Below are 144,179 nucleotides of genomic sequence, written 5' to 3'. Positions count from 1 at the left end.
CCTAATAGCAAGTCCATAAACCATGTATGAACGTTTTGCGACCGCAATTGCGGTTGCAAAACCCTCACAGTTTACCACCCTTCTCAGAAGGGTGGTACGGCACTCCGAAATGGAAAGAGGTACCCAGGGTACCACTTCCCCTTTAAGAATGCATGCACAAATATTTTGTTAAGGGCAGGCAGTGGTCCCAGGAACCACTGCCTGCCCTTAAAAAATGAAACTGAAAAGTTTCATTTTTATTTTTTAAATGCATCCTATTTTCCTTTAAGGAAAACAGGCTACATTAAAAAAAACTGCTTTATTGACAAAGCAGTCCCAGACATGGTGGTCTGCTGACCCCAGAAGGCCACCATCCCTGGGAGTGCCAGCTATTCCCTTTATTATTCATGAGGCATGCAATTTGCGACCCCATTGGGAATCGCAAACCGTGTCTGAGACACTGTTGTACATTGAATTTTGCGACTCGCAAATTGCAACTCGCAATTTGTTGCACATTGCGAGTCACAAAATCCAATGGTCGTACATCTGGCCCCAAGAAACATCTATGACTACCACTCACTTGTGAGGTGGATGTGGTCCCATGATGTATACAGAAAAAGGGGTTTAAAGAGAACTAGAAAAAGGAGGAGAAGGGAGGAACACAACTAGAATATATGTGCAACCTCTTAAACCCACCCCATGGTACATCACCAACAACAGTCCCTGACATGATTCCCAGAGTGAATGGTCAACATCCAATATTGCATAGGATCTCGGGTATCCTGGTGAGCATTCTTCTTATAAAGAGCTACAGTGCGCTAAGGCACAAGATCGCTTGTGTGACAGGGGGTGGGGGGGGTTCTCAATTGATTTATCCCCCTCAAGCAGCTCACTATCTGTTCACAAATCTTTTTTTAAACTTTAATTATCATCCAGCCAATAGAACATTTATCATTCAGCTAATAGAACAGCAATAGCTGGTACAGTACATGATAACAGTGTTACCTACCCAATATTCTACAATCATTACATCTTCTGTTCAGGTATGTGCATGCCCCAGCCCACATGCAGGTAAACGTATAGATGCCCAGGACTAGGGGATGACCTATCTTGTTAGAACTACGCCGCTATGGAATATCTTGAGCCATATAAATGTCCTTGGACACATTTTCTTTTTGTTGATCTGTCACCTTGCTGACTAGGTATTGTCTTGAAAGGCCACAAACGTCTTTAGGCCGGGAACTCTGGGCAAAGGTTCACTATATGTGTCTACCTAGGTTTGTCTCGAGACCAGGTCTTTCATCCATTCTGCTATCGCATGGGCTCTGCCTCTGCCCCAGTGCATAGACACCCAGTATGTATCTAATAATAGTGAAAGACCCCCAAATTCCCTATCTCTCCTAGGGACATACTCCAACTGTGCCATTAGCAGATCTACCGTCAGGGTCAGACCAGTCGTATCATTAAGCTCTTGAAATAGACTTATCCAGCATTCATTTATTTGAATGTTTATTGCTTCTTGTTTAATTAATGTTGCACGCTTACAAGCATAAGAGCATTAATGAAATTGTGCATCATGTTATGACAATGCAATTTTGTGACTGTTTTGAATATTAGAACAAGAGCAGGAGAATCTGAACTGGCTGTGTCAGCATTTGCCGGGGTGTGAGTCCAAGGTAACTATCAGTGTATCAGACAACATCCATCAATTGGAAACGAGCAGGAGATACACTTACAGCCAAGCTGGGAATGAGTACATAAGTATAAACAAAAGCATTGGGTAAAGAAGGAAATGTATCCTGCGTAGTAACTGACATTATGCAATATCAATGGTAAACAGTTACAAACTCAATTTGATACAATTGAACTAGGGGTAAAAGCATTAGTAACCTTCACTAGTGCATTTGACCATGCCATGGACCTCCAACTCCCCAATGAGCAACACCATTCTGTTGTCTATTAGGGTAAAGGCAGTGCGGCTGTCGCTGCCAATTTCAACATTAGAAGCAGGGAGTTGCTGGGGAATGTGTCACACCCAAAGTAGACATGTCAGAGAAGGCCACAAGAGCACCGCTCATAGTGCATCCTCAACTTCCACATCACAGGTCAATTGGGCATCTGATGGCATGTGGACCTCAGGCATTTCATTGTGCAAATCAGCCATAATGGCATTATAGTTTGCAGCTATGGGGTGTTTACGGAGTCCCAAAGTGTCTTCCCTGTGCAGAGCAACACTCTCCATATGTGCCCAAGTGGTGAGTGAAAGAGTCCAGGATTTGAGGTAGGAGGCATCAGGCGATTTCCAGTACTCGGTGATCAGTCTTTTAACTAACAGCAGGCCCAGATCAATAAACCGGGATGTGACCTTAAGCTTCTTGCTTCTTTTATATATTCCTAGCACGTCATACCTCCCATGGGTTGAAGATTGCTCTGTCAGTGCAGTGTACCAGCCGGCTTACTACTCCCCTCCAGTAGAACTGTGGAAGGGGACATGCCGGGAGCATATATATTATGTTGTTGTCTACTAGCGTGCAGCAGGGGCAGGCGGCAGCAGTGCGATGGAAATACCTATTGATGTTGTCAGGGGTGAAATAGCCCCTATGTAGGATGTACAGCTGGATTAAGCGGAATCGGCTATTGTGTGGGATGTAGGTGGGTCTCTCTAAAGAGGAAGACCATTCCCTGTCTGTGCATGGGCATTTGAAATCTGACTCCCTGTCCAGGGAGAGAAGTGAGCGTTGGCGCGGTGTGCAAGCGTAGCGATCTAGCAAGCCAGCGCACCAAGTGCCTGTTTGACAGAGGATGTGAAGGTACTGGATCATAAGATGTGTAGGAAGTTCACTGGTTATGTTGCCTCAGCTACGCCCCAGTGGCCCTATCAAGGATGTGTACAGGATACATTGTCCACGGGGATAGACTTCTCCAGTATTCATGGACCTGCAGGCAACCCATTGTGGGGTGGTAAAAATCCATCTCCAATAGCACTGCAACTTATAGATTGTGTGTTGTCATGCCCATCAAATGCGGCCAGGGCAACAGGTGTATAATACATTCGTATTAGAAACGTGTAATGACCTACAAAAGCTAATCTATGCTTATCATTCATGGATGCTTCTTTAGTCTGTTCACAGCAATATATCCAGCAGTCCTCTGATAAAATTACACTCAGGCCATGGGGCCATTGTACCCTTGTCCAGATGGATTTGAATGTCATTGCACTCATCACTGGACTGTACAATATTGTGACTAGCTTCCTCAGAGCGGGCCCAGACGCGACCAATGATTATAGATCCCAACTTTTTGGCACCCAGAGGAATGGTTCCCAAATCATACCAACATGTTTCTCCTGTAGATAAAGATCATATGGTGGTTTCTCCAGCAACATGGTCTGCAACAAGTTGCAAAATCGTTGGGTTCGTGATGGGAGTTCCTATTTCTTTCAAAGTCCTACTATAAATCGGTTGGCCTTCTGCAAAATATGTGCAAACAACATCTTGTGGGCCCTTATAATGCATTCTATGCTTGGTTGTATGCCAGAATATCATACACAGAAATATCTACTGACATGAATATAATGTTCATAATATTGTTTGGAAAACTAGCATACCCTTTGGTGTAGGTTTTTAATTATTCTCTCCTCCAATTGGGTCACATGTTTACAGACGATAGTTAGTGCACATTAGTCATGTCCAACAGTTTCCTGACAATATCAATTTGCTATCACACCCTCTGCTTGGCTCAGATAGTGACAGAAGAGCCTCCTGAATCCTCCTTGCTATTTTATTTATATACATGTATGCTAGTATTAAATTAGTAAATAGGAATACATAGTTTACTATAATCAGTTATACTCAGATTAATCAATGTTATTAAGGAATCTTCTGCCAGGGTGGCTGCAGTGAAGCTGTGGGTGGCAGAAGAGGCAAAAGCTCAGGATTTAACCGAGTTTAAAGTCAAAATGCATGCTAATCTGTTTAATGACATTGAAAAGAAGTTGGGGGAATTCGACAACCTCTTTTGGTAGAATAATTTGTGAGTAATTGGTTTTCCCAACAAAATGCAAGGATAAATGTGAGGAAGTGTATTATTGATTTGTTTACCAGAGTGTTCCCCTGAATTTGTGAAGTACGGTTTGTAAGAGAAAGAGGGGTTATGAGTTACATTAGCTCTGTATTGAAGGTATGATGTGATCCAGTCGAGAGCAATCTCTTCTATGCCGGCTCCGTAGAGTTTGTATCAGATTGTCATGGCCAACTGTGTCAAAGGCAGCTGAGAGGTCCAAGAGAAGTAGCGCAGCAACCCCGTTCCGGTCAACTGTGTTTTTAAGGTCATCCCAGATGGCAACAAGGGCAGATTCTGTGCCTTTTCCAGGACGGAATCCCATTTGGAAGTCTGAAAGTATGGCATTATCTTCCTTGAATTGTGACATTTGGGTGAATGCTGCTCTTTCGATCAGTTTTCCCAAGAAAGGTCCATTTGTAATTGGTCTCTAGGGGTCAGGGTTTTGTGGGTCCAGATTTGTTCTTCTGAAAATATTCCTGTAGATAAGGAATTGTTGATGATTCTTCTTACTGGTGTGGCAGCAGAGGTTGTTAGAATTTTTTTAATTGAAGGATTGTAGTAGACAGGGGTCAGAAGGGCTGCCGGCAGGCCTGCTTGCTTTGGCCAGGTCCATAAATTCATCATGTGAAATTTGCTGGAAGGAATGGAAAAGCTGGGTTAGCATATTCTTGAATTGTTGTTTTGGAAAAGTGTTGGGCAGTTGTTTTTTCTTTTTTTAAATATGAGTCCAACATGTCTGCTTTGGCCGTGTAATGATTTGCCACTTTGTCTGTGAAATCTTGAGAAATGGGATGAGCTCCTTCTAGGCAATTTGGTTGCGAAATTCAGTGACAGTTTTAAGGAATTCTTTATTTGCATATTTAGCATTATGAATTCTGTCTGAATAGAATCTATTTGTAGCTTTTTTGATAGCTGACTTGTATAATCTGTTATGTTTCTGTAGTCAAAGTTTGTCTTGATTGGTGTTTGTTTTGAGCCAGGCATGTTGCAGCTTTCTAATTTGTTGTTTAATCTCTTTTAGGTACGAATTTCTCCAAGGTGCCTGTTTTCTTCTGTTCTGTTGTGTCGTTTTTAGTGATATAAGGATATCAAAAGCTTCCCGCAGCCACTCATATAGTTTTTGAATGGAATTTATTGTGTCTAAATCTGTACTGGATGTTAGATGTGTTTCTAAGTGTTCCAAATTAGGTTTTTTCCATGGTCGATGTGTGGATGCACATAAGGTGGTTTTAGGTGTGTCGCTTAGTGTTGGTTTATGTTGGAAAGCAAGCAAATGGTGGTCTGACCTTGTTAGTGGCATTATTGTTTGAAAGGTAACTAGTTTTGTATTAGCAAAAATTACATCTAGGATGTGTAAAGCAATGTTTGTGGCTTTGTGGATGATCTGATGCAGGTTCATTGCGTCTAGGCCGAGATGACTTTTTTGGATGGGGCATATTGGGTTTGTCAAGCCAAATATTGAGGTCACCCACAATGCATAGGTTGGAGTGTAATGTGATAACGTTTGAAACCGTGTCTAGAAGTGTGTCTGGAAATGTTGCATTGCTAGGTGGAGATCAGTAAAGGAGCAGGAAATTATAGGAGGAAGATGGTGTGGGGTGGCATCTGGTGAAGAGGACCTTACAACCTTGCATGGAGATATCGTCAGTTTTAGTAATATTTAATGTTTGCTTGAATACAACAGCTAGGCTCTCTCCTCTTTTGCCTATATGATTCTGGGTGATAGTTTGATAGCCTAGAGTAAAGCCTTCATGCAAGACTGGAGCTATATCATTTCTCAACCATGATTCAGTCATGAAAAGTATGTCTAGTTTTGTGTCAGTGGGAAGGTTGTAGTTGTGATGCTTGTTTTTAGAGAGCGATTGAGCATTTATTAGTAGGCAGTTTAGAGAACGTGCTTTGGTGAGAATGTGACTTTATTTTATAAAAAAGTGAGGAGTATTTTGTGGGCTTGTAGCAAGTGTTTTCTTAGTGCTGGTATTAACTATATGAGAGTGCCAGAGTGTAGCTGTTCTGTATTGTGTTCCTTGTCCAGTAGGCTAAGAAGGTATTTTGATGGATCTGCATGTGTAGGTGGTGGAGACGGTGGTTGAGAGTGAGTTGGTGGGCTGTGTTGATTCTGTAGTGTGGCCTAGTTGTGCAGTAGACATGGAGAAGTGAAGTTATGAGGAGTGGCATGTTGCTTAGAAGGTGTATGAGATAGGGGTGGTGGTGCAGCATGTAAGTCCTGCTGTAAGGCTCTGAAATGTCAAATGGATGAAAGGCGGTTAAAAGAGAGTTGCTGTATTTGTGTTAGGTGTGGGGGAAGACAGAAAGCGTGGCAATGGTGTTTGTTCATGGGGTGTATCATTTGTGTAGTCAACAAAGGTGGGAGTAGGTGTATGTTTGTAATTTGTGATAGAATGTATTATGAGGTGTTGTGTGTGAGAGATTTTGCTGTGATGAAGGTGTGTTATGTTTTGTTTTTGAGGAGTTGTGAAAGGAAGAGCTGGTGTAATTGTATTCTCAGAAGGATTGTATGTAAAGTATTGGTGAGTGGAAGTTGTAAGGTTAAGGGGTGGTGTGTCTGTGAATAGACTGTGTAAGAGCAGATGAACTAGAGTTAAGAGTGTATGTGTTTGATTTGATTGCTGAAAGTGGTGCAGTGGAGGGTAAGTGTTGTGTGGTTGTGTTATTGTGGTAGAAAGAAGAGGAGGGTGTTGGTGAATGAAAAGATGGAAGGGTAAGTGTAGGTTTGTTGGTGACAAAGAGGGGTCTGTTTTGAGTAATTAGAACAGGGAGTGTGTGTCTGCATAGGATATAGTTAGGCTTTCCTGTTTTCAGTTTCTATTTTTGGTACATTCTGGTGGGGTTTTTTCAGTGTTTTCAATACCTTAAAAAACTGTTGTTGTGAGTGGTTACACATTTTCGCGGCACTAAAAACCACAGAAAAAGTGTTTTTCCGGTGTTTATGGAACGTTTTGCTTTTATTATTGCTTGCTTTCTGCACTGATAGAACATGATATATAGACAATGTACGTATAGTATATATGAGGTCCAAATAGAGTTTTGCAAATTAAACTTATTGTAATACACCATACACTACTTCTTCAGTGAGTCTTTGGTCATGTGCGCTCGCACTTTCCTTCCCATGTAAACTTCTGTGAAAAGACCCTCTCCACATTGGCCCTTGAGACGGGCAACTCCAAAACAGCCAGTACACAATTTGTTAACTCTGGTCACTGACATAGCTTTCCCTGCCAATACTGGTTGCAGTGCCAAAGTCACTAAAGGTGTTGCTCATCCTACTCTCAAGGAGAGGTTTCACATCTACACCAATTTTGCTGAACTTGGCAGACAAGGGTTTTTTCAAACTCTAGTTTTTTATTATGTCCACTAAAGAAGTTATGTTTTCCTGTAAAAATCTAATAATGCAGTAGAGTGCACTTTTTTCACATCACTATCTTTGTGACCAAAGATCCTCCCATTTCTTGCCTTTGGCACCATCACTCAGCAAACATTCTGTAAACGCTTGCCACAATAATAATATAGCATTTATAGCCCATTGGAGTGAGAATCATCAGCTAAGGGACACAGTTGAGATGACTCTTTCTTTGATGCCACACAAAGCACAAAATTATGAATATTTGCGTTTTAGTTCCTGTGCATAAGGAAACAGTGCACCAGAATGGACTAAAAAGTCAATAGCATTGCTCATTAACCCTGAAGATTGCAAAGATGCTTTCAACATACCATCTAACAAGTGGCAAGGATCTCCTACAAGCAATCACTTCAGCTCAGGTATCAATTTTGACAGGTCATCACACAACTTGTTTATATATGTAGCTGAATCACTGCAAATACAAACAATATCACTCCAATCTTTGTTGAACTTGGAAAGAACATTTTTGCAGAGCTTTCCAAGTGATACTCCATGTTTTCCAAAAGTCTGGTGTCATGTTTTCATTACTATCCCAGATGCTTGGTGATAGCACTCTTTATACATATACTTGTCATTATACCTTGTGTTAAATGTTTAAAGCCTGAGGTGTTGGCAATTCACCTACTGTCAATATTGACCCACTAGAAACTGTGGGCTGATGTATTAAGGGTTTTTACCCATTCTCTGTGGGTAAATGTGATTACACATATTAGGAAAGATTCTTATGAAACAAGACATTTTACCTATCAGTGAAAGAATCAAACGCAGCTAAAATATCAAATGTGATTTTGATATTTCCTGATTCACTACAATTTATAAAATAATTAAACGAGACCTAAAACATGCTTCTAAACCCTGCATCTTTAGACCAAAGACCACAAAACTGAAAAAAGCAAAAGGATGAAGAAACAATGTTTTAGTGGCATCCCTAAACAGCAAAACTCAAGCAGAATAATGTTAGCCCAGGCTTTGTTTCTGCTAGCTTGTATAATAATGTTACATTGTATTGGCCCCGTCAGGACGAAAATAAATGACTCTTCACTCTCTTTTTCCTTTCTTTGAATGGCATTTAGTTTGTGGTTGTGCAGGTCTTTTTTCAATGTTTATATGTTTTCACTGGTGAGGGCTATTTCTCTTTCCGTGGGGTTTTATCAGTTATTATAGGTTTAAACCTAAATCCCCACAGCCTAGATATAGTTAAATATGGTGTGAATTTGGGTTGTGTTTGGGATGAGTGGACTAACCAGTGGTATAAGATAGAGTGGTGTATTGTTTGTACGTGAGGATGCAAATGTGTGATAGCTTGAGTAGAAGGGTGTATAGGTGTGGTTTATGGGGTTTTGTAGTGGGCGTTGAGACATTTAACTTTGTGTAGGGTTAGTTTATAATAAATGAGTACATTTGCTGTGAGTTTGTTTATCTGGTTGTGGTTGTGGTTGTGGATGAGGTAGGGTGGGTGCAAGTGAATGTATATTTGAGCAGCATTTCTGTCCCTTGGCCCGACCTGTCTCAAAGAGGCTGAAACAGGCATCTGCCTTTGTCCTCTATGCCCTTAGTCTCGACACCTGGGCTGAGATGCCCTGACCCCGTGTAAGTTTGATGCTGCCATGTGGACCCCCATGCTCACCACAAACCCCAGCAGGCTGGGTTCCAAACCTGTGCCACTCACCTGCAAGCAGCAACACCTCAACTGACTCCTCTCTCCATTGGACAATATTGGCACCAGATCCTGAGTTCGTGGGCTGGACTCTGGCTGTTTCGGGAGCTTCCAGCCTCTTAAATTCCTATTCCCACCATGTCCTGCTGCCCCAGCTGCTGTAGCTTGTACAGTAAGGTATCATTGGCTTGGCTCTATGACTTGTGCCTAGCAAGGTTAATCACTCTGTCAATGAATACTCTGCCCCTCTCTCACCATTTAGAGAGAATGCATTGCAGTCTTTGTTGACACAGCCCAGTATCAGGGTCTGGATTTCCTCGATGGCGGTGCTCCTTGTCCAAGTGGCAGAGACTATTTTTCTCCACTGCTGGAGACTCGTGTCACAGTGTGATTCTTGTTTGTGTCAAATATTTCATTCTAAAAGTTATAGTCTCCCTAGTCCATGTGAAAGGGTGACTGACTGTCCCTTCTCTCGGTTGAGGTGTTTCTCTGTACAGTGTCAGTGTTCTGGGGTCAGAGTCTCGGGTTCAAGGGTCAGAGTTTCTCCAGTGTCAGTGCTAACATTCCACACGTCCCAGTGTAAAAGAGCCCTCGTCCTATACCTGACACATCTCCTCCCTAGAATCACTCTCCACTGCACGAATATCAAATCTGCACTGTTCAATGAAACAGTCCCATTGTCAGATGTGCATGAACTAGGGTCATCATATACCTCGTCCTCAGGCAAAGCACTCCTGTCTTTCAATCTCTATCATTTCTATAAATTGTGAGTTTAGGAATCAATAATTTTTATTGAGCAGCAGAACATCTCATAACACAGCTTGGCTGCCTACATCCACTGGCCGGCAGAGCAAGATCTGGTAGCATCAAACACAGCGTTTGGGTTTACACCCCGGAGGGCAACTCTGCGCGGCTGAATGCAATGTCATGAGGAGCAGACAGCACAGTCATCATTTGCCGCTATTAATAAGAGAAACAGAACAACAAACGCAACTACCGCCCCACTCCCCACACCCCACCCTCCCCCCACCACCCTCCTCCGCATCAGTCTCCCCTTTCCCTGTTATCCACTTAGTCACACCCTCCCACCGGCCCCTCCCAGATCAATCAAGTCTTTTGGGCTGCGTCCCGGGGTTCCATCGGGATAAGCTGCAGGATCTGCAAGTATTTTGGACACGTTGCCTAATGCAGATCTCGGGACAGGAGTTGAATGAATGGTTCCCACAATTCCGCATAGTCCGCCCCTTTGCCATCTAGGCATAGTGTGAGCCGTTCCATCGCTAATAGGTGCCACAGCCGTCTAATCCAATCTCGCGGGTCAGGGGAGTCGGTAGACCTCCATTGCACAAGGATAACTAAACGCGCCGCTGGCAGGGCCAGCGCAATCTGCCTACCCCTCATAGAGCGCAAGGGAAACGCTTTTGCATGTGAAAGCCTTAGCAGCACATGTTCAGGAGCCCTAGGGAACGTGATGTGAAATGCAGCATCTAGGTAATCAAGGACTGCCCTCCAGTAGCGCTCTAGTTTCGGGCAGTGCCATAATAGGTGCGTCAAGGTGCCAGGGGCACCACAACCCCTCCAACACAGGCCTGGGTGTTTCCTGTCCCATGATTTAATACGAGCTGGGGTGTAGTACCAATATGCCACCATTTTATCGGCTGACTCTGCACCGGCAACATTGGCAGCAGTGTGGTGTGCGCGGTAGAACACCCTATCCCACTCTTTCTGCAACAGCGGGCGCCCCAGCTCCGTCTCCCAGTGAACCTGTGCTTTAGTACGTGAAGCTTTAGGGCGGGCCATGATCATGGCGTACAAATCAGATATAAGTTTGCAATCATCTTTTTTACAGACCACCCAACGTTCAAGGGCTGTCAGCGGGCGGGACATAGCAGCAATGTTAGGGGGCTGAGTGACCCAATGCGCCACCTGCGCATAAGGGAATGCGTCAGATTCTAAGAGAGAGAAGGGATCCCGGCGGAGCGAGGAGAACGAGATGAGGCCATCAAGATCAAAGAGGTGGCCCGCTCTTTTGCAGCCTTCCTCTCTCCAGCGGTGGAAGGTTGGGGACGAGCAGCCAGGCGGGAAGTCTGGGTTGTCTATAAGAGGCGTCATAGGCGAAGGAAAGGTGGTCCAACCTTTGCGCTGCGCCTATTGGTCCCACGCCTTCATAGTTGGTGACGTTACAGGTGAGGAGTACAAACCCCAAGCTCTATGCTTTCAAGGGAGCCATAACTCGCACCAAATATTGCGGCCCGCCACTGTCTGATCCATAAAGTTCCAGTGCTTACTGGAAAATGGTCTGTTCCATTTGAGTATGAATCGTAGGCAGGCCGCCTGGTAGTATGCTTTCAGTGATGGAAAACCCAGCCCTCTGTTGGCCTTAGGGGCCATGAGCAACGAGGAGGCGAGTCACGGACGCCTGTGGTTCCATAGGAACTTGGTGATCAGCTCCTGTAGCTTCTGTATGGCACCTGGCGGGGGGCTCAGAGGAAGGAGCTGAAAAAGGTATAGAATGCGAGGCAGCACCGTCATTTTGATTGCAGCCAGCCGACTGAACCAGGCTAATTGGAGACGGGACCAGTCAGACAGTGATTTGCTTATTTGATCGATTAAGAGCTTATAGTTGATAGAAACTGTCTGCGCTATAGAGGGGGCAAGGCGAATTCCCAGGTACAGGATGTCGGAATGAACCCACTGGAAGGCAAAGTCCTGTTGGAGATCCTGCACTTCAGCAGCTGGGACCAACACGTTAAGAATCTGTGACTTGGAAAAGTTGACTTTAAAGCCCGCGACGCCACCAAATTCGTGCAATTCTGCCGAAAGGTGCCACAAGGAGGTGCGAGGGTGCGTGAGCGAAAGAATCACGGCGTCCGCGTATAAGCTGATTTTGTGCATGTCTGCGCCAAATCGAACCCCCTCAATGCCCTCGTTGGACGACACTCGCTGGGCAAAAGGCTCCATATAGAGCGCAAAAAGCAACGGGGACAGGGGGCACACCTGTCTCGTCCCGCGTGAGATGGGAAAAGGTGCTGACCTGCAGCCATTCACCTGGACCGCTGCTTTCGCGGCCGCATACAAGCAGCGAACCCACCAGATGAAGTTAGCCCCCAGGCGAAAGCTTTCAAAACCGCAAATAAATATGTCCAATCAACGCGGTCAAAGGCCTTCTCCGCATCTACGGATAGAAAGAAGGCCTGCGTGCGAGAGCAGTGCACAAGATCCATGAGGTGCAGAAGCCTCTTGGTATTGTCCCCTCCCTCCCGCGTCGGAATAAAGCCCACTTGGTCTGGATCAATGATGCCGTCCATTAACGGGTTAAGGCGCGCGGCGAGCACGCTAGCAAAAAGCTTGGCGTCAATGTTGAGCAGTGAGATTGGTCGGTATGATCCACACTCCATGGGATCCTTCCCGGGTAGGGAATCACCGTGATAGCGGCCTCTGACATGGAGGGAGTGACCTCGCCTGACTCCAGGAAGGAATTAAAAAGGCGGGTTAAAAGGGGGGCCAGTTCCACGCAGAACTTCTTATAAAAGATGGCCGAAAAGCCGTTCGGCCCTGGAGATTTGGCCAGTTTCAACCGCACAATAGCAGAAATGACTTCCTCTATCCTTATTCCCGCGTCCAGAGCCTCCACCGAGGCCTGAAAGAGGGGCGTCACACCACAGGAGGCCAAATACGCCTCCACTCGCTCAGGGTCCGAGGGTTCCCCGTAGTACAGGGCCTGGTAAAACCGCTGGAAGGAATCCGCAATACGGGAATCAGTGGTGTGCTCCACTGCCTGAGAATCCCTAATGGTCTTGATGGCGGACTGCTGCGCCTGCGCCCTCAACCTATGCGCTAACATCTGCCCGGTCTAAATCAAGGTGTTGGAGCATGCGTCGCTTGTTTTCCAGCTCCCTCCATATGTGTGGAGCCCCTGTCCGTTTATGTATCGCCTCGAGACCTCCCACTTCTTTCTCTAACTCTTCGCGCTTCTCCCTACGTATCCGAGCTTGCGTCGTGGACATCGCAATAACCTCTCCCCGGACCACTAATTTGAGGGCCTCCCAAACAGATCCCAGGGACATACCATCCCTATCATTGTCAAGGAGGTACTGAGTGATAGAAGTCCGAATGCGAGCAACCGCCGAGTCCGAGTGGAGGAGAGAGTCCCGAAGGCAGCAACCAGACGAAGGAGACCGTAGTCCGCTACTGGAGAGCTGTACCGATATAAGGGCATGGTCTGATAATGAACGCGAGGTAATAGCTGCATCCGACAAATGGGGCATTGCATTAGGGACGTCGTGGCCAGAAAGTGGTCTAAGCGCGCATAGGTTTTGTGAGCTGGGAGTAATAAGTGAAATCACGTTCTAAGGGATGCCGAGTGCGCCAAACATCATGCAGGCCCCCGTCCTGTAACCACTGTTTCCCTCCCTGCGAGATGGCTCCCGTCTGATGTGAGTGCGCAGCAGACCTATCCAACGCTGTGTCCATCACTACATTCAGGTCCCCTCCCACCAGCACATGCGCATCCGGGGAGGTTAGCACTCCAGCGAGTGCCATCCTCAAAAAGGGCTCTTGACGCTCGTTCGGGGCATACAGTGAGCCTAATGTGAAGTGTACATTCCCACATTGGACCCTGACCGCCAGGAAGCACCCCTTAATATCAACCACCTGGGACAGGATCTTACAGCGGGCCTTAGCGCTAAACAGGATAGCTACCCCATGTTTTTTGGCTGTGCCTGAGGACCACAACTGCACGGGGAAGCATCTGTCTTTCATCCTCTTAACATCTTTGGAAAGGAGATGGGTCTCCTGTAGCAGACACACATCTCCATCTGCATTCTCCAACAGTGATATTATGGCCACACGTTTAACAGGGTTATTAAGGCCCCGGATATTCAGGCTGATGATTTTTAAATATTTACCCATAGTAGCCAAAGGGGAACGAGGGCGTTATACGAAGCATCTGAAACCGGACCATGAAAAGACATATCGGAGGCACCCAACCACCCCAACCTACACCTAACCCCCCAGAGAACTGATGCAGAGCCCCAAAAACAACCCCTCCCCCAAAACCCCTCCCTAGCCACTTTGCAACAGAGCAAAACCCCCAAAAAAGGGGTATGAAAACAAACTGGGAAAGGACCAATGTTCGTCCAGGAAATCAATCTAAAAGGGGAACGTGGCACCATTCAGCACCTCACTTAACCCTGATACAGGGCACCACCTTTCTCTAGGGACATAGAAGAGAGAATACCACAGTCTTAACTCCCAGCGCCCCTCTCCAGCGCCGCCATGCAACGCAGTCCGGGCCACACAAAAAGCTTTCAGGAAGCGCCCTCGCCGTCAGTCACCAGTGTCACTGAGGAAACGGCAGCCTCTCTTTCCATGAGGCGCGTAGAAGGGTCTGGTTTCCCCCGTGTAGACGATCTCCCCACAGTCTGCCATTCATTGGAACACCTGCGTTGTCGTGCGGGAGACTTGGCTGGAGCAGTGGGGGTGTCTGCCCTCTCCAAGCCCAACGCCTCGAGTGCTGCATCTAGGGAGCGAAGCTGCAAATGTTTTCCCTTGAATTTGAAAATGATGCGGAGCGTGTACCCCCAGGAATAGGGGATGCCTTGCTCCCGTAGGTAGGTGGTGATAGGCCTGAAACTGCGACGTTTGATGAGTGTAGAGGCCGCTAGGTCTTGAAAAAGGGCAGGCTGATGCCCACGAAACTGGACTGATGGGAGGGCTCATGCTTTGCGTAGGATCCGCTCCTTGGTCTGGAAGTCGTGGACACAAACTAAGATGTCCGGAGGTGGGGCCTTAGCATTTCTCGGCAGGCCAACTCGATATACCCTGTCTAGCTGAAGATCGAGGTCATCCCCTTCATCCAGGACCTGTCGGAACAGCGCCGTCACATATTCTCGTAGGCTATCCCCCTCTCTTCCACGGTACCGCTCGGATCCTGATATTATTCCTCCGCGAGCGGTTTTCCAGATCTTAAGTATGTGCCTGCAGGTCTAAGTTCTGTTCCGTCAGCTGAATAACATCTTGCTGGAGTTGATGGAGTTTGCCAGCAGTGCCCAAGTCATGTTCCTCGAGGGTCGCCACCCTCTCGCCAATGGCGTCGATATCCCACCTCATTTCACGGACATCAGAGGAGAGTTGGGAGCGAATTTCCAGGATGTCTTCCTTGATGGCGGCAAAAAGCTCCAGCATGAAAGCCTTAGTCGCCGGCGTCTCCACATCGTCCAGTTGCCCAGCTTGACTATCTGTCTGCGAGGCAGCCCGGCTCCCCAACTTCAGCAGGGCGTCTTTCGGGGCCTTGTCTTTCTTGCTTCTGTTAGCTGCCATAGTGGCGCCACTTGGGTCTCCAATCCTGCCCCTGGTCGCCGCCGGTGTGCTTTGCTTGCCGATATGCAGGCCGTTAGCTCGCTTCCCGCCAGCCAACAGGTTCCCCGGTCCCTCAGTGCCGCGGGTGAGCAGGTCCCCGGTCCGCCAACCACAGAGTCCGGAACAATGCAGGGCCTCCGTGTGTTGCAGGTCGTCAACTCCCTCTTTACTCGGGTGTCCCCAATCGGGTGGGTCGCTAGCCCGGGAGGCAGTGCAGGTCCGGGCCCCTCAAGCTCCACCAGATCCGTACCTCCAGCCAACAGTCACAGGGTCACCCGTCGCACCCCCTCTCCGCTCACTCTCCAAGGCCACTCCATGGGGCCGGCTGGTTCCCCAACCGCGACGTGCAGACAGGGCAAGCAGTGAACCAGGGCTTCTAGCCGCCACTCACGGCAGAGTTCACCCGGGGGGGGGGCAGTATTGTAAAACCGCTGCCCGCCGAGGTGCGGGTCGATGATGAGCCTCCCACTGGCTCCGCTGCGATACCCTCTGGGTTTCCTCAGTAGCAGAGGAGTGTGGTCTCACAAGTGCCTCTGTACTCCGGCGTCCTCCCTGCCCGTCGACCCACGGGCCGAAACCAAGCATCCCCGGGCTCCGGGCACTGACCCCCGTCTGCGGCAGTCCAGCCCAGGAGGGGGGGTCGCGTTCGCCACTGTAGCCGGGGCCCGCCTTCGCCAGCAATCGTACGGGACCCCACACCGCTATCTGATCCCGGGCCCCGCCCAGGCCGCAGCGGCAATAGGGGGAAGAAGGGCAGGATCCCACCGAGGGCCTGAGGCGCCGCCCGCCGATTCACGGGCCATTACAAAGCTCCGTCGGCGGTCACCACAGGGGGGAGGACCTGCGCTCGCTGCCCACCGCTGCAGGAGCAGGCGTGGGCTTCGCTACGTCTGCCGAGCCGCGGACCGCTCCTCACCTCAGTCCCCGGTTACTACCGCCTGGGCCGCTCAGCCGCCACTGACACAACGGGGGCACACAGGCAGCGTCGAGTCCTCCGGCGGCCGGCCTCAGCCCGGAGCGGGTGCCCGATCCTCCTCAGGCCCCGCTGATGTCACCAACACAGCTCGTCTACCCCGGGGCCGGTTGCTCACACCTCGGGATGCGCCACTTCTCCGTATGCAGCCTCTGCCCCGCTCCCCACGCGGCCGGCCAGGCTCCGGGGACACCGAGGCCGCGTCGCTGCAAAAGGGCGGGTCACTGTCAGCCCGCACCAAAATAGTGGCACCACTGGAGTCAGGACAACGAGGGGACCCCGTGCACCCCATTGGCAGCACGGATGGGCACCAGATAGGGCAATTAACAAAGCTTTATGCCAGGCGGCGCCGGAGGAACTAGGATTCACGTCCTACACCGCCGCCATCTTGGCCACGGCCCCTAAATTGTGAGTTTAGAAACAAATAACTATGTCAAATAAATTAGGCGGTTCATATAATGCGCCTATTACTCCATACTCACTTTACGAAATTAACAATAAAGCAGCTGCATGATAGTAATCGAAACGGGTGTCACAAACAGGGCAAGACAAAAGTGATGTTCCAAATTAGGCTTGGCCATCAACATTTAACTGAATTTAGGATTTATTTTTACATTGTATGTGTGTGTGTGGGGGGGGTCGAGAAATAAATATGATCGTATGTTGAACCTGAAATCTACATTTCTGAGTGTCACATGTTTCTGTTTCATTTGTCATGTCAGAAGTTTAATTAGATTTCTGTTCTGTGGCCTTCTTCAATATGAAAAACTGTAATGTCAGATCTTGTAAAGGCCGCTTCTCTGACATCCATCTGTTCTGCTACAGGTTTAATCATAATACTGTAAGCATTGGTCTTCAATACAAATATATTTGGCATCAGTACCCGAACTGGCAAATACGATTCCACTCGGAAGTCATGCGGGGTTTGAATGTTACTGTTCTATTGTAATGATGAATGATGCGTAGTCTGGGTCTTGTAGATACTCAAGTATATTTATTCTTAAGTTACAGGAAGATGGTAAGTTCATTAAGTGCCTCTTAAGTTATCTTAAATACCCCAGTAGTTGCCCCACCAGGAGCAGCCTCCTGGCTGCTCAGCCATCCAGATCAACTGACACTCCACTCCTTCAAACCCACTCCAACATTCTGTATGACCTCATCACAAGTTGAGCATGTAGGCAGAGAACTATTGAAAGGAGAGTGCAGTAGGTAAAAGGAAGATTACAACACATCTCCCTCATCATAATATGAAAGAACATACAGAAAATGTGAAGCTGTTAGATACACGTTAAAACACAAGGGAAGCAGTAAAATGAAAAAGTACACCACTTCCGATTGCTGTGAAAATTATAACAAACAAATGTAAGGAAGTAGTGTAGTAGAACAACAATTAAAAGTGGAAGAAAATGCTTGAAATAAAACATATCTCATTCTACCAACGCTATGAAGTAAAACATACTACACATCTTACCCCTTTACTCAAAAATGCATGAAGATGGTAAAGCACTCATGGTAAAACACTTATATGGCAGAAAGAGGATGTACAACAAAAATTATAATACACCCAGCTCTCTGATAAAATAAGGAAATACAAAGAATGTATGTCAAAAAGATATAATCAAAAACTACAAACTGCGTTTCCAAAACACACCACACGGTGTACCTAAAACGCCACATGAGAGGTCTAACACCCATACAAATTAACTATGGGTAACAGTAAAACCAAAACTGTTAAATTATGAGTACTTAGAACTCAAGGCAAACGTAACATGGGTTACCCTAAGACAAAGCAAACATGCCATGCCAATTGCAAATGCAAAACAACAACCCAAAAGTACATCAAAACAAAAACAGCGAGCCACACCAACCCAAAAGTAACCCACTTTGAGCACTCCTTCATCCGAAGGATGCTCCTTCACCTGAAGGACAACAAAATAAGGGAAAAACAATCCCAAGATAGACAAAATTTTTTGGGGGGGAATTTCAACACCCAAAGGAAAACAAAATTTTTGAAATTCGCCATGCCCATGGCAACATCTGGTAGGTTTCTTTAGACCTAAAGCAAACAGATTTCAGGAAACTAAATCTTAGGAAAACAAAATCCACGCCAAACTAAATTTAGGAAAACTTTTAACTAAATTTGGGAAAACTTTTTAAACTCATGGCACTCACGTATATCTGTATAAAGGACACTCCAATAGAGTCAAAGAAACACCACACACACTCACCAACAACACTCTAGAAAACAAGAGACAAATATTATAATTGACCAGCAAAATAGGAAAGTCTCATGCTTAGGTGAGTTGTCTCAGGTAATGAATGTTGTAAATACGAGAAGATTCGCGACGTCCTCCGCAAAACAACACAATTCCGACAAAACACACCTCATGGTTACAAATAAACCAACCACAGTAACATGTCCCCAATACAAAGTTGTGAATATGCAGATGTTAAGCAAGGTAATTCTAACATAACAAACTAAAACAATAAACGTGGTCACCGTTGTCTAGGTAGGTGAGCGATACCTCACCCGAAAGTCCAGTCAACAATCATTCATCCATAGTTCAAAAGTTGCAGGTAACATCCAGCGTAAGTAGAGGATTGCGCCATCAACACGAGAACTCCATTCAAGGTTGAAGGTAGAATCACCATGAAATTCTCATTTGCGCATGTAAATCCAGATTTGCGCATGTAAAACCAGGTTTGCCACAGCTAAAATAAAGTTAGCCTTCACATAATGAGATGTTGGCAAAAGTAAGCATCACTCCCCTGCGATGTATTTGCGTATCAAACTTGGAGGTGAAACGTCGTGAAACTCAGGATTACAAAGGGATTCATCCCAATGTCCTAAAATGGCCGCCACAGCGTCGTTTGGCGTCGCTTTCTAAAGAAAATAGACCTCACATGGATGCTGAACCAGACGCTGTCATAGGGGTCAAAGGAGACTTCCACCAATACCACGGAGGATTCCAACGACGTCATCAAACTAAAACACGCAGGCGAACTGGAAGGAGCTCCAGAGACCAACTGTCACTGGTGAGTCCACGAAGAAAATTGAACCGCCAATGGCAGCAAATGCGCAGGAATTAAACGGTGAGTAGAAGTAAGGAAAAATCTTTCATGCGCGCAGAGAGTCCATTTGTTAAATAGATGTCACGAGCTGCAGTTCGCGCTACATGTTGTACACACTTTGTTTTTCCAGCGTTGACAATGCGCTCCAGAGTCCAAACACTTCATAACATGAGCGCTACGTGTTGAAAACTTGCTACCAGTTGAACGCCTTAAAATATACAAACATTATTGCGCTGCTCTAAACTTTGGCACTGCGTGTTATCATTAAACTGCTGTGTGTTATATGGTGAGTCAGACGCTAGCTCGAAGTTAAAAGTCTCTTGAGGTCTCTCTTCAGCCAAAAGTAATTTGCAGATCATCAGCTGAGTGTAATTACCAAATCGGTAACATAAGCTGCAGTTTAACTCTTTTTTTTTTTTATTTTTATAAAAAAAACGATGTTGTGCTTTCATTGTCTGTTACACAAAAAACAGCTTTCCTCACATTAATGAAGATCAGGGTTTGCAGGCTGTCCTTACACACAGGGAAACAGTCACCTTGGTCCAGTAAATTTATGAGCTAAATCACACGTTTGTGGAAAGTCAACACTCACCCAAGTACAACAAGCACTGGCACATCCACGTTGGGGCTGACCGGTCTTTGGTCACTGGTGGGGCATGTGGATAGCCAGTTTGCTTTTCTTACGTGCGCTTCTTCTTTTTCTAATGCTTCTTCAGTTTCAGGAGTTTCAGTTCCTTTTTTCTTGTGATCCTTCAGTTCCATATATTCAAGCCCAATCAATGTATAGGTTCTCCAACTCGTCGCCAGTATTGTAATGAAGGAAGATTACAACATGTTCAAATTAAAAACAAAATCCGTCAGTTTTGATGAATAGGTGAAGATTCCTGATTATGAACAAATATGTTTGCTTGATTTTGATAGTTTGATAATTTGCTGCGAGAAAAGGAAGACACTCTGTTATCCTGGAACTCGGGTAAAACAATATCCAGCTAATTTGACTAGTGAGAGACCTTTAATTGCTTTCTATAAAAAGGCCGGTCTAAGGAAGTGATCAGGTTAATGCTCTTTTTCCTTTCAGGAATTTTTTGATAGATTGATATTACTCTACAGGAATCACCACTGCCCCTTTGTGATGAGGGTGGAATATTTTTTGATCAATAGAGGAGGCCACCTAATGCCAGAGGATGGAACCCCCCAAACATCAGTAATTTGACAAGGTGCCTCAACAACTTGAGGGAATTAAATTGTTTAAAAAGAGTGAGATGCAAGCAAAAGACATAAAATTGTCTTTTTCTGTGCTTGTGTGCAGCCACAATTAACGACAGAGATCCTGATTTATTGTACAGCATTACATTCCCAGATTCTCGCAAGTCGCACAATCTGTGGCTGTGCAACAGATCTATTAAGCTTACAAGGATTCTGTTTAGTGCTTTTTAGGTCTCACCTGAGACAGTGCGAGCACTGTTGCTTTAGGAGATCTTTTGTTACTTAAAAAAATACCATAAAAAGGGCCTTGGGCCCGCCCATTACTTACTGTTGGTTGGTGTCACTCATATTTTCTTGCTTCTCATTGGTAAACATATGTTAGCGCATCAGTTTGCCTACGTGTGCTTTTCACTTCACTGGAGCATAGACCAAGTGCTGATTGATTTCTTCATTAGTGTTCCTAAACATGCTTGTTCTGGACCTGTGGCACCTTTTCTTTTGTTTTTTGCAAAACAATCTGATTACGGGTTGTAGTGTGCAAAAGACGTTATACCGTAAAGCTATTTTTACAAAGCGTGCAAATAAGTAATAAATTGCTTAACAATATTGATATTATTTAATATAGCGCGTGAATACTTGAAGGTGTCTTGATGTTAGCATCTGTTTCTGATCTGATGTTGAATGTCCACATAAAGGGCGGTACATTAATCTATCCTTAATAGTACCAGTGCAGTGATTACAGAGCTTGAACAGAATAAAAGGAAATACCTTTTCTCGATGTTCTTAAAAGTACAAAACAGGAGGAGGTAACTTGATTGATCTGATCTGCAAAGGTACGTTTTCCATCAAAGTGTATCCCCAAATTCCTAACCTTTGTGACCGGAGAAGGAAGAGGGCCGAGATATTGAGGCCACCAGGAAGGAGTCCAAAGGGAACTTTCGCTTCCAAACAAAAGGACCACGGTTTTGACTGAGTTTAATTTGAGACACTTATCTCTCATTCTTTCAACTTCCTCTGCCATGAAGTTGTTAACCCCTTCGCTGCGGCGGCAATTCCGCCGCAGCACTAGGGGGAGGGGGGCCGAGCGGCGCTCGCATGCTCGTGATGGAGCCGCTCCGTCACGAGCCTCAGTTGAGCTGTGCTCATGATGGAGCAGTTCCGTCATGGCCCCGCCCGCTCAATGGAATGTCCAGCGCAGGCGCGCCGAGCGGGCCATGACGGAACCGCTCCGTCATGAGCACAGCTCAAACGAGGCTCATGACGGAGCGGCTCCGTCATGAGCATGGAAGGAGTTAAAGTGTTTTGTAATCTCACAAGGATCACTCAAAATCGAAACTACAATTTGAGTGTCGTCTGTGTAGCAGACTGTGGAAAACCCAAAAGATCGAATTCATTTAGCCAATAGTGTCACGTATATATTAAAAAGCATTGGGGCAATGAAAAGGATTTAGATGTAAAATCCTCTAGAGATACTGACTGTTCTCTGTTGGTGAGAAAGGAACTTAAAAGACCCAGGGCTGAGCCACTTATTCCGACACTCTCTGACTGGTCGATGAGCACTGAACGGCTCACAATGTCGAAAGCTGCAGATAAGTCCAAAAAGATTAAAGCAGGTTTACCACCATTGATCACTATCATTCTGATTTCTTCTGTTGCTACAATCAGAGCAGATTTGGTGCTGAGGTTTTTCCTAAAGCCAAGCTGAGCACTATCCAGTAACTCATTCTTATCAAGGAAGGATGTGAGTTCTGTATTCAGATGTTTTCATATGAGTTTTACTGGCATTGGGAGACAATAAATCTATCATTAGCTTTTCACACCATTTGGATTGGAGGGACTTCTTTGCCAAAGATAGGACAGAGGCCTTTCTCCAATCATTAGGGAAGTGTCCGGCGTTGACTTTTCCATTCTGGAGTTTTGCAAGATATATTGCCACTGTTCCCTTTATGGAGTCAATAATTTTTTTATGAGGGGGGGGGGCATGGATCTAAGAGAGCATCAGATTTGGTTGACTAAATTAGCTTAATTACACCCTCTACATTAGGAGTGGGATACAAGCTAAACGCACTGCTCATGTTGCTTGATCTCTTGGTCAGAGAAATGTAAGGTTTGATATTCTACTTAGAAGCAAACTCACACCAGACTTCCTTTCCCTTAAATTGAAAAAAGTCTACTAGATTGTCACAAAGGTATTGATTTAGTAGTGTGGTGTTTGTGTTATAGGACCCGGTAATAGTTTTGTCCATTTTAAACAGTTCTTTGGGCAATTATGAATCTATGAGGTAACTATTATGCTACAATTTTGCATCTGGGCTATAAGTGTTGAAACATAAATCTTTTGAAAACAGTAAAACACTACATATTTGATGATAAACATCCTTAAAATCAGTGCTTCTGACAAGGAAATCACTGTGATGGAGTTTACCACATTTAGGATTCCTGCATAAGCTTCAAGCAATAATATGGCTCATCTCTTTCAACCATAAAAAGATTACAGAAAATTCAGAAATCTGCTGCTAGACTACTCCGACCTCTACCAGCATGAGCCCATTTATCCACTACCTTGAAGCACCTCGACTGGTTGCCTGTTGCAAGAAGATCCACTTTCAAGCTGCTTTTATCACCCAAGAGGCAATAAATGGGAATAGCCCAGTATTTCTCAGAATGACACCAAGGGGTCGATTCCAATTCGGGAAAGAAAACTGTCTGACGATTTGTATTCGTAGCCGTTTCCGTCTGAATCGTATAAATCTGTACGAATCGCGTAGTGCGATCCGTTAAGAGAAAATACTTCTGAATTCTTGCGAACCGTACGAATATCAAGCGCGAATCCGTACGATACTGACTCAGGAAATAAACCGTACAAATCGTATCCATGCCGTACGACCCGACAAGTACGATCCAGCCGTGGGACCGAGAACGCGATTCGTACAGAAAAACGTCTTCGTGCATGAACCGCGATTTGTATGGAAAACATCGCGTATGAGCGAGCCACACAAGCAAATACGATTCGAACCCCCCCTCAGCGAAGCGTACGCGAACCCCGTATCAACGTCGCCTATGAGCGAGCCACACAAGCAAATACGATTTGAACCCCCCCTCAACGAAGCGCACGCGAATCCCGTATAAACATTGCGTATGAGCGAGCCACACAAGCAAATACGATTCGAACCCCCCCTCAACATAGCGCATGTGAACCCCGTATAAACATCGTGTATGAGCGAGCCACACAAGCAAATACGATTCGAACTCCCCCTCAACGAGGTGCACGCGAACCCCGTATAAATGTCGCGTATCAGCGAGCCACACAAGCAAATACGATTCGAACCCCCTTCAACGAAGAGCACGCGAACCCCGTATAAACATCGCGTATGAGCGAGCCACACAAGCAAATACGAATCAAACCCATCCTCAATGAAGCGCACGTGAACCCCATATAAACATCGCGTATGAGCGAGCCACACTAGCAAATACGATTCGAACCCCCCTCAACGAAGCGCACGCGAACCCCGTATCAACGTCACGTATGAGCGATCCACATAAGCAAATACGAATCGAACCCCCCCTCAACGAAGTGCACGCAAACCCAGGAAAACAGCACAAGGAGGGTGCAAACGACTCACACAACACCACAAAACATATCTCCTATGTACATATCATTGGAAAAGAATGTCCTGGCCAGATCTACACAGGCAAACAGAGGGCCTAACTCAGATCCACCCCTTATAACACACCCTCCAAAAATTCAAACTAAGCCCCACCCACAAATGGACAAATAAAAAGGGCACACACACACAAACCATCATCCTTAGCAACATAGACATTTTGCTACAGACACACAGACAACACACCAACAACTGCACACATCCACCTTCACACATACCCCAATCACATTCAGACCCCACCCCCATTCACCTTCATACCCACTTCCATACACATACTCAACCCCCCCCATTACTTTCACCCCACACCATGTCCACACACAAGAATCCAAAGTTCACAAAGGAAGAGATGGAGATCCTTGTAGATCAAGTCATCAGAGTCGAGCCACAGTTGTTTGGTGCATTGGTCAGACAGACCAGCATAGCTGACAAAACACGCCTGTGGGAGAGGATCGTCAATAAGGCGAATGCTGTTGCACCCATCAGACGCACCAGGACAGAATGCCAGGCTAGGTGGTACGATCTGTGGAGGATGGTCAAGAGGAAGATGGACACCGACTACCAAAAGAGCCAGCACACAGGAGGTGGTGGTCCCCGCAGACCAGTACAGTATCAGCACTGGGAGTAGAAGGTCATGGCTCTGCTGCCGCCGGTGGGAGTACATGGCATTGAAGGAGTCGTAGAGCCTGGTGAGTATGCAAACAACTCATGTAACATGGGTGTAATGGGACCTACACTCCAAGTACAAACAATGCCCACAACAAGAGCCAAGCGCCAGCTGCCCATAACTACAAGCAAAAACAATGCTAATGCCACTAACATGTGTATGCCCCATTGACAAACCAAGCCCATGCCATTTATTTATTTATTTATTGAATTTGTAAAGCGCTACAGCTACCCAAATGGGTTTCCCGGCGCTGATTGTTACAAGTATCCTGACACCCATGAAAAGAAAGAATAAATCTACTGGTTAAAGAGCCAGGTCTTAACAGCTCTTCGAAAGCGAACATAGTTGACCTCCGCACGGACAGCCAACGGGAGAGAATTCCACAGTCTGGGTACCAAGTTGGCAAATGCACCGCCCCCCATTCTGGACAACCTATACTTAGGAGCACAGAATAAATGTTGAGAGGAAGAACGGAGCAGGCGGGAAGGAGAATAGGGCTTAACAAGTGACTGAAGATAAAGGGGAGCCACACCCATCTTAATCTTGTGCATGTAGCATAGCGCCTTAAACTTTATACGGCTTTCCACACGGAGCCAATGAAGTTCCCTCAGGCGTTCTGTAATGTGGTCTGATTTGCGACATCCACAAAGGAGTCGCGCGGCCGCATTTTGAACCAGTTGGAGACGGCGGGTGACCGCCTTGGTGGACCCCAGATACAGTACGTTGCCATAGTCCAATCTGGAGGTAACCAAGGCGTCGACCACAGATCTCTGGGTATCCGAGGGGAGCATCCACATTTTTTTTCCAAGCCACCGTAAGATGGTAAAGCAGGTGGCAGATACTCTGTTGGCTTGGTCCCTCATAGATAGCCCCCTGTCAATAATCACTCCAAGGTTACGTACACACGCAGACGGAACTGGCAGTGCACCCATAGCTGAAGGCCAGTGACTCGAACTCCAAAGATCTGGTTTATTGCCCAAGACTAGAACCTCCGTCTTCCCAACATTTAATTTAAGGAAGTTCCTATTCATCCAGTTTGCTATATCACTGAGTCCAGTTTCCAGGGGAGAAGGCAGGGCAGGGTCAGTTTGGGATAAGGAAAAAACAATCTGTGAATCATCAGCATAAGTAAATAAATTAAGACCGGCCCTTTGAGCAATATGAGCTAAAGGAGTAACATAAAGATTAAACAGAAGAGGACTAAGAATGGAACCCTGGGGTACACCGTGTGGGGATAGATAAACTTTAGAAGTGGAAAGGTGAGAAGCAATTTGAAAAGTCCGGTCTTTCAAAAAAGACGAGAGCCACTCCAAAGCCCTGCCACCAATACCAAGGTGAGTGAGGGATCTGATGAGTATACTGTGTGATATAGTGTCGAATGCTGCACTGAGATCGAGCAATATCAGTGCAGTAGTTTCCCCTCGATCCAGATGTAATCGTAAATTTTCTGTCACACCTAGAAGAGTGGTCTCCGTAGAGAATCCCGGGCGAAAGCCAGACTGAGAAGGATGTAGGAAATCGTTGAGCGCCACATACTGAGATAGATGCATGTGGATATGTCTCTCCAAAACTTTGGAAAAAATAGGTAACAGGGAGATGGGACGATAGTTTGAAGAAACATTGGGGTCCAAGGTGGGCTTTTTCAAGAGTGGTGTAACCATTGCATGTTTCCAGCAGCTTGGGACAGTTGCTGTATTCAAGGAGTGGTTTAGCAAAGCGCAAATAATAGAAAGCAGGGGGGGCTCCAAAGATCGTAGGATGGAAACAGGTACAGGGTCCAACGGCGAGCCTGACTTAACTTTACCCAAAATCTCTAAAAGAGTAGAGGGAAGAAGGTCAGCCCAGGACAAAAGTGAAGCTGAAGTCAGAGTGTGAAGAATTACCTCAGCAGCTGCAGGGGGCAAGTTAACAGAGATGTTACTGATGTTGCCAGCTCCCTGCGCAGTAATGTCCAAGTGAATATTCTCAATCTTAGAGATGAAGTACTGAGCGAGCTCGTCACATTTATCGTTCGATAAGGGAGGAAGAATGGCCGTGGTTTTAGAGCCAGCAAGCTCCTTAACAACACTGAACAGTGTTTTAGATTTGTTAGAGGCTTCAGAAATCATCTTATTCACATAGCTAGCCCTAGTCTGGGCACAGGCTTTGTGGTATTGCTTCAGTTCAGTTTTATAAATGAGACAAGCGGAGGGAGAGTAATCTCTTCTCCAAACCCGTTCGAGTTTCTTACAGCGGGATTTATCAGTTTGGAGTGACTCATTATACTAAGGGGCAGGAGTTCTGTGAATTGATTTCCTCTTCAGAACTGAAGGAAGACAAATATGCTTCCTGTAGCATGTCCCATGCTACAGGAAGACCAGACCCAAGAATAGACGTACAGTATTCTGGGAGGGTGGGTGTCATTAAATGCATTGTGGGACCCCAAATCAGACCCAAATCCCTGTGTATCCGCAGGGGGGAGCAAGGGGGGCTCTTGGCCCCCACTGCATTGCCGTTGTTACTGGTGTGGGCACAATCAAGGCCGGCCCTAGTACATCATGCTTTACAAATGGTCCCATTGTCCCAGGTAGCACCACCCTCCTTTGGGTGTGAAGGGTGCAAGGGGGTTGCTGAGGATTGTGCAAGGCAGAGGGGAGAAGGGTGCAAGGCAGAGGGCCAGAAGGGTGCAAGGCGGAGGGGAGGAGGGTGGAAGGGGGAGGATGGGGAGGAGGGTGCAAGGGGGACAGTGTGAGAAGGGTGCAAGGCGGATGGGAGGAGCGTGCAAGGCAGAGGCCCAGAAGGGTGCAAGGGAGATGGTAATGAAGAAAACAATCTGCCCACCCCTACAAACATCTCTGTGGCTGTCCATGTCTCATAGCACTCATCCCATATGGCCCAGGTACACACCCATGTCCCATGCTCAATGCACATGGAGTGTAAATGTACTGACAAGTTAGCTGACACTGGGTCCTGGTGTAGGCAGCGCAAGGCCCTCCAGTGACCAGTGCAAACACAAACACCAGGACAACAAGGTCAGATATCTAGGGCAGGAACTCACAGCCACTGTCATGACAGCATGCTCCATGGGGGGACAGCCACACCACGAGGGAAGCCCAGTGCCAAATCAGACTCCAACTACCAGCACAGGCTGTCACACACACCCCTCACACAAACATACCCATCTGGGACAGGCAATGCAGTTCCCCGCTGTCACAATGCTCATGTAACACAACTAAACCAATCCTGACCAGATGAAGCATACAAGCAACAAATGCGTTATGCACATTCACAACCCACTTGTGCTTCTTTCATGCTGCCATTGCGTCACCCCTGTGACACACTTGCAGTACAAAAGACGCGCCAAGGTGCTGGTAATTTACAAGCTGACGCATCTGGGAGATGTGGCAGGTTTTAAAGCCCGGTGCCACAAGTAGGTGTTCTGGTGCAGGGGGGATGGGGGATGGGGGCGTCTGTGTTACGGCGCAGGCACGCCTCCCAAAAGTGGCAATGTGTAATCTACAAGATTTTACTCTGTCACTTTTAAGCACATGCTGCGTCAAAACCCTGTGCATGGCTGATGCAGGCGTAAGGAATGAAGCAACATTGTGCAGATAGGGCCCCACAGACCATTGCTGGAGCTGTCTTGCGCTGGTGACGCTACTCCAGCAATGCACCTACTCATACAGCACAGATGTGTGACACAGCTGTCCCATTTTTCCACCATGGTGCTCCACAATGTGAATGTGTAGCATCTGTTCAGGAATAGCTGTGGTGCACAATGACTGGTGAATCCCTGCTGATATGCGGGGCTGTGCCTGATATAGTAAATATGCCCCCATGTCAATGAGTCAGGAGGACATATCAATCGGACCCCACAACATACCCATCCACAAGTGAACATTGAGTACAATCCAAAGCATGGACAACTACCAGGTGGAACTGTGCTTTCTACAATGTGTATGAGAAATGGATGTAGCATTAAATGGCATTAACATTCTCTATATCTCACACCCACAGGGCAACGTGCAGAATCCAACCCCAATGATGGGGATGATGATTCCCAGGCTCTGCAGGACCCTCATCCCACCAACAGCGACGCCTCTCACCACTCCATGGATGACCCCGACCGACCTGGCACCTCTGGTGCCCCAATCCGTGAAGCAACTGGATCAGGCACACCTGCGCCAACCACCACCACCATTCCTGCCACATCCCAGCAGACAGCTCGGAGCCCCGCCCACACTCAAGAACTGAGCCAGTCTGACAATGAGGGACAAGGTTCGACTGGCACCCAGGAGGGGGTCAGACATTACCACCACTGCCAGTACTCAGGGGTCCCATCGAGCTGATGTGCCCACAACGGCAGGCCAGGCTTGTGTGGGCAGGGGTGGCGGGAGTGGCAGCAGGCGGAGGCGGGAACCTGACCAGCCAGCTGCAGGTCTCAGTATGTCTGAGCTCTGCGACATCATGGAGGTATACCGGTGGGACACCAGGGAGTTGAGCCAGGTAGTGGGGGCCCTCACTGAGATAAAAAACATGCAGGCCGAGCAACACGCCAGCCAACAACAATACCAAGGACGGATGGAGGCAAGACTGGCTGAGCTCCTGGCGGTGCACAGGGACATTAGCCAATCACTCCGTCGGATTGCTGACAACATGCAGCACCCTCCCTGTGTCACCAGGCAAGACACATCAAGGCAAAGACGGCCACCAGGCACAGGGAGCGAGGAGGAGGAGGAATTGTCCGATGGAGCATCCCGTGCATCGTCAAGGCCTGCATATGAGGGTCCCCCAAGGAAGGTGGGTCGTCCACGGAAGACACACTGAGAGGCAGCGGGCCATGCGCATCTCCCAGGACACCTGGTCTGGCCCCTGGAGTCTGTGTGCAACAGCATCACCTCATTGACTATCCTGCTCTCCCACATGGACTTGCTGGTTCCTGTCTGACCAATGATGCCAAGCACTGTGCTCTGGACTCTGGTGAATCCAACTGCAAGGCATCACATCTCCCTTTGTGAACTTTGGATTCCCCCCTTTTTGTACAGCACCCATCACTAACTCACGTTTCCCCCACAAGAACCATAAATAAACGAAAACAACACTACTGAAATTGATGTTGCAGTCATTTACCATCATTCTACAACATACGTGTGGGGATATGTGAAAGTATGCCACAGTGTGGAACAAACTCAACCCATCCATACACTGGGATCTGAGTCCTGTCGTGGACACACATAGGTCACAATGTATCATCTAATACATACATGGAGCGCTATACTCACCTGTGATGGTTTCAATCTGCTGGGGGGTGGGGTTTGCCATACTGCTCAGACAGACAGTTTTGGATTAGGGTAATTAAGGCGTAGAGGTCATGGGTCATGTGGAGGTGCCCAGGGAGGGAGTACTAGGTCTGTATGTTGATGTGGGTGAACTATCTTCCGCATGCAGTTGTACTGTGGATGCGAAGAATGGTGACCAGGGCAAGGTTGGCTGGATGGAGTTAGCTCAATGGGGTGTTGGATGGGAGATGTCCATGTTAGTCTTCGGGGCAGGGGTTGTAGAGTGCCTCCTGAGTGTGGCTGAGGAGTATGAAGGTGACCCTGCTGTTGACAGTGAGCCTATTGTAGGTATCTCAGGTGGACGGTCATGTGCCTGTGGCAGGGGATGTTGAGGATGAGGTGTGCTGATTCACCCTGTATGTGCACAAGTCCTCATGGAGTCTGGCTGTTGTTCATGCCTAGAGGGCATTGCTGTAGTGGAGCTGGCTGGTGTCGTGTACCTGGGTGACTGTCTGTCCTGACTAGGAGTGGATCTATCTGCTGGACATTTGCTGCATGCGGAGGGACTTGCAGCATGAGGTAGAGAAGACGTTGAGCTGCATGGCCATTGTGAGCGAGGAGTGTACGATGAGCACCTGTGTGCATGTGTGCCCAATGTGTGCTTGTGCGCTGCTGAGGCCGCTGTGACACAAGGACTCATCCCAGCCGTAAGGGGACATTCCTCAGATCATGAGCCTAGTCTTGTCCAAGTCCAGCCTCATGTGGCTGATGTTCCTCCATATGTCAATGCACCTCATGCCTTCTAGAATCTGGATCTGGGAGTGACTGGGTCCTTGGTGAGGGTGAGGAGCAGCTGGCTGTCAAAGGCAGAGGACAAATGTATGAGATTGCGCATGTGATGTTGGCGAGTGGGGTCATGGAGACAATGTAGATAGTCAAACTGAGAGATGAGGCCTGGGCCATATGACCCCAGTGTACTATGTGCCGAAGGGGGGAGGGCGACTCCCTGGGCCTTGCTGGTGATGTACTTGGGGCTTTCATCCTGGCCGCACTCTGGGTCCCAGTGTTGGAGATGTGTGATCTGACACCGTGGTACCACATGGTGTCGAATGCTGAATGAGAGGTCAAAGGGGTGAGGGTGGTGTACTCACCATTGTTGAGCAGGGTCCAAGATGTTGGTGCTGCTGGCAATGAGGGCTGTTGCAGTGGGGTGATTACTGTTGAAGACGGTCTGGTGCGGGTTGCCTGCAGATGTTTGCTTGGAGTGAGAAGCTCAGTAGCATGTTGACTGTCTTCTTGATGACACTTGCTGGGTAGGGAAGCAGGGTGATGTCCCATGATATCCTGTGGCAATTCCGTACGTTGTCAAAGTAGGGAATGGCTTCCTGCATGCCTACAGCTCACATTGGAAGTATCATACTGAAAGTAGACATTCATGACGTCCCGGAGGTGGGCCTGAAGGATGGTGTACTTGAGCCGGGTGGTGTCTTTGATGCTGACGGGAGTCCTGGTCCAGGGGGGGGGTATGTCCTGTGGAAAATAGCGCTGTCTGCCTCTGTGTGGCGAGGCTGCTGTGAACGTCCACTAGTTTCCAGTGGTAGTAACTTGCAAGGGATCCCCTTGCAAGGGTTGGATGTCTCTTGGATGGAGAGCTGGGCTCTGATTATTGTCACACAATGCCGATGAGGTCATTCATGTTGTGTGTGTTGGTGCCTAGGCCATACCTGTAGCTTGTCCTCTTGTCTGTGCTGATGATATGGTGCTGTCTGTGTTAAGTGGTTTTCAGGCCTGAAAGTTAACAGATGTCTTTTACTTTCATACAAGGTTTGCACAAGACTCTGCATACATCTGTATGAGTCCTGTCGGTCTGCCTTGTCCCGGGTGGCGCAACTGTGGTTGTGCATCACAAGAAAATCTGCAAATGGGGCAAGAGTGTTGGATCAGCTGCTGATCCAGTGTGTGGGGTTGCAGGTTGTGGTGGTGGTGGTGGTGTTGGTAGGAGTGTCCTATGTGAGGGTGCCACACAGCTTGTTTGTGTTGAGTTTGGTCTATCAGTTTAGGTGGATCTGTAGTGGAGTGTGGTGCAGTGTGTTGGTTAATTGGGCAACTGGATGACAATGTTGATGTGCAAATGCAGGATGGTGCAGTGGTTGCCCTCCTGCCATGATTTGCTGTCTCCCTGACCCATGTAGTCTGTGTAGGTGGGGGCCTGCGTGCTGATGCACTCCTCCAATAACTGAGGAGCAATCTGTAAAAACGTTTCCCATCTCTGTGGTTGTACATTATAGACCATTTTTCATATGAAGCCTCAATGCTGTAGTAGCACATGTGTAAATCCCGTTCACCTACTGAACCCTTGCCCACCAAGCGATACAACATCCTTGTAAGAGTCCCAAACAACATTTAGGCTCCAACAGGAAGTTTTGCCTCAATTTATCCGGAAGGGTCGAGACGTGTTCCTCCTGCCCATCTTCAGGAAAGCCAACGCAGATCCTGAATCTCCTTCCAATCATACACCTAACTCTCTCCTGACATCTTCGACCAAGATGTAAGTGTACAATCACCCACCACCTGCGTCAATATTACGGAGTCGGCCCTCATTGAAATGGCAGAATCTATACGCTGGGGGGTCAACGGAGGTTCCAAGCCGATGTTGTGGCTGTGAAACTTGTCTAATGCATTTGACACCGTTGCCCATCCCATTCTTCTAAACCTCCTTAAGACCATAGGCGTGGTGGGCTTCATGGTGAACTGGAGATCGTACTCACTATCTTACTGCACACAGCAGGTCCGGACCTATACATCCATCTCCCCAGTCAATTCACTGAAATAGGGCGTGACGCTGGTCTCTGCTCTGAGCCCTCTGTTTTGTAATATTCACTCAACCATGCTGGCTGCATCGAATGCCATGTCTGAAGTCAAATTCATATCATATGCTGATGAGCTTCAGCTGCAATTCGCCTTGAATGATGAGTGTGCCGCTATTTTAGAAATATAAAAATAGAATCAAAACATTCTAGTGGCCTGGATGTACCACTATTTTTGAGGGTTTAATACAGTGAACACCAAGATCTGATTTCAGTAACAAACCTTCTACCCTCTCTTACAATCTGTGGGGGCCAGAGCAACTGGCCATTGCTCCGGCACACAAGCCCTTGGCATGGAAACTGGGATTCAGATGGGACAGTCAGCTATCACGTGCCACACAGGTGAAAGAGGCTAGTGCCGCTTGTTTTGGCAAGATCAAACTCTTCTAGAGAATCATACACTATCTGCACATTGTCACACCCAAAACGGTGCTTCACACACTGATTACCTACCATTTACACTATGCGATAGCCTCATACGTAGGTCTCACATTAGGCATGCTTCGTAAACTGCAGATGGGCAAAGATGCTGCTGCCTGCCTTGTATGTGGCATCTCACTTTCACAACATATCTGCCCCTATCTTACACTACCCCATTGGCTGCCATGGCTACACAAATAGATTTCAAGGCACTTACACTCGCCATCAGGGCAGGACAAGGCCGTGGTATTGTCTACTTTAGGATGAGACTGCATCCCTATTGTCAATCACGATCTCTGTGTTCCAATTACAAGGACTAGCTCATTAGTCCTTGCTTAGTGAAAACTCAATCCAGATGTGAAACCTCTCAGGTAGGAACCACCCAATGTTGGACAAAGCTACCTCTTCCGCAGCATCTGAATCTGTATGAATAAGATTGCTGCTAAGCCCTTAAGACCTGGATAAGTAGCCTGCGTGATTATTTGCTCTTCTGTCCGCTGCCTTACTTTCGGGACACTACAGCGCTGGGACAAACCCGTTGGCTGACATATTTGTAGATGGCTTAAGCCGGCTTATGGGTTTAGGCCAGGAGATCTGTATATGATAGTTGGACTGAGGGTGGGCTGGGTGTTGGTGTGAAACCTGAAGTGCAGATGTCTGGCAATGCTGAGTGTGTCCTTGGTGTTGTATGTGACTTCTGAATACATTGCTATACATTGTCCCAGAGTGTTGGTGTGGGCCCTGTGGGTGATATCGTATCCATCTGTGATGGCAATGTTGATGTGGTGTGCTGAGGATGCGTGCAAACAGGTCACTGTAATGAAGGCGATGTGTGGGGCTGTTGTGTTGGCTGAGGTGACAGAGTCCAATGTCATTCTGGTGGAAGTAGCGGGTGTGCAGTAGGATGCACATGACCTGGTAGTACGGACATGGTCTGTCATGCGGGGCAGCGCATTGTTGGCAGTAGCAGTTGCACACACAGCCAGCAAAGCTGTAAGGGTTTTGCTGGGATTGCATGATAGCAGGTGGATGAATGCCTTGTGTTCCCAGTTTGGAGGGTGGCTGGACAATGAGTCTGTTATGTTACCTGCGTAATGGAAAGACCAGAGAATCTTGCACTGTCCACGTTGCATGTGCAGACGGTCCTGCCTTTTGCATGGATGTGGAGCTAAAGGGTCATTGACAAGGTGACGCATGCATTAACAATGGGTGGATGGAGGGAGGAGCTTCTGGGAGGTGTGTGTTGCAGATTCTGGGCACTCGGTGGGGTTGTGCCGCATGGGAGGCAGCACAAAGAAGAATTTACCCACACCTCCAATTATTTTAGATCGGAAATCCGATCAAGGAAAAGGGTAGACTAAATTAATTGTGTCTATCTTGGCAATAGTCATTTGCCTCTTTTATTTTGATTTATTTCACGGAAAAGGAATTATTTACATATAGGCCAAATTGAAAACACATTATCAACTAAACAAAATATCACATTGACGTAAAACAAAATCTACACAAAAATCAATTATTACATATTATGCATAAATTATCACACAAATTGACAATACATTTAAATACAAGAAAGATATTTTTTCAACAATTCAATGCAAGAATTCATTCAAAATCATCAAGCAAGTCGCTTGGGTCCGTTTGTTTGCGAACAATGTTGTGAGCAACAGACTCCATTAAATGCCATGCGCTTTCAGCGTAAATCGGTAAGTGAACCATTAAGGATTTTCGAGAAAGTAAGCTTTGTGACATAACTCTTGAACAACGGATCTAATTTTAGTCCGTTTCTCTTCCGTTCACAGTTTCCTGTTTAAAATATATGGAACAAATAGAGCCGGACATTATTTTCCAACTAAACAGCGACCATTGAGTGAGTAATGGTCCCGTTTATTCTTTATCATCCTTAATCTTTTGTTCACTTAGCAACCGAACCGAACAGTTTTTTAATTTTTGCAGAAACACAGAACTGTGCCACTCAGAGAACGATTGCAGTGTGACTCACGTAAGAAAATTCCTTTCCTTCACGATAGTTGTCGGCATGATTTAAAAGCCTGACGGTGTGACTCTAATAGGGATTGATACTTTGTTGCAGACTGGGAAAGCACTCCGTAGGAGGATAACTGAACGCCAGAACTCCACACTGTTATCATACAGGTATGTGGTTACACATTGAAGTGGTGGTCTAATCAGATTACAGAGGCCCCCCAGAAGCTATTTTTAAAACGACTTTATTTCTTTTCTTTTTGTCAAAAATAGTTGTCAAAGACAGGATTAAAGCTGCCCTGATGAGAGTTTGGTAATTATAAGGCCAGAACTCGAAAGGCGTCGGCTATGTGAAGATTTTTTTTCACCATCTTAACATACTAGGATTTGTTGCTTTTTAGAAATCAGGAATCTTCTCTCTTGTATTTTCTGATTTAATGCAATGCAATTGAATATACATGTAAATAGTGTGTATAGAAACAGCTCTTTTTGACATGCTTGATGATTTTGAATGAATTCTTGCATTGAATTGTTGAAAAAATATCTTTCTTGTGTTTAAATGTATTGTCAATTTGTGTGATAATTTATGCATATATGTAATAATTGATTTTTGTGTAGATTTTGTTTTACGTCAATGTGATATTTTGTTTAGTTGATAATGTGTTTTCAATTTGGCCTATATGTAAATAATTCCTTTTCCGTGAAATAAATCAAAATAAAAGAGGCAAATGGCTATTGCCAAGATAGACACAATTAATTTAGTCTACCCTTTTCCTTGATCGGATTTCCGATCTAAAATAATTGGAGGTGTGGGTAAATTCTTCTTTGTATTGATCTAGTGGTCCTACCCCCCTCCTTCCCAACTGGACCAAACCCCTCCATTTTTGTTAAATTTCAGAGCGGGTCATTACCCGAGTGGGTGTGGACTGTCATTAAGGTCTTCCATTCCAGACAACGAATAAATCATTAGCAGTGGACCCTTCCACTGCTTAGTATGGCTGAAAAGGACACATTGTCCTTTACAGAAGATCACATTAAAAACCTTATAGCTTCTAGCCCTTTTTCAGCCCTTTCATTGAGTTCCTCAGCCCAACAACAGAACGAGGCGGATAAATTGATCAGATTGCAGAAAAAACACATAAGAACAGAGCTTCATGGGTATTTCCTACTCCAACACTTGCGGGCGGGCACAATCCCCTGGGGACTTCAAATAAAAAACATTCCCGTTATTTTCACTGAAGATTCAGAATATAAAAAAGGATTTAGCTTCATAAATACAAAGTGCAGTCGTGATCTCATGGTGCATACCATAGAGACTGCTCAGAGTGCTCAGAGACTTTGCAGTCAGGAAGAGAAGGAAATTCACGATTTGATTAAGGCTATTTCAGACGATCCAGCAGTAACCGATGCCAAGGCTCTGATTGCCAAAATAGAAAAGGAAATCCAAACTTTTAAAGATCACACGATCAATGCTAAAACCACCCAGTTTGAAAGAGATTCTAAATCCTTCAAAATAGAACAGGCCTATCCATTTTTGAAAGAAGACTACTATAAATTAGCCGACTCCAGAAAAGCTTTAACTACCTTTCAAGGACGATCTAGGAATAGATTTATAGGTTTCTCCGACACTTAATCATCAGATTCATCCCCGGACGCAAGACCTGGCACATCAAAAAAACAAGGCAATTCAAACCAGTCTTTTTTAGCCAGGGGAGGCCAATCGAGGGTTCGCTTCAAGCAGCCATGGGAAATGAAGACACGCAGCAGATATTACAACAATTAGATCATTCTGCTATTGTCAATCTTTCTCAAAAACAACTTACCACTAATGAAAAAATGATTCTAAGTTTGGGTCTCAAATTCGTCCCTACAAGACGAACTGACTTTACTAAGTTAAAATTAGAGGCCTTGGACTTTTGTCGAAAGATTAGGTTAAAATCTTACTTTTCAGGGAGTGAATCTATGGCTATTCCAGAAATTACCGGCCTCAAGGTTAAGTCCAAATTCACCCCAACACAAAATATACCAAAGCAAATTTATGCTTTTGAACAGGCCGTTTTATCATCTATTAGAAAGTTGGAAAAAACAAAATGCTTTGTACGGAACAATCTGAGTAAGGATCATATTAAAGCCATTCAAGATCTGAAATCGGATAGTTTCATCATAATAAAGCAGGCCGACAAGGGCGGGGCAGTGGTGATCTGGCCCCGCCCGATGTACTTGATGGAAGGCAAGAGCCATGTGGAAAATCGTGAATGGTATAGACTAGTGAGGGAAGATCCCTTACAAGCAATACAACATAAAATTGAGAAGCTAACTACATTTGCATTGGATCAAGGCTTCCTGGGTCCTAAGGAATTTGAATTTTTGAATAAAAAGGCACCAAGAACCCCCATTCTGTATTTTTTACCAAAAATACATAAGAATAGCCAGACACCCCCAGGGCGCCCCATTGTTTCGGGGTGCGATTCTGTGTTGGAGCCACTCTCAAAGTACATCGATTTCTTCCTTAAACCGTTCATAACTGATGTTAAGTCCTATCTCAGGGATACGACGGACTTCATTACAAAAGTTGAGGGGAAACATTTTAATGAGGAGAACCAATTAATGGTTACAATGGATGCAACATCATTATACACCCAAATCCCGCAAGATGAAGCCCTCCAGGTAATGGAGTTTTACTTGGAGTCGAGAGAAAGACCACACCAGGTACCTACATCGTTCATTATTGAACTAGCTGAAATATCACTGAGAAGTAATTATTTCAAGTTCGAGAATGAATTTTATGTACAAGTAAAGGGCACCGCCATGGGGTGCCCTTATGCGCCGGAGATGGCCGTATTGTTTATGGCCCAATACGAGGAAAGGTTCATCCATAACAATAATCCTTTTATTAACAACATCCTCCAATGGTTGAGGTATATCGACGATGTCTGGCTCCTGTGGCAGGGGAGCCAGGCAGAGTTGGAGTGCTTTGCCGATTGGATCAATACAAGACACATTGATATTAAATTCTCAATGCAGTCTAGTAAATTAAAGATGACATTCCTGGATGTATCAATAATGCCGGCAGCAGGAATATTGAAGACAACATTGTACAAAAAAGAGATGGACAGAAACACTATCCTCCATTATAGGAGCTCACATCCTCAGTGCCTGAAGGAAAATCTTCCGTACGGGCAACTGTTAAGGATAAGAAGGAACTGTACAGAGCTGGCAGAATTCGATACTCACGCAAATTCATTTTGTGAGGAAATGACAAAGAGGGGTTATCCGAACAAATTGCTTAGACACTCTAAGAAGAGAGCGAGATTCACCCCCAGAGAAAGCCTGTTACAGAAGAAAGAAAAGTTGAAGTTGGAAAAACTTGTTTGTGTGACAACCTATGGTTCACACACAAACAAGTTTAGGCAAATTATCTTAAAAAATTGGCATCTGCTGGAAAATCTGGAATGCCCTATGCCCAAACCCATTTTTGCCATGAAGAAAAACCTCAGTATTGGACAACAGCTGATAAGAGCTGACAGCTATGTTCCAAAACCAAAAAGTGATTTAATCACACAGTGGAATTTGAAACCGATAAGTGGGCACCACAAATGTGGGTGCTGCGTTGCTTGCTCGTCTACTTTGGAGGGAAATACATTTGAATATAACAACATCAAATGGAGACATGATAGTTTTACTAATTGCAAAACTAAAAATGTTGTTTACGCAGTGCTTTGCAGATGCAACAAGGTATACATTGGCAAAACAAGCCAACAAATCAATATGAGAATCACACAACACAGATCGCGCTTAAAGCGCAAGGTTTTAACTGCCCCAATGGTGGAGCATTTTATATCTGCCAACCATTCTGAAAATGACTTTGAGTGGACAGTCCTGGCTGCAATAGACCCCAAACATCGGTCTCCCAACATTGACAGTGCGTTACTACGCAAGGAAGCGTACCTAATTATGAAGTTCGACAGTATCAACAAGGGGCTCAATTGTATGAGCGAAGTGAACAGAATCTAACTCCGTTTTGTAAACTGTTAACAAAATATACACTTGTGGTACAGTGGCTTGAAACGTCCCTTTGGGAACTACAGGTTCCATAATCCAATCGGCACGATGGAACAGCAATCACATTAAATGACGGGCACAGGATCAGCCACCAATAGGCCAACCTGCGCACAGGACACACAGCGTCAACAGGTGTGGGCTGGCCGCTGTGTGTATCAATCCACACCAATACATACACAACCATGTACTTAATGCAAATTTTGGATCATTAGCTATGAAGAACACCATGCATGTTGCCACAATACGCATACTCCCATATGCACAATCTTTGTAAATTATGTCCTAGATAAAACTGGCAAGAGATCTGCCACAACAGTTATGCTGCACGTTGTACTGTGCGGGACACATTTGCATTACAATTTTATAACGTATGTGTGGAGGCCATGCTGCTTCAGCCAATGTCCATGTCCAGTCCCATTGCTCAGAAGGAAATAACAGTCATGCAAGGAGTTTACCTGTAATGCTGGAGAGACAATGTGCACACGACTGCCTGGGACTGAAGGTTTCTTGATTCCTCATAAAGGTGCGATGATCATACTGGTCCACCTCCCGATAGCCCCTCGGTCAGAGTGTAAATTACTGACTCCAAAGGGTGATCAGGCGAGGGAAGGGAAGGAAGGGAAAAGGAGGGAGGGAGACTTGAAACAGAGGTAAACAAGCATAGGCATTCAACACATCTTGCCACTGATTCACAGAATACCTCAGGACCTATACTGTAACGGTTACACCTGTAAAAGAAAACAACAGCCACTGTATCATACTTGTGGTACAAAAGGGGGTGGTGATAGACGGAGCATCTGAACCAATCAAACACTCACACCCAGTCAAAAGATCTGGGTTTGATCCATCACCGTTCTTTAGCCCACTCTGCCACCCCAGTTCAGACATGGCTATATGCAAATCAGTCTGACCCTGTGCCTCATGGGAACAGTCCAGCCCGAACTGCCAAGCCATGCCTTCCCTGGACCGGAAACAAGCTTCCGAGGACCGGTTTCTGGCATTACAGCCGTCTTCAGCCCGGCTTGCTTGAATCCAGTGGCAAAGTGAGCAAGGGACTCACGTCTGAGCATACCCTGCCACACTTATGGCAGCCAAAGCGGTACAAAAGGGGGTGGTGATGGACGGAGCATCTGAACCAATCAAACACTCACACCCAGTCAAAAGATCTGGGTTTGATCCATCACCGTTCTTTAGCCCACTCTGCCACCCCAGTTCAGACATGGGTATATGCAAATCAGTCTGACCCTGTGCCTCATGGGAACAGTCCAGCCCGAACTGCCAAGCCATGCCTTCCCTGGACTGGAAACCGGGCTGAAGACGGCTGGAATGCCAGAAACCAGTCCTCGGAAGCTTGTTTCCGGTCCAGGGAAGACATGGCTTGGCAGTTCGGGCTGGACTGTTCCCATGAGGCACAGGGTCAGACTGATTTGCATATAGCCATGTCTGAACTGGGGTGGCAGAGTGGGCTAAAGAACGGTGATGGATTAAACCCAGATCTTTTGACTGGGTGTGAGTGTTTGATTGATTCAGATGCTCCGTCCATCACCACCCCCTTTTGTACCGCTTTTGGCCGCCATAAGGGTGGCAGGGTATGCTCAGACGTGAGTCCCTCGCTCACTTTGCCACTGAATTCAAGCAAGCCGGGCTGAAGACGGTTGGAATGCCAGAAACCGGTCCTCGGAAGCTTGTTTCCGGTCCAGGGAAGACATGGCTTGGCAGTTCGGGCTGGACTATTCCCATGAGGCACAGGGTCAGACTGATTTGCATATAGCCATGTCTGAACTGGGGTGACAGAGTGGGCTACAGAACGGTGATGGATTAAACCCAGATCTTTTGACTGGGTGTGAGTGTTTGATTGATTCAGATGCTCCGTCCAACACCACCCCCTTTTGTACCGCTTTTGGCTGCCATAAGTGTGGCAGGGTATGCTCAGACGTGAGTCCCTTGCTCACTTTGCCACTGGATTCAAGCAAGCTGGGCTAAAGACGGCTGGAATGCCAGAAACCGGTCCCCCGGAAGCTTTTTTCCGGTCCAGGGAAGACATGGCTTGGCAGTTCGGGCTGGACTGTTCCCATGAGGCACAGGGTCAGACTGATTTGCATATAGCCATGTCTGAACTGGGGTGGCAGAGTGGGCTAAAGAACGGTGATGGATTAAACCCAGATCTTTTGACTGGGTGTGAGTGTTTGATTGATTCAGATGCTCCGTCCATCACCACCCCCTTTTGTACCGCTTTTGGCCGCCATAAGTGTGGCAGGGTATGCTCAGACGTGAGTCCCTTGCTCACTTTGCCACTGGATTCATGCAAGACGTGCTGAAGACAGCTGGAATGCCAGAAACCGGTCCTCGGAAGCTTGTTTCCGGTCCAGGGAAGACATGGCTTGGCAGTTCGGGCTGGACTGTTCCCATGAGGCACAGGGTCAGACTGATTTGCATATAGCCATGTCTGAACTGGGGTGGCAGAGTGGGCTAAAGAACGGTGATGGATTAAACCCAGACCTTTAGACTGGGTGTGAGTGTTTGATTGATTCAGATGCTCAGTCCATCACCACCCCCTTTTGTACCGCTTTTGGCCGCCATAAGTGTGGCAGGGTATGCTCAGACGTGAGTCCCTTGCTCACTTTGCCACTGGATTCAAGCAAGCCCGGGCTGAAGACGGCTGGAATGCCAGAAACCGGTCCTCGGAAGTTTGTTTCCAGTCCAGGGAAGACATGGCTTGGCAGTTCGGGCTGGACTGTTCCCATGAGGCACAGGGTCAGACTGATTTGCATGTAGCCATGTCTGAACTGGGGTGGCAGAGTGGGCTAAAGAACGGTGATGGATTAAACCCAGATCTTTTGACTGGGTGTGAGTCTTTGATTGATTCAGATGCCCCGTCCATCACCACTCCCTTTTGTACAGCTTTTTGGCCACCATAAGTGTTGCAGGGTATGCTCAGACGTGAGTCCCTTGCTCACTTTGCCACTGAATTCAAGCAAGCCGTGCTGAAGACGGCTGGAATGCCAGAAACCGGTCCTTGGAAGCTTGTTTCCGGTCCAGGGAGGACTTGGCTTGGCAGTTCGGGCTGAACTGTTCCCATGAGGCACAGGGTCAGACTGATTTGCATATAGCCATGTCTTAACTGGGGTGGCAGAGTGGGCTAAAGAACGGTGATGGATTAAACCCAGATCTTTTGACTGGATGTGAATGTTTGATTGATTCAGATGCTCCGTCCATCACCACCCCCTTTTGTACCGCTTTTGGCCGCCATAAGTGTGGCAGGGTATGCTCAGACGTGAGTCCCTTGCTCACTTTGCCACTGGATTCAAGCAAGCCGGGCTGAAGACGGCTGGAATGCCAGAAACCGGTCCTCGGAAGCTTGTTTCCGGTTCAGGGAAGACATGGCTTGGCAGTTCGGGCTGGACTATTCCCATGAGGCACAGGGTCGGACTGATTTGCATATAGCCATGTCTGAACTGGGGTGGCAGAGTGGGCTAAAGAACGGTGATGGATTAAACCCAGATCTTTTGACTGGGTGTGAGTGTTTGATTGATTCAGATGCTCTGTCCATCACCACCCCCTTTTGTACCGCTTTTGGCCGCGATAAGTGTGGCAGGGTATGCTCAGACGTGAGTCCCTTGCTCACTTTGCCACTGGATCAAAGCAAGCCGGGCTGAAGACGGCTGGAATGCCAGAAACTGGTCCTCGGAAGCTTGTTTCCGGTCCAGGGAAGACATGGCTTGGCAGTTCGGGCTGGACTGTTCCCATGAGGCACAGGGTCAGACTGATTTGCATATAGCCATGTCTGAACTGGGGTGGCAGAGTGGGCTAAAGAACGGTGATGGATTAAACCCAGATCTTTTGACTGGGTGTGAGTGTTTGATTGATTCAGATGCTCCGTCCATCACCACCCCCTTTTGTACCGCTTTTGGCCGCCGTAAGTGTGGCAGGGTATGCTCAGACGTGAGTCCCTTGCTCACTTTGCCACTGGATCAAAGCAAGCCGGGCTGAAGACGGCTGGAATGCCAGAAACTGGTCCTCGGAAGCTTGTTTCCGGTCCAGGGAAGACATGGCTTGGCAGTTCGGGCTGGACTGTTCCCATGAGGCACAGGGTCAGACTGATTTGCATATAGCCATGTCTGAACTGGGGTGGCAGAGTGGGCTAAAGAACGGTGATGGTTTAAACCCAGATCTTTTGACTGGGTGTGAGTGTTTGATTGATTCAGATGCTCCGTCCATCACCACCCCCTTTTGTACCGCTTTTGGCTGCCATAAGTGTGGCAGGGTATGCTCAGACGTGAGTCCCTTGCTCACTTTGCCACTGGATTCAAGCAAGCCGGGCTGAAGACGGCTGGAATGCCAGAAACCAGTACTCGGAAGCTTGTTTCCGGTCCAGGGAAGACATGGCTTGGCAGTTCGGGCTGGACTGTTCCCATGAGGCACAGGGCCAGACTAATTTGCATATAGCCATGTCTGAACTGGAGTGGCAGAGTGGGCTATAGAACGGTGATGGATTAAACCCAGATCTTTTGTCTAGGTGTGAGTGTTTGATTGATTCAGATGCTCCGTCCATCACCACCCCCTTTTGTACCACTGTATCATACTTTGCATCACATTAATGAAAATCATACAAGTTACGATGTTTTAACAATGACACATAAAAGGTAGCAGATATTTACTTCCAAAATGTAGGGTGTACAAGACTGAGCAGGCTGCTTCAATGCAATTAGAGCCATGCAGTATCGAAGGTACTCACAGTGTATGTATAAGGTTCCTATGTAAAACAAAACTAAGGCGATGCAGTGGTAATCACACAAAGGCAACATTCCGTAGTTATCCCTGGCAATCAGTGAGGGTCAAGAAGGGAAATGATACATCTACCCCAAGAGCCTCAAGAAGAACATCGATGAGGGAGGGATATATGTAAACACAAGGAAGTCCCACAAGAGACAGTCATTGTCTCGTCCAACAGGGTGATGAAATGCCTAACATCACAAGCTGCTGGTCCAGAAATCAACGGAGAGTAATGAGGAGCAATGTCACAAAACAAACCCTACCGTGACCAGGTTGTGCAGCACGCCACAAGAGATTCCTGGGATTGACGTCACCCGACTGGTGCAATGGAAGCGTTTACAAAACCTACAGCACAACATTGTGACGTCATACGCTCAACGTTCCAGGCATCATGGTAATAGAAAGTTAACACCGACCCTGAGAAAGCAACCTGACAGTGACATGGTATACTGGCACAAGGGGCAATGCATCCACACGAACAGACTCACAGCACTCCCAGGACACGTAACAGTAAATGTGGGACATACGCTGGCCCACACCTTCACAACATGGTTGTTTGGAAATCAAACTGTAGAGGCACACAAGATTAAGTGGATGAGCCAAACACATCCTGCTACGGGGGTCTTACCTGCAGCTTGGCTTCTTGTCCCGCATTTGCTGTCACTGCTGGGGGAGATTTCTGGCGCAAGCTCCGCTCTTGTGTTTCCCGCCACCACACCAGGTCTCCCCCTGCTGCCGCAGCTCTTTCCAACTGAGCGCGGCTGCGGTGGGGGGGTGACCGAGAGGGCAGGGCCACAACTACCGGCTGCCCTTGCGACCGGAAGACGCCACCCGGAAATCCGCGCAAGGAGGCGAATTTAAGCCAGCATCACCCCCGGTGGAGCGGGGGTCTTACCTGCAGCTTGGCTTCTTGTCCCGCATTTGCTGTCACTGCTGGGGGAGTTTTCTGGTGCAAGCTCCGCTCCTGTGTTTCCCGCCGCCGCACCCAGTCTACCCCTGCTGCCGCAGCTCTTTCCAACTGAGCGCGGCCGCAGTGAGGGGGTGACCGAGAGGGCAGGATCACAACTACCGGCAGCCCTTGCGGCCGGAAGCTGCCACCCTGAAATCCGCGCAAGGAGGCGCATTTAAACGAGCATCACCCCCGTTGGAGCGGGGGTCTTACCTGCAGCGTGGCTTCTTGTCCCGCATTTGCTGCCACTGCTGGGGGAGTTTTCTGGCGCAAGCTCTTTTAAAACCACTATTGCACTTTACTAACCTGTCGGTGGCGATCCTTGCCTCCCCTGCTACCCCGGTCCACCGCAAGCGCTAGGCTTGTTTGTTGTGGAGGGTGCAGGGTGCTACCTACTTCCGGGTTCCTTCCCGGTGCCGGACAGTGATTGGTTAGAGGGTGGGGAGGCGGTGCTGATTGCTAGCATGGCCCCTACAAAGCCCCAGTGATTTTCAGGCGTTCCTTCTAAAGACACGCGCAATCATTTACTGCTCCTAGCGCGATCTGGATGCCGACCTCGCTCTGTGTGGATTGATTAGAAAATTACACCAAGCGCGACTTTTTAAAATTGAATGTGAACTTATGCACTTTGCTTTTAAAATTTATTTGCTCTTTTAAAACCACTATTGCACTTTACTAACCTGTCTGTGGCGATCCTTGCCACCCCTGCTACCCCGGTCCACCGCAAGCGCTAGGCTTGTTTGTTGTGGAGGGTGCAGGGTGCTACCTACTTCCGGGTTCCTTCCCGGTGCCGGGCAGTGATTGGTTAGAGGGTGGGGAGGCGGTGCTGATTGCTAGCACGGCCCCTACAAAATACTGATGAGGTCTAACACGCGCAGCGCCCGCGCCGACCCCGCGCCGAAGATACGTCTGAGACTAGCACGTCTGTGCCCGTCCGGGCCAGGACGGGGCACAGGGCAGATGGCTATGTCCCTCAACCTAGCCCTATACAGGTAATGTCATCTGACCAATTGAAAGCTCTGCGCCCTACTCCGAATGACAACTGCATTCTGCTCGAAATCCCTCACTTGGGAACAGCTACCTGCCCCCACTGCAGTTGTACAATGTCATCCATTCAACCCTACCCCCCTCGTAGAACTAAACGCAGTAAGCAAGTCAAGCAGCCCCTCCCTACTAACGATAGCTACCTGTTCTATAGTATAAATTGTCGCTCCTTGCCCATGCACAGGTTAGACATTTTTGATCTGCTAATGGATGATAAACCTAGCGCTCTGTTTCTTACAGAAACCTGGCTACATGCAGGTTCTGGCCCTGACGTAGCTACGGCCCTTCCTCCCAACTATGCGATTGTCAGGATGGACAGAACCTGCAAAACGGGGGGTGGAATCGCTATTGTTTATAATAAAAAATTCAAATGTACATTCGAGCCATTAGTAATCCCTGAGTGTGAAGCTACATTTTTTAAAATCTGCCAAAATCCCAATTTCACATTGTCTAGCATTCTTATGTTCCGGCCTCCCGGAAACGGCACTAAATGGGCTGCTGAATTGGCCAATCACATTACTCCTTTTCTTCTAGTATCTAAAAACTTCTCTATCATCGGAGATCTAAATCTTCATCTAGAAGATAAATCAAATACAACATGTGCCAATTTGTTGGAAGATCTCACAGCACTTAATATTCATCTCATCAACTTAGGGCCTACCCATAAGGCAGGACATTTACTTGACCCTTTATTTTCGAATCTCCCTCAACTCACCTGGATGGACACCATCCCTGTATGTTGGTCTGACCATTTTTTAATTAAATTCAATTTTAAATCACTCAGTACCTCCGCTGACCAAACCATGTTATTGCCCTCACTAAGGAAAAATTGGAAATCCTTAGATATCTCCAAACTTAATGTAGAACTCAGCATGTACCCGCCTAATAAAAACCAAAATATGGAAAGTATTGCTATGGCCACTCAAAAATGGCTTACAAATGCGGTAGAGTCCTGTCTACCCACCTCTAATACCAAGGGTAATATACATCGTCCCCTGCCCCATGGTTTACTGACTCACTTAAAGAGGAAAAATCAAAATGCAAGGCACTTGAACGAGGATGGCGTAAAGATTTCGATCCTGACAAAAAAAAACAGGTACCATACAGCTAGAAATCTCTACTACACCGCATGCAAAAAAGCACGTGCCACATATGTAGCCAATACCATTACGGGAGCTGCAAATAAAGCCAAAATACTGTTTAACACAGTTAAAGATCTTGCTGGGGCTCAAACTACTGCCCCATCGCATCCTTTAAATGAGAAGCAATGTCAGGACTTAGCCCAATTTTTCTCTGATAAAATCGATAAATTAATCATTGAGATAGATAAGAACATTCCTGACACTGTCTCTAAGGAAGAATGGGAGTATACTCCGACCGTAAATCATACCCTTCAAAAATGGCCACCCATTACAATTGATACTCTTATTTCCATTATGAAAACGATTAAATCTGGTTCTCCACAGGATCCCATTCCCATCAACATAATAAAATTATTGGACACGCCCGCCCTTGAAATTATTGCAGACACTTTAAACTCATCTCTAGAGCTTTCCACAGTACCCACCGCATGGAAACATGCCATAGTGACTCCACTGCTGAAAAAACCTACAGCAGATCCGGACAAACTGGCCAATTATAGGCCAATTTCACTCCTTCCAGCTTTTTCCAAATGTCTGGAAAGACATGTGCACTCAGCCTAAACTCTTTTTTCAGAAGAGAATGCCCTTCTTCACCCTACCCAGTCAGGATTCCGAGCGGGTTTCTCTACGGAAACTGCCCTATTGGGAATCTCTGAAACTATTAGGAAACTTCTCAACGATGGGCAGACGGTTGCGCTTATTCTACTTGACTTAAGCGCAGCCTTTGACACTGTGTCGCATAAAAGGCTACTCACTTTGCTGGAAAAAAATGGAATCTGTGGAGCTGCTCTGCAATGGATTAGATCCTTTCTGAGCCAACGGACATATCAAATAGCATCGGCTGCTGCATGCTCTGGACATTTCAACTCCCCCCATGGAGTACCACAGGGCTCCATCCTTAGCCCGCTCTTTTTCAACCTCTATCTTAGACCCCTAGCAGATCTTGTGGAAAAAGCGGGACTCACCTTCATGACGTATGCAGACGACTCTCATTTCATTGTCTGAACCCCAAACATCATCTGCGTCTCTCCTTAAAGATGGGCTTTTGAACATCTTCAACTGGATGACAACTAACCACTTGAAATTAAATGGAGACAAGACGGAAATTCTCCTTCTGGGCAAGCAGCCAGAGCTTTGGAGCACATCACACTGGCCTGCCCAGATGGGCAATCTTCCTATACCAGTGCCTCATGCAAGAAATTTGGGAGTAATCCTGGACAATTCACTGTCCATGAAGCAACAGGTTAGCAAAGTAGTGGGCCTCTGCTTTACTATCATGAAATGGCTCAAGAAGATCCTTTGGATGCTGCCTATCCCCATGCAGAAAACGGTAGTCAATGCCTTAATTACATCTCGGCTTGACTACGGGAACATCCTGTATTTGGGTGCAAACAAGGCAGTTACAAAGAGACTGCAGCTTTTACAGAATGCGGCTGCTCGACTCCTTTGCTGTATACCTAAGAACAACAGCGTGTCCCCCTACCTGCGTGAGCTGCACTGGTTGAGGGTGGAAAATCGTATTAGGTTTAAGGCCTTAAACTATATGTTTAAAATCAAAGCAGGTATCGCTCCCAAATACCTTCAGGCACTAGCCCTTCCCTACATTCCAAAAAGAAATCTACGATCCAAATCAGCGGAAAAAATTCTGTGTACCGAGATTTAAGTTGGCCAGGATGGGAGGAAGATCTTTTGCCCATCAGGGTCCTTCCATCTGGAACACACTACCAATCCATATACGAAAGGAGCAAAGTCTTTCCAGGTTCCGAAAAGAGATAAAGACCTGGTTGTTCGACCAGTAATCTTGAACGACCTCTGCCGTATACTCCATCCATCGTGCTGTGTTCTTAGGCGCCGGGAAACCCTTTTTGGGTAGCTGTTTGCGCCATATAAGTTTATAAAATAAATAAATAAAATAAACAAGCTCCGCTCCTGTGTTTCCCGCCGCCGAACCCGGTCTCCCCCTGCTGCCACAGCTCTTTCCAACTGAGCGTGGCCGCGGTGGGGGGGTGACCGAGAGGGCAGGACCACAACTACCGGCTGCCCTTGCGGCCGGAAGCCGCCACCTGGAAATCCGTGCAAGGAGGCGCATTTAAGCGAGCATCACCCCCGCGTCACGGGAGCTCGTGGACAAGGGTGGGACCGTCTGAGGCCGTCCGAGGCCAGACGAGGCTGGGCTGGGCCCCCCCTCTGACATTTTGGACTTCATGGTTAGTAGTCGCCGTAATTCCATATACGGCGAATGACAGTGTTTAATAGAAAAGACTATTTGTATTTAAGCCGTCAGAGCAATTAGAGTGTGGACTGCAATTGGCGAACTATTGAAGAGCTTATGCTGGACTTGCAGTTTGCGCCCCTTATTTAAACTATTAAGTTTAAGGTGCATTTTGGGTCTCATATCTATTCTATTTAGAGAATATAAAGACTGTAAATGGATTTTTGAAGCTAATTGATAGAATTACACGTTTGTACATTGTAATCTTGCTACTTAGGCTTTATAATAGTTTCCCAGATACTCAATAGCTTTTAAATTGCTGACAATATACTAATTGAGTATATCTGGGTATTCTGAATCACATAAGGCGTACAGCATTACAGAGGGGTCATGACTTCCAAGAATAGTGGCGCAGGGGCGAAATCAGGGGTTGGGGGAAGTTTCACTGGTACAATGGACGCCTTTCTGGTTAGAGCAGGTAACATGCTTCAGCAGGAAATAGTGTTAACTGAGAAAAGGCTCTCATTAGGAATCTATGCTGCCCAAAAAAGATCCTTCATAGGTAACATTCAACTTGCTAAGTCCCCAGTATCTACGGCCCTACCTTTAATTAACGTAGATATCTCAGACTTTTCACAGGGGGCCACGGGTGGCATAACCCTAAGTCCAATAATTGAAGTGAGGGCGGGGCATAATAAATCATTTGTGGAATGTGTCACCGATGTAGTAAACACTGTTCCTGGGGCCGCACGAGATATGAGCGTAACATCCCCAAATCCCTCCATTGTGTGTAGTGGCCCTAATGAGATACTCTCTGAAATTAACACACACCTAATGTCTAATGTAAGGGATGTTCATGACACTCGATCGACCAGGCCAAAAAGGCCAGCTAGTGAAAGCATTGGAGCAAACGGAAGGCGAGCCGAGCCTTTGGCAAAACGCACAAGGGGTGGCCCGGCAACGCGGTCTCAAAATAAAATCAAAGGGAAAAGTGAAGCAAATAAAGTAAAAAAGACAAGCATTTTTTATCCCAGGGTCGAGCGTGAGGAAACGGTTACCTCCATTGTCAGTGATACAGGCGACCTAGGGGGCTCACAGGCTTTCTGGGTACGTATGGAGTCCCTGATATCATCTTCTCTTGCCCCTTTTTGGTCTAAGTTAGAGGTCCTGGAGAACAGGATCAGTAGCTTAGCCAAAGAGTTTAACGAAGGAACCATTCTATATCAAGAAAATGTGAGGGGAGTAGGTCCAATAGCTATGGCTACAGGGAGTTCTCAATCAAGTGTGACTTTGGTCGCGTAGGCTAACTCTATGACCACAAACCCTCTGATTTCTGTTAATGTTAGCAAAGTTATCCCAAAATTACCAGTGTTAGAAGGGACAGTCTTCTTGAATAGCCAGAAGTGTCCAGTTAGTCAACCACAGCAGAATCTAGCCCCAAAAAATAATTTCCAGCATGCAGGGGTGATCCAAACACAATCTGTGAATAACCCAACTAGTACAAAAAGCGCGCCCAATTTAGGGCAAGTGTGTGGATCTGAAAACCAAAAGCATGACTGTGGGTTAAAACCAGCTAAAGATGTTATAGATTTCCCCCCAGCATCAAGCCCCTTGGTGGTAGTTTTGGCTGGCGTTCCCTCGCTAAGGGCAGATCAAACTGAGACATGGGCTGAGTTAAAAAACAAAACAGTGGATTGGCTCATTAGACATAAAGGCTTTAAATCTTTTCTCTCAAATCATATCTTGATGGTTCGCAGAGTGGCTTGGCTTGGGAACTCGTCCAAAAAAATAAGGGGTGACTGTGTCATTATTAATTTTGACACATGTGATTTTGTTTTAACGGTTTTGGAAGCACAGGACTATTCTTTTACCACTACGTGTATTGCTGCCCTACCATTGGGCTATTTTTATAAACCACAAGAAAGATTAGAAGGGAGGATTAATTCACACACCCCGACCTCAAACCGATATGAAGTTTTATCAGGTTTAGATGATCAAGGCTGACTGCAGGACAGGCACCAGCCTGAAATGCTACAGCCTGTTATTAGGCAAATTGTAGAGGGAAGTGTGATGGCTACCATAGCTGACTCAGAGTTGGTACTCGTTAATGAGCCGGCCCAACCTGATTTAGTGAGAATATTGACCATGGGAGAAAACACTATAGACAAGGCTGTGACCACAAACAAGGTAGAGATCCTCTCCTGGAATATCGCCGGGTTGCGGATCAAAAGAGGGGAAAAAACTTGGGAGGATTTTTTATCCTCCAGTCATATCATTGCATTGCAGGAAACTTGGGAAGCGAAAGATACCTATCACTTAGATGGTTATCTCTCTTTTAATAAGTTTGCTTAGCCATCGCTAATGGGGAGGCCAAGGGGGGGCCTTTTGTTACTGTTTAGTTTAAAATTATTGTATAGCCCAGAGTTAGTTGTGTCTAACTCTCCTCATATTTTAGCTGTTAAGCTGGAGGGTAAAAATAGCCTTCCATCTCTATTGGTGGTAAATTTTTACAACTCTTTTTCTAGGGAAGATGAATTAGATAATTTGGAAGCATTGTCCGCATTTTTAGATGATTTTGAAACTAAAAGTGATGCTCCTTACCATCTCATAATTCTTGGTGATTTTAATATTCATGTTTGTCACCTAAACTGTTTGCATAGTATGGAGCATGATTTCGCTTCGCAGGGGCTCACTCACTTTGAGCACACGAGAAGCGGACTGTATCTAGAGAGTCTTTTAGCCGCCCACTACTTGTTTTGCCCTGAACAATCAGATTTTTTAAACCCAATCTCAACTTATACAGGACAGGGCCATGACAGTATTATTGATTATATTTTAGTGTCATGCCCACTAATGGACCGTATTGGCTCTTTTGAAGTCAGGCCGATTGGGATGAGTGACCATAACCCCCTTATAATGGACATTGAAATCGAGACCCTTATATATATCGGAGACACCTCTGGCTCTTATTTCAAATTCTAATATAGTTACTAACTCCCAGGGACGAAGGCTAAGATGGGAGGTAATCACCCCGGCTGACTTTCTTGGTAGTTTGTATGATAGCAACCGTGAAGATTTTAGCCTTTGTATTGATCCACGTGTTGAATCTACAGAAATCCTAGGTGCATTTGATCGCATAACTAATCAAATAGCGGCCAATCCGACTCGGCGAGGTAAACCAAGGCCCAAGAAATGTAAAAATTGGTTTGATCATATGTGCACTACGATGTCCTAATGGCGGTTCCGAAGGCCCCTGTAAAGGACGCAAGTAGCATCCCGAAGCTAGGAGAAGTTATAAAAACGTAATTAAGTCACGGAAAATTGAGCTTAAAGAGATGGCCTGGGAGGATCTAAGTCAAGCTAGTACCCTGAAAAGTAGCACCCACTTCTGGAAAGTGATAAATAGTCCAGTCTTTGATAAGGTAGACAACACCATCAAGGACTGCCTTATCCCCCCAGAAAGATGGGTGGAACATTTTAATGGCCTGTACTCTGTGAGTACTCCCGCATCGGCTGCTTCTTATAGGAACCTTAATCATGTGCCAAAAATGATTTTCCAAGAGGGGGAAGTTATGAAGGCAATTATATCAACATCTAAAGGGAAAGCACCGGGCCCGGATGGGGTTCAGGCGGATGTGTACAGGGCTGATCCAAGTGTGTGGGCAAAGATTTTAACTTGTGTTTTTAACGCTGCCACCAAGGCCGGGTTCCCAGCAAATTGGGGCAAAGCAGTCATAGTCCCAATATACAAAAAGGGTTCAAGAGAAGATCCGTCCTGTTACAGGCCAATCTCACTCTTGGACTCCGCTGCAAAGATAATGGGAAAAGTTTTATTAGCGCGGCTGACAGAATGGCTGGATAAAAACTCAATTGTTTCTGATTTGCAGTATAGTTTCAGACAAGGGAAAAGCACGGTGGGCCAATGCTTGAATTTACACCTGGTCATAGGAAAGTACACGGTCGCAAAGCAGGGGGATATCCATTTAGCTTTTATGGACCTCTCAACTGCTTTCGACCTTGTAAATAGGCAAAAGTTATGGGCCTCTCTTTCTGACATAGGGCTGGAACCCGCCTTGGTATCTTTCCTTGCTGAAATACATGAGAATAATACTGCTGCGGTCCGTTTTAACGAAAATGGGAGTTTGACTGAAGTGTGGCCTGTTAAACGTGGAGTAAGGCAAGGATGTATCCTTGCCCCCCTGTTGTTTTCGCTTTATATAAATAATTTGGGTGATGCACTTATAACAAAGCGATACAAAAGGGGATGATGGACGGAGCGTTTGAGCAAATCAAACACTCACCCCCAGTCAACTGATCTGGGTTTAATCCATCACCATTCTTTAGCTCACTCAGCCACCCCAGTTCAGACATGGCCATATGCAAATCAGTCTGACCCTGTGCCTCATGGGAACAGTCCAGCCCGAACTGCCAAGCCATGTCTTCCCTGGACCGGAAACAAGCATCCTGGGACCGGTTTCGGATTCATAATCCTCATCAGCCAGGCTATCTTGAATCCAGTAGCACTTATAACATCCTGCGAAGACATCCCAAGGGTAGGCACACAAAAAAATCCCAGCACTGTTATATGCAGATGATGCAGTTTTGGTGGCTAGAACAGCGAGAGGACTGCAATTGCTTTTAGATCGTTTTATCAGTTTTATGGACTCTCTCGATCTGATAACTAATTTTAAGAAGTCACACTCAATGATGATAGGTGGAAAGAGGGCAAAAAAGGCAAGATTCTTCTGCAAAGGCCTGGAGCTGACTAAAGTACCGACTTTCCCATATTTATGGATAGTATTTGACGAAAGAAGGCCATGGGTGATGCAACGTACTTTAAAAAAGAACAGCCTAGCAAGGTCTACGGGGGCTGTCCTAGGGTTTGCTAAGCGGTTAGGCTCAAAGCCACTACCAGCCCTTATGAAGATATACAATGCAAAGTGTGTCCCCATGGTTTTATGTGGGAGTGAGGTATGGGGTTACACAGATGCTAGAGAAATACAAGTAGCAGAAAATATTTTTTTACGGAAATTGCTGTCGCTCCCAGCATCTGCTGCTAATTTTGATGTACATGAGAACGTGGGTGCTGGCTATATTCAAGATCAGATTGCTGTGTCCCCACTTTTAGGCTGGCTAAGAATTTGGGCACAGCAATCGCCATACCTAAATCAAGTAATAATCCGGGATTGAATGTCCCTAGATAGAGCACTTGATATCCCATGGCTTAGATATGTTAAAAACACAAATGGATATTTTGGGCAGCCCCGACCTGTTCACGAACCCAAGGGCGTTGAGTAAGGTGGCCATTAAAGCCATAAAAACCCTGTTCCTAAACAGGTCTATGCTAATGAGGGAACAAGGGGAGCTGGGCAAACCTTCAGTCAGGACCTTTGTAATATTGAGTACAGGGAGAGGAATTCAGCCATACTTAAGGTATATAAACTAACTATTTTATTTGTTTGTATTGATAAGATTTAAGTATAATATGCTTCCATGGCTACTTTCTTTTCCAAAAGGTTTCTTGAAGGAGGGGGTTCTTGGCCCTTGCCACTGTGATAATTTTTCAGAGCAGAATACCTTGCATATGATTTTCTTCTGCGATTTGTATGTTTCTATACGTAAGAAATTCATATTGCCATTGTTGAAGGGCTGTAATTGTGTACAGGTTAGGCCAGCCCTGATATATTTGCAAAGCCTGAGGTCCCCGTTGGTATGTTTTGGTGTGGCTAGCTATATCACAGGGGCAATTAGACAAAGAAACAAGATGCAGTTATCATGATATGAATTTTCTACCTGTGTATATGTAGTGACTTTATGAATAAGCAATTTTTAATGACATGAAATCTTATTATTATGGAATTTTAAAAAGCATACTCATTGGGTGGCAATCTTTTTAAACTATTTATTTGAATTCCAAGCATTATCTTGGTGAGGGCTAAGCTAATTTAAATAGTCTCTTTGTATTGATTATAAAACACATATATTTGTATATTGTTAATCAAATTCATCCTAAGTATGTAGTGAATTTTCCCTATGAATTTTGTGTGGTACTGTGCTTTGATGATTTTAAATTTTTTTAACCGAATAAAGCTAACTTTGACTTTGACTGTGACATCCTGCTGCACACAGTGAGGCTGCAATTCCCCATGGAGCTTGTGGTTGTGATGTCCTACACAATGACAACACGTGGAATCCGCAATGTGTTAGGGTCAAGGTTGAAGCACATGGATGCCTTCACCAGTGTCCATACTCCACTACAGATGACTGTCAAGAAGGGTGTCTGTCCCGTCACGGGAGTGGTGCAACATGTAATGTGATCCATGGTGACTACACATGTAGGGATGGTACTTCAACATGCACAGAAACTGTTCCCACACCTTCCCAAACCCTTACAACACAAAAAAGCATGTTTGTATCTCTTACCTAAACTGACATTTACACATGTCCGTGCATGGAACGCTGATTATGCCCACATTGCAAACATCATGAGTATGCTATCTGGTTTTAGGTTTAAACCTATAATAACTGATAAAACCCCACCGAAAGGGAAATAGCCCTCACCAGTGTAAACATATAAACACTGAAAAAACACCTGCACAACCACAAACTAAATGCCATTCTAAGAAAGGAAAAGCAGAGTGAGAGGGCCAATAGAACATAACTTTGTTATGCAAGCTAGCAGCAAGAAAGACTGGGCTAACATTACTCTGCTTTAGTTTTGTTGTTTAGGGATGTCACAAAAATATTGTTTCTTCTTCCTTTTTGCTTTTTTCATTTTTGTGCTCTTTGGTCTAAAGATGCATGGTTTAGGACATGTTTAATTATTTTATAAACTGTAGAGAATGAGGAAATATCAAAATCATATTTTATATTTTGGCTGCTTTTGATTTGTTCACTGATCGGTAAAATGGCTATTTCATAAGAATCTATCCCAATATGTGCCATCAGATTTACCCACAGAACATGAGTAAAAGCCCTTGATATATCAGCCCCCAGTTTCTAGTGAGTTAGTATTGATAGTAGATGAATTCCCAACACCTCAGGCTTTAAATATTCAATACAAGGTTTAATGACAATTATATGTGAAATCACCAAGCATCTGGGATAGTTGTGAAAACATGACACCAGACTTTTGGAACACATGGAACGCAGTGTCACTTAGACTGCTGCTACAAAAGTTTCATTCCATGTTCGACAAGATTGGAGTGATATTGTTTGTATTTGCAGTGATTCAGCTATGTATATGAAAACGTTGTGGGATGACCTGTCAAAATCAATACCTGAGCTGAAGTGCTTCCCTGTAAGAGTTCTTTGCCACTTGTTAGATGGTATGCTGAAAGCATCGTTACAATCTTTAGAGTTAATGAAGAATGCTATTTACTTTTTAGTCCATTTTGGTGCACAGTTTTGTTATGGGTGGAAACTAAAATCAAAGATTTATCATTTTGTGCTTTGTTTGGCATCAAAGAAAGAGTCATCCCAACTGTGTTGCTTAGCTGATGGTTCCCAGTCCAAGGGGCTGTGAATGCCATATTATACATGCATTTATAGAATTTTGGCTGAGTGATCATGCCAAAGCCAACAAATGTGAGGATCTTTGTGTGCATTTTGATAGGATTTCTTTATTTATTTTATGCGTTTTTATATAGCACAGTACTGCATTCTTGGATTTTACAGGAAAACATGACTTCTGTAGTGGACATAATAAAAAAAAACCTTGTCTGACAAGTCTTCAGCATAATTGGTGTATATGTGAAACTTCTCCTTGCTAGTAGGCTAGGTGACACCTTTAGTGACTTTGAAACTGCAACATTTTCCATGTTAGAGTGCTTGCTATTTGGTAAGCAAAGCAATGTTGAAGAGCTATTTAGGAACTTGTATTATACAATGTATGAGAAATGGCTTGCAATGATGCATAGAAATGTCCCATTACAAACCATGGCATTTGAAGTAAATGAAACCTTACTGTGGTACTCTGTACAAGTTCGATATCCCTTCCGTAAATGGGAATTTTCTCCGTAGTTTCAAAAGTGATGCTTCATTTTTGACCGCTTCAATAACTTTGAGGGCATAAGCGTCCAGTTCAATGTAAATGTTGCAGAATCTACCCAGAGAATCGCATTCTTCAAGTGCACCAGTTTTGGCATGGAAAGCTGGCCAGAGTTAGCAAATTGTGTACTGGCTGTTTTGGCAGTACACGTCTTAAGTGCCCATGTTGAGAGGTCCTTTTCACAGAAAAAAGTTTACATGGGAAGAAAAGAGCGAGTGCACATGACCAAAGACTCACTGAAGAAGTATTGTATGGTGTACTGCAATAAGTTTGATTTGCAAAAATGTATTTGGACCTAATATACTCTGTTTGTACACTGTCTATATACCATGCACTATAAGTGCAGAAAGCAAGCAATAATAAAAATAAAACTTTCCATAAACACCGGAAAACACTGTTTCTGTTGCTTTTAATGGCGCAGAAATGTGTAACCACTGATGAGCACTGTTTTTTAAGGTATTGAAATCACTGGAAAACACTGAAAAAACCCAACCAGAATTTACCAAAAATAGAAACTGAAAACAGGAAAGCCTAATCATGAGGAATAGCAGGATTTCTGAGATGACACAAACAGACAAAAGGCACAGCTACCTGGGAATGAGAGACACACAAGGGCTCACCGTTACAATTATTTGCCGGAGACATGGGCTGGTACAAAACACAAACAATGTAGTACACATGTAAACTATCAGCTACGTCAATGTGCATTTCAGTGTGGCATGACATCAGCACTTGCGTTACACTTCAGGACACACATCAAAGGGACTTTGCATACAGTCAGCTGGACACACACATTGCAACACATGCCACTCAATGCTACAAGCTTGCACACTTATTTGCTGTGACTCACCATTATGAAAAGAAGTTGCGTATGAGCTGACTCTGGATATCATCCTCTCCCTCCTCATCTCTTGCACCGTGACCAAGCCCTTGATCCTCCACGGGTGGATGTTCCTGCTCCTCAGGATCCAGGATGAGTGGCACTGCCTTCTCAACTGCCATGTTGAGCAGCATGCAGCATACAGCATACGAGGAAGATATTACAGACCTTGGCCGGGGCATATGAGAGGTATCCGCCGGTCTTATCAAGACACCGGAATCGGCTCTTCAGGAGTCCAAACGTCCGCTCTATCACTCGCCTGGTCTGCCCGTGTGCATTATTGTACCGCTGATCTGCAGCTATTCTTGGGTTCCGCAGTGGAGTAATCAGCCATGGCATGTTGGGATATCCCGAGTCACCTGCAAAAAAACATCATGTAAATAAGTGGTTCATGAGATGCAGACAGAGCAAAAGATACTGAAACACACAGGACACACAGAGTATACCCACCAACAAGACATGCCCGATTGTTGCGCAGCTGCAGCATCATCTGTGGTACCCTGCTATGCCTCATGATGATTGCATCATGGCACGATCTTGGAAAACGTGCACAAACATGGGAAATCAGCATGTTAGCAAGACACACCACCAGGGCATTTATTGAGTGGTAATGTTTTCTGTTGCAGTAAACCTGTTCCTGAGCCTGTGGTGGCACCAAAGCCACATGTGTCCCATCAATGGACCCAAAGACATATGCATCCCTCCCAGGGCATATAATTCACCCTTGACATCTCTCAAATCTTCAGGAGTGGGAAATTTGATGAATTCATCTATATGCTGCAACATTGCTGATAACACATCACGCAAGACACGGCTGAACAGCGTTTGTGACATGCCACCGACATCAGCTATGGTCAATTGGAACGTACCTGTAGCAAAAAAATGGAGGTCTGCCATCACCTTTATCTTGGGGGTCAGCGCAGTTGGATACCTGTGTAGCGGTTCGAGATGTGGTGCCAGCTTGTCCTTCAACTCCTGAATCAACTGTTGAGTGAATCTGTAACGTCGGATGCAGTCACGTTCCCTCATGGTAGCCAAGTCTGGAAATGGCCTTGGTAGAGGCGGTGCCCTGCAGGACATGATTGGGAAGAATGGAGAATAACTGTCAAACAACATCAATGGCAAGGTACATAGCACATGCAAAACAGCTACTAGACATCATGTCACTATGGAGTCAGGCGTGTGACATACATCCAGGACACATATGGCATTTTGCTGGCACCCCAACGTAAGCCCAGAAACACCTGTTGTTTGCCACAAATAACAAGACATGCCCTGATACAAGCTGGTGGTCTGGCCTGAGTGAACAACCCAAGATATCACTGTAGTGACACACGTCACCAAACCTGCCGTTGAAGGATTGTCAACCCATCCAGACAGCTGACTGCAAGGCACATGCACAGGCCACATGGAATGGCAAAAGTACATAACAAACACTTACAAATTAAGCTGTGGATGTGAGAAGAAAACAACTCTGCCCTTGTCAGGATGCACACATGTGTGCCTTGGGAGAAATGATGTCTGGTGCCATCAGACCCATAAGCCCTATAAATGAACTTGTAGCATGCTGAGCATACATGTGAAACCATAGCCCATCTCAACACAGACCCATGTTAGATGCACCAACAGCAGATGCAGTTTACGTAACACAAACAACAGGCTCAATGTTTGACATGACACACCAAACATTGTCACATAGGGTCATGCTGAGCGTGAAATGTCAAGTGACAAAGTGCCGCAGTTCCAGGCATCATGGGACAGGTGCCCGTAGTGATAACTGTGCCATCCCAGTGTTGACGTGCTTGGCTACATCTGCACATCTGCATGATGCTACTCATGTGACAAGTGTTAAGGTCATGTGTAGCACATAGTGCACCATCACACATGACGTGTACATAGGTCTGCACACATTTCACTGCCTGCCACACCTAGGGACTGTACATGTATGAATGAAATGAAAATAACGTGATACCCATCCTTGTTAGAACAGCACCCCTACATCCCTGCCATTTTTGTGCCTCGTATCACTATTGTAATGGTGGCATACATGAGTGTGTGAAAAGCACTGTACCCCTGCATTAACAAATGCTTGAGAAACCAAGCCTGTGAAACGCACCGTACCCCGACATAACATGCATGTGTGCACATCGTTTCACCATTGTAATCGTGCCATACGCGAGCGAAGCGTAGCCCGACATTACGTGCGTGTGTGCGCATCGTTTTACCATTGTAATTGTGCCATACGCGAGCGAAGCGTACCCCGACATTACACGCGTGTGTGCGCATCGTATCACTATTACAATGATGCAATACGCGACGTGAAACGCTCCGTACACTGTGTGGAGCTCAAAAAATACTTATGGGACACAAAGGGGAAGAGTTGTAGGCCCTGAATGCAGGCTGGTTTCATGGATACTGAGATTTGAGTGTGTGCTACAGGTGTCCTGCAAAAGTCAGTTGGCCAAAAATATACAATGTTACAAACTTTGGGTGGAGCTGAAGCTCAAATTTTGAACCATGCCAATGTGTGTCAGGGCCTTATGTTTAAAGGGATTGGATGAAACGTAGGATGCAAAGGAATCTGGCCTATCACACTGTACTCCTGAGACTGAAAGCCCCTCAGCAGCACTGATTTAAGGCTGCATGTGGCTGTGAGAGAGCACTTGCCTGCACAACATTGGAGTGGAACACACTGCTGCTGTCTCTGCATTCCCTGGACTCTTATGTCGCGTACCATGGAGAGGGCACCATCCTTCAGTGATGAGGAAAACAAGACCCTGCTGGATGCCCTCCTACCACAGTACAGCGACCTGTATGGGAGACCAGGGGAGCAGGTGAGTGCTGACTGCAGTAGCTTTGACTGTGCAGCTGTTGTGTGAGTCTCACAACAGGCATTGTGTATTGGTGGGACAGACATGCAATGTGGTTTTGAGAGAGTCCCAGGGGGTGTACATGGTGGTGTCTCTCATGCAGAGCATGATGTAGTTCAATTGTGATCACTCCTCACTTGCAGTATGCTAACTGTGGCAGTACATGCAAACTCAATGACACAATCTGCTGTGACACACCTTGCTGGTTTTATTTCCCCATTTCACTGAGGTGTAACAGTGTTCCCCCCGGAGTGACAGCTAAATGTACTCACTGATGTTTATGACTTTTGGGAACCTATGTTGATATTGTACAAATGCTGTGTTTAAAGTGATAGACATTGAAGACTGTGAATGTTCCTTGTCACCTGGGCGAGTGTGTATGTGATGTTTTGCACCACAGCAGCATGGCGTTTTCAGCAGCTCTATCCATCTGATGTGACAAGTATGCAGTGTTGTGTGCCTGACTTGCACAGTTAGCCCAACACCTGTGGCACCTCTTTGTGAAGTGGCACATGTGCAAAGTGAGGGTAGTATACAAAGTGGACACTGACAGGCAAGTGATCTGTGACAGGATGTGTATGTGTGGTCTGCTGAGGGTTCTTAGGTGGAGTGGGTTATGTGATAGCTTGTCATGTGCTGTCCCACACCCTGCAGTTGCATGTGTTGTACAGTGTGTGCCATGATCACTGAGTGTGTTGCACCCCTTATGACATCTGTTGCCTTTCAAAGGCATGTAGTGCATTGGGCTTTGCCCACAGGCCGAATTCTCATGGACAATTATGCAAGTCCTGTCACCATCCAATGCCCTGTTCACATCATCAATGTTTGTGCAAGTGTGTGTCTCTGGGACATGTAGCAGGTGTAGTGATGTACTTTCACTTTGTCTTCCTAACAGGTAACTGCCTACGAGAAGGGGGAGATCTGGTTGGACGTTGTCCGGGCTGTCAGGTCTGTGGGGGGGCGTTGCCGGCGGCTGAGCAACATCAGGAAGAGGTGGCAGGACATCCAGCGTATCACCGGGGTCCAGCTGAAGCTATCACCTCCCCGCCGTCATGGTGGAAGCCGTCACCTCACCCCCACAAGCTCCGGGTCCTGGAAGTGGCCTTTCTAGACCTCCAAAGGCAGTTGCAGGAGAGACAGCAGCAAGGAGGGGGTAGGTACATGACTTTTTGTAGTGTTGTGTGTCACCTGCTACTTGAGGTGCTCTGAAGCATGCAAACACACCCACAGTTGGGGTGTCTGGTCAGACAGGTTCAATGTGCAGTGTATTTTCTAATCCCCGTATTCTGAGGGTGCTTTTTTTCATCCCTTCCCCTCCTTCACATGTGTCCCCTGGTCTGTGTGTATTCAAATTTACACAAGTTCACCTAGGCTGCAAGTTATTTAGACTGAACATTGATTAGCCCTTCATGTGGGAGGGAGGTCTGTGACATGTTTTGGGACCTTGCCTGTGCCATGACCTGTGCACTGTGTTAGGGCTTCACATTTGTTTGCACTGATGACAAGTCTCAACATAAGAGTGTGAGGTTTCAACTGCACACCCTTGCAGCATGCATGACCCATGTTGTGTTCTCAGACATGATGTACATCAATTGTGAGATATGCATAGTGTCAGGATGGTTCTGCACCCACCCCTATACTGTTGGACACTGATGGGAGTCCTCTGCACCCACCCCTCGTATGTCTGGCCACTGCTGGGAGTCATATCCACCCACCCCTCTTATGTCTGTCCACTGCTGGGAGTCATATCCACCCACCCCTCATATGTCTGGGCACTGCTGGGAGTCTTATCCACCTACCCCTCATATGTCTGGCCACTGCTGGGAGTCATATCCACCCACCCCTCTTATGTCTGGCCACTACGGGGAGTCCTCTGCAACCACCCCTCATATGTCTGGGCACTTCTGGGAGTCATATCCACCCACCCCTATACTGTTGGACACTGCTGGGAGTCCTCTGCACCCACCCCTCATATGTCTGGCCACTGCTGGGAGTCATATCCACCCACCCCTCTTATGTCTGGCCACTGCTGGGAGTCCTCTGCACCCACCCCCATACTGTTGGACACTGCTGGGAGTCCTCTGCACCCACCCCTCATATGTCTGGCCACTGCTGGGAGTCATATCCACCCACCCCTCTTATGTCTAGCCACTGCTGGGAGTCATATCCACCCACCCCTCTTATGTCTGGCCACTACGGGGAGTCCTCTGCACCCACCCCTCATATGTCTGGGCACTTCTGGGAGCCATATCCACCCACCCCTATACTGTTGGACACTGCTGTGAGTCCTCTGCACCCACCCCTCATATGTCTGGCCACTGCTGGGAGTCATATCCACCTACCCCTCTTATGTCTGGCCACTGCTGGGAGTCCTCTGCACTAACCCCTATACTGTTGGACACTGCTGGGAGTCCTCTGCACCCACCCCTCATATGTCTGGCCACTGCTGGGAGTCATATCCACCCACCCCTCTTATGTCAGGCCACTGCTGGGAGTCATATTCACCCACCCTTCATATGTCTGGGTACTGCTGGGAGTCATATTCATCTACCCCTCCTATGTCTGGGTACTGCTGGGAGTCATATCCACCCACCCCTCTTATGTATGGCGACTGCTGGGAGTCATATCCACCCACCCCTCGTATGTCTGGCCACTGCTGGGAGTCCTCTGCACCCACCCCTATACTGTTGAACACTGATGGGAGTCCTTTGCACCTACCCCTCATATGTCTGGCCACTGCTGGGAGTCATATCCACCCACCCCTCTTATGTCTGGCCACTGCTGGGAGTTATATCCACCCACCCCTCATATGTCTGGCCACTGCTGGGAGTCATATCCACCCACCCCTCTTATGTCTGGCCACTGCTGGGAGTCCTCTGCACCCACCCCTATACTGTTGGACCCTGCTGGGAGTCCTCTGCACCCACCCCTCATATGTCTGGCCACTGCTGGGAGTCATATCCACCCACCCCTCTTATGTCAGGCCACTGCTGGGAGTCATATCCACCCACCCCTCATATGTCTGGGCACTGCTGGGAGTCCTCTGCACCCACCCCTATACTGTTGGACACTGCTGGGAGTCCTCTGCACCCACCCCTCATATGTCTGGCCACTGCTGGGAGTCATATCCACCCACCCCTCTTATGTCAGGCCACTGCTGGGAGTCATATCCACCCACCCCTCATATGTCTGGGCACTGCTGGGAGTCATATCCACCCACCCCTCATATGTCTGGCCACTGCTGGGAGTCATATCCACCCACCCCTCATATGTCTGGCCACTGCTGGGAGTCAGATCCACCCACCCCTCTTATGTCTGGCCACTGCTGGGAGTCATATCTACCCACTACTCATATGTGAAGCACCGTACCCCAATATTCCTGCCGTGTGTGTGGCTCGTATCACTATTGCAAAATATAAATTTGACTCAAGGGGTAAGGGGTCCTACTCATGTGGCAGGTCACACCCTTGACCTTATTTTTTCCAACTGGCCGAAGTTAAAAATCCTCCCTGCTAAACCCCTGACATGGTCTGATCATTATTTGATCCCATTTGAGGTATCTATAACTCTAATTGTCAAAAAAGAATCAGCCATCAGAACACAAGGCAGAAAATGGCACAAAATTTCCTGCACTGCCCTTGAGCAATCATACAATAACAGCCTAAACCCTCCCTCTGACGATCTCAATGTAGCGGTCCTCACATTCAACAATGATCTTATGACTGCCATCGAGAAGGTTGCCCCGTTACAGACCCTTACCTCCAGCAGACAAAAACCATCAGCCCCCTGGTTTACCATGGAACTAAGGGAACATAGAAGCCGTTGCAAAAAGTTGGAGCGACTTTGGCGACGGACCTATGACCCCCCCTGCCAAGCTAATATATAGACAGGCCCTCAAGGAGTTTCACAAACTCAAACGCAACTCTATGAGTGCCTACTTTGCAAAAACTATTACCAATGCAAAAAATTCCACTAAAGCCCTTTTTAACATAGTAAAAGATTTCACCAACCCCACTGCTCTATCCACATCAGTCTCCCCTCCCTAGCATTTAGTGAAGATCTATCTGATTTCTTTGCTAACAAAATTGCAAACATCATGGCTACTATTCTTCAAAACGGTACAGATACTACTGAAGTCCCTATCACCCCCTGCAAGACTACATTCACTATTTTTAAACCTCTCACCATGGAGTATGCATTGAACTTATTTTTGAAATGTAAATCAGGCTCACCACTAGACCCAGCCCTGGTTTTGAATGCAATTGCCCCGTTAGTTATTAATCCCCTACTTGAAATCTGGAACTCCTCCTTATCTTTGGGTATTGTTCCTTCCGCGTGGAAACAAGCAATGCTAATTCCCATTAAAAAAAAACCAGGTGTCGACCCCTCCTGCCTGACCAATTACCGACCAATCTCACTTCTACCCAAGCCAGCCAAAGTGCTTGAGAAGGTGGTACAAGAGCAGCTGTCCAACTACCTTGAGTCAAACCTGCTGCTCCATGATGCTCAGTCAGGATTTAGACCAAACTTTAGCACCGAGTCAGCCCTACTTGAGGTATCTGAGTCAATCAGAGAGTGCACGGATAGGGGAGAGGAGGCCATGTTGGTTCTCCTCGACCTATCCGCTGCATTCGACACCATCTCCCACGACGTACTACTCACTCGCTTACAAGAGGTAGGAGTCGGTGGAATTCCCCTCGCTTGGGTCAAATCTTTCCTCACGGACAGATTTCAACAGGTGATGCTGGGACCCTACATTTCCACCAAGAAACCATTGATCTGGGGAGTTCCACAAGGATCGGCCCTCAGTCCACTTTTATTCAATGTATATCTAAAACCACTGGCAAAAGTGGTAAAATCCTGGGGCGTCAGAGTAAATTTGTACGCTGACGACACTCAGTTGGTATTCTCCTTTAAAGACCACTCCGAAAAGTCATTTAACAACTTCAGACACTGTATGGTGCATATCGCCGCATGGATGTCAGCCAACAATTTAAAACTTAACACAGATAAGACTGAAGTCCTTTTTTTTAACCAGAAATCTCCCATTTCTCCCAGACTTTGGTGGCCGACTGAGCTAAACCCTCCTCCAGTACCAGTCCAAGCTGCTCGTAACCTGGGCTTCCAATTTGATACTGCTCTCTCCTGTAAGACCCAAATTAATAAAGTCACCACATCCTGCTTTGCAAAGCTCCGAATGATAAAAAAAATTCTCCCTTTTCTTCCACTAGACTCACGCAAGACAGTAGTCCACGCCCTCATCACCGCTCATTTGGACTACGCAAATAGTCTTTATGTCGGAGCTCCGACATATCTTGTAAATCAACTACAAACAGTTCAGAATTCAGCGGCCAGGTTGATTTACAACATCCCTTACCGTCACTCCATTTCACCCCACTTGATCAAACTTCATTGGCTCCCAGTAAGACTACGCATCCAATTTAAGTCTTTAATTCTAGCTTTCAGAGCTCTTAATGATCGTGGCCCAATTTACCTGAGACGAAGAATGAAGTTCTCACTTGCATCAAGAAACCTCAGATCAAACCATCTCCGCCTTATGATCTGTCCCCGCTTTCGCCTTGCACGAACGGGAGGAAGGGCCTTCACAGTAGTCACCTCCAGACTGTGGAACCAACTGCCCATGGAATTGAGATTCCTGACCTCAGAGCCTCTATTTCGGGAAAAACTCAAGACCTGGCTCTTTTCCCTAATTGAATCCACCCTTTCTCACAAGCACCCCCTTGAACCTTCCAGGACACGGTCTCCAGCGCCGGGACACCTCCGTTGGAGGTAGCTGCGCGCTCTACAAATTACTAAATAAATAAATAAAATAAATTGCAATGATGATATACGCGAGCGTGTGACGCAGCGTACCCCAACATTCCTGCCGTGTGTGTGCGGCTTGTATCACTATTGCAATGATGATATACGCGAGCGTGTGACGCACCGTACCCCAACATTCCTGCCGTGTGTGCAGCTCGTATCACTATTGCAATGGTGGTATGTCCGAGCTTGTGACGCACTGTACATGTAAGTAGAACACTAAGGGAACTCAGATTCGGTTCCCCTACACACAGCACAGCTAACACTATTTGAATGAATCCAATCAATCAAATCTTTATTGCGAAATTTCAACTTATTCTTTTTTCTTTTTTATCAATTTGCTGTTCATCCCTTTCATTTAATTACTTCAATTCATTTTATCCATTCGAATCCAACTTGAAGATGTTTCATGCAAACACAGGAGACAAGAGGGTTTCCACATGTCACGTCTTTTATTTAAAAAGCACCCAATGCATTTCGGGATTCATCCCTTCTTCGGGGGTGTCTACAATAAAAATAAAACAATCCATGTATGAGACCATCATCACAATTATTTACTCATTGAATGCACAATTCAAAAAAAGTTAGCACCATTTATAACAACACAGAATATTAACCATAAAAGAGTTTAGCCATGCTGCAATTGTTACCATTTGTCTCGTGACGTTTATTATACATGAAAAATCGTGCTCCCCTCCGTGAAACGCACACATCAATCTGCAATGCCACATCGTTCGCCTATTTCATTTAACGCTCCTGTAGAATCCCTTTAGCAGCTCATACTTCTAATACCCTTACCGTGACACATGATCTGTATCCATTATTTCACAACTCGGGCTATCAACGTGATGACTCGTTTTGCACAAGCACCAAATCTTCATGTCACATCAGAATTATTTCATAGCCGCAGCTTACATATCTTTCCTCGTGAACCCTTAACTCAACTATCCCGCTCTATTTAATCTTTAAGTTACTCCTCCCCTCCTGCAGCCAGGTGGTGTATCACGAGTTTCGATTGCAAAGACTCCATTAAATGACGGACTTTCAGTATTACCAACCCATCCTGCATAGCGTGATTTAAATACAAACTACACATCCCAAAATGCCCCATCCTGCGCTTCTCGTGATGTTACAAAACCCCTTAATGGCTCTTTATACAAAATAGAGACGACCCGCAATATCAACGTGAATGTTTCTAAAGCAACAGACATTAACCCAGAAAAGTATATATAAATATAATTTCATTTCATCAGTTCATATCCATAAATATAATGTGCTCTGCGTTCTCGTCTGAGTAAACACAGCTCATCTGTGATCGGTGAAAACCAGCTTCTGTGTAAATAGTCATTTCATCCATATTTGTTTGGTTCCCTTTAAATGCAACTTGCTTTTAACTTGTCAATCCAAGGGTGCAATCTCACCATAGGATGGTAATTCTGGCAAAGAACATCAAGGGGGTAAGATGCACACCGAAGTGCTCCCATTTTAATCGTGAAAGTTGACTTGTTTTAGAACTTGTTTTTAAACTGTAAAGGCGTGCATGCCCGATTAGCGCTCGGTCCCATTGCTCTTTTTACAATATAACTAGAACACTAAGGGACCTCAGATTCGGTTCCCCTTCAAGCAGCACAGCCAACAATATTTGAATGAATCCAATCAATCAAATCTTTATTGTGAAATTTCAACTTATTCTGTTTTCTTTTTTTTCAATTTGCTGTTCATCCCTTTCATTTAATTACTTCAATTCATTTTATCTATTCGAATCCAACGTGAAGATGTTTCATGCGAACACAGGAGACAAGAGGGTTTCCACATGTCACGTCTTTTATTTAAAAAGCACCCAATGCATTTTGGGATTTATCCCTTCTTCGGGGGTGTCTACAATAAAAATAAAACAATCCATGTATGAGACCATCATCACAATTATTTACTCATTGAATGCACAATTCAAAAAAAGCTAGCACCATTTATAACAACACAGAATATTAACCATAAAAGAGTTTAGCCATGCTGCAATTATTACCATTTGTCTCGTGACGTTAATTATACATGAAAAATCGTGCTCCCCTCCGTGAAACGCACACATCAATCTGCAATGCCACATCGTTCGCCTATTTCATTTAACGCTCCTGTAGAATCCCTTTAGCAGCTCATACTTCTAATACCCTTACTGTGACACATGATCTGTATCCATTATTTCACAACTCGGGCTATCAACGTGCTGACTCGTTTTGCACAAGCACCAAATCTTCATGTCACATCAGAATTATTTCATAGCCGCAGCTTACATATCTTTCCTCGTGTACATGTACACTTCCGTTGTTGCGGTACGTTGTACTCACGGTCTGCTCGTCGTCGGTTTCTGTGCACCAGGTCGTAGGCATACAGGACTGGGATGACACGGACGATGGGGTTCATTGCGTGTATTTCGCGTACCGGGGTGCGGTTCGAGCTGGACTCTGGTTTTACGGCTGTTTTCAGGTCCCGTAGAAAAAGGGTCGTACGGAGTGTCGAATAGACGATTCGTACTTGCTGGGACGGAACCTGCTGCCTGTTTACTTACGGACGTCGCATACAGCGTGAACCGGATGCAAATCGTATGTATTTTTGTTTCGTATGGAGTTTGGTACGAATCGTATGCGATGTGCTTTGGGTTAGGATTGTACTTGACCGTACGTATGGGGGACGTTGCAGGGTACGATTCGTACGGGAAATACGCTCCATACAGATATTCGGAGCGCATTTTCCCGGATCGGAATCGACCCCCAAATGTACCCATCCTAGGAACCTGTGCTCCAGACTTGCACCCCATCTCATAATCTCAGATGTAAAAAAACATTGGTGGCACGTCTTTCTCTGTACAAGCAGTCAGACTTTTGAACTCTTGACTAGCAAAGATAAGGGCTATGAAACCTTATGACATTAAGGAAAATCTGTTGGTTCATTCCTGCATGATCACAAGGCTGCCAAGAAAAACATTTCTACTCGATGATAACCAAACACCTTATAGAAGTAGGGACAACATGATACCAAAGTAGTATCCACCTCCTTATGTGCTAACTCACTGTAAATCCACAGAGGACTTTCATTCATAAAAGCCCACCAACTGCTCTGAAAGGAACACACAAATACCTGCAGACTTCCAAAGACCTAGGGGTATATTTACAAGAACTTAACACCGCCGTACAGTCAATTTGTTGATGTTACGGTGCCTTTTTAAAAATTGAATATTTACAAATTGCCGCTAACTCCAGTTAGCGGCAATTTTCCGGCATAAATGGGAATTTTCAAGGTTGTCACTTCTGTTAGTGGAACATAACTAAAATGAGATGCACGGTAGGCATTTCTGTGAAAAAACTGCTGCTAAATACACAACGCGACATTTACAATAAATCCCAGTCGATAGCCCCCCAAAACTGCTGCTAACCCAAATTAGCAGCAGTTTTCTAATGTCAATACTTACCTGGTCTTAAAAATGGTGCAAACACTCCTGTATATAAGGAAGATGATACCAGATCCTCATTGGCAACCCCAACAACGCCATGGAGCTAATATGTTTGCAACTTGGAGCCCCAAAAAGAACACCACCACCACAGAGGCAGTTCTGCAGAAGAGAGCGGGTCTATCGCCAAAGGATCACCCTCATCCACCTCTGTCCGGATGGGGTAATAACCCATTACAGGCTAAAAAGGTCCTCCATCCTACACCTACTCCACCAGATAGCGTCAAGGTTGCAGGCCACATCCCAGCACAGCACTAACATCCCTCCGCAGACCAAGCTACTTGCTGTGCTGCACTGACAGAGTGACCGGTGTCTCCCCGGAATCCTCCAGGTTTCTCCCCACTGTCTTGGATGCCATCACCAGCCTGACGCTGCAGCATCTATGCTTTCCCAACACTGCAAGAACAATTCACCAACAAGCAAGGCTTCTATGCCATTGCTGGTATTCCGCATGTGTTGCGGGCAATGGATTGCACCCATGTGCAACTTGTGCCTCCTGTGGACACTGCACACATCTACAGGAACAGAAGGCACACATACTCGATGAATGTGCTGGTAATTGTTCATCATTTTGGAGTGTTCCGCAATATCGTTGTCAAGTATCCAGGCAGTGTCAATGATTCCTACATCTTCCGCCAATTCATCATCAACCACCAGTTCCAGAATGACATCAATGGAAATGGACTGCTTATTGGTAAGTACAAACTGAACACACCACACACCTCACGTTAGCCAATCATGTAATTGAACTATGTGAGAATGCACATGTAGCAAATTGAACTGTGCATACATTGTAACTGGGCCAACTACTATACACAAACATCTAATGACAAAGAACAACATACATATAATTAGTCCCAACAAGGAAGCATGCTAGAAATACTCTCACCAACCACTAAGTCCAAAAGGAATACAGATCTTTCAGAACTCATTGGATAAAAATTGCGAGAAATCAATGCAGCAGGTGCCACAAGACCTGCTTGTGCTGTGCTGCATTAACTCTGAAACAAAGCCTTGCGTCCTCTATACAACAAGATGACAGATCACTCTGCTATCCCCTGCACTGGTGCATAATTAGCTGACATGCACCAACACAGGCAGCCATGCACCATGGTGCAAGGGTGCCTGTGTCATGGGGAGGAAAGTATTTTTGCATCAAAAGTGAATTTCTCCATCCTATATGTTGCGTCAGAATGCAGCATGAAGCATGCATAGAAAGAGCATAAAAATAATAGAAATGTAAATCTTCCTCCATGTTGTGCATCCCAATGCCTCCCCTGGTGAGGCATATCAATCTGATGCATATCCAGGTGTACAATTAATACCAAAGGTGGAAATGTAGCCAAATATATTTGTGTTGTATGGGAACACCCATGTCAACATCCATGGCCCGCACCCAAGATGCAATCAGTCAGCTTAAAAGTTACCATATGCCCAAGGACATGAATAGACATGCACTTTTGCTTGACATGTCCCAGTAAGTAGAGTTCACCAGGTAGCAGTGTAGCTGCGTCTCAAACAGTGACCCACAAGGGGTGCAAGGGGGATGTAACTAAGCCACATTGAGTACAAAATGTAGCATTCAAGTGCTTCTGTTGCCAGCTACCCTCAGTAAAATATTTCACAATGATTGATATTGCGGATGTACATACATAGTAATGTGCAAAGACTCAAGGTGTTAAAGTACCCACAACATGGAGGTATTACACAAGACCTAGCCAATGGCATCATAGTGCTGTGTGGGCTGTAAAGTATAGGCAATTCAATGGCAGTGATGCAGGTTGATTGTTGTACCACAACATGTGGGAGGAAAAAGTAGAAAGCTGCACAATGGACAGAAAATCAAAATGTCCACTCTGCAAACACATGAGGCCAAAATACCAATGGACACTTTTCACCATTTTTTTGTTTTGGCTAATCATGCACCGCCTCCAACGTCAGTCTGCAGTAACTCTGCAGCACCTGTGTTTACCACTCCAGGTCTCATACAAAGGCACAGAGTGGTCTAAAGTCCATAGGGACTATCTGTGCTTCTAGGCATTGGACGCCATGCTGTTGTAAGGAGTGCACAATGTAAAGTGCTGCATTGCTGTTTTTCACCAAAAATGTGCCATTTTTCAGACATGAGGCACAAATTCCGTCTTTCCTCTTCACCTGGGACCCTGGGTCTACATCACATCTATACATGGCTTTGTGGGGCTTGTTGACATCTGCAGAATTTGGTCATGGCTGCTCCATTCTGAATTCAGGTGCATACATTTCTTAATACCTCATCAGAGGTGTCTTTGTAAACTCTTGTAGCCTTTAGAGGCAGAAAATGAATGGAGGGCTGACTTACATTAAATGGATCACTGACAGAATATCGACCTACAAAATATCGACCTACAGAAATATCGATGCAGGAGTATCGAAGGCAAGAATATCGACATCCTATCTACAACAAAAGTACAAAAATATCGAAACAAAAATAATGAAGTTAAAAATATCATAGTTAAAAATATCGTTTTATAAAGTAAATAATACTTATAAATAAAATAAACATAGTTAAAAATATCTAATAATGTTTAACATTAATAGATAATACATTTATAATAATAAAACATTAGTTAAACATATACATACAATATATAATATATACTTACTTAACAATAAGTTTTAATAATTATTTTAATTTATAAATTAATAAAACATATAAATTACAAATACATCTACAGACATAAAACAAACACATAAATAAAAAATAAATAATTGTGTTTAATAAATAAAAAAAAGTTAAATATACTTTCAATTTTTTAAAAATGAATTATATACTACATTATCTAAAATAATACAAAAGATATTAAATAGCAAAATAAATAAAACTACTATTCAAAGTGCAAAACAAACTACAGTAATAAAAACGTTGGATAGCGTAGAACTTAAAATTACTAATCCCACTCCAGAGAGTGCAACAGTAGGGAAAGTGTTGGATAGCATTTGGGTAAAAATTACAATTCCAACTCCAGAGAGTGCAATAGTAGGGAAAGCGTAGGGGTAAAAATTACTATTCCATCTCCAGAGAGTGTAACAGTAGGGATAGCGTTGAATAGCGTAGGGGTAAAAACTACTATTCCCACTCCAGAGAGTGCAACAGTAGGGAAAGCGTTGGATAGCGTTAGGGTAAAAATTACTATTCTAACTCCAGAGAGTTCAACTGTAGGGAAAGTGTTGGATAGCGTAGGGGTAAAAATTACTATTCCCACTCCAGAGAGTGCAACAGTAGGGAAAGCGTTTGATAGCGTAGGGGTAAAAATTATTATTCTCACACCAGAGAGTGCAACAGTAGGAAAAGAATTGGATGCGTAGGGGAAAAAATTACTTTTCCAACTCCAGAGAGTGCAACAGTAGGGAAAGCGTTGGATAGCATAGGGGTAAAAATTACTATTCCCACTCCAGAGAGTGCAACAGTAGGGAAAGCATTGACTAGCGTAGGGGTAAAAATTAATATTCCCACTCCAGCGAGTGCAACAGTATGGAAAGAGTTGAATAGCGTAGGGGTAAAAATTACTATTCCCACCCCAGAGAGTGGAACAGTAGGGAAAGCATTGGATAGCATAGGGATACAAATTACTATTCCCACTCCAGAGATTGCAACAGTAGGCAAAGCATTGCATAGCGTAGGGGTAAACATTAATATTCCCACTCTAGAGAGTGCAACAGTAGGGAAAGCGTTGGAAAGCGTAGAAGTTAAATATAACATACTTATAAATAATTTTTGTATTTAAAATAATTAATAATTTAACTTTTGAATAACTCTACATCATTTACAAATACCCATTAATAACTATTGAAAACATAACACAATTGAATAATTAATTAACAATAAATTAACAATAAATACCAATAAATATTAATTAATAAATGAGTTAGCAAATAATAATATTGAACACTAACATATTTTTCATAACAAAAACCATACTAATTATTAAAAATTGATTAACAATTAAAAAATATGAAACAATAAAATTATTTTTTATAACAAAAAATATTTTTTAGGAAACAACTATCAATGAATAAAAAATTATTTCCAATCAATAAAAATTAATTACCAATTAAAAATGTTAATTGCCAATTAAAAAAGTAATAATAAAAAAATATTTGCCAATTAAACAAATTAACTACCAATTAAAAACATTAATTACCAATTTAAAAAAGTTAATGACCAATTAAAATTATTAATTACCAATTATTAATGAATTAAACATAAAATAAGTATCAATACCTATAAATAAAAATAAATCATTACTTAATTGCAATTAAATTATGTCCCATTCAATTCCCCTATAAACCCACAACCCGCTACAGAACTTAAACTAAAAAATTTATTAAAATTAATTTTCAATTCATAAAAATTAATTAATTTACTATAATTAAATTACTTCCCACCCTATTCCCCTATAAACCCACAGCCCGCTCTGGTACTAAAACATAACATTTACTTAAAAATAACATTATTAATATATGAAAATAGTACACATATAATTTAAAACAAATAAAATACTTAACAAAATACATATAACACATACATATTTAATACATAATAAAATACATAACAATAATACAAATATTGATATTAGTAACATCGAGATTAGTAACATCGATATATTTGATATCCATATTACTAATTTCGATATAAAAAAAACTCGATATTACTTACGTTAGGGTCGATATTCTGTCCAACGATATTCTTGACCTCGCTATTGTTCACCTTTGATATTTCCAACTTGATATTACTGAAGGTCGATATTTAGGAATCGATATTTAGACTGTGCACCACATTAAATATTTAGACTGCTAACTGTCCAGCCTTCTTTTAATTCTCTCTTTACCTTCAAGATGTGTATTGCTGTCATGCTAGACTGTTGGGCAATTGTCTGACACAAGCTGACCATTACGCCACTTAATGACGTATTGTATATACCCCGCTAACATGACAATGGATCTGGTCGACAGATACGTTCCAAAATATTTGCCGCTTTGCAACCTCTAAAATGCATATCGCAACATCTTGAAATCATGCCCATGAGTGCCTTTGCACAGCCTTTCGTGAATGTGCACATCTGTGCCTCCAGCTAAGCAAATTCTCAAATGTTATTCTGTAGTCAAGCCTTCGCATTGTATGCTGCATCATAAATCTTAAATACAAGTAGTGAATGCATGTTGTTCAAGTTCATGTGTGTTGCAAGCCCATTAAACTGGTACATACATCACAGCAATGTGTAATGTAACAGTCTCATATGTAGTCACACATACAACCAATGGTAACCATTGTGGCTACCACTGATGCATGCATTCTCTATCACACATGACAAGATATGGATATGCATCAATGTGAGGAATGAGTGCATGTTGACAGCTCAGGATTACTGATATCATGACATATCAGTATGACTGAAGTCACCGACACAACAAATGCTAAGCTAAGCACATATTGACTACACAACGTCAAGAAAAGTGACGTTGTGGTGGGAAATTGTGCCTTGTGAATGTGTCACTCAAGTTGTAGGTGCAATATGATCACACATACCTTACAGGATTGTTTGTTGTCCACAATGCTGCAGTGGTCATGGGTTGTGTGTCAGACAGGCAAAGCAGGTGAATTCATGTATGCAACATGAACAGAGACATACCTGTTACAGGTCATCAAATTGAATGTAGATGAATTCAATAATGAACATGACACATGCGAAAAGTCATGTCTAATACAATTTTTATTTTGCATGCCTCACAGCTGGGAGACCATTGATTACTCAGAGGAGCGTTGATGCCTTCATGGACCCACATGCCACAGGTGAGTGCCTTCGTCGTGTATTTTAATTTATGTGAGATGAGAAAATGTTAGGTGAATGCTCATGTATGTAGTTATAACAGTCTGGTTGTGTATAACCTGACCTCTAGTGTGATGAGGCAGCAGTAATTTGAGATTTATGCACATGTTTATAATGTAGTGATGGAGCACAGCATTAGCCTTCTTGACTTTAGGTTGCACATCCCAAGTTTGTTCAATTCGTCACTGCACCGTATTAGCAACTATCTGGCTTACTTCTGTGTTTTACACTGTCATTGAGAATTTTTTCAAGCATTCCAACCATGTATGCATTCTGCCACAATTCTGCAAGGGGGCCTTCTTTGGTGCTAACCATAGCAAGTGGACACTAATGTAAATGCGAATTAGTGTTTGCACCTTATCATGGCATATTTTTTGCCAACATGCATTTGAAACATGTTAGAGCAGATTTGTAAAGAATTTGGAATGACAACACACTACAACATCCTTTTCAAAGGGTGCCCATATTCAATCTTTTTCATCGGAAGTTGGCTCCTATGGTATCCAGTGTGTCCCTACTTTTCATTTTCTTTGGATGCTGTGGCTGCTCATGCCAAGATAAATGCTGTATAAAACTGTCAATGGGCCAACAATTTAGTAATATTGTGAGAGGTGTAAAATCATATCCAATTCACAAAGTCATGATTCCTCTTTGGTATAGTAGCATTTGTACATAGCAGCTTTGGTTCATGTTGCATGGCTGTAGCTACATGAAATTAGATTGGGTTAGTCTGTATTGACGAAACTAGTCAGTGAATCTTGTGAAGTTACGGTAACACTTTCACTGAGGCCATAAATGCAAAAGGTGTATGTCACTGAAGTCGATGCAGGGGGGTTCCACAGTGTACATACAGAAGAGGAAAAATGTGAGTGATGCTGGTGATGGGTATGACGAGACATGGAATACATGTACACCCTGGCCTGAGATAGCTCTCACTGATGATCAGTTTATTTGAGCACAACTTGCCAATTACAGGTATTACTTCAAAGAGGCAGTCTCATACACAAGATGAGAGCTGGTGTACATGGCAATTTAGCGTGAGTGATCAAAAGGATATTGAAGCACTCAGTGTTTGATAAAATACCCCTCACACACCAAAAGGCCCCTTGGTGTCATGCTTCATCATTGGGGTCTTCGCACCCCTCTATCGGGATGCGGCGTGCTGCGACCTACGGATACGCGGGAGCACTTTCAAGTTGGCTATGTGTGGTGTACAGTGTGTGGGGTATGTGATTAAAGTGAGTAGGGAACGTGGTGAAGGTTTAAAAAGTACCTGGCACTTGAGTGAAAAAAAGTTTTATTCCGAACTCTGGCTGGTACTATTAAAAATAAGTGCAGGGCGAGATCAGCCTGTTATGTTAATGAACAGGATCTCTGGTGTGCTATGTTGTCGACATGTTTCGGAGACTGGCTCCTTCTTCAGGACAGGGGCACAAACTCCCTTCCCTACTCACGTCTTCTTCTACAAAAAAAGTGTACGTTTTACAAAAAAAGTGAAATTTTTGTAGGAATAGGCTAAGTGTGCCTACAGCGGTCTGCTACAAGTACAATGACCTGCAGAAAGACAAAAACCAAAAGACTAATGGTTACCCATGTAGCGGGTAGTTGCAAGACGCAATCGCCTTGAACCACACCATTTGCTTGTTAATAAGCTAGTAAAAAACGGACTCACACCACATACAACATAAAACACATAAAACTAGGATTTTACTGCCAGTTGTACTCATACTTGTGAAGCCTGGTTGGTGGGCTTCATGAACAGCACGTTGGGGTGTTGCTCCAATGGCTATCTGTAGTAGAGAATGATGTAGCTGTAATTTTACAATTCAATCTCACTTACTTTTGAGGAAAAAGAGGATATCTTGTAAGATGTTCTTTTCTAGGTGATATACTCACAAGGTCTGGACACTCTGATCGCCGCCTACCCCTCGCGCTACTCCGCTGGTGTGGAGTCATGCGAAGGACATGGGTATTTATACTCTGTTTCGTTAATTGGGCGGAAACGGGAGTGTCACCATGTATGGGTGTTCCGCATGTCAGCCATACAGGGCGATCGTATGTTACTGCTGCGTGAGCACAGGATCAGCGTCGGTCTGGTATGGTTAGTGTCCCTGTGTGCCGCTACGTCTGCGCGCATGCGCAGTTCGAGTGCAGGTTGTTTACTCACTCGCGCATGCGCGGTAAGCCCCAAGCGCACTGGGTTTTGTATCGAAGGAGCGCGATTGCGGTCCAAGTGTCTGCTAGATGCCCCAGTTATTTGTTGAATGGTGCTGAGTGTGGATAGCGGCCTTGTTCAGCGGTCGTTGAAAAACAGGAGCAATTTATTTCCCCTTGCCACGGTTTAGAATAAGTGACAGTAGATCATGACAGGGGAACCTTTTGACTGATGGGAATTACTCTATCAACTGCAGCACAGGTGTTTTTGTGGTAATTATGCTGATAGTTGGCTCCAGGGCACATCATCATTAAGCCCAATAATATGGGTGCCCAGACGGAACACCCATCTTTGTTCCTTTTGGAAAAGGCCAGCATCAGTGGGCAACTGTTCGATTACTGTCCATTTCAAATCGTTGACGCAATGTTGCATAGTGAGAAAATGTGTGGCCATTTTCGTCGTGCTTTTCTTACATCTCACATTGCTTTTGTGTTCATTCAATCGTGTTTTGACGGCTCGTGTTGTCATTCCCACATATTCAAGGTTGCATGGGCACTTTATGAGGTAGATAACGTTTTTTGAGTTACAGTTCGTAAATCTCCGTTGCTCCCATGTCGAACCATTGCGGAATGTGAGTTTTTTGCTTTTTTCGGTTAAATGGCAGCTGCTACAATTACCGCATGGGAAATGACCTTGAATCCCTATGGATGGTTGAGAGGATGCCGTTGTAGGTTTCGGTCTAGTGTGTACCAAAATATCTCTGAGGTTACGTCCTCTGCGGTGGGCAAACATTGGTTTGTCTAGATCCAGATCGCCGCTCGTCAATATTCTCCAATGTTTGTTCACAATCTTGGATACTTCATTAGACATTGTGTTGAAAGTGGTCACACAGATTGGTCTTTTGTTTAGAGTAGGTTCCTTGATTCGTTCCTCCAGTAATGACTCCCTGTTGTTGTTTCTAGCTCTTTTTAGTGCTTTGTTGATGATCCTGTTTGGGTATTCTCTTTGTCTGAGTTTGTCTTTGAGGTCAGTCGCCTGTTCCTTGAAATCAGACACGTCAGTGCAATTTCGCCTGAGGCGTAAGAACTGCCCGTAGGGCAGGTTTTCTCGTAGGTGGCGAGGGTGAAAGCTATCGTACCTCAGTAGGCAATTCCTAGAAGTAGGTTTAAAATGGGTGGTTGTTTTTAGTATGCCAGTATCTGCATAGATGTTGAGATCCAGGAACACCAACGTTTGGTTTGAGATTGTGCTCGTGAACTTCAGGAATGTGTTTTGGGTGTTCAGCCATTCCAAAAAGAGCTCCGCTGATTGGTGGTCGCCTTGCCATATGACCAGGATGTCATCAATATATCTTTTCCAACATTTTATATTTGGCCTGTACGGGTTCTGTTCATGGAGTATCTTACTGGTCTCGAGGTGGTGCACATAGAGACCAGCTAGGCTCGGAGCAAAGGTGTGCTTCCCATGCTGGTCCCATGGCATTGTTGGTAAATAGTGGTTTTGTACTGGAAAAAGTTTTTCTGCAAGGCCAGTGAAATGCATTCCAGAACTAAGTTACGTGGTGTCTGGTATTTCCATTGGGTCGAAAAAAGAACTTCTTCAATGATCATCAAAGTTTCATCATGGGGCAGGCTGGTGTATAAACTTTCCACGTCAAGAGACATTAGTAGTTGGGTTTGAGGGTCAAAGGTCATTTCCTGAAGAAGTTGTAATACTGCCTTGGTATCCTTTAGGTACGTATTTGTGGACTGCACCAGGGGTCTCAGGAATGCGTCCGCAAACTTCGACAGTGGTTCTAGAATAGAACCAATGCCCGAGACTATTGGTCTACCTGGAGGTTTTCTAATGTCCTTATGTATTTTGGGGATACTGTAAAAATATGGAATGCGAGGTTTTTTTTGCATAAGGAATTCGCCTTCCTTTTTGCTCAGCCAATTGTGTGTCAGACCTTCCTCAATCATGCATCCGATTTTTACCCTGAGATGTTCAGTTGGATCCTGTTGTAGAACCATGTAGTTCCGCCTGTCTGACAGGAGGCGCATGCATTCATTGTCGTAGTCCTCAGTGGACTGTAATACTATTGCTCCCCCCTTGTCCGCTGGTTTTATGACCATGCTGGTATCGCCAGATAAATTCTTTAAGGCAAGTTGCTCTTCCTTGGTCGTATTATGGAAGATTTGTGTGGGTGACACATCCAATTTATTGACATCCGTCATAACTGCCTTTTCAAAAGCGAGTAGCTCAATGGGGAGTGTAGGGTCGGGAGGTGTGAAGGTCGATTTAGGTCTCAGACCAGTGTCTGTCATCACAGCTTGTGTTGGTTTGTCACTGAAAAAGACCTGTAATTTTAATTTTCGTACAAATTCCTTCATTTCCACGTTTACTTTGAAGATGTCCGGTTTTTGTGTCGGTACAAATCCTAAACCTTTATTTAGTACCTGTCGTTGGGTACTCGTCAAAGGTTTGGAAGTGAGATTTACCACTAGGTCCCTCTCTGGTTGCTGGTTGACGCCTGGTTGGGTAGGGAGCCTGTCATGCTCCTGGTTTGTCTGGGGTTCCCTTGGTCTGTTGACTCCCAGGTGACGTTGTTGCCCTTCCGGTTCTTTCCCCGTGTCCCTGGGCGGGAGCCTAAAAAAGGCTGTGGATCGTAAAAACCTCCATTGAAGTCTTGGTTCCATTGTGGGAAACCCTGTATATCCGGTTGGTGGTTGAACTGGAAAGGCTGGAAAGGGGGGGGTGCCATAAATTGTGGGTACTGGGGCATGTATCCCCTCCATCCTCTTTGTCTTGGGAATTGTCGTCTTTGTCTCCACCCGCCTCTATTCGGGCGGTTCCTTCTGCCACCGCTGGAATTCGAACCGGTGGAGCTACCGTCCGACCCATCACTATCTGTGTCGTTTCTTGTGGACACATAGTCCGCCTTAGTGTAGGGGTAGGTTCCCTCTGGTGTAAATTTGTCTTTGTCCTTACTCAATTTGTTGAGTTTGCTTTGTTTCAAGGTAAATTCGAATTCTGTCATTTGTTGGTTCAGTTCATCCAATCTGATTTTAAGGTCTTCTGTTGACATGTACGTGTTGAGTTTGACCTCGATTTTACCGATCTCTATTTTAAGTTCTTGTGTGATTCTGGTTGCTGTTTTAATTATTAGAACCAACCAGTCCCTGGTACAATGCCAAGAGATCAACGACCATTCTTTTTTAAATTGCATATCAGTCTGGAAGATAAACGGTTCATTTTTTACAATTAGTCCAGCTGGTCCCATCTTGTTCCTCAGGTATCCTGTCATTATCAAACCATGTAAGGCTGCCTTTATTTGGTTGCGTCTTAATTTTACCAATTCATTCCAATCATCAATGTTTGGGCCGGTTTCAGGGTTAGTGAGGCCCTCAAAAGGATTTACTGCTGCCAAGATCCTGTCAATTTCATCCTCGCCGAAGGTTAAGCCGTGTTCGTCCTCCATTTCTGAGAGACCGCTGTGGTCTACAGTTACCTAGTGTATGTGATTATGTGTTTGTGGTGTGGTAGGGTTACTCCCGCAGCTGCACGCTGCCTAGACTATAGATTAAACCAAAAAAGGGAGGTAGAGCTATTCGTCGGATTTGTGCTCCACTCTGATACTTATATAAACAAAGAAAATCCAACTTCAGGAGGGGAAGAGGAAGAGTGATCAAAAGGATATTGAAGCACTCAGTGTTTGATAAAATACCCCTCACACACCAAAAGGCCCCTTGGTGTCATGCTTCATCATTGGGGTCTTCGCACCCCTCTATCGGGATGCGGCGTGCTGCGACCTACGGATACGCGGGAGCACTTTCAAGTTGGCTATGTGTGGTGTACAGTGTGTGGGGTATGTGATTAAAGTGAGTAGGGAACGTGGTGAAGGTTTAAAAAGTACCTGGCACTTGAGTGAAAAAAAGTTTTATTCCGAACTCTGGCTGGTACTATTAAAAATAAGTGCAGGGCGAGATCAGCCTGTTATGTTAATGAACAGGATCTCTGGTGTGCTATGTTGTCGACATGTTTCGGAGACTGGCTCCTTCTTCAGGACAGGGGCACAAACTCCCTTCCCTACTCACGTCTTCTTCTACAAAAAAAGTGTAAGTTTTACAAAAAAGTGAAATTTTTGTAGGAATAGGCTAAGTGTGCCTACAGCGGTCTGCTACAAGTACAATGACCTGCAGAAAGACAAAAATCAAAAGACTAATGGTTACCCATGTAGCGGGTAGTTGCAAGACGCAATCGCCTTGAACCACACCATTTGCTTGTTAATAAGCTAGTAAAAAACGGACTCACACCACATACAACATAAAACACATAAAACTAGGATTTTACTGCCAGTTGTACTCATACTTGTGAAGCCTGGTTGGTGGACTTCATGAACAGCGCGTTGGGGTGTTGCTCCAATGGCTATCTGTAGTAGAGAATGATGTAGCTGTAATTTTACAATTCAATCTCACTTTTGAGGAAAAAGAGGATATCTTGTAAGATGTTCTTTTCTAGGTGATATACTCACAAGGTCTGGACACTCTGATCGCCGCCTACCCCTCGCGCTACTCCGCTGGTGTGGAGTCATGCGAAGGACATGGGTATTTATACTCTGTTTCGTTAATTGGGCGGAAACGGGAGTGTCACCATGTATGGGTGTTCCGCATGTCAGCCATACAGGGCGATCGTATGTTACTGCTGCGTGAGCACAGGATCAGCGTCGGTCTGGTATGGTTAGTGCGCGAGTGAGTAAACAACCTGCACTCGAACTGCGCATGCGCGCAGACGTAGCGGCACACAGGGACACTAACCATACCAGACCGACGCTGATCCTGTGCTCACGCAGCAGTAACATACGATCGCCCTGTATGGCTGACATGCGGAACACCCATACATGGTGACACTCCCGTTTCCGCCCAATTAACGAAACAGAGTATAAATACCCATGTCCTTCGCATGACTCCACACCAGCGGAGTAGCGCGAGGGGTAGGCGGCGATCAGAGTGTCCAGACCTTGTGAGTATATCACCTAGAAAAGAACATCTTACAAGATATCCTCTTTTTCCTCAAAAGTAAGTGAGATTGAATTGTAAAATTACAGCTACATCATTCTCTACTACAGATAGCCATTGGAGCAACACCCCAACGTACTGTTCATGAAGCCCACCAACCAGGCTTCACAAGTATGAGTACAACTGGCAGTAAAATCCTAGTTTTATGTGTTTTATGTTGTATGTGGTGTGAGTCCGTTTTTTACTAGCTTATTAACAAGCAAATGGTGTGGTTCAAGGCGATTGCGTCTTGCAACTACCCGCTACATGGGTAACCATTAGTCTTTTGGTTTTTGTCTTTCTGCAGGTCATTGTACTTGTAGCAGACCGCTGTAGGCACACTTAGCCTATTCCTACAAAAATTTCACTTTTTTTGTAAAACTTACCCTTTTTTGTAGAAGAAGACGTGAGTAGGGAAGGGAGTTTGTGCCCCTGTCCTGAAGAAGGAGCCAGTCTCCGAAACATGTCGACAACATAGCACACCAGAGATCCTGTTCATTAACATAACAGGCTGATCTCGCCCTGCACTTATTTTTAATAGTACCAGCCAGAGTTCGGAATAAAACTTTTTTTCACTCAAGTGCCAGGTACTTTTTAAACCTTCACCACGTTCCCTACTCACTTTAATCACATACCCCACACACTGTACACCACACATAGCCAACTTGAAAGTGCTCCCGCGTATCCGTAGGTCGCAGCACGCCGCATCCCGATAGAGGGGTGCGAAGACCCCAATGATGAAGCATGACACCAAGGGGCCTTTTGGTGTGTGAGGGGTATTTTATCAAACACTGAGTGCTTCAATATCCTTTTGATCACTCTTCCTCTTCCCCTCCTGAAGTTGGATTTTCTTTGTTTATATAAGTATCAGAGTGGAGCACAAATCCGACGAATAGCTCTTCCTCCCTTTTTTGGTTTAATCTATAATTTAGCGTGAGTGGCATGAACCAGAGTCACACCTTTTTTGAATGAGTCGATATAACCGTAAGACATAGTTAGGTGCCCACATTCAATTCCTGACAATAATCACTGTCTTGCTTCAAATCTAGTGAATCTTTGACATGTTGGTGCATATTACAAGGCCACTATTGCTCTTGCAACGTTACTTAGTACAACATTGTGGTTGCAAGAGTGCCTTAGCCTTAGTCACAAGGCAGTGTTAAGCCACTTAACATTGCTTAGTGCCCAGTTGTGCATAGGCCACCTTTCATACCATAATTTGTTTGAGAGGAGTGGGCAATGTTACACCGCAGAGCAAAAAAAGTTGGTAGGCTGCCCCATATCTACACAGCCAGCGTGAATACAGTGGAGTACGTAATAAGTAAGGCAGTTCACTGAAAGGATATCAACGACTAAAATATCCCCTAACCACAATATCGAGTTCTAAATATCGATGTCAAAAATATCGACATCCTATATTTATAATGGTAAGTACAAAAATTCAAGAAAAAAATATAGTTGTACAAAATATCATTTTTTATAGATATGTATAGCATAAAATAATACAAATTAAATATATTAAATAATAACATTAATAAAAAAATTGATTTAATGTACATTTTAACAAATATAACAAATAAACATAATTTAAAAGAGTTAAACACATATATACTAATCAATATTTATATATATATTTACTTTAAAACAATTAATAAACTAATAATTTGAATTACTTTTATAATTTTAGAATTATATAATTAAATGTGTATATATACTTATATATATATATATATATATATATATATATATATATATATATATATATACACACATATACCAATAACATAAAATCTATTAAAACATTCTATGATAAATTAAAACATTAAACTATTTAAAAATCTTTAAACTTAAGTTTCCCACTCCAGTCAGTGCACCATTAGGGAAACTGTTGGATAGCAGAGGAGTAAAAATTACTATTCCCATTCCAGTGAGTGCAACAGTAAGGAAAGTGTTGGATAGCAGAGGGATAACATTTACTATTCCCACTCCAGACAGTGCAACAGTAGGGAAAATGTTGGATAGCGGAGGGGTAACAATTACTATTCCCACTCCAGTGAGTGCAACTGTATGGAAAGTGTTGGATAGCGGAGGGGTAAAAATTACTATTCCCACTCCAGTGAGTGCAACAGTAGGGAAAGCATTGGATAGTGGAGGGAGAAACATTATGTGAGTTATGATGTGGCACCTAACTGGGATACTACACGCTTTTGAAAGATATGAAGCCCTGATGAAGTTCCGATTGTTTGGAACGAAACGAGTAGGCTGGACCATATATGTGAAAAGAAAAATGTATTTACTATTAAAAAACTAATAGCATTTAACAACTATTTATAAAGTAAGTAAAATTAATTTACTCCCCACCCTTTACTCTCATAAAACCAAAACCCACTCACAAAAAAAGTAAACAATTACCTGAATTAATTATCAGTTTATCAACTAATATTAATTATCAACTACTTATTACGTATTTAAAAATAAATTACTTCACACACTTTAACCCTATAAACCCCACAACCCACACCTACAAATAATTACACAATTACCATAGTTAATGACCAATTAATAAATTAATATTAATTAACAATCACTTAATAATTACAAATACATTACTTCCCATCTTATACCCCTTCAAACTCCACAACCCACACATAACATTTGAAAAAAAACACGACACTATAAAATCTCAATTCAATAAATATGAATAAAAAATAATAATTAATTTATTATATTTAAATGACTGCTCACCCTATTCCCCTATAAACCCCCAACCCGCTACGGAACTAAGAATCACAAACTGTAATTGAAATAAAATTGATAACTACTGAATATTTAACACAAATATTAAAAAAACATGAATAATACTTATACAAAAAAAGACTTTTAAATATACTAAAATACATAACACTAATTAAAAAATCGTTATTTTAAACAACTGTATTTTTGCAAATGATATTAATGACTTCTATATTTTTTTAAATGATACTTCTTACCTTAAATTGATATTCTTGACCATGATATTCTTGCTGTTGATGCTTGGAGGAATCCATTAAATCAAGAATAAAATTGTATTTAATTGGATATACACATTATAGAATGTTTCAGGAGGTGTAGCGAGTACTTTATGTATATATAGGATTACCTCACAGTGGATTGCCATTAATGAGGGTGCAAACACTGACATTAAAAAATTAGGGGATAGGAAACAATATTGGATGGATTGTAGATATGTACTTATCTGGCCAAGATGATATATGTATGTGTTTGTGTAAAATGTTTTGTTGTTTATGTTGAGTTTTGAAAAACAAAATCTAAATAATTTAGAGAACCATTAAAACAAAATGTAGAATTGTTCTAACCAGGAATAAATAGCGGTATGTATTTTTAATGTATTAATAATTGGGTCGGGACGCTGCACCATTAATAGGGTAATTCGATGTACCCTATTGTTACTATGTAGGTATGTATTCCTCCACATCACCATTGTATATAATGTGTCAATATTTCTGTGTCACAATATTTACAACTTGGTATTTGTCTAGGTCATCATTTCCAAATCGATGTTTTGTCTAAATACTAGGTAAGACCATGGCAAACGTTCTTAAACATACGCAAGAAATATAAGGGTTCATTTTCTCATCATCTTTGCTCTTCCTATGTTTGCTGCGTTGTTCGGCACACATGGAAACAGCAAAAGGCCATTGATTGTTCATATGCAGGAAGATGATCCTTCCAGCACATAAACACAAACTTCACTTCAACACATACACCCTTGCACCATTGTGCAAGGGTGCGTGCGTTGGTGCAATCCTGACATCTTTTTCACCCGCACAAGGGAAAATGCAGTGCTGCCACATATGATCTAAATATTGTGGAGCTCTGCATTTGCGTAGTTACACGGCACAGCATGATGCCAAGCAGGCTAGCTACGCGGTCCGACACTTTCTGGTAATTATGCCCCTTTGTCTCCCAATAATCAGATTTGTGAGCTACATTTGATCAGATGCTTCTAGTTGATGTGCACAGAACATTGATTTGTTATTCTGTTATACATGATTACCACTGTGGTGCTTAGTGGTCTGCCACTAATTCAACATGTGCACCCTATGCCTTTGTTGAAATGTCATGGCCTGGCTCTGCAATGGGCTTTTAAAGTTGTCTCCTTGAGGACATCCCCTGGTAGACTCAGTCTGAGTCTGTGTATGTGGCATCATTGAACTCTGCTAATCTACCACTGTTGTAACTCTACTCTGCCCTTGCTATGTCCCATACCATACATTGACATGTCTGTATCAATATCCGGTTGTGATAAGTCCTTTCATTCATATTGAACTGTTCAGGTCATGTTGGAAGTACTGGACATTTGATAAGAGTGTAGAGTTTCTATTTTCGTACATTTGTGTTTGTGAATTACATGGTGAACGTTGTTATTTCTCTTTTATCTTACATATTGTCATATTTCTTTTACAGACATTTTGGCTGAGGAAGTTAGGCAGTTCCAAATCCCGACATATCCATCAGGTGTGAATATATATATAACTTAGGGATAGGTGGTCAGGTGCTAGGTCCTTTTCGGGGTACATTGCCAACTTTGTTTGTTTCCACATGAGCCATCCTTCTTACATTGAGGTCCAAAGCACCTGACCACCTATCCCTAAGTTATTTATATATATATATATATATATATATATATATATATATATATATATATATATATATATATATATATATATATAATGGGATTTGTCCATCAATAGTGTGTGCACACTGTTAAAGCACCCACTGCCATGGTGCAATCCCCAACAGGATTATAAGAAACAGAATAAATCGCAAAGGTGCACCACTTAATAGCAGAAAACAATGGACACATCACAAAACATCAAGTCCATGTCCGAGGTATTTTGCAGGAGGTATCTTCTTTTATTCACAATAAATATTTTTCTTTCATAAAAAGACCACAGCCGACGTGTTTTGTCCAGTAACGGACTTGTTCAGGGCGTTTAAGCAAACGGAGTGGATACTCCTGAACATAAATCAACATCAGAGTTGCCGCAGTGGGTATGTGTTACTGGCAGGGTTATACATATTCGAGTCAGTGTCAAGCCACATGAAGTGGCTTTATCTTGCCTTGCTAACAAAGCATACTTTTGAAGCTATACTTATAGTCAATGGGGTGGACAATGGTTGTTGTGATGGGTGCATGCCATGCCACATTTTAAGATAGATCCCTCACCATATTCACAAAGATGATGAAGCATAATGTGTTTTTCAACTCTGTAAGTTCCTCATATGATGAAAACCTAATCAGCAGACTATCTCTATGCAATGTCAAAAGTTAATTTGTTTGCCTGAATATCATGCATGTTTTTAAATCACAATCCAACAGCAGTATGACAGTAGCCTTTCCCAAGAAGATAACATCATGAGGACATGTCAGAGATGCGGCGGCAAACTGTTGTGTCTGAGATGGGTACACTTTTGAACTTCTCTGCTGCTTTTTCACAAAGCATAGTGCTAGCCACGTCGAGCAATGCTGGGAGAATCACTTTTTCTCCATCTACAAAGGGCCTTTTGTTTTTGGCAATGTGGTATACCACTTGGTATGATGCTATTAATGCACTTGCTGGAGTATTTTGTCACATGTTTCACCGCTTCTTTGTGCTGAGTTATCTTATGCAACTTCCTGGCAAAACAATCTCTACTTATTCCTGTTAGAGACCCATATTTCGTTTCAAAGTGATGCCTTAGTCGGTTAACTTCAAGCTGTTGTTAACTAAGATCATGCCACAAACCACACACTGCGGTATACTTTTCCCACTAACAATAATGCAGGTGAAACCAAAGTCCAAATAGGAGGCATCATGTTTTCCTTGTTTTTGCAGCTTTTCTCTCTCCGTCTGTTTCTGTTTCAGCCTTTCGCTTGAGCACTCTACCATCTTTTGGCAGCAGAAAACGATCCATGTCAAATGTTTGCTTAACCTAAGATAAAAAATTCTGAAGCTTCATGTTAATGAACAGTACATGTGTGCAATTTTACAGCTGCATGAGGTACATCAAGTTTTTAACTTTGTAGTTTCAAATAAATCTTTCCAAATTATCTTCTTATATTATTAATAAAATAAATTTGGCTAAAAGAATAATTTTGTGGTACGCGGATGAAAAGTAATTCCAGCTCATCCAGGCTTTAAGTAGGTGCTCCCGGAATTGCTACAGTATGTATATGCCGTATGCCACTGATGAGGCTCGCAAGTTACTTGTTCAAAGGTTAGTGAAGGCAAACCTCAGCACTGCCCCTTCACCCATCACTCAAAAACAAATGCATACCTTCTTCACTTCCTCAGATGTTCCTGCTGCTTGAATAGGAGTCCCCTGCCTAGCGATCAAGTGGCTTTTTAGCTTGCAATGGAGAGAAAATGTTTAAGAAATATTACTTGCATGTTCTCATTATGTTTCGAATGAGACATCATGAAAGTTCCCCCGAGATCAGAATCACAGTGAGGGGCAAGAGAGTAAATGACATGCCTAGAAGTTACCTGCTGTCTTATCTTAAGAGCAAATAAAATATGCCATTATCAATAAGTTATTAGTTTGACATCCTAAATCCTGGTAAGATGGTCTGACAGACTCAAGAGGTTGTACATAAGTTTCATGGGGCCCTGGCCTTTGCTTGTAGGCCTGTGCCATATTACAGACAGGCGACCAGGGCAAAAATGCACTGGGGAAAAAGAACACATTTTCAGCATCAAAAAGGTTCATACAACGTATGCTGCTGAATGGCATCTGGTAAGGAACAACGGGGGCTCCTGGGATACTCCGTACTGCCACACTTTACCTTTTTAAAACTTTGTGTTCAAAATATAAATCTTTCCTATGCCAATGCTAAGATTCCATTGGTTGAGGTACCACCTTGATAAAATTGGGAAAATGAGTGCTAAAAAGTAGCCCACATGGATTTCTATACTGCTAATCCCAGGAAGGAGTCGCAGGGACAGCGTCAAGCAAGCAGTAAATGGAGATTTGTTGCTGGATTTTCTTACAGAGGTGATCTCACAACTAAATACAACAGTGATCTGTGCAGAAAGTCTGCTCCTGCAAACTGCTTACTTTCTCCCTGAGTCCTGGAAGGGACAGCAGTACCCTGAAGCGTAGCAAAATGCAAGCAAGGGAAATTGTAATTTGGCTGCTATTCGGGTAGTGCAATAGCGCAGTTACGAAGGATCAATGGGGCCCTTAGGGTTTTGGCCCCTAGTGCCAATGCACCTGCTGCACTAATATCAGTACCCCCTCATCTTCCTTCTCCGTGTTGTGCTCCATCTCAATCAGGTGGGGAATAGCCTGTCACACCTTCCAGCAAAGTGAACTTCACCTTCAATTTTAAGGTTTGCAAAATAACGTGCAGTAACAGTAACATTTGGCCCAGTTAGAGGCCCCATTGTTGCCCATAGATTGGTGTTTTAAGAAATGGCTGCTTCTCAACATTTTCAGGTAGCTGGGAGAGATACTCCCTAATATATTTTAATGTATTCTATTCTTTTTTCAGTTTTGTGCAAACATGACCCAAAGATATTGGAGCACTTTTACTCAAACACTAGGTACTTACATGACAAGGACAAATATATTTCTTTATTGTATGCACAGGGCGATTAAGTGATTTGCTCCGAATGACGGGATGTTGAGCCAACACCGAGACTGGAACTTGCTTCCTCATTTATAAGTCGGCAGTTCTGGTGTATTTTAAGCAAGCTTAACAAATAAAATTAGAATTGTAACAACCTGGTAATTATTTACATGGGCTTCGTTACCCTTCTCCCACCTGTGAAAGTGCCTAACAAACTAGTGGTAAATGTGGTAGGACAGAAAGCATCAATCCAAGTACAGCATGCGAATGAGCATAGTGGACAAGCACAAACTAAAGTATTATTGCCTTATAAAAAAAATTAGTTTAAATGATGCATTGTACGGCATAAATTTCGAGAAACGTACTACACAATTAACCCCTTCTACGCTCATGACAAGGTCAGCTCGTCATGAGCGTTACCTGCGCTACGCGCATGACAAGCTGACCTTGTCACGTAACGCGGGATTTCCAAAATCGCAGCGCGCAGCGGGAAAACCGCTAGCGCGCATGCGGTTAAAGAGAATGGATTTAAATTGTACATTTTACTGCAAATGTATTCCTCAGGTATAATCCCCAATTTGTCTTTTTTTCAAAAAAGCCTACAACACAAAAGTCAAGCCAAGGGATACTTTAACCCATGTGCTACCTAAAAGACCTGCTCATTGATAACAGGAACCCCAAAATATGGGGACCAGGGGAGCACAGTGTGTAGGGGAGTAGAGCTGCAAGAACAGGTGATACAGTTGCCTATGTGGCACCAGCAGTCATGAAAACTGGAAAAAACTGTTCGATATAGCTTTTTGGCACCTACAAACTTACTAGAAGATTTGAAGAAATAATGTGTCAGGTTTGATTAATATGAACAAACAAACATATTTGCACAAATGTTTTTTGGGGTTTTGCCATCAACACCAGAGTCTCAGGTTTAAAAGGAAAAGTACTTTAATCAATTTTATACACAATTGTGTAGGACCCAGCAACTGTTCAATCGAGATTGATATTCAACTCTCAAAAGGGTTGTTTTCCTAGGGGGTATTTAAGAATCTGCAGAGAGTCACTTTGAAGTGAAGGTGCTCAGAATCTGGTACACGAGGAACAATCATTCGCTAGAAATCATTAACAAACTTTCAATGCAGCATTATAATGGGATAATCGCCCACCAACCAGTTATGGATCAGAAGACAAAGGTGAAAGTCCATACATAGTGTGCTGAATGAACACCTCAATGAGAATTCCTTACTGGTATGATACGGCACTTACATGAAGCAGTGGGGGTTTAGGACACAAGTCAGGCTTCTGTTTAAAAAATAGAACTAATAAAAACTGAATGATTTTGCCTATTTTACTTCAGAACAATGTTGTCTGACAGACTTTGCAGTAATCAAAAGGATCTGGGTCCACCTGCACAGTGAACTGGCAGCACTGCACTGCATGTAAACATGCACTTAAGTAATTTAGGAAGAAAACCGCAATGGGGCACGGCATGGCCATGATTTTTTTATACGTTTATAGCACGGTCATCGAAACGCATTTGCAATGCAATCTGTCTCGCATTTGCGAGAGATGAAGCTATTGGTATTGTAAATGACAATGTCTTTTTTATTTTAAAAGCACATAAATAGAAGGCGTTGCCATTTACAATGCCAATAACGCAAACTCTCTTAAATGCAAGACCTATTGCATTGCAAATGCTTGTATTTTTTTTCGTGCATGTTTGTTTATTCTTTTTACTCGGAGCATTAAGTAAAGGCATGGACATTCACATTAATGAGGAATGGGCTTCTGGCGATTTATCAAGGCAATGCCTTGTCAGGGGCAATAAACTCTATACAAGCACAAGACTTCTGGCCAATAATTTGGGAGCTATGCATTACTGAAAGGAGTCACTGAACAAACAGCTGATAATGTTCACAAACTTGTCCGTGAGTGCGCTGCAAGTGTGAGTGCACAACATGGGGCAGTGGACAGCTGTTATAAAATGTCAAATGATTGTGCAAAGGACAAACAACGCGGCTACCTCCACTGGCCCCGCACTTTGCTTGTACTTTTCCATGAGTCGTGCCCAGCCAATTGCACAATTGTTTTGACAAATGATAACGGTTTCCAGAATTATACAAGACCCATGTAACGTGGTGCTCTAATCTTTGGAAAGTTGTTAGTGATTAAGAACTCCATCTTAAAACGCATTGAAAATAGTTGATGGTGAGCTTTGTTTTGTTTCTCTAACAAAAAGTAAATTCCTGGACATGTGATCAAGAAAAAATGCAGACAGGTTAGGAAATGCCACTGAAGCTGAAAGACTGCTGGGCTGGGGCAGAGGCACATGTCAGGCCAGTCCTGAAAGATTGAAGGGTCGGTGAAGTCAGCCATGTCAGATCAGTACCTCTGAAATACAGGTGCTCAGCATAGTCAGTCACATGTCCGCCCGGTGATTCTGAAAGACTGCTGGGCTGGGGCAGAACCAGTCACAAGTCAGGGTAGTGCCTCTGAAAGGCTGGTGGGTTGCAAGGCACACAGAGTAAACACATCCTAGTAATCTGTTGTCATACCAGCTGCTTAGATCAGCTCCAGGATCCCCCTCCAAACATGGGGTTTCATATTTCAGGTGAAACAAATCACTTCGAGGTACAACTTTACTAATACTTTGGTTGAAGATATACAATTTCTAGAGAAAGCTCCAATGTAAAAGCCCCATTTGAAAATAAAGAAGAAATGCAGGAAGCAAACGTACCTGCGACGTAGGAGTGGATAACAATGAAAGTTGAGATTTTAGGGTGGAGTGCGCACCCCCTTGAGATGGTGTCACCTCCACAGATTGAAGAACTCTGCGAAAAGGGGAGGGCTACATGTAATCAGGGCAGTCTCTATGGGAGGGAACAAACCACCACAAGGTGGGACAAATAAAACAGATGCACGTATCACAAGCACTGATTATGCATGGCAGGAAATTGAACCAATCATAAGTGATGGGCGTGGTTGAAGTCCCTAGAGCAGATTGCTTTTGGAAAAAGGGGGTGGTGATGGACAGAGTTTCTGAATGATGCAGAATACTCTTACCAAGTCAAGAGATCATGGTTTTAATCCATTACCTGTTTTTAGAGCAGATTGCACCATGTCAAGAGAGAGCACATGCACCGCCTAGGATTGACCTAAAAATGTTTAACTTAACTGCGCAAACCATCCACCCTGCTAAAAGTTTGGTGGGTGTTTTCTAAATGCTTTCTCAACCTCGCGCCACTTCTGTTGCCCTTGTAGGACTTTGCTCAGCAGGGCAGGACTGGGAACCAAAACCGGCCCTGGCAAACTGCTCGGCCGGGGCCCCCTGTGGGGCATGGGGTGTGCGGCCGTGCTGTTTGCTAGGGCCGGTTCCGGACTATTTTGTTACAAGGGGCCAATATTGTGGGCTCCTGTAACAAAAATGGCCCCTAGAGCCCCAAAACTGGCCCCCAAACTGAAATGCTCGGTGCCCATTTCCGCCATTCGGGCCCTGTTGCTCAGGCCTGAGTCTCGTGCCCAACTAAAGAAGAGACAGAACTTTTTCGCAAAAACAAATGACCAGAATTTCTAACACCTCTATAAATCATATCTGCCTCATTCCTAGAAAGCACCATTCTTAAAACTCAGCCTGCCTAGTAGGAGCATGATAAAGCTATGAGTCAGTCATTACTCAGGAAAGCACTAGATGGTAGCATTCTGCTGTTTAATGTTAACTGAACTTGAACAACTTTTCATAGAAGGGAGACAAAGATTATCATTAAATTATAAAAGTATGCACGTCGTGCCACATCGGTTTCCCCTCCCTCCCCCTTCAAGCCCCCCTCCTCCAACTTCTAACACTGGGCAACACTGAATGTGTGCTATGGCTGTAAATAACAGGGCGAAATTCTAGTAAAAAAAAGCCCTTTTCACTTACCTGTTGATGATGTAAAATGTTCCAAGGTGAAATCCTTCCCAGTGAGGCGGTAAAACACAGGATAACCTTGACAGCAACCGAAGAAGAAAAGGCTGCAAGCACAAGTCAAACAGCAGGAGTGAAAAAGCACCACACTGCCAAAAGGTAGTAGTATGCAGGAGCTTTATGCCCGCAAATTTAGCAGTACTTCCTGCCATCAACGATGCTGGCCCGCTCATTGGTGGAACGTCAGTGGTGACGTTTCTATGTGCTCGTTGAATGCTGTGCTCCAATGTAAAATCCCTATTTGAAAATGAAGAAAAATGCATGAAGTAAATGTACCTGCGACGTAGGAGTGGACAACAATGAAAGGTAAGATTTAACGATGGAATGCATGCTCCCCCTGAGATGGTGTCACACCCCCCTGGGAGGCGCGCCCCACAGATTGAAGAACTCTGATTTAGGTAGTTCATTGATTTGGACAGATGCCCAGTATGCCAACAGTGAGGGGGATATTAATGGGCCCCTGCGGCACCTGTTACATCATCTGTTCAGACCTTCCTGTCATGCAGGTTGACTCACCTTATTAACAGTGCATTATTAATCTATTTCGTGTGGCTTAACACTGCATTGGGGATAAGTCACCTTTACATAGCCAAGTTTGCGTATGGGTGTGGGTCACTAGGTTTGGATGTGGAGAAATAGACTGCACCCCCATTGATGTTTGCACAGCCACCTATTTTGTAGTGTGGCATGATGAGGAGGACACTTGAGATCTGGGCTACAGTGATGTCAACGTTGAGATGACAAGTAGATGTGCATGAGTTCCCCTAATCTGAGAAGTATCTATGTGTTTCAAGGTGGGCAACAAATATTGACACAAAACAATCCCATGAATGGAAGTCAATGTTCTGTGAAGAACACCTTCCTGTGTGTGAAAAAACCATTTAGGAAATGAGTAAAAAGTGGACCTATGGTAACCAAAGACAATATGTGACTAGAAAAGAGAGAGTATCAAAAACATAATTTTTATTATTTTTATAAACCAAGTATTGGTAAGGAATATTTTTAGATATTTGATCTTTTTAAATAAGGAAAAGAAGACAAAACATATAATATTAATTACATTTTTTATAAATATACAATTTCAATTTTGGCCTATGTATTAAGTGTATATATGGTTGTTACTAATACTATTCACACATACTTATCCATTCGTACATGGCCTAATAATTCAGCATATTGATGCATAGCAAACATGATTTTTGATTATAGACATGGATTTGTATAGTGAAATTAACTAAAGACAAAAAATTCAATGCATATATTTTATAGACAACCAAATAGTGTGGTCATGGCTAACATAATTCGTGTCTCTACTCGTGTTTCGGCTGTACGCATTCATCAGGTAGCCATGGTGGTCTAATAAAATCTAAAAGAAAAACATAAGTGTAAGAAATGATTTTGGTCACATATTTGAGGGTCCTACTAAAGTTTTCTGCTCTGATATGAGTTAGAAATATTCATTTAAAATGAGCGGAGCAGTCTTTAAAATGTCACAGAAAGTAGAGATTCTGTATTCTAGTAAAGTTTTTTTTAAATAAATTTAAATGCAAAAGTGACAGAAGAGATTAGAGCCAGTTCCACATTTTTAAAGAATTCCCCTTAGAAAACTAATCACCACGAAATTGTGAAAAGATAATAGAAGGAAACAGACCCTTGGAACAGAGAGACCGTGTGTATGCAAGATGATACCTTCATTGTGAGGTAGAGCTAGGAAAGTCAGCATTTATATAATGACAGAGAATCAGGTAAATTCAAAAAGGTTCTTCGTGGTCTAATTCATTACCTTAATAGAAATGTTATATCATGTAGCGATGGAGCTTTGATTGAAACTGATAGTAATACTGGTAGTTATGGAGGCAAATACCTATAGGGGCAGTGAATGAAAAAAAAGGTCTGTTTCTTTCTCTTATCTTTTCACAATTTCGTGGTGATTATTTTTCTAATGGGAATTCTTTAAAAATGTGTAACTGGTTCTAATCTCTACGGTCATGAAGAATAATAATAGCAGGAGTTAAAGGAAGGTGTAAAGGCATAGTAGAAGATAAAGATTTTTCCCACATATAGGTTGGTCACAGTTAGTGTTATCACATCCCCAGCAATTAGCATGGGAATTTAAACCAGCTTTCTTTAATCTTTCAGGAGACCAATGCCAATCATGAAGAATCTTAAATAGGCAAAATTTAAGTCGAGCTTCACAGGTTCCTTCATCTAGATTCTCCATTATTGTCTCCCGTGCATCAGTAGTGTAAGAAATTGAAAGTCGTGACTGCCATTTAAATTGTAGTGTCTGTGTTAGAGGTTGAGAAAAAAGATGTGATGTAAAAACTCTGTATAAACCAAATATCTCTCCTTTATGTTTACCCCAAGTATTTAGGTATGATACTATCTGTGAATTAACAGCACCAGAGAGTGTGAACCTAATTGTTTTTCCAAACATTGCTTGAGCTGGTTATATTGTAGAGCTTGATGCGATGGAAGACCAAATTCCTCTTGTATTTGTGTGAATGGTTTAAAGTCACCATTATAAAAAATGTGATCTAATGTTTGAATACCTGCTGCTTCCCATAATGGCCATGATAATACCTTCTTATTAATACGAAAACCGGAATTATTACATATGGGTGCCTTTTCATGAATATGGGAGTTTAAAGCTAATAAACGGTGTGCTCTTTGCCACAATTTGGACGTGGCTGATAGGATTAGGTTTGTGGGTTTTTGACGTGCAACTTTAGTGCTATACTATCAAAACTTGAAGATAGAAGATGGCGTTCTAAATGGACCCATTGCGGAACATAAGAGACTCCCAGTAACATATATGATAATTGAGAAATCTGCAATGCTAGGTTATAATGTTCAATGGATGGAAGACTCATACCTCCAAAAGAATGGTGAGCCTTTAATTTTGTCATGGCCAAACGAGGTTTCGTTGAGCCCCAAATAAAAGTTTTTATTTTGGAATCTATGAGTTTCAAAGTAGACAAGGGAATATCAAGAGGGAGTATAACTAAGGTATATAGAAAATGAGGAAGTGTAACCATTTTAACAGCTTGAACTCTACCCCACATGGAAAGATTCAACATTTTCCACTTATCAAAGTCACGTTGCATTTGAACAATCAGTGGGTTTAGGTTATCTGTAATCATACCTTCCATACCCTTATTCACTAAGATACCCAAATATTTAAGATGTGAGGGTTGCCAATGAAAGGGGAAGTTGTGTATACCCGCTTTAGTGGTTCCATCAGAAATAGGTAAGGCTTCACTCTTATCCCAATTTATTTTATAACCTGAGAATGAAGAAAAAGTGTCTATAATTTGAAGCAAAGATGGCAATGAATTAGGGAGGTCTGTTAAGGTGAGTAGTATGTCATCTGTGTATAGATAAAGTGTTGATTCACTTATAGGGAGGGATGTGCCTGTAACTGCTTCTCATTGACAAATCGTGGCTGCTAAAGGCTCCATTGCTAAAAGAAAAAGAAGTGGGGATAGAGGACATCCCTGACGTGTTCCTCTGCGGTTCGGAAATGATTCTGATATGAAGCCTCCACAAGTAACTTGTGCAGAAGGATTATCATATAATAGTCGTACTTTCTGAATAAACTGGTTTCCAAGTCCGAAATGCTCGAGCACTTTAAAAAGATAGTCCCATTCTATGCAGTCAAATACCTTTTCAGCCTCTAGTGACAAAGCCAATGCGTCTTGTGGGAGATTATTAGCATAACATAGGGTATGTGCCAATGTACGTAAGTGATTCCTAGAGGAACGTCCTGGAATGAATCCTACTTGAGTTGAGCGAATTAAGGAAGGTAATATCTTTTTAAGACGAGAAGCCAAAATGCTAGCAAATATTCAATATCGCAATTCAGGAGTGAAATGGGACAGTAACTGGTGCAAAGCAAAGGGTCCTTTCCAGGTTTAGGGAGTGCTGCAATTATTGCCTTCTTAGAAACAGGATTTAAGGAGTTATCTCGCTCTGCTGCTTGAAAAGCAGCATATAGGGAATCAATTACATTATGTCCAGCCCAACGATCGAATTCAGCCGGAAAACAATCTTCCCGAAGGAGCTTTATGGTCTGGCAATTTTGATATTGCTTGCGCAATTTCTTCCCTGCTAATTTCTCCCGCAAGAAAAGCCCTTCCGTTTTCGGAAAGGCATGGAATATCTACTTTTGAAAGAAAGCCGTTTAGTCTATCTGTGTTTACTTGTGTGTCTGGTGGGTAGAGGGACGTATAAAAGGAAGCAAATTCATTCACTATGTCCTGTGGTCTTGTAAGAATTGGACCATGAGACGATTTAATAACTGGGATAGCCATGGCTGCTTCTCTTTGCCTTAGGTGTGTCGCTAATAATCAACCTGCCTTTTCACCTTGTTCATAATGTCTTGTTTGCATTCTTTGAAGGGCAAACTCCGCCTTATATGTGAAAAGCCCATTTAGCGCCATTTGAGCTTGCTCTTGAAATTTACGTTTTTGCAGTGTTGGTGCTATGGTATATTGACGGGTATAAGACTGAATGTTCTGTACTAATTCTTGTTGACGTGCAGCATTTCGTTTGCTGGCCAATGCTCGCGCAACAATTGACCTCTGATAGTAGCTTTAGCCGCAGCCCATATAACTTTACTTGACGTTACCGAACCCTGATTCATAGAAATATAGTCTTGCAAAAATGTTTATAATTGATATTTACCCTCTGGAGACTTGTGTCATTGTATGGTCATGCGCCAGGGTGTATGCCCTGGTCTGGGTATGCCTACTTTAGTGGCTAAAAAGACCGGGGAATGGTCAGATAATGCTGCTTCCAAAATACAAGATTCTTGAATGGATTGAACTAATCTTTGTGATACTAAAAAATAATCCAAATGAGAGAGGGTACCATGTATTGGAGATGAAAATGTGTACTCAGTATCGGACGGATGTGAAAGACGCCAGTGATCAATTAATCCATTATCAGCTAAGATGTCGTCCATTAGTGCCCTGTCAGCATTATTATTTTTATCTAAGGGTCCTGTTCTATCTAAAATTGGTTCCCTTACAATGTTCCAGTCACCACCTATGAGATATTGTGATACACCTATCTCAACTAACAAAGGATTTAGATGAAGGCATTTCTTTTTTTTTTATCCAGTTGGAACATAAACAGAGACAACACAAATGTAGGTATCTCCAAGATTTAGCTTGGCAAATACATAACGACCTTTAGGATCTGTCCATGTTTTTGATATTGTGACTTGGAGAGATTTACGGATCAGAATTTCTACTCCACATTTGCGTGTGGGGTATACGGTTGTATGTTCATCCCTTTATATACTCCTGTGAATTACTTTACCTACCCAATCTCTACAGAGTTTCCCTGATTCCAATGTATCCAAATGTGTCTCTTGAAGCAATGCCACATCTGTCCTTTTGGATTGAAGATTTGACAGCACTTTCTTTCTTTTGATGTAGTGAGTAAGTCCATGCACATTCCATGTAATTACAGAAAGAGGGCGTGTGTTGGACATATTTACGAGGTGCCAATGAGTTTAAGTAAAAAAAAGGGGATTAGAAAGGAGAGAGAGGGTAGAAAATAGGAAGAGAAACCCCTGGTTTAGCAGAAATATGGATAATCAGAGACACAAAGGGAGTAGAAGTTGTGAGAGTGGAAATGTGTAGAGACAGTAAAATTTAAAAAAGAAGGTAAATATAATTTAGATATTGGTAGAGAATAATTTAAGTACCAAAAATACTAAACTGTGAACCGCGGGTCTATCTCCTGACGCTCCACCGCATAGAAGAGCCTCGAAGGGTCAGCAAATACTGCCAATCTTATATTATACACATCACAGCATAACATAGATTATCAATATATGCTGAATCTATAGGAAAGCGCATAATGCAAATACATATAATAAAATCAGATGAGTAGGTCCTTTAAGCCAGGTGTACCATCTCGAAAATTCAATAAATATAATATAAATTAGATATGAGAACATTAATTGCTATATATAAAAGCACACAAATGAAACATTAATTGATCTAATATAATAAAGATAATTACTTCATCAGGGCTACTACAGGAACCGATAGGGACATCGCACTCGCTGAACGACGGGCCGAGAGACGTCGCGTCCTTGAGCTAATTAAGAACAAACGTTCATCTCTGGGCCCGCTGCAGCTAGCCATGTCTCCGCTTCCCAGTACGTAGTGCGAAAGCGAGGGTCCTGATACATCGCTTGGTGATAGCATTCCATTACTCCTCCAAGACATAACCCCTCCTCCCGATTTAAATAATGACTTGCTCATAAACCTTTCCGTCTCTTCAGGTAACATGACGCGAGAGGTAGAACCCTTGGTAGATATATCGCTAAAAAACGTAATAAACCTTCAAAAAACCCACGACCACAAGGCCCTCCCCCAAAAAGAAGGAGAAAGGGGGGTAGTAGATCTCAGAGAAATAAGATCAGTCTTGTTGATTTTGCCAAATCTAAGAGCTCTTCATCTAATGCACCTACATTACCTGCACCAGCTATTGAATCACCCTTCCCATTACTAGATCCATCTGGTATTGTGTTAATGGGAAGCATTGAAAAACTGGTCAGATCTCTCACATTGCCTTTAGTAGAAAGACTACAAAAAATAGCCCAACAGCTGGGGAACTTAGAACAGGCAATTGATGAAATTGATGAAATCAAAGAAGGAATTAAGGGTGTTCCAGTGCCCCCACTAGTGTCCACAATTACCGCATCATCACCAAACATTATTGATCAAAAGGTGGCTAAAACTACAACCCAAACTAACCCGAAAACTCCAAAACCAACACCCTCCAAAACATCCCGGCTAAAGGCGAAAAATAGTGATAAATTGGCCCAGGTGGGTGGAAAACCTAATCCTCTTGGAAATCTTCAAAAACCTACCGGCCATGAAGATTCTGTGAGGCCATCCCTTCCTAAGAGGCACAATGTGGAACTGCCTCCAGAAGCAGCTCCACTTGTGGTGGTCCTCACTGGAGTCCTGGTTTTGGAGGATGGTAGAGATAGTAAGAATGAAAACCAAAATCAGTTAAAAAATAAAGTGATTTTTTGGCTCAGGAAAAACCGACCACTTCCTCCTAACGTGAATGGCGAAATTCTATACGTCAGGCGCCTTTCCTGGCTAGGTCCTAGTATAAAGAATATTACGGGGGATATCATTATAATAAATTTTAGAGATATCAGGGCAGTAAGATACATCTTAGATTGGTTTCCTCCCAATGGCAGTAATGCAATTACAGCCCGAGATTTGACTTACTTTTATCCCAGAAATCTGATAACCCCTGCTATTAATCCCAGGCCGCTGGTCCATCATCAGGATGATTACATCAGACCCTTATTCCAACGTGAGGTTGATCGATTTAGGCCTCAATTTAATCATCGAGATGATCACCTCAGACCTCCATCCCAACACCAGGATGCCTGCTTTAGGTCCCTACCCTTACATCAGATTGATCATTATAGACCTTCATTCCAATATCAGAATGATCACTTCAAGCCCCCAGGTAATCATTATCCCTTACTATGGAATATTTTTCCTTCCCAGGAATGCAGTTTTAATCATCAACTGACTACAAGACCATTTCTGATTCCCACCCAGAATCGATTTAACATTCTGTCAGGAATAGATGATATAGAATGACTAATAACCACCCCAACTTCTTTGGATAATTTTAACCTGCACCCCCTAGACAAGCTGACCGTATCTCAAAAGGTTTCCTTATCTGAGGACCACTCTGGCAGCTTTTCTCCCTCCAGCGATCTTCCAAGCAAGGCCCTGGAAAATTGTATCTTGATTGAAGGGACTCGGAACCTAATACATGATCCCTCTCCGTTGTCTCAAGGTTAAACTGCGGAAACCCAAATCCATTCCAAACAATCGTATCTTCCTCCCAAGGTACTATCATCTAGTAGTTTGACTCTTTCCATCATATTCTGGAACATAGCAGGTCTGCGTCCTAAAGTCGACAAACTCATCTGGCTAGAAATAATTAGAAATCATAATATAGTATGCTCCCAGGAAACATGGTCGGTAACTGCTATCCATCTTCAGGGGTACAGATTATATTACTCAAGTGCACGTCCTTCCCTTTTTGGTAGACCTAAGGGAGGATTATCAGTGTATGTATCTAATACCCTCCCATTTAAGGAAATTGTTGAAATAAAAACTGAAGAGAACTATCAGATACTTAAACTCTCAGTGAATCAAGGGCATACATATTTTTTGGTACATTTCTATAATAATCTGTCACCACCTGAACTTGTGAAAGTTCTAAATAGGATAACCTCTGTGTTAGACGAGCACCGGAATAGATGTTCCTCTTTGCCTTTTAAATTGATATGGGGTGGCGATTTTAATATTACTTTATGTAAAGAACATAATAATCCAAATTGTGGTATTGTAGATGAGGGTGGGAGACCTCTAACACATTTCGCACATTCCAGTGCTGGGAACACTCTAAATGAAAAGTTCTTTACCCTAGGACTGGGGTAAGCGAATTAATTAGTTAAACCCCCAATTGACTTCTCCCCCACCTTTCACGACAGGGGCTGTAACAGCATAATTGATTTCATCTTGATCTCCAATTATATGAAGGACGAGCTGCTTACATTCTTAACCGGAGATGATATTAGTAGTGATCATTTCCCTAACAGTGTCACCATCTCAGTGCAAACCGCACGTAATACAACTGGTAACCCTGGGCTATTAAATCAAAAAGCCATAAGCATAGATAAAATCAATGGCTATTCGGTTAAATGGTCCAAAGTAGATCCGGATGCTATCACAACTAAGGTCATTTCCAGAGCTCTTCCTATGCTAGAAACATGCCTAAATTTGCATTCCTCTGCAGAGCAGATTTTGACCAGTTTTATTAATATCACTAAGGTAATTAGCAAGGAGTTGCTGCGTAAACAAAAGCAGAATTTCTCGAATGAAAAAGGGTGGTTTAATTCTGAATGTCATAAGGCCCTTTCGACCCTAAAAATAGCCTTACGCAAATCCGAGAGGGATCAACTTGAAATTAGGAAGCTGAGAAAGCTTTATAATTTGGCTAAAAAAGAATGTAGGCAAGAAAGGAAAAAAGATCTGTGGGTGAAGCTTCAAGAGAGCTGTAATAGAAAGGATAGTTTAATGTTTTGGAAAGTGGTCAATTCACCTTTCTTGAATGATGTGAACTCTGGCCCCAGTATTGAGGTAGCAATTACAGCAGAGGGATGGGTCTCTCACTTTTCAAAAATATTCTTAGCTGAAGGTCTTAACTCAAACGAAAGTGGGGAGGGAGTTATTCCATACACATCACCTTATCCTATTGAATTATCTTTCAGTCACGATGAAGTAATTAATGCCCTGTCATCCTCGAAGTCTGGCAAAGCCCCTGGGCCGGACGGCGTACCCTTGGATATCTATACCCATACGCAGGAGCTCTGGTCGCCGGTACTGACCAGAGTAATTGAAGCAGCTCTAAAAGGGGGTCTTGTAAAATCTTGGTCAACCTCTACCTTGCTGCCCATTTTTAAGAGGGGAGATCGCAATAATCCTGCATGCTGCAGGCCCATTTCCCTCCTGGATTCTCTTGGTAAAGTCGCTGGTCGCTTGATCCTAGATAGACTGCGGGCCTGGTCTGAGGACAACAACATCATGACAGACCTGCAATACGGCTTCCGGGAGGGCCTGGGCACAGTGGAGCAGGCGCTGAATCTCTCCCTTCTTATTGGGAAATATGCCCAGGCTAAGAAAGGTCATCTCCACTTAGTCTATGTGGATTTGACCGCAGCTTTTGACCGTGTTTCACATTCAAGGCTGTGGTCAATCTTAACAGAACTGGGCGTAGACCCACCGATAATATCCTTCCTACGTGAGTTGTATTCGGAAGCATCGGCCAGGGTGAGATTTGGGGTGAACGGTGAGCTTACTCCCCCTTTTGCAGTCACCAAGGGAGTCAGACAGGGATGTGTTCTGGCTCCCTTTTTATTTAACCTCTATACGAACGGTCTTGAGAAGGCCATGCTAGAGGGAAGTCAGGACTTACCAGCTATCGCCCGTCGCCCCATTCCTGCGTTACTTCATGCGGACGACGCAGTGATTATGGCGCGAACCCCATTACAACTTCAGATCCAGTTAAACTCCTACTGCAAATTTATGGCCTCACTGGACCTTAAGGTCAATATTAAAAAAACTTTTGCTATGCACTTTGGTAAAAAGACAGCCAAGAAAAAATCGATACTTATTGAAGAAGCTGAACTGCACCAAGACCTACCAATATTTAGGTATTTTATTTGATAACACTTCTTCTTGGAAACTGGCCATTGTTAGTAGGCATCTCTTATTCCTGAGAGCTACTTCTGCCCTTATTGCCTTTGCGTGTAAAATAGGGAAGCCTCCCCCAAAAGAACTTATGCAAATATACTATGCAAAATGTCATAGCGTAGCTGTTTATGGTTCTGGGGTGTGGGGCCACGTACCCGTGGACATATTACAGAGGGTAGAGAACAATTTTATTCGTTTCTTGCTGGCAGACCCACAGTGCTCTCCAATGTTTGCTTGTCATATCGAATTGGGCATGGATTACATTGCTGATCATATTAAAATTCAGCCAATATTACTATGGCACCGTATTTGGCCAACGGAGCAGTGTAGTCTAACACGTGCACTAATCTCAGACTGTTTGGGCCTAGACAACTGGTCAGATATTCCGTGGCTGTCCTTTGTACACAACTTTCTTAAGGATTTGGATCTTTCTATATATTTTAAAGAACCTTCTATTTTATCTACTATTACAAGAAAGACCTTGAGAATGTTATGTTTGTCACATTTAAGAGAATTACGTATAGCCCAAGAAATTAATAAAGTTTCAAACCGACAAATTTTAACTATTCAATGTACTCAGGGCATTCAATCATATCTCGCCTTTTGTCTGACCAGCTACGAAAAATATTTGTTGACACGGTTTAGGCTCAATATGTTTTTCCGTTTGGTTACATTTCCAAAGAGACAAGATTGGTCCACTTCAATTACCCGGTGTCCTTGTGATGGTATTTCTGATCAGTCCACTATCCATGTATTTCTGTTCTGTAAATTTTATGAATCAACTCGCAAGCGTTGGATCATTCCAATATTGTTATCCCAGGGTTTGCGAAGATGCCGCCCAGCTCTTATGGCGTTACAACATCTAGAATCAGTATCAAATGCTAAATGCATAGCTATGTTTCTTAAAAACTGTTTGAAAATTCGTCGCAAACATGATTGTAGTTCCAGTGTTTTATTAATTTCTATCGCTGAAAACTGAAGTGTGTATAGCTATTATGTCTGGTATTATACAAGTATTCGGCGGAAACAATTTTTTATCTAGCAACTGTAGTTACGAAAGACTTTACTCTGTTAAACGTAAATACAATGTTTAATTCTATTTTTACTGTATTCTTATGACCGTGTATGAAATTGTATATTATGATTGTTGCTTTTATGATTTTATGCTTGTTTTAAAATCGAATAAAGCTTTCTACTACTAAAAAACAAAATATAATAAATATACAAAATAGAACAGATAATAAAGTGAAAAGCTGAAGTAAATATTATTAAATATTATAGTATGATAAAATGGATCATGCTAATGAAACAGTATAATTCAATTCATATTATAAAACATGGTAAAGAGATAGCATTCTAATATGCAAAACTTGAATAATATTTCCATCTATATCGCATAGATTTACACTGTCTAATCAATTCAACTTTTACAACAAAAATATAAGTACTGCAGTATTTATCTTATTTTAAATTACATTTCAACAAAATGAATACTTATTTAATAACTAAATTTGTCGTATTACAATTGTCAGTCATCTCCTGAGGCAGGATTACAATTGTCAGTCCTCTCCTGAGGCAGGTTTCAAAGGGGAACGAGACTTATCTCTATGTTGATCTTGTGTAAAAACGGAAGCAGCGTGTAACGCTGAAGATTTATCATCTTGGGCACGAGTAGGTCTTTCTAGATCTCATCGTCTTTGGCGAGGAATGCTAACACACTGCTATGTGTACCTGGCAAGTAAAACCTCTTGCCAGGCCTACATTTTCCATTTTATACATATAGATCACCCCTAGGGTAGGTCCTGTATAACCCATATGGCAGGGTGCAATGTATTTAGAAGACAGTACATGTACTTTTAAACTTTACATGTCTTGGTAATGGAAAACATTACCTTATTACAACTTTTAAGTGTTACTCCCAATTGTGAAAAGATAGACTTTTCAAGTTTAGTGTCACTTAACTGACAATTCAAAATCACAACTTATGGTGAAGTCGGGCTTTAAATTCTAGTTTAACAAATGCCACTTTTAGAAAGTTGCCATTTACTTACTTTAGCCATTTGATGACTTCTGCCTCTCTCTGGAATACACGTCTGGAGTGGGTGACAGCTGCATTCTGCATTCCCTCTAGACAGTCATACACAAAGGAAAGGTAGGTGTTCCTGAGTGGTTTTCTGCATGCAGATGGACCATCCTGAGCAGGATGGGAGGGAGGAGCTGACACTTACACCTGGAAGGGTTATGTCATGTCCACACACAAAGGATTTATTACCCTCCTGTAGTATGTTGGATGCTAAGGTAGGAAGGGAGAGCCTCTGTACGCTTCAAAGCTTTATTTGAAGTCCCCCCACTTCGAAGGTACTACTGGGTATAAGTACTGACCTCTGGCACTACCAAATCAGTACACTTCTGAACTTATGACCACTCTACCAGAAAGAAGAGGATCTGCTGTGCTGCTTAAGGACTGCCACTCTGCTAGAACTGCAGTTTGCTAAAGTCTTGCCTTGCTGTGTTTCTTTGCTGCTCTCTTTCTACTTGGGTGAGAAGGACTGGGCCTGCACCACTTGAACCTAGAGTGACTCCAAAAACTTGCTGGCTTGCCTCCTGTTGCCTAACTCTTAGGGACACAAAAGACGTATAACCCTCCTGTTCCAACCCTTGGGCTCATCTGCTTGTAAATATGACCTACCAAGTGGTGCCACCCCAGTCCTGGCCCCTTGGCAGTGGACCCAGAGGTTTGCTCCAGTGGAACTGATGCATCCTCTACTGTGAGAGCACAATTAATACATCACTGCTGTTGTGGGAACCAGACCGGTGAACACACTCAGAACTGCGGCATTGCACTCTGAATCACCGCTTTAGAACCAACGCATCGCCGCCATTGCGTGGAGAAGATTAAAGCCTCACCTCTACAGCATTGAGAAACCCAATGCATAGCATTCACTGCCGCACTTTGGAACGTATCCTTTGCTCCCGGACCTGTCGTATTGCTGCAGTTGCGTAGAGAAACTTTGGTGCATCACCTCACCTGCGTGGGGATCACTTACGCATCCCGCTGTTGCGACCAGCATTAAGGTACTTTTGCTCTGGAGCCTGTGTGGGTCCTGTAGCCAGCCCACACTCCATCACAGATGACCCGTACGCTTGAATTTGTACTGGTCCAGCGCGACCAATTAACTCTTTAGGCACTGCTTGCTTCTAAGCATTCTATTTTCCATTTTTAAAAATACTTAAATCGACGTCTACTGGATGGAGTTTTGTCATTTAGCTCTAATTCTAGTCATAAAATCATAATCTATGTTCCTAACCTGATGTGGAGTCTTTTGTGGTGTTTTTGTGGTGTTTTCACTGTATTGTTATATGAAGTGTTGCACAAATACGTTACACATTGCCTCTTAAGTTAAGCCTGACTGCTGCATACCAAGCTACCAGAGGGTCAGCACAGGATAATTTAGGTTGTGTTGTGACCTACCCTGGCTAGGTTGTTGGTTCCTGCTTGGACAGTGTTCATACCTCTGCCAACCAGAAACCCAATTTCTAACAACATCACTCAGTTTTTTGGAAATAAAATCAAATTTTGAAAAGCTCAAACCTTCCCATTTATATGTGTCTATATTTTTTGTCTTTGTGAAGTAAATAAAACATTTAATAGTTTATGTATTTGTTTGATTTATACTTATTTTTTCTGTATTGTTTTAAGTTCAAATCATAGAAATTGCTTAGGTTGTGGTACCCAGCATCCAGTAGTTATTCTGAGGGGTCCTCAGAAGTCAAAGGGGTAAGACCCACTGAACTAGAACCAATTCATGTGGATAGTCGAGCATTTGCACTAGAATCTGGGAAATATGAGTTTTCTGGCTCTTAACAGGAGTTCAGCTTTGTTTTAGTTTGAACCAACTGTCACTAATTCCGTCTCAATGGAGTTCGATAATTTAAGTAGCGGGTTCATGTAAAGTTTGTTTGTTAATGTGAGGATCCTTATGACGTTCGCATGAATGATCATGTCATAGAAATCTGCAAAGCTAAGGAGAATGATTATGTCTATTCCTCCAACACCTTGGATCGTCTGCAATTTCTCTGTACACATGTTCAGTTTATATTGTGTTGTATTATACTGTCTTTTGCTATATACAAATATTAATTAAGCATGTCCAGTACCCAAGACCTCACTAGCACTATTTAATACAAAAAAAAACACGGTTACTGTTATTTGATATCCTTGTTAGATAATTTACTCCAGTTCCATAAATGCTGCCTTTGCTTGACAAGGTCTGGGATTTCATTGAACATTTGGAACACATGGGATAAAATAAAAAGAAACCAATGAGGTCTGATTTTCAGTCAAACCTTGGCAATAATATGCTTTGCTTTTATGGATGAGCTGGTAGGGATGGGTAGCAGCACAAAGTGCATAGGTAGGCATATGAGGGGGAAATAGCATATTGGCGATAGAGCAGGAAAGAACATGCGCTCCACTTGAGTGCTCAAAGAAAAAGGAAAATTAGTTGCCTGATTAAGCCATGGAAGGTTATCAGCCATTCAATTCAAAGTATGGTAAATAAGCTATGCTCCAGGGGAGTGACAAACACAGAAAGAGGAAAGAAACCCATTGAATAAGAAGCAGGAAAATAAGATCCACAAAAGAGGTACTAATTATAGTAAATGGGCTGATCCAAAGCACATTGTATGTATTGGTATTGTACACGATAACGCTTGAAAAAAGGACATCTAAAAGCTGTCTATAGGCGAGACATAAAACTACTTTTACAAAGCTGCTCGATGTAGTTGTTGAAGATCAATGATTAAACAGAGTTGGGTAATGGTGGGACCTCTTTTGCTCCATATTGAATTTCTTTCCCAAATTAATGAATGTCAGTACTCTTTTAGTGGCACTGAGTACTCTTGGAAGACAAATACAATTTAGAATGACTGGTCATCGTTTATCATGGTGCCTTTGGAAAGCGATATCTATACACAAAGAAGGGACTATGGAGCTTTTTCCTCTATGCATAGAGGTAGGTCCAGCATATGCATCCCTGGGGAAGTCTTGAGAAAGAAGGTTATGCTGTTCCTCAGTGATCACTGTCAGGGCAAGGGAAAATGACACCAACCTGACTGCTTTGGTTCAAAGTTGGCAGTACCTATATTGGATTGTAATGCCCTCACACACCCAGTTGGCTGTCATGCTTCATCATCTGGGTTGCTCCTCGTTGGGTCGACTGTGCAATACCCAACGGGCTCCTTATAGTAGGGGCACTTTAGCGGAGATCTTCTTCCAATAGCCAAGTGGAGGTGAGAGGCCAGAAGGGTGTAGATGTATGGATTGAGAGTGTAATTTGAAAATAGGGCTCGGAGTGCCTGTGAGAACAAACTTTATTCAATAGGTCTCCTAACCTTAGTAAAAACAAACAATGAGGTGCTTGTCTAAGTATTATGTCATTGGTCTAAGCATCCCTATTGGTGAAAAGAGGTCAACATGTTTCTCGCTCAATGTAAAGTCTACATGCGATTCGTCAGGACTGATACTGTGAAGACTATCTACACTCTAGGGTTGGTGACATGGAATCATACTCACATCAACCAAACAACTACCTATTAGTGTACCTGTCAGACCTGGAACTACCTGTGTAGGGAGAAAAAGTGTGACATCGGTCATATTAGTATGGTACACATTTGGTATACAGTATCATTTCCCTTGTGAGTCTGACTTCGCATTTTTATCAGTGAATAGTAAAAGCAAAAGCTTAGAGAACAATAAAAGGTTTAAAAATAGTGCCACATGGTGAGTGCCCACAGTGAGCTAATGTGAACTATAGCCCTTGTGGCACATATGCAAAGCTGCAGGCATATTTCAATGGGAACTCACCCAAAACTGTAAACTAATCAGGCTTCAGCAGTATCCAGTAGGAAAAACACGAGGAGTTCCTCATGTACTGGACACAATCAGAAGGGAGAGAACAGAGGGTGCCAATGTGAGTCACTGCACATAGTTCAATCTTATTGTACTGAAGACCACAACTGTTGGGCTCACTTGTAGCTCTTACAACATTCATAATTAAAAAGGCAAATGAAAGATGCTAATAGTTAGTGTTGCCAGACCGCATTCATTCACTCATGATATTCTCACCCACCTCAAATGTGGGAACATATGGGACTATGGAACTATGGGTCATCATTTATATATACAGACTCGTGCAGCTCTTACAATATTCATAATTAAAAAGGCAAATGAAAGATGTTCATAGGTAGTGTTGCCAAACCACATTCATTCACTCATGATATTGTTACCCATCTCAAATGTGGTAACATATGTAAGAATGTATGTTTCATGTTTTATGTGTATGTATTATGTGTATGTAAAAACAATAAAAACCTGTTGAAATTAAAAAAAGAAGTATGGGTCATCATTTATATATACAGAGGTGTGTAACGGACTATGTGTAATCGCTCCTAGTCATTTAGGTGTTCCTAGCACGTCTCAAGTCAGCCTAGTTCACTCAGTCACGTGGCTATCTCACTGCCAACCTCTTGTGAGACCCTCAGTGGCTACCCCAATAAAGAGAGTTGCTGTATATTAGCGGATGTTGGTATTCACATAGTACATAGCTCTCAATGCATCAGTATTATCTCATAGTGCTTGTGGGTTATCTCTGATGTGGTTGCAGCATGCATCTATCTCAGTATGCTGGTAAATATTTCAAGAGTTGGCGGGCTATCTTAGTGATAGTTTTAAAAGTTTGGCAGGTTATTCTGGTGTGTGGAAATGCCGGTTATGAATGCACCCCATTTAAGGAGATATGCAGCTCAATGTTTTGCCCATCTAGCTGCAGAGTTTCACAAGTCGTTCCCACACTCACTCATTAACTCATTTAAAAAGTTAGCGGTTTGGAAAGCGTACATTAATCAAAGGCCTTGATTATCATGTTATGGAGTACTGATCCAAAAGCCTTTCATATCTAGACCTAGGGGCAGTTAGAGTTCAGGATGTGAATCTGACAATCGTTCACTAAAATAACTGATCTATCCACAATCTAGACAAAGAAGACCTCAGCAGGATCGCTCACAGAAAACGAACTACCTTGCTAGTCATTGTCATGAAGTCCTGTGAGATTTGGCAGCCCTCACGAGACATGTTAATCTCGGTAGTCATTTTGACCAAACCACTATAAAGACCCCACCCTTCGGATTCTTGATGCTTCGAATTAAGAATACAAGGAGAGAAGTGTGGTTGATCTGGTGGTGTGGAGGATGTCTAAGTAAGACTAAGAACTTTCAATCCTGTGAAATAAAAAGAGATAAGTACTGGACACCATAGGGATTCCATTCAGGTGTGGCTGGCAGAGGTAAGAGCAGTCGGGCGATGGGGTGGAGGTGGGGTGGGGTGGGGCAGCGGAAGGTAAGTCAACAGGTGACGGGATCGGTAAAATGAAATAAAAAATAAATAAAACCACTTATCTTGCACTCGCCCAATTGCCGACTTTTTTGAAACCACTAAAAGCCCTAAGGCTAAAACAACTATTGTCATCACTAATTTTTGCAGCCTTCAGTTTTGTAATTACTTTTGATCCTGTTAACAAGAATTAAAAGGCAGACACATCTAGACAAGACGTTTCTGAAGAGAAGTGATAAAAAGAATTACAGAGTGCGCAACTGGTGTTACAACCTGCTAACTTTAGCATGCGATCCTGCGCTATTGCAGAGCCCTGGGAGGCAACTCTCAGTCAAGCAATTCATATTATAGACATCCCTAGATGTCTAACCCAAGATACCATTCAGAAGATACTCTAAGGCCTATTAAAACATTGGAATGTTGAGAGATCCAGGGAACACAATGGAGTAGCTCCTATCTTATATTGGCATGTATAAGCCTGGCGCTCAAACATTTCAATGTTTGTCTTCAAGTTACTTCCTATTTGAATTAGAGTATTCTACCCTTAATGGTGGACTGTTCTAATAGCCTTATAGCCCATGTGGCCTTGGGATATACTAGTTGTTAAAGGACCTCTCGCTCATTATAAGCACTCTCCTGCGACTCTGGCCTATAAATCGGATTCAGAGTCTTTAAAAATTGGTATAGCCCGCAGCAGTGGGCTATAATACTATACTATTTTATATTAATATTTAGTATTTGTCTACAAAGGAATTACAAGAGCAAGCCTTTAATTGGACTCATAATTGCCCTTTATCTGGGCACCAAGGATAAACGTATGATGTTTTAAAAAGATCCTTTTGGTGGGAAAGTATTTTGAAAGGTTGTAAATCTTTTGTTACCACTTGTGAAACTCGTTAACACACATAAAGTGACTTTCAGAACCTAGCAGGGCTATTACAGACCCTTCCAAACCCCATAGTATTCATGGTGCACCATCTCCATGGATTTCATTACACATCTCCATAGAAGGATAAAAGTTATGAAACAGTTTTTATAGTGGTAGATATTCTCACAATGATGCACCATTACATGCCAGTTTGGGAATGCCCGCAACCCCTGAGTTAGCTAATTTATTCTTGCAATATATAGCAAAACTGCATGACTTACCATCTAGAACCTTTTCTGATTGAGGAACCCAAGACATTTCATGATTTTGGGGAACGCTCTGTAAAAAGTAAATAATTACTGAATGTATTTCCTTGGCATATCAACTGAGCCAGACAGGCAAACTCAGCACTTCAACAATGAGCTAGAAAAATACCTACGTTGTTACGCCAAGGAATAAGAATCATGGGCATCAAATTTATGGTTAGCAGAATTCTGCCATACCAATATAGTCAGTACCTCTACCTGGTGTCCCCCTCTTATTGCCCTAAATGGGTATCACCCCAGTTCATTCTAATTCTGTATTCAGAGACCTTTAATTACTCAAGTGTGGAGGAATGCCATAAAATCTTACATAAGACCATGACACAATTAATACAAAATCTTACAAAAGTCAAATCTAGGCACAAACGGTATACAGATTGAAAAAGAAGAACCCCACCTCACTATCAGCCCCAAGAATTGGTTAGCATTCAATCTTGAATTTAAGACATAGGGGGGGAGGGAGATTTAAATCACAATTTTCTGTACCTTTCCTCAAAGAAAAGATTTTCATATTAAAATAACCTGCAGCCGTGAGAAAGCGCCCAACCAACCATATGTGTCTCTTGTAAAGTCAGTTTCTCCAGGGACACAATTCTCCCCTATTAGACCTGTCAGCCTTATGGTGGTCATCCCCCAAACATTTTGCTTACTCCCCTACTAGTTTTTGCTGAAGTTGTTTTGATGGCCTCAGGACTTCATCACAGCTAAACAGTGCTAAAGGGTTTGTGCTCACACCCTAAAACATGGTTATATTGGCCTACAATTGATCTGCATATTTAGTTTAGCTACAAGTCCCTAGTAATGTGGTATATAATATACCCAGGGCTGGTAACTAAATGCTACTAGTGGGCCTGCGCCACTCCTTGTGCCACCCACATAAATAGCCCCTTAAAACAACTTTCAGGCCTGCTAGTGCAGCCTGTGTGCAGTTTTAAACTGCCAATTGGATGTGTGAAAAATAATCTCCTTGCACAGCGTAAAACTCCTCACAGAAGGGCTATCCGATCTCGTGGAGCCCCTGTCAGCTACAGCCACCAGCTTCATCCCACTAGACATTTCAACTTCTAAAAAAGAGACTATGTCCGAACGTATAAATCTTGACCCCGGCTTCATTCTCAATCAACATTGACAGCCTTGTCTCACTGAACTTGACCTTTCCAGCCATTTTTCTTTAAAATGTCTTCAAAGTCCAAAGGTAAGCAGAGATCTGGACCAATCCACTTCATGTACATGGTCAATCATAGCTGATGTATTTAACAAGATGCTCAGTGATTTAAAGTTATTGAAGTAGAAGTGTTGCAGATAGGACCCTTTGAAAGGGTCCTTTGATTAGTGTGTTTAAAGTGGTTTCTAATACATTTTGTAATGGTGCAGGGCTAATATTGATCATAACTAGGCCTTTGAATGATGCTAGGATCGATGTGCTAATTAGTTTCCAATAAGTAGGTCATTTTCATTCAACACACAACATTCAGCAAATAACTATATATTTTTGAGCAGGTCTTTATGGCAGGAAAGTTAGAAAATTGGGTGATCTTTAAGCCTCAAAAAATTAACAGTCCCATGGAAATGGTCTAACGTTTCAGAGATATTACTGAAGAAACTACGTTGGGTGTACAGACTTCACACCCATATTGCTAGATTGAATTACAACATTTTATGGGCTCAGTTGTACAATACCAAATGAGCATATATTTATTGTGAGGGCTTTATGTTTGTGGCTGACACACATGAAGATGACATTACCTATTATATCTTGGCCGCACACACTTTAATTCAGCAACTGACATCTGAAAATCAGATTGTGACGACTATAACTGAAAAATTAATAACTTTTTCACCACACAAGGAGCTCCTGTATATTGATGCTCTCCTTTTTCAGAGGGTGTTGTAGCATTATAAATAATCTAATGTTATTTTGGGGGATTTTGAAGGCATATAAACATGAGCTGTAGCAAGCACAGAACTTATTTTAGAGCATTACCGCATGGTTTTTTGAAGCAGTTACCCTGGTTCTCTACATCGCGCAATAATTACACTCCGCGCTGTTACTTGAAGCGTAAAAGGCCATTTTATTAGGACAAGGTTTTAACAATTCACATTAAACAAAACATCAATAAATCTAACATATCCCATCATCAACCCCCTCATTCACTCTATCCATCCTCAACCATCACACCTGCTGTGCTCATCCCGTTTCACTCTGCGACCTTCTCCATCTCTCCATTCTCTCCTTCACTTTTCTTTCAACATCCTCTGTTGGATTTCCTGCCGTCGCTCTCTTGTATCCCACACCCCACCATCTTTCACCTGTTTCCCCCCGAGGGGTGGATGTGCCCGTCTGTGACACACCACCCCTCCAAAGTACTGCTACCCCAAAAACCCTGCAACCTGTCCTAAACTGGCACGCTCAACTTACCCATATCCCTTGCCTTAAAACATGGAGGGTGGGTGGGTATACTCATTTCTCCTAACCCTCCATGGTGGTGTCAGGTGCAGGTTGAGGCAGAGACCTCCTCCCTGCACCTCTATACCTACCCTAGTCCCTCCCATTGCCCAACCCTTTGACCCCCTCCCCAGCATGCCCTTACGCCTATGCGTGAAGAACCCCAGGGGAAGGCTGGTCTGTGACCCTACTTCCCCCGGGTGCCGACGTCACGCAATAATTACACTCCACGCTGTTACTTGAAGAGTAAAAGGCTATTCTATTAGGACAAGGTTGTAACGATTCCCATTAACCAAAACATCAATAACTATAACATTTCCCATCATCAACCCCTTCATTCACTCTATCCATCCTCAACCTCACACCTGTTGCGCTCATCCCGTTACATTCTGCGACCTCCCCTATCTCTCTATTCTAGCCTTCAGTTTTCTTTCAACATCCTCTCTTGGATTTCCTGCCGTCGCTCTCTTGCATCCCGCAGCCCACCATCATTCACCTGTTTCCCCCTGACGGGTGGATGTACCCATCTGTGACTCACCACCCCTCGAAAGTACTGCCAACCAGGGAACCCCTGTAGGGCAGTCATCTTCCCCCCTCCTGTGCACCTTTTGCTTCACTCCCTCTCTTCCCTGCGGCACCAGTTTGATTCGTTCCCCAACCTACTGATCACATCCCACATCTCCATCATGTAGTAGGCATTCCCTAGCTATGAAAGGTGCACTCCATCGTCCCTGAACAACAACGGCTCTTCTAATTTGAGCCTCATGTGAGCAATCACCTTAATATCTTTGGTCTGGCAGAAAACCCTCATTGCCCTGTTCAATTTTCTGCTGGCTCTTTGCACGGCTGCGTGTTTAACCGCCCCTTTCCACACTTTGCGTGGCACAAATTTGCCTATACTAGGCATGTTCCCGCCAAATTACATTTTATCACTTCCAGATCCCACTGCATGTGCTGCAAAATTGCCAATCCATATACCGTTTCAAGTCATTTTCTCCCAATTGTAGGACCAACATATTGGGACAGGCTCTTTGTGATGCAATTTTTGTCAATAAAGCCCCCCAATGCATCCCTCATTTATCCCACTAATGCACTTCATGATCGCTGCTCTTCAGACCCAGGTTATGATCATAGACTTGCCAATCTGCATAGCTGGCCACCCAGTGTATGAAAGAATGTCCCACGATCCAGGTAACCATCTTGGTTCCTGGGCTGCCCACACAACCTGCAACAAAAGAGAATATATTAGTGCACAAAAAATCACCCCTACTTCTACTTCTGCCCCCCCATAAATACCCCACTTCTACTTGCACACAAATCTCTCGCAGCATCTAGACATCCATCTCCCAATCTGTCGTATTCTGTCCCAGGACCAACCTAAATGTGCTGCCGCCGTAGCTGCGCCAATGCAGAAAGAGTTGTGCCATATCTGGCTGGATCCCTTTCCACATGCCTTAATGCCATTTGCAACATGGCCAGCAGCTGGAACGCCGTCAGCCTGCCCCCTGATGCATGACAAAACATTCCTCTCCATGGCCTTCCTGCTATTGCTAAGAAATCCTGCCATTCCTGCACCGGGCACACACTACTGCATCTGCTCTCATTCAGCCAAACCCATCTACACCTCCCAGCCTGATCTGTCTTGGAACGACCCAGCCAAATTCCCATTCGACTTTGATCCAATCTCATCTCACCATAAGTTCTTCCTGCCTATTGACCCGTACCCAACAATTCTGAAACCCGGAAAGCCCTAAAAAACATACAGACCATGCATAAACGAAATACTGACACATCGTAATTGTCATAACAACTACAAGGCAAAACCCCAATAAACTTTGCCACAATTCAACTGGTATTGCCTCCCTCAGACCTCGCTACCCCCCACTCCCCCATTTACATCCCCAAACTTTCAACATTCTACTCAGAATCTCATCCTTCGCAGGGTTGAAACCTAGGTACAGTTTGCTATAGAATGAGATCCCTGCCATTTCCCCTGCCATTGTCATGTGTGGCAAACCCTTATCAATATAACTTAAAACAAAATGCATAACTCCCTGCTCAGTCCCCTGTCTTGTCATGTTCCATGCATCTATGGTCTGTCCTATGAAACCTCCAAATTCAGCCCATGCCAGCCTGTAACTCCACCTTGTAGATTCCACCAGAGATTTTTCGACCAGGCCTATCACTCTCACACCTCCCAGGCCCAGATGCCGTCTGGCAGCTCTGTCTTGCATACGTCCACTCCAGGTGCCAGGCATCAGAATCGCCGCAACTGCGAACGAGACAAAGGATCTGCAATGTCGTTACTTGCACCCGGAATTTGTTTAGACTGAAATACCACATTCATTCTCAAGCACTTTAACATGAACCTCCGCAACAGCCGCAAGTCTCTGAAGTCCCTCGCTTTCTTCCTGTTCACGAGCTCCACCACCGTCATGTTGGCCACATGGAACAACACTGCCCTATTCTGTAGTACCATGCCCCACATCACCAGTGGCACCAACAGTGTAAAAAACTCCTGCTTCAACCAATGTGCCGGCCATTGTTCGGCACACCCTCGTCCATCCCAAAACAATCCAAAGCCATAAAAGCTGCATCCAAAAAAAATTTAACATTTAAACCTGCCAGATCATCCTGCCTTCCACAAAGTCCAAAGACACTCCATTGAAATCTGTTAAAACGGTCTGTCAGACCCTCAAATCTGCCCTGACCCTCATCATAATCCTGATCCTGTTGTGTGGTAGAACTGCCCTAGATATGGCCATGCCGAGGCATCGGCAGAATGTTCTCCCTGATCTTACCACCCGGCATGCAAAGTTCAGGAAACCCATCAATTGTTGAACCGTTCTCAGGTCAATCTTCTTCTCCCCTACCACCCACAGCAGAAAAGCCTGTATGTCTGTCACTTTCTCACTTGGCAGCCCAGCCACCAACTGGACAGAGTCCAACTCATTGCCCAGGTAAAGTCAATCTACAGCTGGGCCGGGCTGCTTTTTTCAGTGCTAAGCGGACCCCAAAGGAATGTGTCAGTTCCCAGAAGTGCTGCAGCTCCTTCTCACAATCTCCTGAAATTCCCTTCCCTATGAACAGAAAGTCATCCAGGTAATGGGACACTTCCGGGGACCACTACTCTTCATGAAAACCCTCTTTGAGAAAGTGCTGAACATCTCAAAAGGTGCACAAGAAATCGCATAGCCCATCGGCAAAACATTGTCCCCAAAGATGGCGCCTTCAAACTGCATCCCCAGCAATGAGAAATCCACAGGGTGTATAGGAGGTAAGCGAAAGGCCGATTTTACATCACATTTTGCCATTTCTGCTCCCTGCCCACGCGACCTCATTAGGCGGATCACATTGTCCATTGACTCATACAGCACCCTTGAATCCTCCTCCGCAATGAAGTCATTGACTGACCTCCCTTTCGGCCAAGATAAATGATGGATCATCCTGTACTCCCCAGGTTCTTTTTTCGTTATCACCCCTAGAGGTGATATAATCAGTTCTTCCTCTGGCCAACCTTGAAATGGGCCAGCTACCCTTCCTTCTTCGACTTCCTTTTTTTAATTTCACTGCTACTATTTCTGGCAACCTTGGTATCCCACCCGAAAACCTTCAAGAAAATCCCATTGAATCCTCAATGCAGCCTCTCTGTTGGGGTAAATCGAGAGCAACGGGCCCATGGCCTTGATCCTAACTGGGGTAGGAGCCCTTTGGCCCAGACTGTCCCCTGCCCTAACTGGCCCTCCATTGCTCAGCTGGGGTGGCGGGTATCGACCCCCACACTTGGAACACTCATGCTTAAACTTGCAAGGGTGCCTTGAACAGAAATTCTTGTTGAAATTCTAGCAGGCCCCCATGGTGCCACCCCCTTTCTTTTGTGACGGACCTGCACTGCCTGTGCTGAAATTAGCCCCCCCTGCCCCTGACTGGGTGGGACGATCCGGAAAGGACCGATATGCCACTGGTAGGCCGCTAGCCATATGGGTAGATGCCGATGACTGCGTTGATCACATCTATTGCATCACAGTTCTTGGTCCACCTCCCCCCATGGCTTGTCGGGGTTAATGCTGATTCTAGCCCTAAACTCCTCATCATAACTCAACTATGCGAAACCCCAGAAGTGCATCTGTGCCTTTCGTATGATATAATGTATTTCAGTAATGCAATTTCCCTGTCCAGGTGTTTCTCGCAGTAAATACTGACATATATAAGGAAGGCTGAGCTCCAGTTCTCCATTTTGAGGGAAACCCTGGACTTCCTCGTCAATTCCCACTCTTCTTCCTTTGATCCTTCCTTCGCCTGGATCTCCCGACGGAGCAACCTAAATACGTCAACGTATTTGTGCTTCCATATCCTATTTCTTGTTTTGTCAGATAGGTGTGACTCCAAAGGCATTTCCAAGCCCATGTATGGCAGCTTCTTGTTGTGTTTGTCCTCCCCCCTTGTCCTATTTTCCTTTATTCCTTCTACCTTGTCCGCCTTGACACTCGCACCAATTAACTGTTTTGCCCTGCTGTCCTTCGCACCTGACTCTGGAGCCGCTGCTGCACCTGCATGAACCCCTGTATTTCTCTCCGACCCTTCTCCCACACCCCTGACTGGCACGCTTTTTTCTTCACTGCCTTTGGCTCCCCATCCCAGTCACCCTCACCTGATAGACTTGCTTGGGCCTCTTTGTCCTTGCCCTTGTTGCCGGTGTTCTTCTGGCCTGCTGACTTCGTCTTATCCTAGGCTGCACCTGCATCCTTTAAAACACCAACCTTTCTGGTTGCCTTCTCCGGTACCCCAGCAACCCCCGCAGTCATATCATCATCATCTCGCACTTCGCCCTCCTCTAACTCGTCACTCTCATAACCATAATCTAACAGCAACTCTGTCTCATCCTCTGCAGGCACCCACATCACTTCATGCACCGCTCTCTTCTGCCCCTTCCTATTATTTCTAAGCACACCACAGCATTCCTCTGAATTCAACGCTGCTGCCTGATCCCTTGATTTAGGGTAGGCTGCTGCGGACACCCCTGCTACATCTGGCCAGCGCTTCAGAGCCATTTTGCGCCCACTTGCGCCACCCCGCTTCTACTGGCCTCAGCTGCTGGTTTGTGTCCCCCCTCCCAGGCTACTCCAACCTGAGAAGTCCACAGCCCCACCAGGTCCCCCCGCCGTCCCGGCTGTCCTTAGTACTCTCCCTTGTTGATGTGTCTCTTCAATCCACATCCACTTGCCCTTTACTCCCCCTATCCCTGTGTCCTGTTCCTGAGCTTCTTCTACATTCCACGATGGGGTAGGGGGCCCACTGCCCAAGGACTTCAACCCACTACCTTTCCTGGCTGCACACATGACTTCCCACCTCCATTCCGTCTCTTGGATGATCCGCCGCTGTTTGTGGATCTTTGCCTCTAAGTTTAACCCTTCCTGTCTGGGGAGGATGGGTGGGGGGCTTTCCCCCTACTGTTCCCCTCCCCCACCCCCTTTCTTGCATTGGGGTTGACTGCTGGGGCACCCACCCTTTTCAATTTTTTAACTATGGGAATGGGTACCCACTCATCACTACACTGCCTGCTCCCAGGGAGAGGCCTCCACTTGAGGTCCATAGGGGCCTCCTCTCTCTGGGAAGCCACAACACTGTGGCTCATATCGGCTCCAGCGTGCTGCTGGGCCGGTTCATACCAACACCACCCCTACCCTTGGGGCACAACATCTCTGGGCCTTGTACTGGCTCCAGTGTGCTGCTGGACCAGGTCCTGACTGTCCCGCCCTCCCCTTGACTTTCTACGTGTACAGGCCCCATATCGGCCCCAGCGTGCTGCTGGGCCGGTTCATTGTAATACGAGCCCGCCGCCTGACTCAACGTGCCCATATAGAGCTCTGTCTCCAGCCTCTGTCTTCAGCTGTTGCTGCTTGGGCTGACCCCGGCCCTTGCTACTTGCAGTCTTCTTTGGTGGTGGTGGCTCCTCCTGAGCCGCCCCCACCGCCCCTCGGACGTCCGCTGATGCAGACCGCGAGGTTTGGGCCATGTCGACCCATGCTTGGTCCAGTACTCCTAGCCGTAGCAGCTCCTCGCGGCCCACCTGAACCAGCACTCTCAGTGCGGCCGCACTACTTCAAAATCGGGCTCCACCATGCCCGCTCCGCTCCGGCAGGTAAGGGAATTGAGAGCCTGATTGCCTAACGTACCTGAAAACGAATGCCCCCCACCAGCCGACACGCTGGTCTAACTCATTTCTACTGCCTACAATGCCCCAACTAACTAATTTCTCCTAACCCTCCCCAGTGGTGCCAGGTTCAGGAAGAGGGAGAGACCTCCCCCCTGCACCTTTATACCCACCCTAATCCCTCCCATTGCCCTACCCCTTGACCCCCTCCCCAGCATGTCCTCCACCTATGCAATCCGAGGCGCAACATACAATGTGGTTCATCTATAATTACAGCCAGCCCAAAGCATAACCCAAAAGACCACAATTCAGCTGGAACCATATTGTTGCTTCTATTCACTGTACATATTCATGCACTAGTCACCTTGCACCGTCTTTTGCTGATCACTTTGTCACTTGCGTCGCCACCGTGCACATCACCAGCACCATTAGAGCACCAAGTGCAAATAGGGTTGTTTTAATTGAATTGTTTACAGTGCTGATACAACTGTAACCTGTCCTTTTTCCTGTTTTGGATACAAATGATGCCATGAGCACATTTATAACTAAGAATGAGTCTCCTTTTTCTTTTCTGAAAATGTTGTTTAACATATCCTTTGTAATTGTCTCCAAATAATACCAGTTGGGATACCATATGTTTATACTTGAGATACGAACATAGGTGTATGCATGTGACTTCTTGTACCCCTCGCCTCCCTGAGGCAATGGCATTGTCTGAAAAGTATTGAAAATAGACTGTAGCCGGGACATACGCTAACTGGGCATGATAATACTTACCTTATCAAAGTGAGTACAGTATAATACTGTTGGTCTCGAGTTTGTCCTCAGAACTAAAAATGCGTGTACTTGCGAATCAAAACAAGAGATCTCAACCTACTTGTGCTCTCATTATTTCTCTATGCTCATTTGCGTGTGACAACAGGGAGGTATTACCTACTCTCTTCTATGGGGCTGTTTCCCCTTTACAATAGGGTAAGCTAGTATTTTTACTCTATCCTTTTATTTAAAATTGCATGCACACTTTGGTTTTCAACAACTACTAGAGTGCAGAGTTTCACTCGGGTGCCACACTAAGTGATACATGTTGTTTATTGCTTTTAACGTGTTATTATGATAATACTGATTTGTGTAATCACTGTGCATTCTGTGGTTAAGTACATCTTACATGATCAACAGTATTAATCCAGTAGGGCTATTAGTAAGTTTCCATAGTCCTACCAAAGGCAGTTGACTTGCGATGGGCTTTATTCATTGCTAAAACATATTGACACAATAGTGACTGTTGTAAAATATATTGTGCTTCTTGCCATCATTATTTTTTTATTAACCATATCAATGACCCTCACAAATAAATCTAACCAAACAGTACATAAGATAATTTTAACTGATTTATAATATGAGGGATACTAGTAAACTTTATAACTCCTCTACAAGTTTGTACTCCCTATTTGGCTGAACAAACCCTGGGACACCGTTCGATTCGGAGTATTGGACGAAACTCTATGAAGAGTGTTCCAAGTCCTAAGCATAAAACTAGTCTAGATAATTTGTGGATGGCAGAGTAAGGCTGTATAGATCAGTTTACTATTCTTTATTGGTTTGTTGTATATTGTTATGGGAGTATCGATCGGCAAAGGGCGATAAGAAAGCTGAATGAATAGGCTGAGTTGAATAATTTAAAAGATGCATGCTATGATATTTGGAAATTATCACAAACATAGGACTATGTTTATGGCGTCAATTTGTAAGTCTTGAATGTGTATCAGTGTCTTGATTTGATTACTGGTAATCTATTGTGAAAGCCATTGCATACGTCTAAAAAGAGATCTGCTGTAACCATAATGAGCCTTGCTAAGGTTTACAAAAAAAATAAGGAGTAATTTCTTTAGAACAGCCACAAGAAATGTATAAGGTTATGATGATTGTATACATGTTTATGTTTGAATCTATTTAGGTTGTTCTCCCAAAAGGCCATCTGGTACACTGTCAATGGATAACCCACTAAAGTTTGGGTGTGTATTTTGAGGACGTCTTCCACTTGTATAGCAGAAGGTTGAACAATAGAGTTCCCCATGCTATTTGCTCTACAGAGGAGAAGAAACCCTAAAAAGCAACCCTCTGCTTGAACAGAAGCTATGCAGAAATTCTTCCAGTCTTAGAACAATGAGAGCCATCTTCCCATCCCCCACTGCCTCCTTCTCCCACCACACTACTAATGGCCCTCTTGCCCGCACCTACTGCTGCTGGTCCATACTGAACCTGCATGAGTATTTTCCATCTGTTCCTTCTTCAAAGGCTCTCTACTTGCCGCATTCCCCTCCCCAGCCCATGCAATCGTATGTGGTGCATCCCTCCACCCCCCTTGGCACTCCCACTTGCTCTATACCTCTTAAGGCACTTCTAGATGCCATGTCAACATTCAGTCTGTTCACCTTCAAGCCCCTCATATGCTGCTAACCCCGCCACCCCATGGCAAATTGCTTTCCTTCTCTTTGCTTCTTCTTCCACCTAAGAGCATCGATAAGGAGCGACAGCCATTTCTGGGAGAAGGGAAAAGCAGCATCCTGGATCAGCAGCAGGTATTGGAACATGTGCTCCGAGCACAAGGCTAATTTAAACAATCACAGGCATAGACAGTGGTTATGGTGTTGGCTGCCAGAGAGATGGCTCTGTCTAAGCTTGTTTTGTTTGGTCATGCATTTTTTTTTAACTTATTGTTGGAGGATCTGCTAGATGTAATATTTGAAACCCATTCAAATATGGTCGCAATCGATGCACATGCACCCACAGAGGCCATCTTTGAATGGGCTTGTTAAAAAAATAACTCATTCCTAGGTGACACTGCGCATATGCACTTGTAGCAACCAACTTTAACTGGTAAAATAATAAATAAAAATAGGTAGAGAGTATTTCTTCTTAAATGTATCCAAATTAGCACCAGATTAAGCCTCTTTTGTTATTTAGACAGGTGTTCTTCTATATCATGAGGCTGGGTGAATCAATCATTCATAGGTCAGTCCAGGTAAACTGGTCTTATCTCCAATTTGTATTTTCAAGGTCCCAGCCGGCTCCCTGGCATGGCATCCATCGCAGCTTGCCTAGGCAAACTCTCTTCTATAAGGAACTAAGGAACTATATACTCTTTGCCCTGAAGAAGTCCTTGTAGGACGAAACGCGTTGGCTACGGCTATGGTCTGTTTTTATTGAAGAAAATTTTAATGAAATAAATAAAGAATACATCCCAAACAACAACTTCACTGAAGATCCATCATTTGTACTGAATACGATATGTTTATAACAGAAATGTTTATTGTTACATAGATTGCAATTACTGTAAAGAGTGCTGGACTAATTGATATTTGCTAACACAAAGTTTAGGTTGATTTTGAAAAAAAGGGTAAAATATCCAGGGCATTCCTGGCCGTGTGAAGGTCAAACATTGCCTGTGCAACACTCAGGGCAGGGGTGAGTAAGTGCTGATTTAGTATTCTACATGCCAAATGGACAATGCTCTTCAGTGCTTCATTGTCTTCTTTATCCTCTATTTCCTACTAGCCCCTGCCTCTTTTGTTTTTCAATTCTTTCACTGATCATTTTGTTTTATTATTTTCATTTTTCTTTTTGATGTCATAATTTTCCATTTTCCTTCTCGATTTGGCCTCCTTATTCCTTTACTTTTTTTTTTCCTTTTTACAACTTTTTCGAATTTTATATTTCATTTAGATTGTATTTCCATTTCTCTCTTTCCTTTTTACTGCTCACTTTTTCCCTACACATTTTTCTTTATTTAATCTACTTGCATTTCGCTTCCTAAGGATTTTGATTCACCATTTTCTTTTTGTATTCCAACAACAAGAGAAGCTGCTGTGTTACTCTGTGGTGGTGCTATACTATGGGCTTCCTGATGTAAGTCTATCCATGGTACTTGCTGTGGCATGATAGTTGGGACCCCACCACTGTGTGACCCTGCTAGGCTTGCAGCACTCGCTAATTTATTCAGTGTTGGGTGTTGCTTTTTACTAAATTGGTCCAAGCCACCAGTCAGTTCAGTGATTCTATCCTAGATTCTATCCTAGATTCTATCCTAGCGGATCGTACATTCCGGGTCACTACTCCTCCTTTTATATCTAAGCCCTATCCCATTGAGCAGGGAGTGCCTCAGGGGTCGGCACTGAGCCCCACGTTGTTCAACCTGTATGTGCAGCCGCTGGCTGCGGTCGTCAAGCAATGGGGCCTGAATATGGTTTCCTATGCGGATGACATGCAGCTGGTGGTAGCCCTTAGCGGGGATGCCGACTCCGAGGGCTCTAGGTTCAGAGAGGGTTTGATAGGAGTGGCTGGCTGGATGACGGCGAACTGTCTGCAGCTCAATGCTAAGAAGACTGAGGTTCTCATCGTGGGCAAGCACAGCAACCTCTGGGGTGATCAGTGGTGGCCCCCAGAGCTGGGCTCCACTCCCATCCCGGTGTCTGAGGTGAAAACCCTGGGCGTATGGTTAGATCCCGCCCTTAGTTTTTCAGTGCATACAAAAAAAGTAGCTGCCACTTGTTTTGGCATACTGCATGAGCTTAGACCAGCCCTTAAATTTTTTGATGCTCCGACTCGTCAGCTGATTATTCAGGCCACTATTCTCTCGCGATTAGATTATGCGAGTTCACTCTTGCTGGGAGCCAATCAGGCGGAAATTGTTCGGATGCAACGCGTCCAGAAGGCCGCGGCTAGAGCCTTGATGGGTCTACCTAAATTTTGTTCTGCGAAGGCAGCCATCCATAAGCTTCACTGGCTTCCTATGGCCCAAAGGATTGAGTTTAAGACTTTTTGTCTTTCTTTTAAAATTCTTAATCTGTCATCCCCTCAGATTCTGGCACATCTTCTTACTCCTTACGTTCCCTCCCATTTTTTAAGGTCATTGGGCCAAAATCTGGCCATTGTTCCACGCTTCAAACGCTGTCGTGCCGGAGGTCGGTCTTTCCGTTACCTCGCGGACAAGCGTTGGAATACCTTACCAGCTCACATTCGTGCCCTGGAGGATTTGTTAGCCTTTAGGAGGGCTATTAAAACATTCCTTTTCCCTCCCAGTATGTAAGAGTTCTGCTGGACTTTCTGTAATGTTTGGTTTGTTATGTCTGGGCATCTTCCTTCTGCCTGTCAATGCGCCGGCACGCCCCTTTGCTGGGGCAGCTGTGCGCTATAAAAATTACTATAACATAACATAACATAACATAACAAATGGTCATCAGAGTTTATATTACTATTTGTGAAAAAAATGACACTTTTAGAAAGGTGTAATTTTCCTGCCTAATGGCAAAAGAACCTTTCTGCCAGTGTCACATGACCGCTGATGGCTCCCCTATGGTGAGATGTGGATTGCTCTACGACAGTGGATAAAGGGCTTGGATGTGTGGAGGTGGTTTTCTTCATTAAGTGGAATGGCCTGGTGGCTATGCCCAGCCCATTCCTCAGGTTCTAAGGATGACTACCCTGTCACTGGCAGATGTAGCTCACACCGAGTCCTGCCTCTCTTGTGTCTTCCTAGACTACTTGGCCCAACACCTTGTGGGAGGAGGAGCTGCCCCAGAACTGGTTTGGAGTGACCACAGGAGAAGGTTTGCCCATTATCCCAGCCGCATCTCTGGGTGGGCACAAGGAGCTCTGCCCAATGGAATTAAGGTTCTACCATGTTGGATTTAGGGACACTAGGGTACTGTGGGATAGTGCACAGTAAAATACGTAGGAAGTGCTGCAGAAATGGAATCCTAAGAATTTTTACCCCATTGATTAGGGAATGGCCTGGTATTGCCCCTGCCCACAGGCTGGCACTGTGCACATAGATTTGACATTCCCAGTGCCCTCCTAAGAGCACTCCTGGACCTGTGAAAAATCTGAAACTGGGCTATATTGCTGTCTGGAGAACCTGAAGAAAGACTGGTATGCTTACCCTTAACTCAGCACCTCAGAAATGACTCTAAGGGTCAGTTGGCTGACCTTCTGTTTGAACCACAAGGACACAACAAGCTTCCAGAGGACCTTTACTTGCAACACCCCAGCTGAACTGTACAGTTGGACCTGCTGTGTACCTTGCTGTTGGCCTCTGTTAGAATAAGTCCTAATGCTCAGGAAACGTTTTGCATCTTTCTGCCAGGATCGCCGTGGATGCCATATCCATCAATGTTGAATCGACAGTCCGCCTCAGCTTGCTGGCTTGCCCCCATAAAGGAGATCTGACTTCCAGAAGCGTTTCTAAGTCTGAACATAGAGGGATTCATCTAGACTAATGGCAAGCAGAATCAACGTCTTACCGGCAACAAACATCGGACTTCACTCGCTTGGAGTTTTCCTGTCTTTGTCGACGACCACACTGGAAGCCCACTTTTCAGCAACCCATCATGCATGTAGATTTTAAAGCCCATAATGGCTAAGATTTTTATGAGAAGGTTTGCATAAATATTGAACGATGGTGAGAAAGCTGAAGTCTGAGATACCCCACAAGTGATTAGATTTTTACTGACTTTGAAGGAGGCAAGTGTTATCACCTGAGATGAGTAAAATAGAGTGATCAAGCATATCAAAAGATGCTGTTAGTTTCAAGGGAATCAGTTTATTGATAAAACACTTTTCAAAATGTAGACTTAAGTCATCCAGTATCAACAGAAGAACTATTGTAGTATTATGGCTGGAAGGAAATCAGCTTGAAAGCAATCACAAAACGTGATCTCCTACAAATGATTGAATAGAAATTCGTCAATATGATTTCAGTGATTTTAGCAATGGTTGGGAAAAATATATTGAACAATAATTCTCAGAGACAATAGGATTATTTTTAGCCTTTTTCAGCAGCAGCAACTCAAATGCCTATTTAAAAAAATCAAAGAGAGGATCAGTAATAATGCCTGAGAATTGATGAAGAATTAATTAAGGGCAGTGGCTAAGAGGTGACCCTTACTTGATAGTAGCTAAAGCTGACAGTAATGTATTCCTTGCCATCAATTCAAACTAAGACAGTTTTCTCAAATGTGGTATGGTGTTTGTGGCAGCTTGCACGCAACCTGGGCTTCATCCTGGACCCCTCCCTCTCGATGACCAGACAAGTCAACGCCATCTCCTCATCGTGCTTCAACACCCTGCGTATGCTTCGCAAGATCTTCCGCTGGATCCCGACCGAGACCAGGAAGACTGTCACCCAGGCACTCGTCACCAGCCGACTGGACTACGGAAACGCCCTCTACGCCGGAACCACAGCCAAGCTATAGAAAAGACTCCAGCGCATCCAGAACGCCTCCGCCCGACTCATCCTGGATGTCCCCCGACGCAGCCACATCTCCAGCCACCTGAGGAACCTGCACTGGCTCCCCGTCGACAAGAGGATCACGTTCCGGCTCCTCACCCACGCACACAAGTCTCTCCACGACCTGGGCCCCAAGTACCTCAACGACCGCCTGACCTTCTACACGCCCACCCGCCAGCTACGGTCCACCACCCTCGCCCTCGCAGCCGTACCACGCATCCGAAGAGCCACCGCCGGAGGAAGATCCTTCTCTTACCTGGCTGCCAAGACTTGGAACTCCCTCCCCATCCACCTTCGGCTGACCCAGGACCATCTCGCCTTCAGGAAACAACTCAAGACCTGGCTGTTCGAGCAGTAGCATACTCCTCCCCCCAAGCGCCTTGAGACCCTCCCGGGTGAGTAGTGCGCTATACAAATGGCATGATTGATTGATTGATTGCATAAATTGAACATTGTAAATTCCATTCTGAAGTTGTTGACCCTATCTATAAAATATGTATTCAGCTGATCATAGAAAGAAAGTGTAAGAGTCATCCCTAGGAAAAAAATACTCAAACCTGACACCTCCTTAACTGTAGCAAAACCCTTTTTAAATATTTGAGGATCAAGAGATTTTATTAGAATAACATGCTTTTTTAATGCTTAGCACCACATATTTATAAGAAACAAAGCCTTTTTTAAACGTAACCTTGGCAGAGTCAACGTAATTCCTCTAACAGATCCCCTCCAGGTAGCAAAGCTCACCTGTGTACATTTAAAGATCCTGGGAGAACCAGGGTACAGCTTTCAGGTTCTTATTGATCCATTTAGGGTCCATGGTGTGGTGTCCATTTGCCTTCTCTTTAAGTAGTTAAATGACAATTTGTACTTTGGGATACAAAATTCCTTAAGGGAATGAATCATGACAGACTAATTGACTTTGGTACACTAATGACTAGACCAAGGACTCGGCATGAAACTGGCACTGCTCAATGCAATGCTCTAGAACCCAAAAAATCCATATATTCTCTTAGGTGTGTAATAGGTAGGATAATTATTTGAGCAGGAAGGCAAGACTTTGTGCAGTCTTCAAAGCATGCACACACAGTTTCCTAAAAATTGCTGCAAGCCAATATTTTAGATGGTATATGATTCGTTATTAGCTTTGTACCATGTCCAACTTCATTTTATAATGTCTAGGCCTTTACAATGGGATTTTATCTGGGTGATTGCCTTTATAAAAGGGTTTTATCTGAGTGATTACAATCAATAGAAAACAATCTCAAACATGTATGCCTGTAATATGTAATCAAAGGAGTAGTCAAATGAAATTGCTGTCCCGCCTTACTCATTTGAAAGGGCATTTTGATACTTTCAACCTTTACACGCCTACTAAGTCTTCCTCTCATGTCTTTAAGACAACTTTTTAACCATACTCTTAAGCATTTCAAAAGATATTTCCTACCCCTGCTTCAAAAATCATTTGATGCCATGGACTTTGTCAAATAAATGGGCTTGTGAGACAATTGGAAATAAGGAAACATGCACACGTTTCTAAATCAAACCTTGGGAGTCTTTTACTGGTTTGCTTTAGTGATTAGATCAGGACAACTAACTTTGAAGGGGGATAAATATATTGGAGCAAGGCACTTAAGATAGTTCTATTTGTATTCACAAGTAAAACATGTTCAATTGGAAGATGAGATTACGGAACAGAGTGAATAATTATTTCATAATTAGATATTTGATCCCTGAAGAATTAGGTATTTGTGAAAAACTGGTTGGCTGTTACAAATTACTCTGTATGAAAATGTGTGGTTGCCATGTATTATTCTACTTGAGTAATCATGTAAGTTTGGACAGTCAGCTGCAACAATGAAAATACATTTCTCAAAATAAACATTCATCTGTGATAATAAAAAGAAATGTAAAGGAAATATTTACAGTTCACAGCTTTATATTGTATCAGGGAATCAGCTATATCTTGTAGTTGGTTACATGAAGCTTTGTCACTGGAGCTTAGTGTCAGGTGAGTTTCTGTTACCTATTGAAACTAATCGTATATAAAATAGCAAAACTACCTGTAGCAAGACTATATGCCTTATTAAGAGCTGGGCAGATATGGGCAACTATCAAAAGCAGTGGATGTCTAGGCTGCAGTATTACAAGTGTATTGACGTCTGTGTTCTCCTAATATGGCACATAAGACACCAAAAACCAATGCTCCATACTATAGATCTGGGACCAATTTTTCATGCATTACCCTAAGAAATAGAGTAATCTTAGGGAATTGTAAATTATGCTTCAGCATTCACAAGGCAAAGGATAAGACGTACACTTTGTATTTTACTTGTTTTTCTAAATAAATGTTTGGATTGGTTGTTTCACGGTTCACAGTCCCCAAATACCAATCAAAACAGCTTCTTTTGGAAAAGATTAATATCTTGGTTTTGAAAGCTTGGTTGATAAAGTATTTTCGGTGCTATGCCTCATATTCGCGAATAGGGTATATTGCAGTTGCCTCTAGAAGGAGGTGTATGCTTGTCCCACACGTGATTTCTTCTTGGCATTCATGATCCCTATGTTGGCTTTATTGATGGTATACAACAGCTGCACTCGCACACACACTTACTTAATCCCACACGCCACAGGAATTCTGTCGATCAATTTTACACAATGTGCCAGCTTTACTAGAAGCCATGTTTCTAAATACAGCAATTGAACCAAAGTCTTTTATCATAACCTACAAGGCCGTCATTGCCTGTCTCAAACATGTATCATCCATAGACTTTTGGCAATGGGCAATTTCTAGGTGAACATAAACCTATTGGCAAAATACAGTTTCTTGACATGAGCCACCCAAGAAACACAATTCTGATATCTTTGAACCCTTCATCGTCTGTTAACTATAATCCAGAATTCACTATTTGGACCCCCTGGGCATTGATAAATTGAAGTTCCATTCAAAAGTATTTTCTAACAAAGGGCTGCTTAACAGCCCAAATATGTTTTTTGTATAAAGATATATACATATTTTTCTCACTTGTAGTGATCTAATTCCGTAGATCATTACTTGATAATCTCAGCTTCCTATTAGTATATTTGTTCAACTGTATTAATTCTACAGTGCACCATAAATGATGGTGTATAAGCAACTGCTTAATCAATTTCTTGTTTTTGAACTTGCCCAGCACAGCTCCTTATTTCTTCGAAATGCCCTCCCAACCCACTTTAAAAATATAGTGGCTGGACTCTGGATATAATTGTTCAAATATTGCACTGGTGCACCTAACTTTTTCCACAACCAAAAATCTAGTCTGTCATAATAGTTCATCAACTTGAGACCATGATCCCAATGTACGAACGTTTACAATTCATAAACCACTCACAAACTGGGCTGTGAAAGCAAAAACAAAGCATCTCAATTTATGAAGCTTTTTAGTTTAACACATCTATTGGAACAGAAAAAAAACGAAAGTGCCATTTATATAATATGTGCAATTAAAGTAAGAAAGCAAATGTCACATGTTAACCAATGCAAAATAGACATACTATGTGACAGCACAATCGTTACCTAGAAGAGAAGTATGCATGTTTTGAAGTGAAAAGAGGAAAAAAGAAGAAAAAGAGAGAAAGAGGAGCGAGATAAAAAAGAAGGAAAGAACTGAGAAAGACAGTGATGAAATGTATCAAGATTAGTGTATATAGCAAAATATAAGCATTACGATAAATAAAATGTGTTAGAAAACTCAAAAACGTGAGTTAAATGGGTTTCTTAGACAGATAGTACCTGGCAACCATAATTGGTCACACTTATTAGCCAATGAAACTGAATTCAAATTATAGGTATCGAATCTATGATTATGACACAAAATATTCCACCAAAGATGAATAGAAATATTGCCCTTCATTTTAAAATTGAAGGTAATATATTAGCTATTATTATATCACACAGTTTTGCAAATAACATGTACCCCACCTAAAATATCTTATGCAGAGAAAAGGTTTAAGTAACCCCAGTGATAACAGTAACTTTGAACCACACTAACTTCCAAACATCAACAACTTTAGGACAAGTAATAAACATGTGCATATGTGAACCATCATTACTATCACATCTCCAGTATTCCTGCTGTTCAGCTAGGACAAATTTTGATAATTTGTCTTGGTTAAAGTAGATCCAAAAGAAAATAAGAGTCTCTACTAAACTGGCAGAGCAAGCAGTAATATGCAATTAAAATACATTTTGTCCCAAATATCTACGGACCATATGCAGCCCACATCAGCTTTCCACAATAGTTCAATATCAGATTTAGGTCTTGTAACCCCAAAGAACCAATCATGTTAAATAAAGTAGAAGCTTTGCGATATACTGTAGTATATAGTGATTTATCTTGCTTTGCACAGTCATCCGTCATGGAAAGTAATACATCATGCAATATAGAGCTAATCATGTCTTGGAGTACTGTAAACCTATGAGTGGGCATATTAAACTTCTTGGAAAGTGCAGTGAAGGGTTTCATGATGACTTTATGCATTAACTGTGAAACTGTAAATCCCTAACCTGACCAGTCTTTCCAGAAAAAGGTTTCACCATTTTTGAAATGTGTTTATTGTACCCGATAGGACTTTTAGAGAATTGGCATAAGATCGGTAAGGTGTAAACCACATATGGTTTTCACAGAGTGCAAGCATGTGTAAAGGTAGATGGCATCCAAAATGTGGGTGGAGCTGACATATAAAGTATATGGTAATAAGTGAATGTGGAAATCAGTGTGAGTGCTAGAGAAGACCATAAAATGTCTGTGGTGGAAGAGGGAGATAATGTGAACACGAGTTTGCTTAGTACTAAATGATTTTTGATACTGCATGAAATTAGGAAAGTTGACCCTGGCATTGTGTTTGGAAAATGTAAATCTACTAAGTGAAATGTCAGCCTTTTTTGTTTTAATTAATAGAAATCTGGAACAAATACTGTATATTTGTGTAAACATGTTTTTAGGAATATTGGGTAAGAGCATCATTTTATTTGTGTCTAATCAAACCAACCAAGACAAAAACAAAGGGTACCATTTCTTAATAGAGTGTCTGAGTCTTTCTAATAAATCAACTATATTTGCTTTAAGGGTGTCACTAAGAGAGCCATAATACCAGACACCTAGTACTTTAATCTGAGGAATTTTAGGCTGGACCTGTATTGAAATATGGGGTTTTGACACAATATTTATTTAATGGAAAAACCACACATTTAGTTACGTTGAGTTTATATTCTGATATTTGGGAATACACATTAAGTTCACTAAAAAAGATGGAAGGGAAGAGTCTGGAGATGATATAAACAATAAAATGCCATCAGCCTAAGAAATATGTTTGATATGTTGGTTGTTTATTATAAATCCTGGAAAATTTGGAGTCGATTTATGTTGACTCAAAAAAGGTTGAAATGCCAACATAAAAAGGAGAGGAGATAAAGGACAGCCCTGCCTGGTACCTTGTTGCAGGGGAAAGTATGCAGTTAAGCACTACTGACATATCTTGAGGACACAGAAATACTAAGTCTATAAATGTAGGACCAAATCGATGCCATTGTAGAACTTTCCTAAGGAAGGGCCAATTGACTCTATCAAAGACTTTTTCAGCATCCAAAGACAGGGCCCCCAAAGATTGTTTTAATTTAGAAGAATGTTTTATGATATTTAGAAAGGTGGCACAATTATTTACTATACTGTGTCCTTTAACAAACGCTGTTTGTTCTAATCCAAGAAGGTTAGGTAAATATGTTTCTAATCTCATAGCAAGAACCTTGGCATAGATTTTACAATCTTTATTTATTAGCAAACAATATGGGTCTATAACTTTGACATAAACTGGGGTCTTTCCCTTTTTTCTGTAAATGACACTGTTTAAGGATTCAAAGAGGAGACTCTGCCTAGAAGTTTAAATAGTAAGAGGATCAAAAGAATCGAAAATTGTTTGTAAAATTCCACTGTAAAACAGTCAGGGGCAGGAGCTTTACCAGTGAAAAGTAAGAGTTCATATAAAGTCAAAGACTTTCCTAATCAGGAGAAATCAAGACGTTAAGGGACTGTTTAATCATGTTTGTGAAATACATATTTAATAGATCTTCTGAAGGTTCAATATCAGGAGGATACACATTTGTATAAAATTGAACAAAACTATTCATGATTTGTGAATCTTTGAATGCATGGGTCCTTTGGTTGTTAACAATTGATTTTTTATTTTTTGGGCATTTGTAAACTTTACAACGACAACCGTAAGTAAACATACAGACCATTGCACAACAACATCCATTGTCCAGTATTGTTCATATTACATTATACTTCATATTTACGTATTTTACAATATAGCTCGGACATGTACTTCGTTAATTTCTTACAGTATTTAAGTATTCGGTTAAATATTTCCAATAATCTCTCGGTTGGGAGCCCGCAGGTAATTCTTCTTCATATGTTAGTAGTGTGTCTTTACAATACGTTAGGTCTAGGAGCCATTTTCTGGTATTTGGTGCTCGTCTGCTATTCCAGCAAAGTGATATCCTCCTCTTAGCCAGAAGCAGTGCAATCAATCAATCAATCAATCAATCATGGACATTTGTATAGTGCGCTACTCACCCGGTAGGGCCTCAAGGCGCTGGGGGGGGGAGGGGTCCGTTACTGCTCAAAGAGCCAGGTCTTGAGGAGCTTCCTGAAGGGAAGGTGATCCTGGGTCAGTCGAAGGTGGATGGGGAGGGAGTTCCATGTCTTGGCTGCCAGGTAGGAGAAGGATCTTCCCCTGGCGGTGGCTTTGTGAATGCGTGGTACGGCGGCCCGGGTGAGGCTGGTCGATCGTAGCTGGCGGGTGGGCGCGTAGACGGTCAGGCGGTTGTTGAGGTACTTGGGGCCCAGGTCGTGGAGGGCCTTGTGTGCGTGGGTGAGGAGCGTGAACGTGATCCTCGTGCTGACGGGGAGCCAGTGCAGGTCTCTCAGGTGGCCGGAGATGTGGCTGTGTCGGGAGACGTCCAGGACGAGTCGTGCGGAGGCATTCTGGATGCGCTGGAGTCTTTTCTGAAGTTTGGCTGTGGTTCCAGCGTAGAGGGTGTTTCCGTAGTCCAGTTGGCTGGTGACGAGTGCCTGGGTGACCGTCTTCCTGGTTTCGGTGGGGATCCATCGGAAGATCTTACGGAGCATGCGCAGGGTGTGGAAGCATGATGATGAGACGGCGTTGACTTGTCTGGTCATCGAGAGGGAGGAGTCCAGGATGAAGCCCAGGTTGCGTGCGTGGTCCGTTGGCTTGGGAGTGGTGCCCAGGGCAGGGGGCCACCAGGAGTCGTCCCAGGTGGAGGGCGATGATCCCAGGATGAGGACTTCCGTCTTGTCTGAGTTCAGTTTCAGGCGGCTGTTCTTCATCCACTCGGTGACGTCTTTCATCCCTTCGTGCAGGCTGGTTCTGGCGGTGGCGTGGCCGTTGGTGAGGGAGAGGATCAGCTGGGTGTCGTCGGCGTAGGAGATGATGTTGAGGTTGTGTTTGCGTGTGATGGCTGCGAGAGGGCTCATGTAGACGTTGAAGAGGGTTGGGCTGAGTGATGATCCTTGTGGTACGCCGCAGATGACTTCGGTGGCCTCGGATCTGAACAAGGGGAGGCGGACTCTCTGGGTTCTTCCGGCGAGGAACGAGATGATCCACTCCAGTGCCTTCTCTTGGACTCCGATGTTGCTGAGGCGCTGCACTAGGGTGCGGTGGCAGACAGTGTCGAACACTGCAGAGAGGTCCAGGAGGATGAGGGGCGCTGTTTCCCCGTTGTCGAGCAGGGATCTGATGTCGTCAGTGGCTGCGATGAGGGCGGTCTCGGTGCTGTGGTTGGCTCGGAAGCTGGACTGCGAGGGGTCGAGGGATCCGTTCGTCTCCAGGAAGGCGGCAAGCTGTCTGTTGACGGTCTTCTCGATGACTTTGGCAGGAAAAGGGAGGAGTGAGATGGGGCGGTAGTTCTTGAGGTCGGTGGGGTCTGCTGTTGGTTTCTTCAGGAGGGCTCTGACCTCGGCGTGCTTCCAGATCTCCGGGAAGGTGGCCGTGTTGAAGGAGGTGTTGATGACGTCCTGGAGTTGGGGTGCGATGATGGAGTCGGCTTTGTTGAAGACGTGGTGGGGGCAGGGGTCGGTTGGTGGTCCGGAGTGGATGGTGTTCATCGTGCGGGTGGTGTCTGCGGTGCTGACCGGGGTCCAGGCGCAGAGGGTGGTGGTGGGGGGCGTTGGTTCGGTGGTTGGGTGCATGGTAGGTGCGCCGAAGCTGTTGTGTATATCGGCGATCTTGGGGTGGAAGAACGAGGCGAGTGAGTCGCAGAGGTCTTGCGAGGGGGTGATGTCGTTGTTTCCGGCGCTGGGGTTGGAGAACTCTTTGACGATGCTGAAGAGTTCCTTGCTGTTGTGGGTGTTGTTGTCCAGTCGTTCTGTGAATGCTGTCTTCTTGGTGGAGCAGATCAGTTGGTGGTGTTTGCGGGTGGCGTGCTTGAGGGCAGTCATGTTGTCTGTGGTCTGGTCGTGGCGCCAGGCTTTCTCGAGGGTGCGGCAGTTCTTCTCGGAGTTCTTGAGTTCGTCGGTGAACCAGGAGGCTTTCTTGCTGCCGGGTCTGCTGGGAGGGTTCTTCAGTGGTGCGAGGTCATTTGCGCAGTTGGTGAGCCACTGTGTGAGGTTGCTGGCTGCTTCGTTGGGGTCTGTTGTGCTGGCGGGAGGGTTCTGGCGGAGGGAGGTGGTGAGCTGCTCGGTGGTGATCTTGCTCCAGCTCCTGCGAGGAATCTGTTGCGGGTGGTGGTGGGTCGTTGCTCTTCTAAAGCTGAAGTGGATGCAGCTGTGGTCAGTCCAGTGGAGTCCGGTGGAGTGGCTGAAGGAGATGTACTTGCTGGAGGAGAAGACGGGGTCAAGTGGAGTGGTGTGGCTCACTGGTTAGAGGCGGCAGACCCGGAAGCAGAGGACGGCCCGGGACCAGGGTTCAATTCCCGACGCGGCAGGGTCGTGGACCAGGGTCAGCGGACTCAATAATTCTCGCTTCGGTGCCTACTCTAACCAGGGATCACACTCGGCAACTCTGGGCATTAGCTTGCCTCATCTCCACAACGGCCTCCCACATACACCGGGGATGCCTGGTTTCACCTTGGAGATACCCAGCAGGGATCATCTCACAGGAAAAGCCAGGACGGGTTCCCCAGTGGTCTACAGCGCTGGGATGCCCCATTGCTGGGGTAGCCATGCGCTTTACAAGACAACATAACATAACAAACAACATAACAAGCGTGTGGCCGACATAGTGGGTGGGGGTGTTCACCGGTTGCTTGAGTCCGAGGTTGGCGAGGTTGTCCAGCAGGGTGGTGGTGTTGCTGTCCTTGTTGTTCTCCAAGTGGAAGTTGAGGTCCCCTAGGAGGATGTAGTTAGATGAGGGGAGGGCGTACGGGCTGATGAAGTCTGTGATGTCTTCGCTGAATTGTGTGCGTGGTCCCGGGGGTCTGTAGATGAGGGTGTCTCTGAGGGTGGTCTTGGGATCGGTGTGTATCTGGAAGTGGAGGTGTTCAGCGGGGGTGAAGGTGTCGTCGGTGTTGGTCATGATGTGGATGGTGTTCTTGTGTACGATGGCGATGCCTCCTCCAGTCTGGTTGACGCGGTCCTTCCGGGTGATCTTGTATCCGTCCGGGATGGCTATGGCGATGTCAGGCGCTGAGGAGGCGTTCATCCAGGTTTCTGTAAGGAAGGCAACGTCTGGTGAAGTTGTGTTGAGCAGGTTCCAGAGTTCGACGGCGTGTCTGTGGCGTGTTGAGCAGGATGCACTTGAGGTGGTTGCTGCTGGTGCTCGGCTTGTCGGGTGCGGTGCAGGTCCGGATGCAGGTGAACTTGCAGGCTTGGCAGGTGAAGGGTCCGTGGGTGCGTTTCGGGGTGGCTCGGTAGCAGGCGGGGTTCCGGCCAGGATTGAGTGCGTTGAGGTTGGCGGCATCGTAGGTCCGTCGCGTGGGCTGGCATCCTCGGGGGCCAGGGGTCCTGGCGCTGGGCGCGGGCCGGGCGCAGACGGGCTTGCCTTTGGCGCACAATCGGCGCGTCCGCAGCGCGCGTCCACTGCGCGTTCGTCGTGTGGCCTCCATATGAGGGGCTGAGGGAGGGACGAGCAGCTGGGAGGCGGGAGCGGGGTGGCGAATGGGAATGGCGAGGGGGCGGGGCCGCAGGAAGCAGCGGCGGGAAGCCGAGGGCGGGGAGGGCACAGAAGGCAAAGGGGGAACGGGGGCAAAAATAAATCAACAATATACAGAAGGCAAAACAATAGTCACAAAATACAGGAGGCAGGGGGAATGAGGGGTAACAACGAAGTCACAGGCACAAGTTACCAGGAACGGAAAAACGATCAGGGAAGCAACAGCAGACTGAGCGCAGCACTCGGCACAGGGAGGACCACGCGGTGCCTAGGGGGGCGACCTACTTGGTGACAGGGTCAAGGGTCGCTCCCTTTACCGCCGTGCGGCCTCCATATGAGGGGCTGAGGGAGGGAGGAGCAGCTGGGAGGCGGGAGCGGGGTGGCGAATGGGAACGGCGGGGGGGCAGGGCCGCAGGGAGTAGCGGCGGGAAGCCGAGGACGGGGAGGTCACAGAAGGCAAAGGGGGAACGGGGGCAAAAATAAATCAACAATATACAGAAGGCAAAACAATAGTCACAAAATATGAGAGGCAGGGGGAATGAGGGGTAATGACGAAGTCACAGGCACAAGTTACCAGGAACGGAAAAACGATCAGGGAAGCAACAGCGGACTGGGTGCAGCACTCTGCATAGGGAGGACCACGCTGTGGCTAGGGGGGCGACCTACCTGGTGACAGGGTCAAGGGTCGCTCAATCACACAAATTTTACGTTTGGCGGCACGGACATCAGGCACCAGACCCAGCAGACATGTGCGTGCCATGCATTCAATGGGGACACCTATCATGGCCTTTAATATTTCTATCACCTGTACCCAGTATCCTGCCACTTTTGGACAATGCCATGCTAGGTGTATAAAGTCTGCCGCCTCGGCATGACATCTATTACATTTAGAATCTGCTCTCAATCTGTATCTGTGTTGTCGTTCTGGTGTATGGTAGGTCTGGTGTAGGTATTTATAATGTAGGATGCGGAGGTTTCCATTGGGTGTCAGTAATCCCGTGAGTGTGCAGGTTATTACCCATTCCTCCGTCGTTAATGGGGTATCTAAACTGGCATTCCATTATGCTAGTGCGCTCAGTGGGTTATCTGCTATGTCCTCTTGCAGTTGAACATACAATTTGGACACTATGTGTTTCATTGTGGGTGTAGTGAGCAATAGTTGTAGAGATGACAAATGTTGTGGTTCGGCTGGGTAGGATGGATACAGCTTTTTTTATCGCCCCTTGCAGTCTATGATACATGAATCTAAAAAGCAGTGTTTGATTGCTTATAAAGGAGAGGTCGTCCAAAATCCTAAACTTGCCATCCTGATATAAGTCACCCATGGAATCTATACCAACCTGCTTGAGTAATCCTATTCCTACCTTTTCCTGAGTTACCGATAATTCCGGGTGATGGTATAATGGTAGTTTATGTGCTTTACGTCCTATTGTATGCCAAGCATTGTTGGTCGTGTCTATCGTGTTAATATCCCGGTTATGTAGTGGGGGTCTACGATGTGTAATGATAGCTGACAGTGGTATAGGAAGGGCATTCCCCTCTTCTATGGCAAAATGCGTGAGGTAAGGGACCTCATGATACCAAAAGAGTGCATATTGCGCTTGCCCACATAGATAATACAGCATAAAATCTGGCACCTTGAATCCCCCTTTTGAATAGGGTAATGTTAGAGCTCTCATTGAGATTCTTGCGTGTTTTCCTGCCCATATTAGGTACAGCACCATGGTAGAGATCCTATGAAACACTGCCATCGGCGGTTGTATTGGAATGTTATTAAATAAATATAGAAACTTTGGTAGGATTACCATTTTGACTATGGCTAATCTATCAGCCAGTGACAGCGGTAAGCAGTTCCATCTTACAATTGTGTCCTCTATGGCACTTATCGCCCTACCATAATTTGTGCGGATCACAATTTCTGGGTCTCGATGAAACCAGACTCCCAAATATTTTACTGGTTCCTCCTGCCATTCTGGTGGTTAGTCAATAGGGTGCGGACATGTGGTATCAGTCAGTGGTATGATCATGGATTTGGACCAGTTTATTTTAAAACCTGATTGTGGTCCAAATTTTATATATTCCATCAATAGAGGATTCAGATTTTGTGCGGGATCGCGGACGTATAACATCATGTCGTCTGCATACAGTGAGTTAACAGTGGCCGCTGTGGAATTTGAAGCTCTGAGTAGTGATGCCTCTGTTGTATTTTGCACGCCAGCGGTTCAAGCGCTACTGAGAATAATAAAGGAGAGAGAGGACATCCCTGTCTCATCCCTCTAGTAATTTGTATTGTGTCGGATATATATTTGTTAAGTTTAATGCGTGCTACTGGGGCAGTGTAGAGCATATTGATCCATCGTAAAAATATAGGGGGAAACCCATTCTCCGTAGGACAGTGTGCAAGTACGACCATTCAAAGGAGTCAAAAGCTTTAGCTGCATCCAATACTACAGCTGCAGCCTTGGTATTGGGGACTAAATAATGTGATAGTGCGAACAATGTTCTAGTATTATGGGCTGTCGACCGTGACGGGATGAACCCTGACTGGTCCTGCAGGATTAAGTTGGTCATCAGTGGTTGCAGACGTGCAGCTAACAATTTGGCAATTATTTTCGTGTCTACATTTATAAGGGATAAGGGTCTGTAAGATTTGTATCGCTCTAGGTCCTTGTCTGGTTTCAAACGGGCAATTAGCATGTCTTCTCTCAGCGTTGGTGGGAGTTTCTGTTTGTCATGGGCATCCCCATACATCGCGGCCAGATGTGGGGCCAGCTGATCCGCAAATGCTTTATAAAATTCACACGTGAAGCCATCGGGGCCAGGCGCTTTACCATTTGGCAATGTTTTAATAACGGTAGTGACCTCCTCAACAGTGACGGGTAATGAGAGATATTCCCTCTGTGCATCAGACAGCCATGCTATCGACACATCAGCGAGATATGCCATGACTTCGTCTGTGGTTGCAGTTGCCTGAGAAGTGTGTAGGTTACCATAGTTTGACATGAATTCACGTAGTATCCGCTGTGCATCATATCTTAAAATGCCCCCATCGTACTTGATCGCCCGAACTATCTGCGGGGCATGACCGGTACATATCTTAGCTGCCAGACTCCTACCAGGTCTACCCCCTTCTCTGTAGGACCGTGCTATGTGGCGTTTCGTGATATACTTTAGTTCATCTTCAGCGTATGTCTGATATTCTGCTAATATCTCTCTGATTTCCCCCAGCAATCTAGTATCTTGTGCACATTCATAGTCGCGCTCTAGTGTTCGCAATTAGTCCTCTCTTGTGGCAAGCTGTTGTCTTATATCTTTGAGAATACCAGCGGTAGTGCTGACACAAACCCCTCTGATTGTTGCTTTAAAAGTCTCCCACAGTAGGCCCGGGTCCTCAGTTGTAGGAGCATTCAGTGCAAAGTATTCTGTCATGGCGTTGTGAATGGAATCAGTGTACACCGTGTCTAAAAGTGCTTTTTCATCAAATCTCCAGCTGAAGGGTGGCTGTACATAGTGTGGTATGACCAAGGAAATCAGTACGGGATTATGATTGGATAATGTTCGGGGCATGTGTTTGATCGACATCGTCCAGAGTGATAAGTCGTCCTTGCCCAACCAGTAGTCTATACGTGACCAGCTGTTGTGTGCTGCAGTAATATGTGTGGTCTCCTTATGTGTGGGGTTACGTAACCTCCATATGTCAGTGAGGTGCATATCAGCCATTATATC

The sequence above is a fragment of the Lissotriton helveticus genome, chromosome 10 (assembly GCF_964261635.1).
Source record: "Lissotriton helveticus chromosome 10, aLisHel1.1, whole genome shotgun sequence".
In the NCBI taxonomy this organism is placed as follows: Eukaryota; Metazoa; Chordata; class Amphibia; order Caudata; family Salamandridae; genus Lissotriton; species Lissotriton helveticus.
The sequence above is the reverse complement of the archived record's forward strand: the minus strand, read 5'-3'. Positions refer to the sequence as shown.